Source organism: Vicugna pacos, chromosome 22, assembly GCF_048564905.1.
Source record: "Vicugna pacos chromosome 22, VicPac4, whole genome shotgun sequence".
Taxonomy (NCBI): domain Eukaryota; kingdom Metazoa; phylum Chordata; class Mammalia; order Artiodactyla; family Camelidae; genus Vicugna; species Vicugna pacos.
In genome coordinates, this window is record NC_133008.1 from 21,474,999 (window position 1) to 21,610,046 (window position 135,048).

The window sequence follows — 135,048 nt, forward strand, 5'->3', positions numbered from 1 at the left end:
CTTGGGTCCCCGACGCGCCGTCTCGGATCTCCGGCGCATCCCCCGCGTGCGTAATCGCGGCTTCCCGCCCGCGCCGCCAGCCGCGCCTGCCGGCCCTGACCTTTCCAGCTGGGCAGTCCCGGCTTGGCCCCTGGCCCAGTCCCCTGCTTGCCCGCTGGTGACGTGAGCCACCTCCCCAGCTCTGGCCTCTTAGCTGCCCATGGGCATCCGGAAGGCGCCGTCCGCCTGAGCTGGGTGTCGGGACATCCCCGTTTTCCAGTCTTCTTCCTTAATTTCAAGAAACTGGCCTCAGCCCCTCAACAAGAAGAGAAACCAAAAGCACTGGCCTAGTTCCTACCCCACGGCCTCGAGCTTTCTGCCCTTCTGGGGGTCTGTCCTCAGGAACTGGCACCCCCATCAGCTGACTAGTGCTGGCTTCCTTAAGTTTAGGTGGTTCTCTAGGCCTGGGCCTCCTCTCCTTGGAGTTTGCTCCTGTACCTGGCTGGTCAAGGCGGCTCATATGCCCAGGTGTGACTCAGCCTGGGGCCAGCTCCACTGGGCCAGCCTGGGTGGCCCTGCTGTCTCAACCTGGGACCAAGAGTCCATTTCAGAGACTTTGCTGCAGCCAGCAGCCTCAAGCAGCAGCCCCACAACGTGGTAGTGGGTGGGAGGGAGTCTATTGCTTTCCTGTGTCATCTCTGCCTGCACACACCTCCGCACTGATTCCTCCTCCACTGGGCCTCTAAGAGCAGCTCCATGGAGCAGCTCTACCCTGAGCCTGCCGCCTTTCACCTCCTCCAGGTGGGCTTGATGGCAGTTGCCCTCCCCACCCATCCAGCTGGACCCTGGGATCTACAACATGTGTGTCCCTAGTGGCTCAGCACGTGACATGGTGTCCTCTGATGTCCCTCTGTGGACAAAGAGCTACTTGACCTCTGAGGGGTACTGAAGATGGTCCAATATCCACTCAGATGACCTCACTGGGAGAAGCTACCCATCACAACGGGAGCAGAAGGCCGGTGGGAGGCATGGAGGAACTGGGGCCACAACCCCATCCCAGGCACTGGAGACTCAGTTGTGAATGAGGCAGAGAACCCCCACTATGGTGGCCCTTAGCTTCTGCAGTGGTGATCTGGCAAAAAACAAGCTGAATGCATAAATTCAGAGAAGAAACCAAGGATGGGGAAGAGAGCCGGCCTGGGCAAGCTAGGGGGTAACATTTGAGAAAAGGGCTTGAGGGAGGCAAGGGAGCCAGTCATCTGGGGGAAGAGAGTTTGTGACAGGGGAATGTCTTGTGCAAAGGCCCTGTGCAGAGTGGAGACAGGAACAAAGCGAGGAGTCAGGAAATGGGGTGGGGGCAGGCCCTGAGTGAGATGGTAAGCCACAGAAGATTCTGGAACAGACTAAGGCAAGGGTGGAAGCCAAGAGACAGGAGGCAGTGCTGGGGGCTCAGCCCAAGCTAGAGGCTGCGGAGGTGAGAGAAGGGGCAGGGGTGCCGTGAGCGCCCAGGCAGACAGGCTTGTTGTTCTGCAGGAAGTTCAGGAGGCTGGGATGGGGCCTTTCCACAGAGCAGAAGGAGAACATGGTCAAACCAATTCCCTGAAGGACGAGAAGCCACTGGCCTCGGGAACAGAGCAGGGAACGACAGCAAATGCAAAGCCTTTGAGCTTCTGTGGCTGGCTAGGGGAGGGCAGAGAGGGCCATCAGACCCAGGGGCATGTGTGATCCTAACAATAGCCTGGCACGTGCCAGGCAGCTCCCACCTGCAGACACAGAGAGGGTGAGTAACCCACCCCAGGACACACAGCTCCAGAGCCTTCTCAGAGCTCCTCCTTCCGTCATCTCCTTGAACATGGAGGATCCATTTACCTTCTCTCAGTTCCATTGTGTCAGGTGTAGAATCAGGAGCTAGGGCCGGAAGGGGAAGCGGGAGGCAGATGAAGTTGGCACCTGCTCTAAAATTTACTCCCCAGCCTCAGCTGAGGGACAGGGTTCGAAGCACAGAGAGTGCTAGCAAATTTAACCCCACTGTGCCTCAGTTTCCTCACTGGTCAGCCGGAATAACAGGGGACTCCGCCTTACAGGGGTTGTTGGGAGGACGACATGAAGGCCCGAGGGTCAGTATGCATACAGCCAATGCACCACATATGTTTGAAAACACCTAGGAAAGGTGCTTTACCCAGCACCTATGGAGTGTCTGAAACCTCACCTGGGGCCCTCTTTATCTCCATAAGCCATGGGGTCCAAGTGATTGGTTCACTGTTTGTGGGGACCCGGGTGGCAGTGCCACATAGCAGGCAGCGGCCAGGCCACTGTTCTCTGTGCCCTGGAGGCTGGCATCCAATACCTGGCCCAGATCAGTGAATGGTCACCTTACAGGCCCCAGGTCCTGCCCTGAGAGCCCCCTCCTGGTTTGGGCCCAGCCACCTTGTGGTGACTCACCCCGACCCCGCCTCCACTGGAATCAGGCACCGAAATAGTCACCCAGCTCACTCCCGGGAGTGGCCGTGGAAATATTTCAGGGCTGCATTCAGCGCCTAAAAATACTTGGCACAACCTCATGCATCTTCCCCTCCCTCATTCCCTTCTCTGTTCCTTTGAAAACAGTCCCTGGAATCACCCCAGGGGCCTGTCCCTCCACACTGCACCCCTCCAGCATGTTAGGCATCCCTGGCAAGCAGGGCGGTGGGATGTCCCCAAATGCCCAAGTCCATGTGGAGGGTGGCGAGGTGGCCTCCCTCCCTTCCTCTCTGTTGCCATGGAGAGACTCAGATGAGTTTCCCCAGAACTCTCTGGAAGGGCAAAGCCTTTCCACAATCCCCAGAAGTCTTGGTTCCTGGAGGGGGAGGCCAGGGCGCAGCAACGTTGTCCAGGGAGATCTTCATTATTCAGCAGTTTTCCTTAAAAATTAGAAAATGGTTCTTACCATTAGTGCTCATGAGGCTGCCAGAAGCAGGCCCCTAGGACAGGGGCCCTAGCTGGACTGAATTCCGTTGGCTCCACTGCCCACTTGCTTTTGGACCCCACATAGGTTGCAGGTCCTTCTCCTCCCCAAGGGGAGCAGACTTTCCCCTCCAAGGTACCCAAATATCCTTGATGTCATCCCAAACACTCAGCCTCCCAGGCACACTCCGTCCTAATCACCAAGCCCCTTGACCTTTCTGGTGGCTGCAGGAAGGTGGAAGGAGCAATTGGAGTCAGGCTGTTGCTTGGCCCACTGGGGTCTGATCCAGCTTCTCAGTCCCCTGAAGCCTCCAGCTAGAGGGAACAGCTGGTGCAAAGGCCCTGGGGAAGATGAGTGCTGGGTGTCTTGGAGATGCAGCAAGTTGACCCTTATTGACTAAAGTCTACTCTTTATTCAGATTTCCTTAGTTTTTACCTAATGTCCTTTAAAAAAAATTAAGGTAACATTCTCTAATGTAAAATCTACCATTTTAAAGTGAGCAAGTCAGTGACATTTAGTACATTCATGATCATCTCAAAAAGAAACCCCATACCCATTCCCCCTTCCTCAGTCACTGGCAACTACTAATCTGCTTTCTGTCTCTGTGGACTTGCCTATTCTGGGCATTTTATATAAATGGGATCATACACTATGTGGTCTTTTGGGTCTGGCTTCTTTCACTCAACATAGTATTTTTAAGGTTCATACAAGTTGTAGTGTGTATCAGTACCTCATTCCTTTCCTTGGCTAAATAATAGTCTATTGGAGGATGAATCACATTTTGTTTATCCTTCATGGACATCTGAACTGTTTGTTGAGCATTTACTCTGTGTCAGGTACAGTTCTAAGCACTTAATACCCATCGCCCGACTACAAGGTCAACTATGAACAACACACCCATTTGCCCATTTCACAGTTGGGGAAATGAAGGCACCGACAGGCAGGCCACTGAAGCAACCACAAGTTATCTTTCAGGTCTATATTCTCTGGAAGATGGGGACAGAGAGATAATAAGGCAACCAAGAATTAAACAAGGTACTCAGTGAAGACCCTAAGGATCTTCCAGGCAGGGAGAGCAGCATGTGCAAAGGCCCTGAGGTGGGAATGAGCTAGTGTGTTAGAGGGAAAATGCAGAGGCTGGTGTGGTTGGAGTGGAATAAGTGAGGAGGGAGGTAGGTGGTGGGCGCAGCTTCAGGAGCCTGAGGGATGTGCAGAAGGGTTTGGGCGGTACTGTGAGTTGGGGGGGGGGTAGAGAGAGAGAGAGAGGGAGGGAGAGAGAGAGAGAGAGGGACTGAAACAGATGCAGGAAGAGAGAGGAGGAGAGACCGGGAGCAGGAAGGAGAGAAGGAGCTTTGGCATCTGGAGGGCTGGGCCCAAGTGGCTAGGGGTCTTTCACCTGCATCCTCCCAGCCCAGACCCCTCTGTGATACCCTGACTTCATGGGCAGGAGGTAACGGCTCTGTGCTGAAAACAATGTGGACACACAGAGGGTGGTCCATAAGTGTTGGGTGGATGAACAGAGGGATGGACAGACGGTGGATGGATGGATGGACAGACAGACAGACAAATGGACAGGACAGAGGGAGGGAGGAAGACATGATACCCAGGTCAGTGCAGTGTGAACATCGTCTCCCACCTTCCAGCAGGTGATTGGATGGGAGTCAGTGGAGGAACTTAAACAGCTGCCCTGGGACCTCATCCACTTCTCTCAAGTCTCAGAAGATGAATAGCGTGAAGTGGAGGCTACAGGATGGGGGTTGGGCAGGGTGCCGTGAGTGCAGAGGCGGCCCGGCCCCGGCGGGTACCAGATGCTGCTACCTGCCTCTGCCTCTGAGTCAGCGTTGCCTTGGCAACTCAGGCCCTGCCGGATGCTCCTCCCGGCACATCCCCCATTACTGCAGCCACCTTCACTGCCGCCTCCTCACAGGGGGCAGGGGCAGAGGGGGCAGCTATTTTTATCCAGACTGTGGGCAGAGCTCAAGGACCCTGATGCCCACCTTCTCCCATTTCCGTCAGCTTGTCTCCTGAGCCACCCTATCCCTGCAGAGCTTGCAGCCAAACCTGGGGTGAGGAGGTTGAGTGAGGGGCCCAGTGGGGTTGGAGAGCCAGTTGTCCGAGGGTCTCTGGGCTCTGTTTGGGAGGGGGGTTGGAGAGTGTCTCGTGAGGTTGGCCCTGGTGAGGGACATCATGGGCAAAGGTTGGGTGGCAGGATGGCAGCAGTGGTCAGAGAGCTGAGGGGTAACTGGGAGATGAGCTGAATCAGTGCGCCACAGAGGGTGTGAGGAGGCCAGGGTGGCACTCACAGAAGGAAGAAGATGGGTCCCTATGACCCTGGGCAGCTCCTATGCCCCCTGAACCTCCCCTGCATCCCCTGGAACATGGCACTGGTGGGGAAATGGAGGCAGGGAAGGTAGTCATGGGATCTACTTGGGCTGGCAAGGACTCCAACTACCCCCAACTGCAACTGCTGACAAAATAGATAATCTTGTGATCTCCCACACCCTGACCTTCTCCCATCTCCCCTTTCCTCGCCCCCACTCCAGGCCTCTTCCGTGATTCTCTTCCAATACATTTTGCATTCCTACCTCAGGGCCTTTGCATATGCTAATCCAGCTTTCAGGAACATCCTTCCTTGGTGCTCCCTCAGGGTATTCCCTTTGTCTGCAGGTGTCAAGGTCTCTCTGTACTCTCTACTCCCTTTCTGAGATGTCTTCACAGCTCTTGTCACTGCCAGATATTATATGACTTTTCTTTTTTCAGTTATTGCCACCTTTAAAATGTGGGTCCTGCTCAGCCTCAGTTTAACACAGCTCAATAATGGCAGTAGCCAGTGTGCCAAGAGATGGGGGAGCCAGTGTGCCAAGAGATGGGGGAGCCAGGCAGGGAAATATGGGTGTCTGGGTCCTCTCCACATGACTCAGAGCTGCATGGGCAGGGTGGAGACTTGGGAGTGACCTACAGCTACCTGGGCAGGGTTGACCTTCAGTTCAGGCCACAAAGTCCTGTCAGAGGTCAGTGAGCAGTGGGTGAGCCAGGCCAGGGCCAGGAGCCACCACCAGAGATCCCTCCCCGTTGTCCTCCTGGACTGCTGGGGCCTCCAGCTCCCAAGATAGCCTGTGAGTTCCCTAATAACTCACATACTGAACATCCCCAGGGCCACTGTGTCCCCGCTGGCCCCAACTGTGCTGCCCTAGGGGATAGTCACTCTACTTTCCTTGTGCAGATTTATAGGGTCATCTCTTCATGCCAGAGACAGAAGATTGGTTCCAGTCCCCAGCCAAGACCTGTGGATCTTAGTGAAAAATGGGGCTTGATTTAAAAACAATCATGTGTCTCTTCCTGTTTCCCTGTTGTCTCCTGTCTTCTCCAGCTGGTTTCTCTTCCCACCTCCTTTCTCTCCGTTCTCTAGCCGTCCCAGTCTTGCTCCACAAGACTTTCCCTCCCTCCCTCAGGCTATCTCTCCCTCCATCTCAGCCTTTCTCCCTTTGTTTATCTCGCAGGCACTCTAATTCCCTTTCTCCTCCCATTATTTCTCCCCTCCAGCCCCCCTATTAGGAGGCCCTGATGAATCCGGCCTTGCCCAGAACCTGGGGACAGGCCCCTTAGCCTCGATCTACCCATTCATCAAATGGGCTGATCCTAGGCCATGAAGTCCTGGGAGGAGGGGAGTTCGGAAGTGTCAATTTCCTCTCCCCTGCTCCAGTCTGCACTCCGGGGCCAGGCCGGGAAGGGGTTAACCGCGTGCCGTCCCCTTCCCCCCAGCCCTGCATTTAATTAGCGGCCCCGCGGGCAGACTAGCCTGGCTGGGAGGAGGGGAGGAGTTGGGAGGGGGGTAGGAGGTGGTGGTGGGGAGGCGGGGGAGAAGTGGAGGGGAGGAGCAGAAATGAAGGGAGAGGGACGATTAGGGGCTGGAGGTAAAGAGAGGGGCGGGGAGCCAGCCGGGGGATTCGAATCCCGCCTGGCTAGTGTCCCCAACTCGTACCTCCGGGCTCTCGGTTCCCTTCCCCGACCCTGGGGATGGGAATCCCCTCCCAACCCTCTCCCGAAGGCCGAGCCCAGCGCCCGCAGTAAAGGTCAGCTCTCTCCCCAGAGTCCGGTAGAAGAAACTGAGGCCCATGTAGAGGTGGCGACTAACTAGGACATTTATTTAGGAGTTTTGTCTGCGTGCTGGAGAGAAAAACGAGAACACCAGTTAGTCCCAGCCAGGCCACCCCAGGGGCGGTCTCTGCCCGTAGGAGGGGGTGACGGTGTGGGTCGGGGAAGCCGGGGAGGCTGGGTCCGAGGGGCCATGACCTGGAGCCCAGAGGCCTTGGGGTGTTCTAGGTAGGCCACGCCCCTTCCTATGCCTCAGTTTCCCCATCTTTGCGTAGCGTCAAGGAAACTGGAAGGCGGACCCTCCCCACCACCACACCCACGGTCTCCGGCGCGACGTGGGGCGCGGGCCGGGAGGCCGAAGCATCAGCCTCCACGCCGCTCCGCCTCGCCTTGACGTCGGTGTTGACGCCACCGGCCCCCCTAGCCACAGAGTCAGGCCGCTGCGCAGGGTTAACTCTTGCGCTGCCGCCGGCCCACTGAGACCCCCAATAACATTTCTCCTCTCCACCCCCGTCACAGAAGAGGCCAGGCTGCGGGGACCGACGTAGGACATGTCCTGGGCAGACCCAGCCGCCAGGAAAGGCGGGAGGCCCCGACCAGTCTCCAAGCTTTTACCAGAGCCTGGAATGCGCCTCCCTCCCCAATCCAAGTCCCTGTTTACTGCGACACCCCTCCCTCCGGCCCGGCCCTGACCCCTCCAGGGCTGGGCGTGTCCTTGTCCGGATCGGTCTCCCCGCCCCGGGCCGGAGACCCGGGGCGAGGTCCTCTCAACCAGCAATTTACTGCTTCAAGGTCGACTTTCTTACCCCTATTTTTAAGATGAGAACCGTCGAAGCCCAGAGAATTTAGGGGTCACCCAGGGCGGGGCTGTGCAGCCCTGGCCGAGCCCCAACTCTTGCGGCTCCCCGGCCCCCACCCCTGTTGGGGGGGGCGATTCTTACGGCGGAGGCGGGGAGCCTGCAGGCCCTCCCCTGCCCCAGGGGAAGTGAGAATGGGGGGGCCCTCCCCCGCATCCTCACCACTTCCTCCCGAGGAGAGGCGGAGGCGGGGGCAGGGGTAAGGGTGGGAGGCGACAGGCAGGAGAGTACCTAGGAGAGGCCTCAGGTTCAGAGTGGGTCTCCCTGCCCCCACGCCCGAGAGGGGCAGGACTGGCATTTATATGTGTCGCGTACCGGGGCCCCTCAGATTTGCTCCTTCCTTGGGGCCTCTTCCAAACCGGCTCGGACTCCCCTTGTTTCTCCCCACCCGGTCTGCCTCCTCCTTGCTCCCTCCGCAGCCTGCCTCACCCCTATTCCTTCTGCTCCCCTACACGGGCCTAGACCCCGTAGGGCTGCCGACCAGGTGCTGGCCCACAAAGCTCCCCGAAGGCCAGAAGTCCAGTCCCATCTCCTGTCTGCACCAGCCCACCTCCCTGAGCCCAGCCCTCCCTTCCCTTTACCCCGCCCCACCCGAGTCTGCCTGTAGAGATTCACCTGGATTCCAGCCTGCCCTCCAGAGATTGGAGCCATGCGTTGTTCAGAGCCTTAGTTTGTCCACGCGAAAAATGAGGACGAGTATTCCTTCCTCCCATGCTGCTGCGAGGCTTTTAAGGAACAGTGTTGAGAGTGGGGTTCCCATCTTGACATTGTAGAAGCATCTGCTCATTACTTCACTAACTCATCCATTCCAGCATCCATTTATTCGTTTAGTTATTTAATGTATCCATTGATTTACACATCCCCCGTTCCCCAATCCCAGGCAGCCTGGGAAGGACGTCAGGGGCCCAGAGGACCGTGGGTGGGGACAACCCCAAGGTCTTGAGGCAGAAGTAAGAGCTTTCACGTAGCCAACGTGAAGCCTCCCCAGAGAGGCCCCTGGGGTCCCATCCCCAAGAGGAAGCTGTCTCTCACCCCTGCCTCCATCTGTTCCCCAAAATGGGTCAGTATCTCCCCGGGCCTTGGGGATCTGGGCTGATACAGGCAAACCCCACACATAGTAGGTACTACATAGTAGGTACTCATCACCAAGGCTGTGCACATTATTGAGCTCCTACTGTGTGCTGGGGCCCTCGGAGACAGGAAAGTGGTATGGGTTCCCGTGGCCCCTCCTGCCACCTGTGTGCACATGCCCCATTCTTCTTGGCTTGGCTGGGGGCCTTTAATGCTTTGTGGATACTGGAACATTCACTGTCCAGGACTGGCCCAGAGTGTCCCTGAGGAGGGAATGCCTGGGTTTTGCTCTTATTTCATCGTTTTTTGGTTTCCTTCTATTAATGGCAAGAGAAACTGGTTTTCCATTCCTGGTGGTGACTGGAAGCTTCCCTTTTGAAATATATTTACTGAAGTAAAAACAGAAAAGGGGTCGACTGAAAGGAAAAATTATGACATTGACCTAAAGTGGGTTTCTATATTCTGGTGGTTACTTCCCATACACCATAAGTCATGTCAGTTCAGAGGTGATGAGAGATGGCCCAAAACCCTCACCCAGCTCACAGGCCTGGGCACATAGCAGGTGCTCAATAGAGGGTGGTGGAATGGATGAACGATGGGCCAAAAGTAAAGGAAAAACAAATCAACTTCTGAAGTTGGTCTAGTGAAATCGAATGACCCACCGTCTGACCCTCAAATCTTCTGTATCCAACATCGGCCTATAAAAAGGGCCTAACCTGGGCCTGGGTATACAGCAAGTGTACATAAAATGTACCCTGGATGAATGCAGGGGCCCTGCTTGTCCTGGGGGGTGGGAGGCAGGGTGGTAGGCAAAGTTGTTTTCTCCTTACGCTATCGCCCTCCACGGCTCACTCGGGACGATCGGTCCCAGCGTCTCTCTTGGACCTGTGGGACATCATAACTTCGGGGAGCATTAACAGGGCCACGGATCATAAAGCAGACTCTGCCAGGTGTCAGTCTGGTGCTAAAGGTATCTGTTTCCTGGTCTGTAAAGCGGTCTCGTGATACTAGACAGACCCGATGCCAGCCCAGAGGGCAGAGGCTGGGTTCCCTCCCAGCGCTGGACAAACACCTGCACCGGACAGGGGAGGTGACTGGGGTTCCTGCTCCAGGCAAGGGCGGAAGCGGGGCAGAAGGGAAGGGGAGGGGCCGCCGCCTGCGCCAGTAACCTGATCCTCAGGAATGCGCTGGGGCCAGACGCGCCCCCAACCCGCGGCCGGCACCCTTCCCCCGGCCGCCCCAGGGGGTCCTGCCGGCGGGCGGGCCGCCCCAGCAAGCCCCACCTCCACCAGCCCATGCGTCCTAAGCGCCCGGGGACTGTCCCCACAAGCCCAACCCAGCCCCTCCAGTGTTCTGAGCGCCAGCGAACCATTCTTGGCCAGGCCCTCTGCCCCAGGACCGCGCTGCTTTCACTCCTGCTTCTTGCTTAGCTTTTTTTCTTTGGGCCTTTCCATTTTATCAAGTAGATTTTAGTCTCTAGGTCTTAAATAAAGGCTAAACATTAAACCAAATTGCAGGCTGCTTTACACAAGAAAGCAAATCTTTTCATGCTGGGGAGAAGCCAGAACCGCGGAGATTTGAACACTGGCGCCGGGCATCAGGCTCAGCCTCCATTTGGAAGGCAGGGGTGGGAATGGGACTGAGTTCTCTTCAGGCCTAGGCTGTGTGACCCAGGGCAGGTGGCACACCCTCTCTGGATGCCACTCTGGGAAGTGGGATGTCCCAAGAGTTGGGGAACTGCAGGGAGAATAAAGGCAAAAATGACTGCTGACCTAGCCCTAATTACCATCTCCCTCAATCCCATCTGCCACTTCCACTGCCATTAAGACAAACACCACCTAGGTTTCCACGGAGATACCTCCACTGCTACCCTTGCCTTCCTTCTCTCCGCCTGGCTCAGTGAATCCAGTCCCACTTGCCTCTCTACCCTCCATCAATGTAGCCAGCTGGTTTTTGACCCTGGGCCTTTGCATTTGCTGTTTTCACTGGGACCCTGTGCCCTTCTATTATCTCATGATTTACTCCAGCTCCTCCTTTATTCAGCATCACCTCCTCGGGTGCCCCTCCCAGATTACCCAACTCTAAAACACATCCCCCCTTAATTCTCCATGAAGGAGGTATCTTTCATTCTCTTTGAAGCTGTGCTTGTCAGGTTCTTCCTTTACCCTGTATACTTAGAGGGTGTGGGTGTTTGTGTCATTCATGTGTGTCCCTATCACTAGGCTCACAGTAGGTGCTCAATCAACATATGTGGAATGAATGAATGCATGGGAATTATTCCTAGTTCATTGCATGGGGCTGGTTGATGAATTTTGGGCCCCCCTTGACCTGCTTGAGGAGTCCCCAGTCTGGGAGGACTGCACTGGACACAGCTGCCTCTCAGTTCTGCAGGGTCAGGGCTGGTCCAAATGGAGGAGCAGGACTGGGGTGTCCCAGAGGGAGGAAGGAGAGGATGAGGAAGGGCATTCATTGGGTCACAGGGAACAGCAAGTACACAGCAGAGTAGTCTGAGAGGGGTAGGCTTTGGAGAGTAAGGATGGCAGAGGCTGCCAGGATAGCCCTCCACACTTAGAGGCCAAGATAGGTCCTCCTCACCCAGCCCCAAGGACTCTCCTTCCCCTGCCTGGGGCAGATAGAATCAGACCGATAGTGGACAGAGCTCAGCCAGAGGGGGACTGGGGGAGTCCCTGGAGGCATGGTTAAGGAGGGCTTCCTGGAGGAGGGGACACTGGAGGTGGGTTTGGAAGGACGAACAGGAGTTTGTCAGGAGGCTAAGGAAGGGCACTCCAGGCTAAGGGAGCTCCAAAACAAAGAACTGCAGTTAAGTCTGGCCAAAAATTAATAAAGCAACACAATTATAGAAAACATTACTGAGCCCTTACTATTTATTCAAATTGTCCATAAACAGACTCAGAGAGGTAACAAGCCTTGGCCTTCCTGTGCTTCCATTTCCCAAAGTCTGTCTGCTGGTCAACCTCTCAGCTTAGGCTGGCCCTGCCCACAGTTTACCAGACCATTCACCTACCTATTAATGATAAGCTTCAAGGTTAGGGTGGAGTCTCCCTAGTCCACCCACTCACCTTCCTGCCTTGGAGAGAACCATGGCCCCATCTGTTCCAATTGAGCCTCAATGCCCAGGCCCAGAAGGGGTCCCAGGGCAGGGCTGGCTACAGGTTGGGGGTTACATCCCCTCCCATCAGGCAGGGACCCAAGAAGACAGGTCTGGATGGCACAGAGACCCACATGTTTATAAACACGCAGATACATACATATGCACATGTATATAGATACTCACACATACACAGGTACACAAATCCACACCAGCACAGACACCCACCCTATGTGTGAACACACTTGGGTACACTGACCCACACATGAACAGACACACTTGGGCACAGACATTTATGTACATAGACACACGTGCGTACCCTTCACCCTCTGCCTGCCAGGCCAGGCCTCTTGTTCATGGTGACACCCTCCCTCATGGCCTTCTTGCTCCACAGCCCAGTTAGGGGGCAACACCAGGTGAGGCCCAAGACGGGTAAGAGCCCAGCTCTCCAGGGACTTATAGTCCATCCTATCATTCTGGATGGTTCTAAGGCTATAATGGAAACAAGGTGAGTGGGCGGGGCCGCAGGAGACAAGTTAGCACTGGGGGAAGGGAGCACCAGGCTGAAAGCAGAGCATCTGTCAGGGCCCTGAGGCAGCAATGAGTTGGGAAGACAAAACTAAAAAGAGGATGAGGGTAAAAGGTTAGAGGGGGAGCACCAGAAGAAGGCGGTCACCAACTGGCTGAGGACTGAGCTCCATCTTGAATGTGGTGGGAGCCACGGAGGGATTGTGTGCAAGGGCGGTAGGTCAGGTTTAGATGTTCCAAGGATCTCTTGGAGTGTAGGGAAGGACTCCTCCCACTTCCCTCATAGCTCATCCCCAGCCAGCCTTTATGGAGGACAATTAAGCCTGACCTAATAGTAATAAACAGGTAATAATTACCAGCTGGGATTCCTGCCTTAATAGCCCGGTCCAGAAGTCACCGGGGGATCCACGGCAGGGCCTGGGAGATACAGAGTTAAAACGTAGGCGGCCGCCCAGCCCAGTGGAATGGACAGGTCCATGCTCCTGGCCCCGGGCACAGGTCACTCCACCTCGCAGAGCCTCAATTTCCCGTCAGTAAAGTCAGGAAGTTGGACTCTGCGCTTTAGACCCCACCCAGTGAAAAGTATCAGGCCAAAGCGCTTCTAGCAACTTCTGGCAGCCCTACTGTTCCCTCCCCTGGCCTTTCTGGGGCAAACACACCACCGGGGATTGGGATGCGCGTGGGGGTGAGGTGGAGAAAAACCTAGCCCACATCCCCGGCGAGCAACCGGGCACAGCTCCCTCAAGCCTCTCAGTCGACCCTAGCCTGCACAAAGCCTAGTGAGAGGCGCGCTAAGGGAGACACAAGCTTAGTGGAGTGGGAGGCGCCAGGGAGTTATTTATCCATCCGGGGCCCCATCCCCCTCTGGTCCCCGGAGGACGGCACCGCCCCCGCCCCCGCCCGGCCGGGGCCCCACGCGCGGACGCTGGGCGGAGCCTCGGGGCAGGCGGGCGCCTGGTGGCCGGGCCCATCACGCCACCCGGGACGTGCCTTGGCGGCGGGAGGCGGCTCTGGGGGCATTGGTCGTACACAGCGCTCTTGGGGCGGAGTGACCGGCCCCGGCGCGCGGCCCGCCCCCATGACGTCAACCCACAAGGCAGCGCGCTGTTGTGCCGTTTACTGCGCGTCACCGGGACAACGGCAGTCGGTGGGGGTTGAAGGGGGAGTCAGTGACTTGGCCCCGCCCCACCATGCAAATGACCGACGTCATCCGTGCCCAATGGTGAGCGGGGGCAGTGAGCTCATCGCGCCCGGCCGAGGCTATAAGGGGGCGCGAGGGTTACGCGGCGCAGGAGCCGCCGCCAGCGGAGGGCCGGGCGCAGCGGCCGCGGCCGGGGCGGGCGCAGGGCCGAGCGGACGGGGGGGCGCGGGCCCCCCGGGTGGCCGCGGCCACTCCCCCCCCGAGCCGGCGCGGCGGGGGAGGCGGAGGATGGAAACACCCTTCTACGGCGATGAGGCGCTGAGCGGCCTGGGCGGCGGCGGCGGCAGTAGCAGTGGCGGCGGTGGCAGCTTCGCGTCCCCGGGTCGCCTGTTTCCCGGGGCGCCCCCGACGGCGGCGGCCGGCAGCATGATGAAGAAGGACACGCTGACGCTGAGCCTGAGTGAGCAGGTGGCAGCGGCACTCAAGCCGACGGCTGCGCCGCCCCCGGCCCCCTTGCGCACCGACGGCGCCCCGGGCGCGGCGCCCCCCGACGGCCTGCTTGCCTCGCCGGACCTGGGGCTGCTCAAGCTCGCCTCGCCTGAGCTCGAGCGCCTCATCATCCAGTCCAACGGGCTGGTCACTACCACGCCGACGAGCACGCAGTTCCTTTACCCCAAGGTGGCGGCCAGTGAGGAGCAGGAGTTCGCCGAGGGCTTCGTCAAGGCCCTGGAGGACTTGCACAAGCAAAACCAGCTGGGCGCGGGCGCGGCCTCCGGTGCCGCCGCCGCCGGGGGACCCTCGGGCACTGCTGCGGGCGCTGCGCCTCCCAGCGAGCTGGCCCCAGCGGCGGCCACGCCCGAGGCTCCCGTCTACGCGAACCTGAGCAGCTACGCGGGCGGTACCGGAGGTGCGGGGGGCGCTGCGACTGTCGCTTTCGCCGCGGAACCTGTGCCCTTCCCGCCGCCCCCAGGCGCGCTGGGGCCGCCACGCCTGGCCGCGCTCAAGGATGAGCCGCAGACGGTGCCCGACGTGCCAACCTTCGGCGAGAGCCCGCCGCTGTCGCCTATCGACATGGACACGCAGGAGCGCATTAAGGCGGAGCGCAAGCGGCTGCGCAACCGCATCGCTGCCTCCAAGTGCCGCAAGCGCAAGCTGGAGCGCATCTCGCGCCTCGAGGAAAAAGTGAAGACGCTTAAGAGCCAGAACACGGAGCTGGCGTCCACGGCGAGCCTGCTGCGCGAGCAGGTGGCGCAGCTCAAGCAGAAGGTCCTCAGCCACGTCAACAGCGGCTGCCAGCTGCTGCCCCAGCACCAGGTGCCCGCGTACTGAGCCCGCGCACGGGGCGCATGCGCGGCCCCCTCCCTGAGAGGCGGGCTCGCGGTGGGGGGGCCTGGGCGCCTCAGACTCAGAGAGGGCGCGGCCCCGGGGCACCCCCCGGAGGGTGCCAGGACTCGGAGAGGGCGCCTCAGACTCGACAAGCTGGACCCCCTTCTCCCGGGGGTGAGCGCATGACCCCCCTTCCCCCGCCCTCGCGCTGCCTCTGTCTCCGGCGCGCGGCCACCCCGTGTTGCACAAATCCGCGCGTCCTGGCCGCCCCTTTGTACACACCACCGTGGAAGGGGGCTCCGAGGGGGCGCAGCCTCAAGCCCTGCGTTTCCTTTTCTTTTACTTTTTTTTTTTTTTTTTGGACTTTGGAAGAGAGAACAGAGTGTTCGATTCTGCCCTATTTATGTTTCTACTTGGGAACAAACGTTGGTTGTGTGTGTGTGTGTGTTTTCTTGTGTTGGTTTTTTAAAGAAATGGGAAGAAGAAAAAAAAAAACTCCCTCCTCCCCTTTCCTCGCTCTTGCTACCCCCTCCTCCCGCCCTTTTTCTTCTGTTTTGTTTTTTGTTTTGTTTTGCTACGAGTCCACATTCCTGTTTGTAATCCTTGGTTCGCCCGGTGTTCTGTTTTCAGTAAAGTCTCGTTACGCCAGCTCGGCTCTCCGCCTCCTTCTTCCCCGGCCAGGGCCTGACGGGCTGGGCGGGGCCTGGTCGGGTTTCCTTCCCCGTTTGCCTCCGCCCCTGGTCAGAGGAGGGAACCGGCGTCCTGGAAAGGTCTGCACATCTGGCGCGCAGCGAGCGCCATCTAGGCGCGCCTGGGCGCGGGGCCGACTCTTTTCCGTGTTGGGCGGGGGGGACATTGGAGTTTCCAGCCAGCATTTGGAACCAGACAGTCTGCGTGTGTCGCCTTTGCGGAGGGGGGACTGCAGGAGGGAAAGGGGACAGCTCCAGCCTGAGGCACGACGGAAAAGGCAGAAATTTAAACTTTCTGGGCTTCTGTTTGCCTGTCTGTAAAAGGGGCAGAACAATCAGAAATTTATCCCAAAAAGTTGTGAGGATGAAGAGAGTTTGTTTACTGAGCAGTGCTTGGCTTACAGGTCGTCCTCAAGGTAAGCTTTTATTATTGTTCTTGTGATGGGGAGCCTGAGTCTCAGGACCAGAAGGAAGACTGACACAGGTAGGATCTTACCCAGCCAGTCAGGATTCCAGGACTAGAGGTGTAGTTAGGTTCCATGGGACCTCCCTCTTGGGGCACTGACTTGAAATCCAGGATTTTTTAAGTCCTCCCTGCAACCCTGCTCCGCAACATCCTATTCTCCCATTTTGAAGAAACTAAAGTTCAGAGAGGTTGAGTGACTGGCTTGAGGTCAGACAGCTTTTCTAGGAGACTCTACAGGGATACTGAGACCTTGGGTTTCTCACCTCAAGAGCCTTGACTGCCAGGCTACCCTTTTCCCCTGCCTGCTCTCGCCTTTGCTGTTGTGGAGGCAAAAAACCCTGGATCTTAGGCTTCTACCTCTCTTGGGGCCCAGAGGAACATAAACATTGGTGGCCAAGGATGCAGGGCAAGTGAATTTCGAACACTGATCTTGTACCCAACCCTGCTAGGGAAGGTGGGCAAATTGTGCCTGTTTTACAGATGAGGAAACAGGTGCAGAGAAGGAACGCCTTGTGCCCACAGTCCCGCCGCCATCAAGAGAGTAGGGCCCCACCAACCCACGTGTTCCCTCTTCCTCCGGGTCACCCTGACTGCCAACTTTTCTTCAAGGCTTCAAGAGCTGCTTTAGGGTTTGGTTTTTAACCCTGTGACCTCTTGTACCACCTTCAGGCAGATGTGTCAGGAAAGGGGCCTGGAGTGAGAAGGGGGCTGATGGGGGTGTCTTGACATGGAGGAGACCATGTTTTCTCGGGGGCAGAGCTCTTCAGGAGACTGAATCCCAGCTTGGGTGCCAGTTGGCTACCATAACCTCAGCCAAGTCCCCTCCCCACTGTGGTTTTTACCTCCTGTGCTGTGAAAAGGATGTGTTTCATGTGTCCAGATAACATGTCCCAGGTCAGAAGTTGGAAGGACTCGGTGTGAACAATGAAACAGTACTCAGGGGTGCCCTCTACAGCCCCCAATCTATAGAGACGGGGAGGCCCAAGGAGGTTTCGAGATCTACTGGGATACCCCCAAAATGTTTTCACCCACAGCACTTCTGACACCAAGTGTGTGGGTGTTTTTTTTCCCTACATCAACCAGTTCTTCCAACTCCAGACACCAACTGGATATCCTACAATTCAATTCTGACACGATCTGCCTGGAGTTAGCACAGACAACACAGGTGAAGGGTTCAGTCCCTCAAGTCCGCCCCCACTGCAGACGCAGGTCACGTGTCCCAGATTGCCACCTGTACTTCTGTAAACTTGACGGTTTCCACAACTCCCTCCTCAGGTTCAGTAATTTGCCAGAACATCTCCCAGAGCCCAGGAAAGCACTGTACTACTATTTCCAGTTTCTTATAAAGGATATAACTCAGGAACAGCCAGGTGGAAGAGATGCATAGACAGTGTATCAGGGAGGTGCGGGGAGCTTCCATGCCCTCTGCACGCATCACCCTCCCAGCATCCCTATGTGTTCACCAATGCTTAGGCAGGATCGATTAAATTACTGGCCTTTGGTGATTAACTCAGTATCCATCCTGTACCCTCACAGGAGGTGGGGCTGAAAGTTCGAATCCTCCCATCATGCCTTGATCTTTTTTTGGCGACCAGTCCTGGTCCTGAAGCTATCTAAGGGCCCCAGCCCTCTATTAGCATACAAAAGACACTTATCACTCCAGAGATTACTTAAGTTTTAGGAGCTCTGTGGCAAGAACCAGGGACAAAGACTAAATGTATCTTATATATTAAGATGAGAACCGTCCTAGTCACCGCTGAAACAAAGGACAGAAGTTCTGTCCAACAGCCATGTCCCTGGTTTTGCCCAAAGCCACAAGCACAGGGTGGAGAAGACTTAGGGAATCTTTGCAGAGGGAGGCTGGACGTTCCTGTTGGCCTCTTGCTTCAGTGGCTCCCCAGGGAGGCCAGGCAGAGGCCTCTGGGCCAGGCTGTGTGGCTTTGGCAGGACCCTGCTGAGCTGAGGCCAAAGTGTGTGTCAGCCCCGGCCCGGCCAGCAGTGATTCACCCCGGGCCTTGGCCCAGGCCCAGGATGTGACTGGGGACCGTGGCCTCACTTCCCCTTCCAGGACTGTGACTCAAGGTCAGTGCCCACTTTTGCGAGGCTGTTGGGGGATCGCAGGGGGCCTTGGGTCGGGTGCTACCCTAAGGAGCCCCTATCCTCAGAGCTGGACACAAACACCTGCCTGGCCTTTTAGTACATAAGTCAGAGCACAAGATCCTGGGCCTCCTTTGCTTTAAACCCTCTCGTAGCTTCCTGGCTCCCTCTCAACAAAGTCTAAACTGCTGTATTCCTCTCTGAAGCTCCTATACAGTCCTCCTTCTCTGCCCTCTTCTCCCTTGCCTCCAATGGCATTAGCCTCCTCCATGTTCCCTAAACATGCCCAGCTTGTTTTCACTCAAGGCCTTTGCATATGCTCTGCCCACCACTTGGGACTCCCTTCCCACATCTCTCCCAACTCTTTCTCTCCCTGTGGGGCTCAGCCTATCCCACCCCCTCTTTGGTTCCTTCCTAGAAGTTTCACATCCCTTAATTATTTGAGTTGTTTGTGTCCTCAGGACCAGATCAGGTCCCAGCAAATGCCCAAGGAATGGGAAACTGAGGCCACCTCCAGGCACATGGAAGATTTTGGGGTCCCCTATGTGCTCAGAGCCCTAACTTTCTGCTCAGGATGGGCAGGCCATATGTAGTAACCACCATACTCCTTAGCCCTGAGCTGGCTCCTGCTTCTCCCCCTCCCCACTGAGTCTACCTTCTAGAACCTCCCCTCCCCCCAGGAGCTGGTGGGGATTGGCTGGAACCTGACTGTGAGTCACAAAGCCACTGTGGCACTAGGGCCCCAAGGCTGGCTATTCGGGCTGGTGGGTTCAGCTTCAAGGGCAGGTGAGTGAGGCTGGTGGTGAGTTTGGTGGGGGTGGGTACATGGCAATCTGGTCATTCTCCCCTGGAGCCGAGTGCCCTTGGAGTCCTCCCAGGCCCTGCAGGTGGCTCTGAGAGGTGGGTCAGCTCCACAGCCCCTCAGAGCAGAGGTGCTAGGGGCTCCAAAAGGCCTGATGGTGGGTTTGTCTGCCTTGGGGGCCCAGCCTGGAGAGCCTATCACATCTTCTTGAGAGCGTGGGAAAGTGGGCTTAGTTCAAGTTAAGACGTCGGGGAAACTGAGGCTCAGAGGGATTTACTCAAAATCGCCTTGCTGGCTACTTGGCTTATGTGTCAGGGGCTCCTATTCCTTCATCCCATCTCTTGCAGTCTGGTTTCTCTTTTCCTGGCCTTCATATAACCCTTTTGGCTTTTATGTAATATTTGTTCCTATGAATTGTACGGTTTTGGACATTACAGTGAATGGTATTTTCTTCTCGTTTTCATTTCCAGATGGGTTTGTCTCAATACAGAAGAGCTGTTGGTTTTTGTATGTAGCCATGTGCCTTAGCAAAGATAGGAGACATGATAGATAGATAGATACATACATAGATAGATAGATAGATAGACAGACAGACATATTTTTAAACTAGAATCTCTTGGGTCTTCTAGGGTGGCAATTCTTGCTAAGCGCTCCTCCTTTTCAAACATTTACACTGGTCACTCAAGTCTTTGTCACCTTGATTTTGCTGTGACCACCAAAAATGATGAAGGAGCAAGATGTTACCCGCCTGCAGCAAGGGTGGGTAACATCTTGCTCCTTCCTTTAATAGAAATGCTTCAGTATTTCATCATTTAAAATGACATTTGCTGTGGTTTTGTGATTAGGCTTACCATTTTTAGGCACTATCCTATCTATGTATTAAAAATGTTTATTAGAAATAGCTATTGGATTTGATAAAATGCTTTGGGTGTCCTTTTTGAAAAATCATGTGACTATCTTTTTTTCCCCCTTAATGGAGGTTCTGGGGATTGAACCCAGGACCTTGTGCATGCCAAGCATGCACTCTACCACTTGAGCTATACCCTCCCCACTTCTTCTGTTTCCTTTTCAATGGCCTATAATTGGAATAACCAGTTTATCCTCTTTTATGTCCAGCTTCTTTCGCTCAAAACAATGTGAGATGTATTCATACTGTTGACCTCATGGGTCATTGATTTATAAATAAGTCAATATTTCTATTTATTTATATTAATACATTGATGAATATACAGCTGATTTATTCACTATTCTGTTGATGGGCACTTGGGTCGTTTCTGGTTTGGGATGAATATAAACACTTGGACCTCTTGAGTCTATTCGTCAGGGTGGGATTGATGAGTAATCTTCAAGATTATCATTAGTTTCCCCAAGTGGTTGTAACATGTTCATTTCTTAAATTTTAGCCATTCTTGTGTATCTGGATACCATTTCTAATGGCTGGATAGCACACCACTGTATGAATGTTCTACTGATTATTCTACTGATTAATTTCAGGTATCTGTTAATAAGCATTTGGGTTGTTTCAGTTTTGACTCTTCTAAAACAATGCAGCAATGAACATCCTTAAACACTGTTCTTTATGCACTTGTAACTGACCCCTTAGCAATCACCTTTTTGGTTATTTCCAGTTGTTTTGTTTTTAGGTACAAAATAACACTGGAATAAACGTCCTTGCACCTTCATCTTTGTGAACTGAAAGTCTTTTTTTTTTTTAACCCAAAGACATGCATGTAGAGTAGATGCACTGACAGTTGTAGCAGAAGTGCTCATTTTTGACGATGGCTTTACTCCACCCTATGGCTTGACTGGTATTTCTCTAGTTTTACCTCTGAATGCATAAGCTTTGCAAAAAAAAAAAAGATTCTTGTTTTGTTAGAGAATTTAGGTTTTTTTGCTTTTAACGTCTCTTCTCACATTGTTCTTGGGGACAGAGCCAGCCCAGGGCAGTGTTGCTGCACATTGCGTGGGATGAAGGGCTGAAAGCTGCTTCCTCTTGCAAGCTGGCTTCTGAGATTGCACCTTCTCCTCCTGCTCCTCTTCCAACTCTATGACCCTCAAGGTATGAAGTCTAGTTGGTCCAGCAGGAAGGGGGAAAACTTCTGCAAAATAAATGTGTTATGCTCTAGATTATATATCAGGGCTGCTTGACAATGTCTGAACTTTCTCTGCACCAAGGTCCTTCTGAAAGCCAGTCATCCCCTCATCCATCTTTCTACCCATCCTTCCATCTGCCATTGATCTATCCATCATCTATCAGTTATCCACTATCCATTCACTGATTCACCCAGCTGTTCATCAATCCACCTCCTATTCATTGATCTCTTTACCAATTCCTTCATCTTTCTTCATTCACACAGTCATTTATCTACTCAGATTTCATCCACCTGTCCACCCACTCACCTATCCTCCCTCCATCTATCCATTTATGCCTCCACGCACCCATCCATCCATTTATCTATCTACTCATCTATCCATCCATCCATTCCTCCATCCATCTATCCATTTATTCATCCATGCACCCAACTACACATCCATCCCATTTATCTGTTTACCCACTCATCCATCCATTTATCCATCCATCTATGGGTCCATTTCCTTATTTACGGATCTGTTCATCAATTCAGCCATCAACTTCCTTTACTCATCCGTTTTCGATCCAATCCTTCATCCATCCTTCCAACGCATCCAACATTCATTCATCCACTGATTTATCCACTCAGTATCTAGTCCTGCCCATCTATCCATCCAACTTTCACTCTCTCACCCACTCATATATTAGTCAAGGTAGCCACCCAGCCACTATCCACCTGTTCACAGCCTGGAGCCAAGTCTTGTGACCGAGATGGGGACAGAGAAATGACTCAGATTTGGTTCCTACCTTCTAGGAATTCACAGTCAATGGGAAAAGGCAAATAATAACACCATGCACACACACACACAATGTGCACATATACACACAAACAAGATATTTCCAAAACAGTGTGATCAGTGCTGTACTCACAGTATGCTCCAGATACAGAGGAAGATTGAAAAGCTAGTAGGTGGTTGGCCATTCAGGTGAGAATGTGCACTGCATGCTAGTGTCAAAGTAGCTACAGGATGATGGGGAGACATAGGGACCAAAGGCCACCTGGGCATGTGGCCAGGAGAGAGAGGGCCTGCAAAAGAGAGGAGGAAGACTGCAAGGTGCCAGGAACAAGAAGATATAGGTCCAAGAGTGAGCACATACCCCAGCCAGGAGACCTCGTGTCTGCTGGCCCTACTCCCTGACTGCCTCCCTGCCACCTTCCACAGGCAGAGCTGACCCGCCTAGGAACCAAGACAATGCAGCAAGCAACACAGCTACAGGTGCCACCCAGTGGGCAGAGCTCCCACCAGCCCATCCCTAATCTTCAGGACAAAGCGGGGATGCTGTGTCCACAGCTACAGATGTCACCCAGTGGGCAGAGCTCCTACCAGCCCATCCCCAAACTCCAAGACAAAGTGGGGACACCACGTCCACAGCCCCAGCACCAGCCACCTGCATCCAAGGAGACCCTCCTGCAACAGCCTGACAAAGACAAGACGGTGGCTCGCCATATCCCACGCCTCCGGGCTGTGGTCGAGAGCCAGGCCTTCAAGAATGTCCTGGTGGACGAGATGGACATGATGCTTTCCCGCGCAGCCACCCTCATCCAGGCCAACTGGAGGGGCTACCGGCTCCGACAGAAGCTGATCTCTCAGATGATGGCGGCCAAGGCCATCCAGGAGGCCTGGCGACGCTTCAACACCAGGCGCCTCCTCCGGTCTGGCAAGACGGTGGAGAAAAGAGTGAAAATGGAGGAGAGGGACATTCCGTACCACCCACCCCAGCAGGTGCGGTTCCAGCATCCGGAAGAGGGCAAATCCCTTCTGGCCCCGCCCATCATGCTGAGCAAGGAGACTCAGTTCCCATCCTCTGACAGCTTGGCCACTTACAGCAAACAGCTGGCCCTGCTACAGTCCCAGGGCATGTCACAGCCTGGCGTGCAGGCTACATGTGCTGTTGGAGGCCCCAGTGTCACCTTCCTGCCTCACCAAGCTGTCGCCATCAAACTTCCATGTCCAGTGAGTCTAGAGGCAAAGTGCCACCCATGCCTGCTGACAGGAACTGTCAGAAGTTCCTGCGTTGTCCGTGTAGAAGGTGACACAACGAAGACCAAGCCAGTAACTGCCAGAGCCAACAAGGCAGAAGCCACAGGGCCACCACCGTCCGGAAGATATGCCCAGGCAGTACATGGACAGCTCAAGACCCAGACTCAGGCCCACATGGAAGCAGAGGTCTTCAAAGCCCCACCCCAGACAGGCCCAACATCTGTGATAACCAAGACCCCACCCCAGCCAGTGCCCACCATGACAGTCACCAAGACCCCGCTTCAGATGTACCCAGCAGCCAGGATAACCAAGACCCCACTCCAGCCTTGCCCAGTGCCCATGGTAACAATAACCAAGACCCCACTCCAGGTACACCTGGCAGCTCCAGTGACCAAGACCCCAGCCCAGACATACCCGGCAGCCACAGTGACCAAGACCCCACTCCAGTCGTGCCTGGCGGCCATGATGAACAAGATCCCACCCCAGCCATGCCCGGCACCAATGGTAACAATAACCAAGACCCCACCCCAAGTGTACCCGGCAGCCCCAGTGGCCAAGACGCCACCCCAGACGTACCCACCAGCCATGATGACCAAGACCCCACTCCAGTCGTGCCTGGCGGCCATGATGAACAAGATCCAGTCCCAGCCGTGCCCAGCACCTGCAATAACAATAACCAAGACCCCACCGCAGCCGTGCCCAGTAACCCCAATGACCAAGACCCCAGTCCAGATGCGGCCAACAGCCTCAGTGACTAACACTTCACCTCAGACACGCCCGGCAGCCGTGATGACCAAGATCCCACCCCAGTTATGCCTGTTGGCCTCAATGATCAAGTCCCCACCCCAGACACGCCCCACAGCCACCATGACCAAGACCCCGCCCCAGACATGCACGGTGCCGATGATGGCCAAGACCCCACCCCAGATGCGCCCGGCAGCTACGATGACCAAGACCCCATTGCAGACATGTCAGGCAGCCACGATGGCCAAGACCCCATCTCATCAGATGCTCCAAGGAGGCTCGGTGACCAAGGCTCCTCCCCAGACACGCCTGGCAGCCATGATAACTAAGACCCCGGCACAGTTACGCTCAGTAGCCACCATCCTCAGGACCCTGTGCCTGCCCCCTCCAGCAGCAGCTGAAAATCCGAAACCTTCACTTTCAGCAGCGGCAGCAGCCGGAATTCCTGACACCTCATCCCACACCTGTCTAAGTGGGCCAAAGACCAAGGCTGTGGGGAACACCAGGCAGGCAGCAGGGGTGGTCAAAGTCTCGTCCCGCTCATATTTGACTGAGGGAAAGGTGAAATATTTCTCCCCGTCACATCTGGGGGCTGGGGCTCCCAAGGTTCCAGCCAAGCCTCCTTTGGAAGGTGAGAAAATCAAGGCCTTCTCCCAGAAACAAGTGAAAATGGAAACCGTGTCTGATACCAGCGTCGCCATGGAAATACCTGGGGCTTTGTCCTGGGCAAAAGTGGCTGAGGACAGGAACAAGCAGGCCCACCTGAGGGCAGATATCATGAAGATTCAATCCCGGGTGTATGCGCCTGTAGAAACAGCTGTGGTGCCCCAGGCACAGCTGGACACATGTCCTGCCAGAGTTTCGCCTCCGGCACAGCCAGGCCCATGTTCAACCACCATCTCATCCCAGAGACATCTGCTCGCTGAGCTGACCAGGGCTCTGCCCCAGGCCCACTTGGGCACGTGTCTGTCCAAGCCCCTGTCCCAGGCATATCTGTCTACCAAGCTGACCAAAGCCCCGTCCCAGGGGTATCCACCATCACCTGCTGAGCTGGCTGCAGCCCCAGCCCAGCCACATCTAGTCACGTGTCTGTCCAAGGTGCAGTCCCAGGCCCATCTGCCCGCCAAGCTGACCAAAGCTCAGTCCCAGGCACATCTGGTCACAGGAGCGATAAAGATCCAGTCCCAAGCCCATCTGCCCGCAGGGCTGACTAAGGCGCAGTCCCAGGCCCAGCTGGTCACAGAAACAGCCAAGTGCCTCCATGCAGCCCACCAGGCTGCCGAGCTCAGCAGCAAGACCCAGTCCCAGCCACTCCTGATTGGGTTCAAAGCTTCCACCCAGCCCTGCCAGCACATCAGTGCCCTGGGCACTCTGCCCCGAGCCAAGCCAGAGGACAGACTGACCCAGCTCCCGTCCCATAGCCATGTGCAGGCCAAGGCCACCCAGGGCCCATGCCAGGGGGTCTCTGAGACCCAGAACGTGCTGGTGCCTCTGCTGGCATCTGCTGGGCACACCACGTGCAATGTCGAATCCTGGGGGGACAGCGGAGCCACCCGGGCCCAGCCGTCAATGACCAGCTCGGCCCCGCCCTGCCAGGAGGAGCTGGCAGCCTCCCAGCTGGCCTCCCTATGTGCTGAGCTAGCCGCCGTGCTGGGCTCCCAGGAGGACCTCCGTGCCCTGCTGGCGAAAGCCCTCTCCCAAGGGGAAGTGAGGGCGGCCCTGAACCAGGCCCTGTCCAAAGAAGTCTTGGGAGCCACAATGGCCAAGGCCCTGCCCCAGGGCATCCTGGGCACGGCACTGGTGAAGGCGCTGTCCTGGGGCGAGCTGGGCACCACCCTGTCCCGCGCCTTGTCCCAGGGTGAGCTGCGGGCGGAACTCACTAAGGCCATTCAGGGCCGACTGGCGGATGTGCTCAGCAAGGCCCTGACGGAGGAGGAGAGGGCCACCTTCAACCAGGCCCTGTGTCAGGGGGAGCTGGGCGCCGTTCTGAGCCAGTCTTTGTCTCAGGCGGCCTTGAGGTCTGGGGTTGTCCTTCCCAAGGCTGCCTCGAAAACAGCGGGAAGCAGGATGACGGTGATGCCAACCCCAGTGGAGGTGGACTACAGGGGGAGCCCATCGGCCGCATGGGGGCCCACCCTGGGCTCCATGAGACTACAGCCTGGCAAGGTCAGGGTTCCTTGGGGTGGGGTGTGGGAGGGCTTTGTCACCAACTGGCCCTCTGGGCTCTTGGGAGAGATGGGGGATGGGGCCATGCTCTTGGGGTCACCCTGCTCATCAGTGGTCTCTGTGGGAGCCTTATTGACTGGTAAGGTGGTCACCACCATTCATCAGTATTCCCTACTTGCTGCCCTGGACCCCACTCTGTCATGGGAGATGGGGCCCAGCAGCGACTCCTTAAACCTAAGCTCTGGGGTCAACGAGGAGAATGTGTGCCTGCACCCAGGGGCCAGTAAATTGGCATCAGATCTTAACCCGGTGTTGAGTGACATGGACCCCAATTTGCCCAAGTCACCCCACCAGCATCCTCCCTGCAGTCTCTGGCAGCCACTCACTGCCAATGGTGTGGGCCCTAGCACCAGCCGGCCATCATTGGCTGGTGGTGGCATGACTCCGAGTTCCCACAATCCACCTGAGGTCAGCACGGTGGCCCCACGTCCATGGGTGTCGTCGAGGGAGGGCAGGGTGGCACCAGCCAAGCTTCCCAGAACTACAGGTGGTAGGAGGGCCACCCACTCCCACCAGTGTGCCGCTGCTTCTGGGGGGTCTGCTTGCTGGTGTCAGCCCTCAGGGGTTGGCAGGGTGCCCCCTGGTATGTGTCAACCTTTAGTGGCCAAAGGTCCCCAGCAGCCATCCATGGTCCCCAAGGAGATCCTGCAGAGGACTCAGTCCCCCAGTCATAGACGGGCCTCCATGGGCACTAGGGAGATGACCAACAAGGTAACCCCAAGTCCACCGCGTGCCACCACGGTGACCAAGGTGCCCCTAATCCAACCACAGGCGCCCAAGGCCTGTGTCATAACCCCAGGTCTTCGGCCTGATTCCATGGCCCCTGGTCATCACTGGGCACTCAAGACTCAGGTTGACCCCTGTGTGTTCCAAGCCTCCCCAGGCAAGAGGTTGGCACTGACCCTTCCCTGTGTAGCCATCTCCAGGCAAGAGAAGAATCAAACACGGGGGACCATTTCCAGTGGGCGCTGCCCACCGGAGCTGGTGACTAACCATATACTCAAGGAACTGGTGGCCAGTTTACCACAGGGTTCAGACAGTGACCTGGCCAGGAGCTTCTCCCAGGGCTCCACAGGCTACGGCCCCAATGTGAGCAATTCCCAGAGCTCACTGCGTAGTTGCAGTTCACTCAGCCTTTCCACCATGTCTGTGGCCAGCTTGACCACTGTTAACCTGGTGGAAGGGGAGTCCTGGGAAGCCAGTTTGGACAAGGACTTTCATCAAGATGCTGTCCTCTCTGGAGAGGCCGGGGAGAAATCCCAGGTACCCGGGAATATGGAAGAGATTGAGAGAGCAGGTGTTGGGCATGTGACCCTAAACCTCCACGACCAGTCCTCTGGAGCCTCAGAGCTGATCCCCATTCTGCATCACAGCTCAGTGTCCAGTCGCATGACCTTGAGTGTCCACTGGGGCTCAGATGACTGGGATGAGGGAAATATGTCCTCAGGCCAAAGCTCCATGGATCTGAGGGAGAGCTTGTCCCAGAAATCCTATAGGGCTGGGTTGACAAGAAGTCTGTCTTTGAATAATGTAGTCCCGACTGCATATCAGTGGTCATCTGTGGCCAGTAGGTTAACACCATGCCTATCACAACCCACAATAGCCAGTAAGGTGGCCCCAAACCCAAGCCAGCCTTCTATGGCCAGTAGGGTCACCCCCAGCCTATCTGAGCTCTCTATGGCCAGTAAGATGACTCCCAGCCTAGGTGTGCCATCTAAGACCAATAGGGTGGACCTCTGCCTAGCCCAGCCATGTAGGGTCAGTGGGGTGGCCATCAGCCTAGGCCAGCCACCTGTTATCTGTGAGGTAGCCCCCAGCCTAGCCCAGTCATTGATGACTTGTGAGGTGGCCCCCAGCTTTGCCCAGCCATTGATGGCTGGTGGGGTGGCCCTCAGCCTAGGCCAGCCACCTGTGATATGTGAAGTGGCCCCCAGCCTACCTCAGTTATCAATGACTGATGAGGTGGCACCCAGCTTTGCCCAGCCATTGATGGCTGGTGGGGTCGCCCCCAGCCTAGCCCAGCCATCTATGACTGGTGGGGTCACTCCCAGCCTAGCCCAGACATCTGTGACCAGTGGGGTGACCCCCAGCCTAGCCCAGCCACCTGCGACTGGTGGGGTGACCCCCAGCCTAGCCCAGACATCTATGACCGGTGGGGTCACTCCCAGCCAAGCCCAGCCATCTGCGACCAGTGGGGTGACCCCCAGCCTACCCCAGCTATCTGCGACCAGTGGGGTGACCCCTAGCCTACCCCAGCTATCTGTGACCGGTGGGGTGACCCCCAGCCTAGCCCAGCCATCTACGACCAGTGGGGTCACTCCCAGCCTAGCCCAGCCACCTGTGACTGGTGGGGTGACCCCCAGCCTAGCCCAGCCATCTACGACCAGTGTGGTCACTCCCAGCCTAGCCCAGCCACCTATGACCAGTGAGGTGACCCCTAGCCTAACCCAGCTATCTGTGACCAATGGGGTGACCCCCAGCCTAGTCCAGCCATCTATGACCAGTGGGGTGACCCCCAGCCTAGCCCAGCCACCTGTAACTGGTGGGATTGCCTCCAGCCTAGGCCAGACATCTATGATCAGTAGAGTGGCCCCCAGCCTTGCCCACCCAGCTATGACCAGCGAGATAACTCCCAGCCTAGCCCAGCCACATAAGACCAGTAGAGTGGACCTTAGCCTAGGTCAACCATCAATGGCTGCTGGTGTAACTCCAAGCACATTCCAGCCATCCATGAGAGATGGGATGACCCCAAGCCTAGCCCAGCCATCTGTGCCTGGTGGGGTGGCCCCCAGCTTAGCACAGACATTTATGACTGGGGGCGTTGTCCCCAACCTAGGCCAGACATCTAGGGTTGGTGGGGTGGCCCCCACTCTGGCCCAGTCATCTATGACCATTGGGGTCACCCCTAGCCTAGGCCAGCCATCTTTGACCATTGGGATGACCCCCTGCCTAGCCCAGCCATCCTTTGCTGGTGGGGTGGCTCCTAGCTTAGGCCAGCCTTCTATGGCTTGTGTGGTGGTCCCCAGCCTAAGCCAGCCATCTTTGACCAGCGGTGCGGGTTGTGCACTCAGTCAGCCAAGTTGGGCCCCTAGGGTGGGTTCAAATCTACCATCATCAAGGGTGAACGCAGTGGCTCCCACTCTGCGTCATTCATCATTTGCCATTGAAGTCACCTCATGTACACCGTATCCATCACTGACTAATGGCTTGGGCCAGGGTCTGAGCCAGCCAACCATGTCTACTAGGGTGGACCCACGTCAAGATCCTCTGATGGTTAGTGGGGTAGCCTCAAATCCCCAGGCCCCTGAGTTCAGCGAGATATCCCTTGGGTTTTATCAGCCACACAGTATTGGTGGAAGGCGCCCAAGCATAACTGAACAGTCTGCTGTCACAGTTTCAGCTCCAAATCTCTACCAGGCATCTATTGCCAGTGGAGGGGACTCTTGTCTGGGCCAGGGAACCAGCATATCTCAGGGGATTCTGTTCCAGGGTATGGCTACAAGCATGTCCCAGGGCACCATGGCTGCTGGCACGCTCCCGGGTGTGTCTCAGGGGACTCTGGCGGCTGGCATGTTTCTTAGTATGTCTCGAGTACCTATGTCTCCTGGCATGAGCAGGAGTATGTGCCGGAGAAGCGTGGCAACTGGTAATGGCCCAAGACAATCTCAAGGGGCCAGGGGCGTGGCTCCCCTCACATCCCGGGCCTCACTGGCTAGTGCCCCTTTGATTCATCAACCAGTCTCAGGGGTGTGCCCTGGCTTTTCTCAGGCTTCAGTGCCCAGTGGACTGGATATGAGTTTGTCCAAGTTTTCCCTGAGTAGTGTGAGTCCCAGTATGTCTCAGGTCAATGTTAGTCTCCCAATACCTTTGGACCACCAGTGTACTTCTGTGTCCACAATCTCCACATCCAGTTATCAACAAGCACACGCTGGCAGTCAGCAGCCTGGGATGGGCATAGCCAGAGGTTTGGTGCCAGGTTCTGTAGCTGGTAGGATTTCCACGGCTGTGGCCCCAGGTTCTATGGCTAAGGGCGTGGCCCCCAGCCTTCCACCAGGTTATATGATCAATGGTGTGGTTCAGACCCTCCTTCCAGGGTCTGTGATCTGTGGCATAGGCCAGGGCCCCCCTCCAGGGTCTGTGATCAGTGGCATGGGCCAGGGCCCCCCTCCAGGGCCTGTGATCAGTGGCATAGGCCAGGGCCCCCCTCCAGGGCCTGTGATCAGTGGCATAGGCCAGGGCCTCCCTCCAGGGTCTGTGATCAGTGGCATGGGCCAGGGCCTCCCTCCAGGGTCTGTGATCAGTGGCATAGGCCAGGGCCCCCCTCCAGGGCCTGTGATCAGTGGCATAGGCCAGGGCTTCCCTCCAGGGTCTGTGATCAGTGGCATGGGCCAGGGCCCCCCTCCAGGGTCTGTGATCAGTGGCATAGGCCAGGGCCTCCCTCCAGGGTCTGTGATCTGTGGCATGGGCCAGGGCCCCCCTCCAGGGTCTGTGATCAGTGGCATAGGCCAGGGCCCCCCTCCAGGGTCTGTGATCTGTGGCATGGGCCAGGGCCTCCCTCCAGGGCCTGTGATCAATGGCATGGGCCAGGGCCCCCCTCCACGGCCTGTGATCGGTGGCATGGGCCAGGGCTTCCCTCCAGGGTCTGTGGCCAATGGCATGGCCAGAACGCTGTCTCCAAGTTCCGTGGTGACTGGGGTGTCCCCTAGTCCGATTGCAGCCTCTGGTGCTGGTGGGAAGAGGCAAGGTCTCTCAGCCAGTCTAACTGCTCCAAACCTGCTCCTAGGTTCAGCAGCAAGTGGGGTGGGCCCAGGTAGCCCACCTGGTCTTGTGGCCTCTAGTGTGGCCCCATCATCTATGAATCAGAGCCTGGTTCTGGGGCCCATGGCTAGTGCAGCTGGTCCACCCTCCACAGCCGGAAGCATGGCCCAGGGCCTTCCACACGGGTCCCTGCTGATTGGGATCACCCCCCGTCCATATCATGGGATCCTGTCAGGGGAAGGTTCTACAGCCTCCTTCCAAGCATCCCATGCCACTGGCCTGGCTCAAGTTCATCCCCAGACCTTGGAAGCTAATGGCACAGCCAAGGGAGTGCACCAAGTGCCCACGGTTCTGCAAAAAGCCTCAGAGTTGAGCCAGGCTCTTGGGATGATGCCATTTGAGACCATAGGCAGACAGACAGTGATGAAGCCAGAGGACCTGGACAAGGTTCCGCCCCAGGAGTCCATATCCAGGAGGGGGTCTGAGGTACTTGAGGCAACCCCGTGGATGTACCATAGTCCCCTGGCAACTGACATTGACTATGGCCATGACTTCCCTCCAGAGGACGAGACTCTTCCCAAAGGCCAGAGGCCGCTGTTGAAGGAGGTGGCTCCAAGCCAAGCTAAGTCTATGACCAGTGGCATGGCCTCTGTCCCTCCCCAGTCTCTGAGTTTTGCCAAGAACTCCATCGCCAGTGGTGGCACCCCAACCCTGCAGCAGAAGTCAGCAACCAGTTGGGGGGCCCCCAGTTCTCACTCTGTGGCTGCCAGCAGGGTCCCTGGTGTTCATCAGCAGGCATCAGTGCCTCACGTTGTGCCCCGGAGCCCCTCAGTGGCTCGTGTGGTGCCCCGGAGTCCCTCGGCTTATCAAAAGGCTTTGGTGGCTCACATTGTGCCCCGGAGCCCCTCAGTGGCTCACGTGCCCCAGAGCCACTCCCGTGTGATGATGGCTTCTGCTGTAGTCTCAAGGTCACCCAGGCTGGCCAGTTTGCACCCAGGGTCTGTGGCTGGGATGGGGACCCCAAGCACTTCTTGGAGGTCAGGGGCCACCAGTGTGGCCTCACATGTGCCACTTCATCCACCCCTGGCTAGAGAGGTAGCGCCCCGTGGGTTCCAGAAGGAAGCCATCCCCAGCGCACTCCGGAAGCCAGTGTCTGGGGACCTGATTCAGAATGGCCACAGGTATCTTAGCCCTAGAAAATCCTACAGGTCCATGCATGGTATCCCTGTCCCACAGAGGCCAGAAAATTCTGTGGCAAGGATTGTGCCCTCCAATCAGGTGCAGGAGGATGCCTCCAAGTCCTCACAGGAAGTTCTTAAAAATTCCATAGGCGCACCAGTGGCCATAATGCCAATCATCCGCACCGGTGAGGTGTCACACCGCACAGCCATCCCTAGGCTGAACCTGGGGGCTCGGAGGGTGTCTCTGGGCTATGAGTCTTCACCGAGTGGTTCTCTGCGACCCCTTTTTAACCAGAAGTTGCTGCTGGGATCTCAGGACTCCCATAGCTCTGTGGCTCCTGTAGACAGTCACAGGGCCTCCCTGACTCCCACTGTACTCCAGGGCCCTAAGGACGCTGGCGTATCTGGTGGCCAAGCGTGGAACTCCGTCGTCCCCAGTGTAGCGGTTGGGCGCAGGAACAGCACCGTGGCCCCTTGTGGTGTGTGGGAGCCACCCAGGGACGCTGTGCCATGGGATGCCATGGGCAGCAAAGTGGCAGTGGATCCCAGACAGCCAGGGGAGCTGGTGGCGTCAGTGCAGGCTGTGGAGAAGATAATCATCAATGCCGTGGTCATCATCCAGGCATGTACACGAGGCTACCTGGTGCGCCGTACCATCAAGATTTGGCACCAGTGGGCCATCATCATCCAGGCTGCCTGGCGTGGCTACTGTGTGCGGCGGGACCTGGCCCGGCTCTGCAGGGCTGTCACAATAATCCAGGCTGCATGGCGAGGCTTCTGTACCCGCCGGAGTCATGCTCAGCAAATGCTGCTCCCAAGCGTGTGGGCAGAGGTGGGCGCCAGGGCCAGGTCTACATCTGACCACCGCTGCTTCCAGTCCTGCCAGCCACATGACTGTACCCTCTGCCGGTCACTGAGCTCCGGGCTGGGGAGCCCACCCAGTGTGGTGATGCTTGTGGGATCCAGCCCCCGCACGTGCCACATGTGTGGCCATACTCTGCCCACGAGAGTGGTGCACGGCGTGGGCCGGGGTGCTGCGGTCCAGGCTGTCATGCCTCGGAGCTGCATTACCCAGTCAACACCTCGGAGTCCCCGCCAACCCCATCCCCCGAACAAGGCAGCCACGGCCATCCAGTCTGCCTGGAGGGGCTTCACTGTACGCCGCCGGCTGAAGCAGCAGCAGCTAGCAGCCAAGACCCTTCAAGCCACCTGGCGCGGCCACTCCACCCGGGCCTCCCTCACCACGGATGCGCTTTTGGGATCGGCGATGTGGGCCAACTCGCGGCACACGCAGTGGCCTGGCGTCTAGGACCTTGGCTTCCTAGTCGGGGGACACCAGGGGAGGGGCCGTGTGGCTCTCTGTGTCTAATGAATAAAGCCCTCCACAGCCTGGGTCTTGGTCCAGTTGTGCTTATGGGGGCATCTTGGGCATGGTGTGGGGGGAAATTAGGGGAATCTGGAACATCCTGTACAGGAGGGGCCTCCCAACTTCCAACCATGCAGTTGGCACCTGGGGTCTATTGCTAGGGTGGGAACCCTAAGCCTTTCCCAGAGGTCATGGCTGCCAGCGTGGCCTCACATGTCCCATCGTGTCCATCCATGGCTCATGGGATAGCGTCCAGTCAGTTCCAGATGGAAGCCACCCCCAGGGCACTCCAGAAGCCAGTATCTGGGGACCTGGCCTACAAGGACCACCATGAGTCTCTTGGCCATAGAAAACCCAACAGGTGCATGCATGGGTGCCTCATTTGGGAAATGCTAGAGGTCTCCTGACTCGGGATGCTGGGCCCACCCCCAAGGAGCCGCCGTCTGGGTGAGAGAGACGGACACAGACGTCCCCAGCCGGTGGGGTCAGGGACAGGGCAGAGATGTAAGGAGGAGGTTTGGGGGCACCCGGAGGGGACAGCCTGGCCAAGAGGAGGAGCAGAGGGGGTGACAGCATGGGTTTGGGGCAGCTATGGAGGAGGCCATGGAGTGGTGGGGGCTCCAGGGGAGAACGGGAAATAGAAGGGGCAGGGGACAAGCAGAGTGTAAAGCCTCAGGGTCTTAAACCAGACGGGTTTGTTAGAAGTGGGGGGTGGGGTCCAGGTGGAGGAGGGGGTCAGAAATGTCACCCCTGGTGAACAGTAGCGCTCCCCAGAGGCCCTGCGTCCTGAGGCCCCGCCTCCGCCTCTCCCCGAGTAGCCCCGCACGCCGCCAGCAGGGGGCGCGCACGTGTAAAGAGCAGTCACCCGGCCACACACCTGTACAGAGCGCGCCGTCCCCACTCCCTACGCCGGAATGGCTGGCTCCCAGCTGCCGCCACCGCTTCTGCTGCTGGCTTTGCTATTGCTGCTGCTGCCGAAAACTTCTAGTACGACTCTCAGTCCTCACACTGTCACCTCTACAGGTAAGAACAGGAAAGAAACAGCCACGGCTTTCAGGAAGCTGAGCATATGGCCTAGCCACACACCTGTCGTCTGGATTCCTCCCTCAGGCCACGCTGATGGGCCAGCCTCCCCCCCCTCCCCAAAAAGGGTTGCTCCTTCTCCCAGAAGCAAGGTGGGGAGGTCATGAGAACAGCTGGAGCACCCCCCCCCTCCACCCCCTACCCCAGCCCTGCTGAGGCTGCCTGTTCAACGAACCCCGGCATGACCTGAGCCAGTGAGAGGCTAGTGAGTGACAGCCTCATACCCAGTTTGAGATTCTGTTTCAAACCTCAGTTTCTCTTAGCCAGCCCCCAAAGGGAGAAGGGTGAGGACTCCAGCACCATGAAGTGGGGAGGTGGGGAGAAGAGCTCACTTCCTGGTCACTGAGCATCTATGACTCCCAGGAGAAGTTCAGATGCCTGACTGAATTTCTTTCTGCTCCCCCATAAGACGGTTCCCAGTGTGGAGAAGAGTTGAACTTGCTGCATCCACTCCCTAGCCCTTCCATCCCACCAAGTCATCATTCTCTTTGATCCATGTCCTAGCCCCAAACCTGGAATATTAGAGTGGAGGCCACCATGCCTGAGACTCTTACAGTGGACAAGGATTTCGCTCAGAAGGCACCATGTTTATCCCCATTTCATAGCTTAGGCACTGAGCTGAGATCTCGCAGCCTGTTGCTGGATCCAGATTAGAACCAGTTGACTTGGCTCATGCCAGCTTCCTGGTTTGGGAGTCTCTGGGCAAAGCAAACTCCTGGCCAAGTGCATAGAAACAGCCCCATTTTACCTTCTGGTCAGCTCTCCAGAAGGCACTCAGCAGAGCTTGTGTCCACCACCACCTCCTCTTTCTAGGCCCACTAGTTTTTCTTCAGTTCCTTTAAAAGTTCAGCTCCCCAGAGTTCTGGTTTGGCTTGGGATCCACTGTGGCCCCTGAGTCCTCTTCATTTCAGCAGAAAACTCTTGTCATCTGGATTCCTCCTCAAATGATGGTAAGAGGAAGTTTGGGGAGGCTGGACTCTTAGTCCTTGACTCTTCGGAGGTCTCTGAGAGGCCCTCTTCCCACCTCCCAGTCACCTGGGACCAGACCCTCTACTATTCTGAGCTTCAGCTCCCCATCTATAAAATGGGGGTGAGGTAAGGCCAGCGCACCATGCCTCCTTTTTTTTCGGGGGAGGATCAGGTTTATTTTTAAGTTTTTTAATAGCGGTAGTGGGGATTGAACCCAGGACCTCTACCAGTGAGCTACACACTCCCCCCACCCCCACCATGCCTCTTTTGATTCATCTGTTATTCCCAAAGGGCCTGGGAAACTGGACAGAGAAATAGGGGTCTACATGTGGACCCAGCCCTGTCCTGGGGCCAGAACTGGGTATTATTTCCGCATTTCTGCTGCTTGGGGTGAGGTGAGGAGGAAGCACAAAGATTGACCCAGGGCGGAGTGGGTAGGGTGGGGCAAGGAGTGGTTGATGAATGAATTTGCAAGTAGCTGAGGTGTCCAGCAGCAGGGAAGGAAGTAATTGCGGGAGATGGCCCATGAAATCTTTACTCACCCTCAACCTGGCCCCTGGGCCTGGTGTCTAGGATGGAGTAGGGACTAAGGAGCAGCTGGAGCAAGGGAGTGGGGGTTCCAGAGCCTTGATCTGCTGGCTGTTCCTAGAGCCCTAGAGCTCTGTGCTCCCATGAAAACTCTGAGTTTAGCCATGGGGGACCTTCCAGGTACCTGGGGAAGAAGATAAGGGTGGATTCTCCCTGGATGCTCAGATGTGGATCTGTGCCACCCAACATTATTATGTGCCAGACCTGTGTGAACTCTCAGGGACTCTGACTTCCTGTGATGTCCATTTTACAGACAAGGAAACTGAGTCCCAGAAGGTTTAAAAGAGCTGTCCAGCATGCTGCCTGGGTTGAACTGTTCCCTATATCCAGAGGGCTTCTAGAGCCCTAAAGCAAGAGGAGGGGGCAGGGAGGGTCCAACCTGGATTGGAACCCTGACTGTGGGACTTCGGATAAGGAACTTGACAGGGCACCTCATTTTCTGAGCACCGACATGGTGCACTAAGTCCTCCAAGTCTCCTTAAACAGTGGGTGTTGATTATCTGGCATAATGGGGGAAGAGCATCCAGAGGGGGGTTGGGGCCAGGGTTGCACACCCTCATTCCTAATCATCTGCTCCCTGCACCCTGATGGTATCTTCTTTCCAGGTGTTACAGCCCCAGAGGCCACGAACTCAACTCATGAACCTCTGATTTCCTCCTCCAGCCACAGCTCCTCCAGTTTAGTGACAACCCGCCCCTTGACAGGCCCAGAGACAGGCTCCACCACTCACCCTAGCACCCTTAGTTCAGAGGCAGATTCCACAACCTCCCACAGCCCCTCAAGTTCATGGGCAACCTCCACCATCCCACCCACCCTACTACAGTCAGAGACAATTACCCACCCCAGCTCTGGCTCCCCCAGTTCAGAGCTCCCCCCCACCCCCAACTCCAGCCCCCTGAGTTTCACCTCCTTCACCCCGCATTCGAGTCCTACTTACCCCAGCTCCAGCACGGGGCCTTTCTCCATGTCCTCAGCCACCACTGATGGGACATCCGTGGCCTCTGGCCTTGGTGAGTGAGTATTGGAGCATTTGCGCAGGTGAGAGGGGATGGTTGTTGGTACCAGGCTGCAGCTCTGAGATTGGCCACCAGGGGGAGACATAGTCCAAAGAATTTACTGGGAAGGGCCTCTTCCCACCCTCTGACGCCCCAACCCAGCATCACCTAAACCTCTTCAAGCCTTTTTCTTTCCATGCACATTTATGAAGCACCTAGAATGTGTCAGATCCTGTGGGACCCAGTTATGTTGGGAGACGGTATAAGTAAATTATATACTTGTTTATAAAAGAACAAAATAGAGCAAGATTAGGGATCAGAATGTGAGTGCAAAGGATTTGAAATTTTAAAAGACTATTCAGCAGAGGTCTTGGTTTGAAGGAGGTAAAGGAGGGAGCCATGCAGGTACCTAGGGGGAGAACAGCCCAGGCAGCAAGCACAGCAAGTGCAAAGGCACTGAGGGAGAACTGTGCTGGGTGCATTTGAGGAAGAGTGAGGTAGCTGGAATGGGGCTAGTGGGTTACTAGTGAGGGGCAGTGATGGTGGGGAAGTTGCAGGGTGTGATCACATGGGGCCCCAGGGGTCTAATAGAGGCCAAGCATTTTCAGGGGGTCTAGAAAAATTGGCTTTCAAAATAGTATGTTTTCTCTAAAACATTACAAACAGAGTGCAAACAGGAAGCATAATGACATTTTGCTTAAAGACACAGGATATAAGTCATCTTCACAAAGTGTCCAATTTTGGATGTATCCCAGAAGGTCATTGGGAACAGAGTTCCAGGTTAGATTTTTTTTTTCTCCCAATTTGCAAGCGCTCCTAAGAGTGGCCAATAATGGCAACAGAAACACACTGAAGAAAATGAATTTCTTGTAGACAATATATTCAAAAGAGAAAGGAAAAGAAAGAAAGAAAGAAAAAAACAAAAGCAAAAGCAAAAGGATAAAAATGTGCTTGCAAGTGGTTACAGCAGTGACTGGAGAGGGAAGTAAGCACAGCTTCCTGAGAAGGGACTTAAAAGGCCCTGGGCCCTGTGGGTGGCTCAGCTTTAGGAGGGGTGGGGTCCAGGGCTGACTCAGGGCTCCTCCCCTCAGCTCCAGGTGACAGTGAGGCCCCCAAGTTACACAGGAACCCAGGTGTGGTGGTGGCTGTGTGTCTGCTGGTGTCTATTTTGCTCATCGGGTCTGTGGTAATGGCTGTGAAGTGCTGCCACAAAGACGTGTCTGAGTTCCAGAGGATGGATGAGGTATCCATGGTGGAGGGAATGCTGGGCTGGTGGGGGGTTGCCCTCCCAAGCAAGGCAAGCCCCTGCTGCAAAGCCCACTGGTGCCTGAACACCCTCTTGTCTGCATTCCTCCTTCAGGAGACTGTCCACTGAAGGTCATCCTTTGCCCATCACCCACTGAAGTGATCCTCAGGAGGCTGAGAGAGAGGGGGCTTGGATGGAGCTGGGGCATCTGGAGAAGGGCAAGGCTTGTGGGAATAAAGCCCCTACTTTTCCTCTGTGGCATCCTGAGTCATTGATTCATTTGACAAACGTTTTTGAGTGCCTACTATGTGCTGGGGTCACAATGGGGACCATTTCTCCTGCCTTGTGGGGCCAACAGTCTCAAGGAGGAGACAGACAACAGCCAGGGGATCAAATGACATAATTTCAGATGTCGCTGGGGGCCGCAAAGTCACAGATTGGGGTTGTGGCTGGATCCCAGGGGCCCATGTGTCCAGGTTTGCTGAGAAGGTAGGGAGGTCTCTCCGTAAGGTGATATTTGTGCCTAGACTTGAAAGGGGAGAAGGAGCCACCCTGGGGAAAACCAGGGAAGATGTCCCAGGCAGCAGGCGCAGCAAATGCAAAGGCCCTGTGGTAGGAAAAACTTGGAGTGTTTGGAAAAACAACAAAGAGGTGAGCAGGACCAGAGCCAAGTGAGGGAGGGGTCCGTGGGGCACCAGGTGGGCTATGGGAAAGAGTGTAAGTTTTAGCCAGAACTCTGGGGGAGATGGCAATGTGTTCTTGGGCAGTTCAGTGGCCATCTTCGACCATGGCAATGGGAAAAGCAGGCCCAGTTGGGGCTGCTGTGCGTTCCTGTCGGTGGGGCCAGACAGCAAAATGGTGGGCTCACGCAGGCGCAGTTCCTCAGTTGACTTCCTGGTTAAGCGCTTGCGTACCAGGTGATAGCTGAGGTCCCACTGCTCAGTAAAAATCCACCATTTCCATAGAAAATAGGATAAAACCATGAGGGAGTTTCTAGCCAGCATGTGCCAGAATTTGGCTGATCTTCCTTCAGATCTTTAGGAGGGCAGATCAACACGGGGAGTGGCTCTACAGGAGTCACGAATAGCCTGCGCAAAGGCTTGGAGGCTGGAAAGGGCTGGCAGCATGCAGAGAGCAGGGAGTCAAAATGCTCCCCCTCCCCAATCCCCATTGTCTCGGTCCCATTTCCCAGGATCTGAGCCTGGGAGCCCACTTTCTCCTCTCCCATTGTTCAAGAGAGAAAGCTGAGTTAGAGGAAGGGGCAGGCCTGGGGCTAGGGACTCTGGGGAGTTGGGGTCTGTGGGATCTTCCTTCTAACGCCCCCCTCCACTGGACCTTCTAGGCTTCTCTAGCAGATTGGGAGACCGAGGCTTCAGGCTGGGTCTCAGCCATGCGCCTTGGCCATGACTCAGGCCTGGAGCTGTCCCCTCAGGGCTGGGTTTACCCCGTAGTGAAATGGGTGGTCAGAGAGTCTGGGGGTCAAGGTCATCCAGCACTTCTAGGTAAAGCCTGCCCAGGGAACGGTCATGCTCTAATGATTCTTGGGGGCAGAGGGGACAGCATGGCCTCCCCAGCAGGCAGCGGGTCTGGTGAAACATTAACTTTTGGCAGCTTGGGAGGCAGCAGTAATACAGAAATCTCTTTGCCCTGCCCACAGGCCCCTTCACCCCACAGCCTCTCCTGATGGGGTCCCCCTGGTTCCTGCTGCAGCTCCAGTCCCCCACTGTTTGTGGAGGGAGTATTGACCAGAAGACCAAAGAGGGTCATAGATCTGCCTGGGGCAGCAGAGCATGGTGGGCAACTTTCTGGGAGCCTCTAGGGACCCCCAAAGGCCATCCTCAAACTCCCGAGGCCACAACTCCCAGGCTCTGCTGTGAAGCCCAGGTCCCAGACCCCAAGCTAGTAAAATCCTCCCGTGTTTACCTCAAAGCTGCCCCTCCCTCTGTTTCTCTCTCTCTCTCTAACTCTTTCCTCTTCTCTCTCTGGCCTTCCATGTTTCCATCTCCCTCCCTCTCTCATAAGCAAACATGGGAACAATTAAACTTAACACCCCCTTTACTGGATTCCCCTCCCAAACCCACCGCAAGCACACTTGGTCATGCTCCTGGCCACTCTCTCTCTCGCACCGTCTTAGTGACAGCCTCACACTCTCCCAGTCACTCTGCCTGCCACCTCCTGGCTTGGCCCCAAAGGTAGTATGTGGGTGTGTCCTGCTCAGGCCTGGCACTCATCTAGTTAAGGGGCTCACTGGGGCGGGGACCCTGGGCCACCTCTTAGGCAGGCTTAGTCCGCCCCTCCCCTGCTCCTGCGAGGTCACAGGACTCAGGCAGCACTCAATGGTGGCAGTGAGCTTCGGGTCTACCCAGGCCTCACAGAGCTTTTGTGAGTTTTGAGGGTTCTCAGGGGTTGGTCTGGGGTCCCTGAACCCTCCAGAGCTGGGCTGGAAGCTGAATGGATCCTCCACGGGACTCCTGGGGCCAGGGGACTGCTTCCTGAGGGTCCTAATGCTCCAAGGCTGCTGACTCCGGCAGGGGGAAGGGAGGGGACTTGGGGAATGTGTGGGGGGACCAGGCCTGCTGCCCCTGGATGGAAGTCCCACACTGGTGCCTGTGGTCTGGCCCAGGCTACCTTGATTGAGGGCCTGCGGGCCCCAGAAGAGGGTGCGGGATGTGGGAGTGGGCTGTCTGTCTAGGAGGGTCTCACAGGGGCATAGAGGGGATCCCGGAGCCTGGAGGTCTCACGTCCATCTCCCCAGGTTCAGAGCCACCTCATGCTGCCATGAGGCGCAACAAAACAGAACTCTCCTTCCCGCTAAGTCAGGTGAGCAGTAGGGGGTGGGGGGTGGCTGAAGTGGGGTTGTTTTGTCCAGGCCATGGGTGAGGGGATCCAGTACTTGGAAACACCCAGAGCTGCCTGGGGACCCACTTCCGGGTGGGGAAACTGAAGCCCAGAGAAGCCACAAGAGGCTGAGGCTCCATTTGAGTATCTAGCCCAGGGCTGCAGCCATTGCTCTGGGGAGCAAGGGGACCAGCGGTGGGGGCGGGGGCAGCAGGGACTGCTTGGGTCTGGATGCAAGGTTTTTGGTTGCCCAAGAAAAGGGGCCTGGGTGCTCTCAGCCCAGGGCAGGGAGGGTGTAAGGCCAGACATTTGAGGCTGGGCCAGTGGCCCCGTTCTGGGAAACTGAGGTAGGAGAAAAAGAAGGTAGTGAGCGGAGAACCAAGCAGGAGCTGAATCCCAGGCTGATCACCGATGCCTGAGTGGCTGGTAACCTCTCTGGAACTCTAGATGCTCATATGAAAAAATGGGCTAAAATTATGTGGCCAAGAGAAGTGAGGATGAGCTGGTCCCTTGCAGCAGGCAATGTCCCACATGCATTAACTCCAAGCGCTAGCTGTCTGCTGGAGGAGGAGAAAGATAAGGGTAGCCCCAGTTTATGGATGAGGAAACTGAGGCACAGAGAAGCTCACCCTCCCTCAAGGTAAGTGGCTGAGCGAGGTTTGAACCTGAACCTTCAGGACGCTTGTCTGTGCCTTGAACCCCTGTGCTTGAGCTGAGCCCCTAACTGCTCCCCACTCCCAGACACTCCCTGGCCCACCTCTTTAACGTGGTAGGTGATCAGATAGCCCCAGTGAACCCCAGCATCTTGCTCCCTCCCCAAGCTGCACCTTCCTCTTCTGCAAAGTGGGGACCCCCCTGACACTCCCCCAAAACACTCAATTTACAGCATCAATCTTTCCATTTGTACATGGAGCACCTACTCTGTGCTGGGTCCAGCACTGGGCCTGGAGGATGTGGAGGCTCATAGGCTGGCAGACAGATGTTAAACCAAGAGAAAGGATAATATGTGGGGGTGGGTGGGTGAGTGAGTGAGGCTGTCCAGGCTGGGCAGGAAGGGCTTCTCTAAGGTGGTGCCATTTGAGTTGAAGAATGGATGAATATAAGCAGCTAGTCATGGGGAGAACTGGGGGAAGGGCATTCCCTGCTGAGGGCACAGCTTGTGCTAAGGTCCTGAGGCAGGTTTAAGGAGCAGCTAGACGAAGACAAAGCTGGTGAGCCTGGGGCAGGTTGAATGAGGGGAGATGGAGGAAGGTGAGAGGCAGTGGAAGGCAGAGACTGGGGCACGTGGAGCCTAGGCTGCAATGAGGGGTGTGGATTGTGATCTAGGGGTACTGGAAGCCACGGGAGGATTAGGAGCAGACAAGGGACAGATTTAGGGTTTGTCTTAGAGGCAGGACTTGGTGTCACAGCCAGAGCTAACACATAGTAGGATTTCAGGGAAAGGAGAGATGGGCAAATCAAAGGACAGCTTCTTGGGGGAGGGTATATATAGCTCAGTGGTAGAGTGTATGCTTGGCATGCATGTGGTCATGGGTTCAATCCCCAGTACCTCCATTTAAATAAATAAATAAATAAACCTAATTACCCCTTCCCCAAATAAAAGTAAATAAAATAAAAAGTAAAAGAAAAAAGGCTGGACCAAAAAAATTTTTTTAAAAGTAAGTAAGACAGCTTCTCAGTCTCCCTGAAATCCCTTTCTCACCCAGGGCCTCTCCCCCCCTCCCCCCTCCCCAGCTTCCCGACAGGCCTTCCACCTCATCCCCACTCCAGCCTCACTGCAATTAGTCTGGAGTGGCAGGTTGATTAACACTGCAGCTGAGAGGCACAGAGGACACTCCTTTCCCCTGCCTGCATCTCTGAGAGCCCCTTGTCTTTACCCTACCCTCACTCCAGATGGGAATGGAGCAGCTGGACTGGATCCTGGGAATCTGGGCTTGCTGAAGAACCCATTACCTAACCCATGGCAGGTGCTGTCAACCGCTCCCCAAAGGGCCTGTCTTGTCTGTTCCACCCCAGCCAGACCCCCCACAAGCCCAGACCAAGCTGCTTCCTCTGGCTCCCCTAGGGGATCATGTGTTGCTCACCCAGATCTTAGTGCTTCCTCTCTTTTTTGGGAGGTTAGGGGAGGTAATTAGGTTTACTTATTTTTTTAATGGAGGTTCTGGAGATTGAACCCAGGACCTCTTGCATGCTAAGCACATACTCTACCACTGAGCTATACCCTACTCTTTTGGTGCTTTGTTTCAAATCTTCCTTATCCAAGGTAATGGTGGTCCCACCCACCCAGAGAACTATGTGACTAGTGGCCCATCATGATGACGAGTTTCCCTTTAATCCCTGTGAACACCCCTTGGCCATGGCTTGTCTCTCAGCCTCTGAAACATGTCCCAAATCCACTCATGGGCCCCACCCTGGCCCATAGCCCACCCAAATGCCCCAGCCTCTATGCTGCCCTCAATGTTCCTCACTCTCTGGTGCAGACACAGAAAGTTTCTTAAAATCATAAAGGAAATTGCATCCCTTGAAAGCCCTCACTGCACTCCCAGAACAAACCCCTAACTCATCACCCCAACTCTGAGACCCAACATCAAGTCCTCACCAACTCATATCACCACACTCCACTCTAACTTCCCCTCCATGTTCATCTAACCTACCAGCTTGTTCCCACCCCAGGGCCTTTGCACATGCTGTCCTCTCTGCTGGTAAGCTATTTCCCTAGCTCTTTCCTGCTCAAAGTCATCTCCTCAGCAAGGCCCATAACCACGCCTGTGCAACATGATTGGTCCCTCCTCCAATCACTTTCCATGCCCTTACACAGTTTAATTTTCTTTCTAGCACTATGTGGACTATCTTTTCATATTTGTTGAATGAGTAAATGAATTCATATAAATGTGGGCATATGGCTTTCCCATTTGGAACTCAGTTTTCTCCAGAAGAAAACAGGCAGGTGACATCTCAATGGGCCTCCTGTTCTGGGAGAAACCCACTGCCTCCACACATCCCACCCTCAGTTATCCCTGCACATCCTCCCAGCTGCCAGAAATCCTCCCTGGGGAGGCCTAGTGTGGAACACTTGCATTTCTGCCTTAGAATTCAGGTGCCCCTGGTAGAGGGTGGTGACAGTATTGCTCAAAAGGTATATGTATGTGGGAGCAGCTAGGTGTCCTGGGTCCTAAAAGGATCAGATCTGTGCAAAGAGTTGAGGGGAGGGGAGAGGGGGATTGAGTGGCCCCCAGCAGTGTGACCCTGAGCAAGTTGTATCCTCCCCGAGATTTGATATCCTCCTCTGTGAAGCAGGAATAAAAGAACCCACCTCAAAGAGAGGAAACGAACATAGAAGAGGTTCAACTGATGTCCCCTTCTCTCACCTTCTTCCATACTCTCCTTGCCCTGGCTTTAGCCCTGATTACCCTTGTGGTCTTGGACCTCAGTTTCTCCATCTGCATATTGAGTCTGATGGTGGAGACAGACCCATTTGTGAGGTGCAGGGGCAGAGCGGGAGAAGGCTGGCTCTGAGCTCCACCTCTCCCACATCCCCATTTGTTCCTTTGGCCTACACTCCTACTCCGGTGGCGGTGGGTTCTGGTTTCGTTGCCACTTCCTTAGAGTCAGCACTGGGGACAGCTCCCAGCCTGCGACTGGCACATATTCCTTGATCTTTCTATCATCAACCCCACGGGATCTGTATCAATTTAATCACCAGTTCACAGATAGGGAAACTGAGGCATGCTTGCCCTAGATCGCATGGCATGGATTGAACCCCTATCTGTTGGGCTGGAGAGCTCACACCCCTAACTCATCAGTTCATCTTGGTTCTGTTTGATTTTTAAATGTCTCAAGTGTTTACCCAGAGCATGCTTGCAATCACCAGCTCACTGAATTTTCCCTATTCGGTCCTTCCTTCCAGAAGTGAGGTACTAAATCTCAGAATCCAGAATTCCATCTCCACCATTTACTTACTAGCTACAACCTTGGGCAAATTACTTAACCTCTGAGCCTCAGTTTTCTTGTTTGTACAATGAGAATAATTGTATCAAATGGCGTCATCATGCCCTTGTGAGCTAATCCATGAAGGATCCTCAGAACAGCACCTATGTGGAGTGAGTATGCAAGAAATTAGCTGTTGGTACCCTCATTATTTGCTCGTTTACTTACTTCATGCCTCATCTTTGTATTTTAATAAATAGTATAGTATGATAGAATAAAATTACAGTTCATATTATTATAAAAAACAGTGGTATATCTGATATAATGTAATAAATAATGAACATACTGTGAAATAATTGATTGATAAATATTTTTGCAATGTTTACTGTGAGCCAGGAACTATTTATATCCTGCAAGATTGAGATCCACATCCCTATTTCATAGATGAAGAAACTGAGGTTCAGAGAAGGAAATTCACTCTGAGAGAAAGTAGGACTGAGCTCTCTGGGTCAGTTCAGGAATCTGGGTAAGGGTATCTCAGAGCCACATGGTCTCCAGGGTCCCAGAGAGACCCCATGCCTGGGAACTTGCTCATGTTTTGCTGTTGTCTGCCCAGGCAGTCCTGAAGTCAGTGGATTCTGGCTTGTCTCCCATGAGCCCCCTTGGAAGTTGCGTCATTCAGAGATGCTTCTCAGGGACCCCATTGCTGCCACCACTGTCAAGCCGCCTTGGGACCACTGGAGAGGTGGAGCCCAGTGCCTGTGTGGTGTTCACCATCGAGGCTCGAGGGACAGAGCAAAGCCACGACCTGGCCCCAGGCAGGTGAGAAAACAGATGGGCATGAAGGGGGCCAGTCCCAGGAGAGGGAGAGTACCTCTTCTACCTTTCTTTAACTTATTCAGAAAACATTTATTAAGAACCTACTGTGTGCCAGGCCCTGTACTGGGGACACAGCCATGGGCAAGCAGGTGTTCACAGGCTGATGGCAGAAGTAGACTCATAACATCTGGAGAGATCTCTAGAGGACTCTTCTGACCCACCCTTGGGGGCTAGGGGGTGAGGAAGTACTGCTTGGAAGAACTGGCATCTAAATCTAGCCTAAAGGATGAAGAGAACTCAGCCAGGAGGAGCACAAGGAAATGTATGCCAATTAGAAAAAAACAGAACATGAAAAGTCCTGGTCTCAGGATCAGGTGCATGAGAAGTTGAACATAGATCAGTGTGGCTGGAAGGTGGGAGGGGAGCCTGGGGAGATGGTCAATGGCTTGACCACACAAGACCACATGGAGTGTAATGGGAAGCCATGGGTGGGTTTTCAATGGAGGAAGTTGATCAGATTGGCATTTAAAAAAATTTCGTGTGGCTGCTGTAGGGAGGACTGTCAGGAGCAGGGGTAGAAATAGCAGGAGCCCAATGAAAAGGCTGGGACAGTCCTGGTTAGGAGATTGTGGTGCCTGGGCCAGGGTGGGAGCCATGGGCTGGAGAGAAGTAGGCAGATTCAGAAGTTATTTATGAAGTAGACAAACCAGGCACTGGTGGATACCAGCAGAGGGTAACAGAGGGTAGGGACTGGTGGACAGCTCCTGGTCTTTGATCCTTCACTTGTGACATCCCTTTTCATCCTTGCGGCAGTGCCAAGAGGTGGGAACACTATCATTACCCCAATTTTCCAGAGTAGAAAACAGGTTTGGGGAGGCGAAGTGACAGCTAGCCACTGGCAGTACTCATATCCCCCATCACTTGACCAACATGTCTCCCACTGTCAGCTTTGGAGGGCAGGGACTGAGCCATGAGTGTAATGGGCAGAGAGGAATCACTTGTTTTGCATCACTCAGCAAGACGTGATAGTATTGGGGCTTGAGTTCAATTTGTCTGACTTGCTGGCCCAAGTATTTTCCATTTCCAACCTGGGGACACAACTCATGTAGAGGATAGACAATCTGCATGGGAATTATCCTTGAGATATACTTCTGAGCCCTCTGAAAATATTATGGCTCTTTCTGCCCCAAATCTGCTGCAGCAAGTGGCCCCAAATACCTCCCTGCCCCAGCCCACACCCACGCACCCAGCCCTGCTCTTGTCCATGTCTACTTCTGTTAACTGTGGTGGAAAATGTTCTCTCCCTCCATTTGCCAGGAAATTACCCCTGAGATTAGAATGCCTGGTGGGCAGGGCCTTGAGCTTCTAGAACTAGGGAAGGGAGGGGCAGGCCTGGGAGTTGAGAGCAGGAATTGTGGCTGTGAGGTGGGGCCCAGGGCGTCACAAGGCAAATGATATCCTGCTATTTCTTCTGAGGGTCTGGGCGTCTGTGTGGCTATAAAACAGTGTCCCTCTCTACCCACCCCCACTGTCGGCAACCCTGACAGGCTTCTGTGCGCCTACCCCAGGCATGGGAGGGCCCTACCACAGCCCTCCCCTTTTCTCGAACTTTCTCGAATCCCTGCCCTGCGTGGATGGGAGTTTTAAGATTCCAAAGAGACCCCATCTGGAGCTGAACCGCTGAGCCTATCTTCCTGAGCAGAGAGACTGCTATCTGTGCCTACTTCTGAAGACCAAAGCCCTGGATTCTGCTTCCAGACTCCTCTTTGCTACAGTCACGGGGGAAGGTTAAGGACTCATCCCTACTCAGCTTTCAGCACCTCCTGGGTGGACGGCGCACTGGTCTGGGGTCACTCCTGAACCCTTGTCTGTCTCTGGGCCGGCCTTCAGCACCGACAAGTCACGGACAGCTCCTTTCTGTCTCATCCACCCGGAGCCCCTGAATTTACTACGCCCTTCCCTTTCGTCATCAGGAGTAGAGTCAGTGCCTTGGTTCTGGGGGTCTCCCGAGCCCCTTTCCCTGCTCTCCATTCGGCAGCAACCAGGAGGACAGTTTCTGTCTTCACTCCATGTCCATGTCTTGACCCTATTTCGTTCAGCACTGGAAGGGACGGCAGACCATTCTTGGCGCTGGGGGTCGCCCCAGCCCCTGTCTCCAACGCCCGCGCCAAAGTTCTTTCCCTGCTATCTATCCTTCAGCTCCATCTCAGCACGGACAGCTCCTCAGGGTCAGCCCCACCTTGAGCACCTATTTCTACCTTCTCCCGCCTCAGCACCTCCGGCGCGGACAGCTCCTCGCTGTCGCCTCCAACCCCGGCTCTGGCCCCATCCTGGCTCAGACACTCCTTGCTACCGAGGACCGCTCCCACTCCCTGCTCTCTGCCTGCTCCACGGCTCTGGCGCATGGAGACTCCGGGAGTCCAAGAAGGGGTAGAGGCATCCCGCGAGCTGAACCGCGCTCGCAGCCGCCAAGGCATAGTCAAGCCCCCAAAGCACCTGTGGCGGCAGCCCCAGCGCCCCATCTGTATCCAGCAGCGCTTCCACTCAGACCCGGACAAATCTGTGGGTTGCAGGGAGCGGGACCAGAGCCCACGGCCCGGGCTGGAGAAGTCGCAGCGCTCCTGGCCCACCTCCTTCCACAGGCGGTAGGTGGGCGTGGGCAGGGTCCTCCCGCGGTGTGTGGGAGGGGCGCGCAGGGCCTGGTGGGAGTTGGGGAGGGTCCCTGCTTCTCCAGGGGCGGAGGTCTCTACTGCTTGGCTGAAGCCGGAGCTTTGGAGGAAAAGCTGTTTTTATGCAGGGTGGAGCTGGGGGTGGGTAGTTTGCTTGCTTGTGGGGCTGTGTGACCGGGTGTGCCCAGGTGCGGTTGCATCCGAATGTGTGTGTGAGTCTGAGCAATTGCGACCCCGTGTGTGCTCTAATCTATTGTATGAGTCCACAGCTGTGTCTCTGTGGGTGATGGGATGTGTGTATACCAGTTATGTACCTGCTTGCATATTTCATCTTGTGGTGCCCATGTGGGTGGCTGGAAGTGACTGTCCTTGCTCTGTCCCAGCTGGTTGCCCAAGGGTCCTCCAGACCCTGGAGTGTCCTTGGATGTTTGTGGAATTTGTGACCACTGAGAGCATTTGAGGGGAGCTTGGGTTGGGTAAATGAGAAGGCCAGGGCCGGCTGTCTGCTCTGCTGTGGGGAGGAGCCTCCTCTGTAGCCTCTCCTGCCACACACACACACACACGTGTCCCCTGCTGCCAGAAGGAAAGCCTCTTGGGGACCCTGAGCACAGAATGTTTCTTCCACATAAGAAAGAATGGGATGGAAAAGAGGGGAGTAGTGATGGGAGATGGGCTGCTCCTCTTTCATATAAACTGGGGGAGTGGGGCAGAATAAGACAAAGACAGAAGAAAAACACAGAGAAACAGGGGCATTTGAGGGACCAGAGGGGCCTCAGTGTGGCAGAGGAGCAAGGTCCAGGAGTCCCAGGCCCTCCTTGGATGGGAGGGGGAGCTAAATCAAACCAGACTTAGAACCCAGGGTTTGAGGGCAGGCTGGGTGAACTTGGGTGAATCACCTTCCTCTCCGTATTTTTTTTCCTGCCTCGGTCCATGGACCTACCAGGGCCTCTGGCTTCTTACTTAATCAACAAGCCTAGCTTAATGCCCCCAGCCTGGCCCTCCAGCAGCCCTGTTGGTGCCCAGGACAGATGGGCCCCACAGCCCAGAAGGGTTGGAGTTTTCCCAGGTGACCCAGCAGGCCCCTTGCCCCCACCCTTCAGTTCCTCCTGCCATCTCTCCTGGTGACTCATGATTTTCCATCTTCAAGAAAGAACAAACAGAGACTGGGTTTGGGCCCATCTTGGGGGGAGAGCCAAGTGGCTCTGGAAGGCAGGAGTGGTGGATTGTGCCCCTGTGAGCATGTCTGTGTGTATGTGTCCTGTCTGTGCATATATATGCAGATGTGGTGGGAGAGGCTCAGCTCTTGGGGAAACTAGGCTCGAGGCCAATGTACTAAACACTCCCAAGCAACTGGTGGTGCTTCCCTGAGCCTCAGTGTCATCAGTGAGATGCAAACACAAACTCATACTTTCTGCATTTTGTTGTGAACTTTCTGTGCCAGAGCATAATCACCAGCTATGGCTGTCTTCCCCACCACCCTGGGCAGATCACGTGGGTCTGGGAGGGTCTGAGCATCTTGTTCAGCAAGCACTTATTTAACACCTATTGTGTGCCAGGCCCTGTGCTGGGGACACAGCCCAAGGGCAAGTAGGTGCTCATAGAGTAATGGTGGAGACAGAATCATACCAGCTGGAGACAACACAGAATGATCTGTGCTGTGATGGCAAGAGATCAGTGTGCCATGGAGCCCAGAGGAGGTTCTGAGCCAGCATCTGGGGATAGAGGGTGAGGAAGGACTGCTTGGAAGAGATGATATTTAAGCTTAGCCTGAAGGATGAAGTCAGCCGGGAGGAGTGCAGGGAAGGGTATGCCAAGCAGAAGGAACAAAATGTTCAAAGCCTCAGACTCAAGAGGATCAGGGTGTATGAGGAGCTGAACACAGATCAATGTAGTTGAATGGTGGAGGGGGAGGCTCTATATTTATTGCAAAAGCATTTATTGAGCATCTACTGAGTGCTGGGCACTGAGGGCACAGCTGGAAGCAAGGCAGACCTGGTCATGCCCTTAAGGGGCTGTAGGGTGAGGCAGACATAGATCAAATAATCATGACAGTAAATGTGAAATTGTACCAGTGAGAGGAGGGTGCTCTAAGGATATTTACTCAGCTGGTCAGGGAGGGCTTCCTGGAGGGGATTATACTCCAGCTGTGAACCAAAAGACAAAGAGTCAGCAGGGGAAGAGCATTCAGGCAAGGGCATGGGGTGGGATGACCCTGGCTACTTCAAAAAAACAAGGAGTTGGGTAGGGGTGATGAGGCTGGAGCAGAGTGAGCCAAGAAGAGGGGGATGGGGAGGCAAGCAGGGGTCAGGTCACTCAGGTCCTCCAGAGAGGTGTGGATTCAGAAGTGAGGGCAATGGGGAGCCAAAGGAGGACCTGGAGCAGAGAAGGGTGAGATTTGACACATATGAGAATCTTCATCTGGGACTCATCCTCCAGCCTCCTCTCTCTATCAAGATTCTTCACAAGGACTTAGGCAATACATCTCTCCTCTCCAGATCCCAGTATACTTGTCTGTAAAATGGGCATAATAGCACCCAACTCCTGTCTCACTGGAGCCACCTGGTAGTGGAGGAGACAGGTGCTTGCCCGGGGAAGAGAGGCTGAGAAGGGGGGAATTGAGAGATACTGATGTGCTAAGGGCCCTAGAGACTGTTGGGCACCTCCTCAGATCACACAGCATGCAGGGACAAAGTCAGGATGAGACAAAGTCATGTCAACCCCTCCTTTATCCTCTGCTCCTTTCTGGGTGAAGCTTGAGGCCTCCCAGGGTCAGGCAGGCCAGGCTTTGAATGCTGAGTCTTGACTGTGGCTCAGTTTCTCCATCCAAAAAGCTATTATTAACAATGCATTACTGTTAAAACTGGTTATAAAATATTTAAAGTTGAATCTTTTAATGAAACATTAATATTAAAACTATTGATAAAACATTAATGTCAGTGTAGTGTCTGGGACTGCAGAGGGGATGGAGCCAGTTAAGCATTAAGTGGGAGAGGGCACAGGCTGGGGAACCTGGCAGCCTAGGCTTGAATGACCCCAGCCCTCCCACTCGTGCCTGTGTGATCTCAGGCAATGAATACACCTCTCTGTGCCTCAGTTTCCCCATACAAAAATGGGAATGACAGTCCCCACTTTATAGAGTTGTTCCAAAAATCAAAAGGTTTTTACATGCACAGATTTTGGCTCAGCACTAGGAGAGCAGGAAGGGCTCAGTTTGTATCCATGTGTTTGTATATACATACCGTGTGTGTGTGTGTGTGTGTGTGTGTATATATATATATATATATATATATATATATATATATATATATGTACATATATATAGTAGCTAGTATCTGCAAATTCTGAACTCCCAGTTTGTCTCTTCTCACTCCCTTTCCCCACTGGTAACCACAGGTTTGTCTCCTGTGTCTGTGAGTCTGTTTCTCTTTTGTAAATAAGTTCATTTCATTCTTTTTTTTTTTTTAGATTCCACATATGAGTGATATCACATGGTATTTTTCTTTCTTTCTGGCTTACTTCACTTAGAATGATGATCTCCAGGTCCATCAATGTTGCTGCAAATGGCATTATTTTATTTCTTTTTTATGGCTGAGTAGTATTCCATTGTATAAATATGCCACAACTTCTTCATCCAATCATCTGTCAATGGACATTTAGGTTGTTTCCATGTCTTGGCTATTGTAAATAGTGCTGCTATGAACATTGGGGAGCATGTATCTTTTCAAGTTAGAGTTTCCTCTGGATATATGCCCAGGAGCAGGATTGTTGGATCATATGGCAAGTCTATTTTTAGTTTTTTGAGGCATCTCCGTACTGTTTTCCATAATGGCTGCACCAAATTACACTCCTGCCAGCAGGGTAAGAGAGTCCCCTTTTCTCCACATTCTCTCCAGCATTTATCATTTGTGGACTTTTTAATGATGACCATTCTGACTGGTGTGAAGTAACACCTCATTGTAATTTTCATTTGTATTTTCCTCATAATTAGTGCTATTGAACATTTTTTTATGTGCCTTCTGGACATTTGTATGTCTTCATTGGAGAATTGCTTGTTTAGGTCCTCTGTCCATTTTTGATTAGATTGCTTTTTTTGTTATTAAGCTGTATGAGCTGTTTATATATCCTGGAAATTAAGCCCTTGTCAGTTGCATCATTTGCAAATATTTCCTCCCATTCTGTAGGATGTCTTTTTGTTTTGCTAGTCTTTTTTTTCTAATTCTAATTTTTATTGAAATGTAGCCAATTTACAATGTTATTTTCAGGTGTACAGCAAAGCGATTCAGTTATACATATATCATGTATTTAGTCTTAACCTTCTGTTTTATGTTTGTGAATTCAGGAGAGAGATTGAATCTCTCTGTGCCTCAGTTTCTCCTTAGGGACATGAGAGCATTGTGAGCCTCTCCCATGGGGCTGGGGTGGTGTCAAGGTTCCTTGGACCCAGCCCCAGTCTCTCCACCAGGCCCGTCCTGGCGGCCTCTATCCCTTGGGGACCAGCTATAATTAGGTCCAGCCACAGCAGCTACAGATGGTATTTTTGTCTTGGGGACAGTCTGATTCCCACCAGGTGTCCGGTTGCAGGGCTGTGGGGACAGAAGAGGGTTTCCAGCCAGACCCTTGAGACTCTCTGTCTTCCTGGGCCCCAGTGTGACCCTTCTCTGAGCCTCTGTTTTCTCATCTATACAACGAGGACCATAGTGTACTTGAGATGTCACAGAGGGTCAGAGTCTCCTCCCTGCGGTGCCTTAGGGTCTCCCATTGAAGCCCCTATCTCCTGAAATGGTATTTCATGTCATCTTAGGATTGCCAGAAATGTGGGTGGCATTTGTCTGAGGACCCCAAAACTGGTGCAGTCCCCTGGGGTAAGGCCCAAGTAGGGGGTTGTCATTCCACAGCAGGACACTCAGGCCCACAGCTTCTGTGTGGTCTCAGATGGGAGGCCCGCCCACCCTGGGCTTTGGTTGCTTCTGCCTGAGATGTGAGTGTCCCGGATCCTACCTCCAAATGTGATGTTCTTCAAGACTTGGCTTCCCTTTTTGAAAAATGAGGCAGGACCACCTGACACCAGCATTCCAATTGTAGGCCATCTGGTACAGATCCCTGAACCCCTAGACACCAGAAACAAGACTTCCCTTTCCAGGGGTCCTTCCTGGGGTGGGGGTGGGGTGGCAGGTGAAGCCTCACAGGACGGAAGGCCTGGCGGGAGTGGACTGCGGATGTTTGTCCGGTGGAGACAGCAGGACAGGAGAAGGGATCCAGAGACAGGACCTGGGGAATGTCAGAGCAGGTCGGGGGCCACGTGGGGACTTGTGGAGGGAGACTGAGAGAGGCGGAGCTGCTCTGCCGTGAAGACTTGCATCTGCCACCACCTTTCTCCAAGCCTCAGTTTCCCCATCTGGTAAAGGATGAAGGTTTTGTAGTTTCTGGGCAGCCCCTTGGTGGCTCAGGCCTCAGTTTCTCCATCTGGAAAATGGATAGAGGGGGATTGCAAGCAACTGTGTAGGATCTGGGCAGCCCCTCCGCAAGCTCTGGGCCACGGTGACTCCTTTGTAGCGGAGGGCACTTCCTTTTCTAACTTCCGTATATCACTTTTCAGCCCAGTTATCAGATGAGCAAGCCGTAGTAATAGGGGATATGCTGGCAGAGGGAAGTGGTGTAAGATGCGGTTTCTGGGCCCCCTAAAGAGTGGGAGCAGAAAATCGCGGCTAGCCCATTGCCTCAGTTTCCCCATTTGTCCTAGCGGGGGCGTCCCTGAGCGGTCCAATGGCGGCAAGGCGGGGCTGGTGCGCCTTCTGCCCTCTCCCCGCCGGGCCCCGCCCCCGTGGCTGTCCAGAAAAGGTCCCGCGCAGTCCGCCCTGGGTCCAGCCTCCAGCCTCCACGCGGTCTTGGCGATGCAGAGGCCCCCTGCGCCCGCCCCTGCCCCTGGGCCCAGCTCCCCCCGGTGCTCCCCGCGCGGCTCCCCCGGGCTCTTCAGGAAGCTCCTGGTGAACCAGAGCATCCGCCTGCAGCGGCGCTTCACGGTGGCCCATCCGCTGTGGTGAGGCGAGACAGTGGGCCAAGCAGGGGTCATCGGAACCGTCGGGCTGGAGGTGGGAAAGGCAGAGTCAGGGACAGCTGGAGCCAGGTTGGGGGTCAGGGTATAAACCCTCTGCTCCTCCGCGCTTTCTCGGTATCTCTCTCCCCCTGCCCTATCTCTGACTCTTAGAGTTGGTGACTGTCTCTCTTCATCTGTTTCCCTCCACCCTCCGCCTGGATATATGCCCAGGGGACCAGCCGCTGTTCTTTTCCAGCTGTGTGGCCTGGAGCAGCACGGGCTGAGGCTCACGTCTCCTCCTGACCCTCGTCGACCCAGGGCAGGCAGGTTGAGCCTCTTGGCAGTGGAGGGGGGAAGGTCACTCCTTCCCTTGGTCTGCCCCCACCATCCGTCCTGGCGCCAGCAACGAGATGGCCTGGTGGCCTCATACTAAGCACTCAGTGTCCGTTGAGGAAGACGTGGTTTGATGGGGGCCTTCCAGACAGGGTATTTGCGGTGTAAGAGGGCTCCTTGCATATCCCCGGCTGAGAGCTGACTTCTTGGTTGCGTCCTCCAAGAACTCGTTCCACTTCTCTGGGTTCGAATTCCGGCCCTCAGGAAGCGATTGTAACTTCGTGGGTCTCGAGGGTGAGGCTGGGGTTTGGAGGTGGGGGCTGGTGGGCGCCGACTGGGTCTGGTTCCTTGCTCTTGATTCGTACCGCTTTCGTACACACTTGATAATTTGGCACCTGGCGGCTCAGAGACTAAAGGTCCCTTCTCCAAGGTCACACAGACAGTGACAGCTGGTGGAGGGAGGGAGGCAGCCGTGACTGTGGTCCCTGATGGCACTATTTCAGGCTGGGAGTGGGTTCCAGTGTCCAGGAGAGGGCCCTCTGGGTACCAGACGCCTGTGAAGAGGGGTCGCTGCCGAGGGCTTGGGAGTGAGCACAGGTACGTGGAGGACGTCGAGGGAGTGGGGCTGGAGGAGGGCGGGTCTCTCCGAGGCTCCCGTGCCTCAGTTTACCTGTCTAACAGACGGACATAAGCGCCGTTCCCACAGTCCGAGCGACCTCCTCCTGGCCACCCGCGTCATGGAACCACCGCCTGACCCGGCCGATCTAGGCTAAGTTTAGAGCAGAAAGAAAAACAGCTTCCCCCGGGGCGAGAAAACCTTGGCCCAGACCTTAACTCTCCGCTCTCGCTACTTGGATTCGAACCCAGCACCCTGTGGCCTCTCCCAGCCTCAGTTTCCCTATTTATCCATAGGTGAGCCTTCCCAGAACCTTTGAGGAGGCAAGGGAGGGATAGGAAGTAGTCACCCGCAAGCCTCCCACTCCGATCACTGGTTTAGAGTATTCACCTCGGTTAGCCTGCCCCCAAGAGCGTCTCTCCACCAGTCACGCGCCCACTCCAAGGCTTGAGAAGCACTAAGAAGCCCCGCCCCTCACGGTGACGTCACTAAGCGGGAGCTGGGACTCGTTGGCTGTAGGGGCTTCTCTAGGAGCCACCGGGCCTGAACAGACCGAGAGCCGCCGGACATACCCGAATATTCCGGAACTCACCCGAGTGAGGCCGGACTAAGTCGAATGTGCCCGATCCGGCCCGAGGACCATCCCCCCAACTCCGCGACTTGCTCGAAAACCTAGCGCGGCCAGACATAGCCGAACACACCCGAACGCATCCGAACCTACCCGAGCGCAGTTGGATGTAGCCGAATCTTGCTGAACTCACCGATCGAACTCAGCCGGACGAGGTCCAACCCTGTGTGATCAGACCCAACTTAGTCAAACCCAGGCGTACTTGATCGAGCCGGAAAGAATCCTGCCGAATTCCCCACCTCCACCCCGGGTCTGAGCCGAGTCCCTTGTTCGGAGTCTTCCGGCAGGCGCCGATCCCCGCCAGTGGACCCGGGTAGGGTGACCTGACTGGGAACCAAGTGGACATTGGCCCTTGACCAGGAGTCTCGCGACTTGGGGCGGCCCCTGGGGTCTTCCTGTCCCTGCCTCTCCTGCCTGCTCCCTTCTCAAAAGCCTGTGACCCATCTGCAGCCTCTCTCCCTGGTCATTAACTCCCTCCTCCCACGCTCCCTGCCACTGTTTCTCTGACCTCTGACTAGAAGGTCCCCCTAGAGAACTAGGGTGGGTCTTCTTTCCCCATCAGGGTGTGGCTGGAGGGAGATTCGGGGCTGAGAGATGGGAGGAGGGATTGGGGATTGTCTGGAACAGAGGGCGTTGTAGGGATGACGATGCTCTGGGCAGAGGGCACACCCTGTGCAAAGGCTCGGAGGTGGAAGAGAACAGGCAGAGCTTTTGGGCCGAAAATAAAGCAGACGATTTGGGGAGCCAAGGCTAGGGCTAAGCGAGACGGGGATGTGGTTGACGATTTTGGGGCGGGGCCATACCGGCCAAGGGTTGGGGCTTGGAGCTGAGGGAGTGGACAGGTGGTCCAGGGCGGAGCCAAAGCTGCCTGGGGGCGTGGCCTCTTCTGGCTGTGGGGAGCCTTGGAGTGTGACGGATCTAGGCAGGACCCAAGTCCCCTCCAGAGAGGAAAGCCCAGGAAGTCATTTCCAGTCCCAATGAACTTACTGTGCAACCTAGACCTCAGTTTATTCCTACACTTGATCGTAGCCAAAAGGCCGAGAAGCGATCAGTTTATTCCTTAGTAAATGGGCACCCAGTTGTCCTCCTCAGGTGCCTGGTTGTAACCCCCTAAAAGCCCCCTCAGGGGTGAAGTCTACCACGCCCACACTAGAAACAGGGTGGTTAATGTCCACAGAAATGCTGAGACCTACCCATGGTCACACAGCCACTTGGGGACAGATCTGAATCGCACGTCCTTGAGTCTAGCTTAGCCCCAGCGGAAGAGGCTCTGAGATACAGAGGCGAGATGGAGGCATGAGGGGCGTGGCATCCCAGACAGGGGGTGCCACTGTGGGACAGGTAGACAAGCTCGAGGCTACTCCTGCCCAGCCCACTGCATGGCCCCAGGGAGGATATGACAGAACGGGTATGGGCCATGGCTCACCACGCGCATGCCAGGACCCTCGTCTCTGACTATGCCTTCTTTGCCTTCAGTTTTGACCTGGAAAATGGACTCTCGTGTGGGAGAAGCGCCCTGGACCCTCAGGCGGGGTCTGGCCTTGGCCGAGTCATCCAAGCCCCTGCCCAGCACAGCCAGAGGAGGGAATCCTTTCTCTACCGTTCAGACAGTGACTACGAACTCTCATCCAAGACCATGTCCCGGAACTCCTCCGTGGCTAGCGACCTGTGAGTCTGAGGCTGGTGGGATAACACCTCCTCGTATGACCTTTTTTACCCTTCGTTTCTCCATTCAGCACACCTCCTTCAAGTGATCATTTGAGCTGGGCTTTGAGGTTTATGTAGGAGTTTGTCAGGCAGCTCACTTACTCAGTCCAGCATGCCGAGAATGATATGGGGTGATCCTTTGTGCCTGACTTCAGGCTGGGGTTGGGTGGCAATCCAAAAATATTAAGGCCAATTAACAACAACTGAACAAACACCTTGATTTGAGCTTCCTGGTGGCCGTAATTTCCTGCCTCTAAGACTCCTGTTGCCCCTGGGACTCAAATTCCCCATCTGTGATTGGTCAGAGGGGCTGTGGCGGCTTTCAGAGAAGAGTCAGGTGAGGGGAGCCCAGGAACTACTAGGAGGACATCCAAAGGAGGAGTCATGACGATAGGACGCACTCAGCTGAGGGCATATTGTAGGTAAAAGCTGTAAGATAGGAATGTGTGGAGGGCTCCTCCTGACCGCCATTCCATGTCCTGTCTCCCCACAGACACGGAGAAGACATGATTGTGACACCCTTTGCCCAGGTGGGTACCCACATCTTGCTTCTCTCGTGAGCCAAGCAGTCAGAGCCAACCCCTCCTTTCCAAAGCTGACCACCCCGCTCCCTATAGGTCCTGGCCAGTCTGCGGACGGTTCGGAGCAACGTTGCGGTCCTTGCGCACCTGCAAAGCCGCGGAGCAGCCAAGTACGCAGGAGGTGGGGGGGCGGGGCCTGGCCGAGAGAGGCGGGGCCGACAGGGGGAAGGGCAGGGCCTGTGGAAGAGAAGGAAAGGGCCTGGTGGAGAGGGACGGGATGAAAGACAAAGTGGTCAGGGGCGGAGCATGGCTGGAAAGGGCGAGGCTGGCAAGTCACGGGGAAGGCTGGGCAGGGCGGGGCCTGGAGAAGTTGGAGGCGAGGCCATATGGGTGAGCAGGCCACCCCTGAGCCGACTGTGTTTACTGCAGGCAGGGATGCGTCGGGAATACCCCATCTGGCAGTCAGCCCCCTCCACCAACAGGTACTGCGCTTGCTCCTATCTTCTCCCGCTGTGGGACAGCTGTGAACTTCCTCATTATGGTGACCTCCCAGCCCATGAATCCTTAGGCTATGCTAATTGTAACCACCCGCTTCAACACCCCTGGGGATGGGGAGATCCTGGGGTCCTGAGTAGCCTCACTGGGAAGGGCTCTGGGCTCCAGATGCAGATATGAAGGCAGAAGGGGCGCTGGGTTCCCGAGTGGGGATGGGGCAGGCCCCTGACCAGCTTGACCCCCAGAGGACACTGGGCAGAAGCTGGCTTTGGAGACATTGGATGAGCTGGATTGGTGTCTGGATCAGCTGGAGACACTGCAGACACGGCACTCCGTGGGGGAGTTGGCCTCCAACAAGGTAAAGAGGGCCAGATACCTGGGATCCTTTGCCTCTGTTCACAGTCCCATCCTCACTGTCCTCACTTTCTCCTGCAGTTCAAGCGGATGCTGAACCGGGAGCTGACTCACCTGTCTGAAACCAGCCGCTCCGGGAACCAGGTGTCCGAGTACATATCCCGAACCTTCCTGGGTGAGCTATGGTGGGTCACTACCTAGACCACATTATAGAAGTAGGAAGAGGGAAGAGAAAGAAAGATTTCTACTACAGACCTCAACTGAGGAAGACAGACCCAGACACGGACACCTCCAGCCCCATGAATCAGGGCTGGACCAGAGGGAGGAACAAGGGGAAATTCCAGGAGGAGGGGAACATTAAAGCTAGGGTTTTGAAGCATGAGTAGAATTTTGCCAAGGAGAAAATGGAGGGAACCACATATCTGGGTCTCCAGCTTGGGAGATGGAAAGGATATTCAGCTGTTTGGGGAAAAATACTGAGCTCCAGGTGCCCAGGGGCCATGTCCAGTAAAAGGGCTCACTAAGGTCAGCAATGAACAGAGAAGGGTAGCTACAGGGCAGACAGGAGTTCACTCTGAGATTACTTTGATACAGCTAACAAGAAAATAGGTTGATCTCAAGGCTTGGCAAAATGTGGTACCTAAGGCCAAGCAGGCCAACCCTAGCAGGTGAATTGGCTTCTCTGAACCCTACCCTGCCCTGCCTACAGACCAGGAGACTGAGGTGGAGTTGTCCAGGGCGACCTCCACGGAGCCCCGGAGACCTATGTCCCAGATCAGTGGACTGCATGGGCTCCCGCACAGTACCAGCCTTCCTGCAGCCACAGTCCCACGCTTTGGGGTCCAGACTGACCGGGAGGGGCAACTGGCCAAGGTGGGTTTCCAATGGGAATGCTGAGTCCCAGGTTTGAGTCCTGGCTCTGAGTGGATGCCCTATCTTGGGACTCAGTTTGCCCACCTGTATACTGGCCAGGTGGGGCTCAATGTAGGACCTGGGGCTGGGGGTCAAGGCTCCAGAGTTTGGGGAAGTTGGGCTGGAGTTAAGCTCCAGTCTTTCACATTTTAGGAGCTGGAAGACACCAACAAGTGGGGCCTTGATGTGTTCAAGGTGGCAGAGCTAAGTGGGAACCGGCCCCTCACAGCCATCATCTTCAGCATCTTTCAGGTACCTCCCCTGCCCTTGGCTTCTAATACCCTTGTGTTTCATTCATTCCTTCCTACCTCAGAACCTCAGGGGACATATATTCTTCAAATCCTCCCTAACATCCCTGAATGGGGTTATTTGAGCAGGACATTGAAGGATGAATAGGAGTTCACTAGGTTTAAAAGTTCATTGCTGATTGTCAACAAGCCTCTGCCTTGGGCCAGGCCTGAAGAGATCCAGTCTGGAGGGAACAGTTGCAGGTCAGGGATGAGCCAGAGGGGAAGGACAGAGCCCAAGGGAGTTAGAGGGAGAGTAGGTAGGGCCTCCTAGAAGAGGGGGCATTTGAAAGATGGATAGGGATTCAGAAGAAGAGAAGACAAAGGAATAGTTTGTGCTGCTGCCCAAAGGCCAAGGCCCTGACTGGGGCCCTGTGATGGACCAGGAACGGGACCTGCTCAAGACATTTCAGATCCCAGCAGACACGCTTGTCACCTACCTACTGATGCTGGAAGGTCACTACCACAGCGATGTGGCCTACCACAACAGCCTACATGCTGCTGATGTGGCCCAGTCCACACATGTGCTGCTGGCCACACCTGCACTTGAGGTAGGGCCCAATGGCTGCAGTCAACCCTGGTGGGTGCAGGGCGCCAAGAGCCTACCTCTCACCTCTTATGCCCCTTGCCCACTCAGGCCGTGTTCACAGATCTGGAAGTCTTGGCTGCCATCTTCGCCAGCGCCATCCATGATGTGGACCATCCTGGTGTCTCCAATCAGTTTCTCATTAACACCAGTGAGTTAGGGGGCAGGGCTTTGTCACCACCTGTCAATCAAGTGATCTTAGGTGGCCCCATCCCTGCTCTGAGCCTCCCTGCTTGTGAATGGCTGCCACAAACTTCCCTCCCTTAAGTGCTTGAAACAGATCCAGATATGCAGTAGACACTCAATAAATGAGAGAATAACAAATGTGGCAGAGCTGATATGGGCCCACTGAAATTTTAAAGTTTAGGGTCCTTTGGGGTGTCTGAAAAACTCAGTCAAAAAGCAATTATTAGACACCTCATACACGTCCCTAGAGAGTTGAGGATGAGAGTGGAGCCCTCTCTCTTGAAGATCCCAGAGTTTAATAAGACAAAGATTCAGTAGTTCATTCAACCAGCACTCAGTGTACACTGTCTCCTGCCATGCCAAGTCCCCAGGGAGTCATCAGTCTTGAGGTAGAGCTGAACACAGATGCCCTCAGCCCTGCAGAATCAGGGCAGGGCCATGGGGAGAGACAGGGTCTTAGAAGGCTTCCTGGAGGAGGGAGCATTAGAATTGGGGTTTCAGTGCATGAATAGGAGTTTACCAAGAATTCACAAAACCTGCCTTTGGGTGGAGTGGGTTGGGCAGGCAGGTCTTGAGGTATTCCACCTCCCCCATAGACTCAGAGCTTGCACTTATGTACAATGATGCCTCTGTGCTGGAGAATCACCACCTGGCTGTGGGCTTCAAGCTGCTACAGGCAGAGAACTGTGACATCTTCCAGAACCTCAGCACCAAGCAGCGGCTGAGTCTGCGCAGGATGGTCATTGACATTGTGAGATCACAGCGATGGATGGGGTGGGACAATCTTGGTTTGGCTGGGGGTTCAGTTGGACTATGGCATGTCTCCATTCTGAGTCTGAGCTTCCTGGTCGGTAAAATGGGGCAGTGACTGTCCAAACCCTGAGTGACTAGGCCCTTGGTTAGGCTAATCAGGTCCTGGACATGATTCACGTACAAACAATGTGGAAACTGTTTCTGGTGCAACTTTTTCACATGCTTAAATCTGTCCATTTGATATTTTTCAACTTGGGAGACATCAATAGGTTTTGGGGTCTTGTGCCTCATTCATTTATTTAGCAAGCATGTATTGAGCACCTATTGTGTGTTTGCCCTGTGCCAATGACCATTAGAGTTCTGGCCTTTATGACACTCACAGTCTGCGGGGGAGACAGACATTTAGGTGGGAACTGTGGTGGGGGACCCACAGGCAGAGCTATGATGGAGGACCTGTAGCTAGAGCTGTAACGGGGGAAGGTGCTCAAGGTTGGGGAGGCCTTCCCCAGGAGGGAGCACTGAAGCTGGGGCCTGCAGGGTGCGGAGGGCCAAGGGGCAGGGAGGAGCATTCCCAGCAGAGGGAAGAGTATGTGGGGAGGGCTCAGACGAAACCCAGGCTCCAGGTGAAGAGGAACTTTGATGAGGTAGAGCTAGGGCTTTGGGAGGTGGGCATCCTGAGAGGGAGCATCATTTGGGCCAGATGAGAAGTTTGGGGAGAAGTTTTCAGACTTCTGTCTGATTCTCAAAGAAGCCTATGGACTGCTATGTGGGTCATTCCTAGGCTGGGTCCGGGTGGGTCCAGATAAGTGATTTTAAAATAGCTGTGCCCAGGGCTGAACTTCCCTCCCAATGACTGAAAACAACTCTCCCACCACAGGGAGGCTTGGAGAGCACCAAATCAGGTTCCTCATTGCTTCAAATCCATCTGTGGATATATCCCCCATGGCCCTCTGGTTATATTCCCTACTCCTCCCTGAGGCCCTCCCCACTTCATCACCCTCTGTCACTCCTGCACTCACCTGTTCCAGCCACAACTGTCTCCTCTATATGCCTCAGCTCATTCAGCCTCAGGGCCTTTGCACTGGCTGTGTCATCTGCTGGGCCTCTCTGCCACCCTCAGGCACATCTGACCTCAGCCCCCAGGTTTAATCTCCCTGTCCCACATGTGGGATGCACCCTACAAAGCCCAACAACCTTGGAGAAGGGACTGTTGACAGCCTCTCTTGTTAGCTAGGTTTGCAGTGAATCTCTTTATATCCCCCCATTTGACAGATGAGGATGCTGAGGCTCAGAGGGCTGAGGGTCCAAGTGGGTGGGGCATACGGGAGGTGGGGCGGCTGAAATGGAGCAGGCGCTATCCTCATACCTGTCATCCTTCCTTGCCGGCCCCCAGGTGCTGGCCACGGACATGTCCAAACACATGAACCTTCTGGCCGACCTCAAGACCATGGTGGAGACCAAGAAGGTGACGAGCCTTGGAGTCCTGCTGCTAGACAACTACTCTGACCGCATTCAGGTGGGTGGCTGGGCCAGCCCTGGGGCTTTGGTTTCCACTGTTCTCATTTAGCCACATTTATGAAGAGCTGACTGTGTGCCCAATTTGAAGAAATGGAAGCACTTACAGTCACATGCCTGTGCCTTAGCTATTCCTTCCCCTCCTGGGCCTCAGTTTCCCCACCTATAAGATGGGTGTGTCCATGGCACCAGCCTCTGGGGGGTGGGTACCAGGCCTGGGGGTGGCCTGGCTTGAGTCCTCCCGAGCCATGGTCTCACCAGGTCTTGCAGAGCCTGGTGCACTGTGCCGACCTCAGTAACCCCACCAAGCCGCTGCCGCTGTACCGCCAGTGGACAGATCGCATCATGGCCGAGTTCTTCCAGCAGGGTGACCGTGAGCGCGAATCAGGCCTGGACATCAGCCCCATGTGTGATAAGCACACAGCCTCGGTGGAGAAGTCCCAGGTCTAAGAGTAACTGACTCAAGCTGGTGGGCACTGGGGAGAGAGGAGGGGAAGGAGTGGCTGAGCTGACCCCAAGAGTCCTGGCTTGACCCCTGGCTGGTAAATGAGGGGATGTGGCCTAAGGGTCTGCACTGGACTGTGCAGTCAGGCTTGGGACGCATTCCCTCTAGGTTGCAGGAAGAGGGATGATCACTTGTGGAGTTTGGAAATGTCTATTCTGGGTGACATCAAAGATCCTAAAAGGGCTCCCAGTCTGGGGGGGCACATACATCCAACACTGAGGAGTCAGGGCTGAGGTGAAAGAAAGACTTAGGGATTGAGGGAGCCCAGAAGGGGCAGGGGGAGGCTTCCTAGAGGAGGAGTTTTTTGAAGAGGATTTTGAAGGATGAGTAGGAGTTGGGAAATAGCATTCCAGGCAGAGGGAACAACCTGGGCAAATGCTTAGAGGCTGGACTAGGTCTAGGTTCCACAGTAACTTACCACACAGCAACCTCTACCCCCCAACTCTGTATCACCCCACAGGTGGGTTTCATTGACTATATCGCCCACCCATTGTGGGAGACATGGGCTGACTTGGTACACCCAGATGCACAGGACCTGCTGGACACTCTGGAAGACAACCGTGAGTGGTACCAGAGCAAGATCCACCGCAGTCCTGTGGACCCCACCAGCCCCAAGCAGAGTGGCCCTGACAGATTCCAGTTTCAGCTGACTCTGGAGGAGGCAGAAGAAGAGGAGGAAGAGGGAGCATTGATTGAGGAGGCCTCGGAGACACCTGACATTGAGTTCCTGTCCTCTGAGGCCAGCCCAGACCCTGGGGCCCTACATCTGGACAACCAGAGGACCATGGGCAAGCCCTGCATGGACCATGAGGGCAATATGATGGCTGAGCCTTTGGGCACCTAATGGCTCCTGGTGGGTGGGTGGACTTTCCCAGGAATAAGTCCCAGGTGGCCCCTGCTTTGCCTTTCCCACCCATTGAGGGAGACAACCAAGCTTTCAGTAATAGGCAGTTTTTAGGGCTGAATTGGAGGCACCTAGTGGGGTCCACTCTGACCCTGGGCTTGGCTGAGAGAGCTCTCCGAAGAGCTGGACTGGAAGCAGCCTCTTCCAGGGCCCTTGAGTTCTCGCACCTGGATTTCCACCCCTGGTATTGAAAAGGGTTGTCTGCCAGGCCCCTTGTCCATCTTCTCCAGTGGTCACTAGAGCCACGTCCATCACTTTATTGTTTCATTCTTTACAGATATTTTCTGGATACCCACTGTGTGCCTGTTATGTGCCTGCACAAGAGGGTGGGGAATCAGCCCCAAGGAGATGCCCCCTCCCCGAGACGCCTCCCCTTCATCTGCCAGGCAGCTCATTGCAAGAGAACAAGAACTTGAATGGGGGAATTTCCACCACCAAATCTTTGTCCAGACCCAATTTGGGCTCTGGAACTCTGGTGGAGGGCGGTAGGGGGCCAAGAAAGAGAGGGCTCTGTGTCAGGGATTGTCTCTGAAGATTGACTCAGCTTGTCACTGCTTGTGCACTGACTGACTGTTGCTTTAAGTCGCCGTAGTTTCCGTCTTCAGGTCTAAGGATCCTGGTTCTCCCTGGCCCCAGGACCCCCTGCTGATTCCTTCACACGTTCTTCCTCTTCTAGAACAGCAACAGAAGCACAGAATTCTCCCCCATGGAAGTTCTCTCCATCTCCTGATTGAGGCTGTCCCAATCTCCCCATAGGGAAAAGGAAGCCCTTTCTTTCCCCTCTACGGCCAGATCCTAATACTTGGGTAAACTTTGGTTGGAGGGTGGTGTCTGTGACCTCCCTGAAATATCTTAGAAATGTGGGGGATTCTCTGAGGTTAAATAAACTCTATTACCCCAAATTAGTACTATGCCATTTCACGGATGGGGAAACAGGAGCAGAGAGGTCCGGTTGCCTGAGGTCTCAAGGCCATGCAGCTGGGCCCCAGACATTAGCCAGCGGCGCCCCCTTGCGGCGGGAGGCGCCGAGGGGACGTGGGACGAATTCGGACGTCCTCCTTGCCTTGCTGGAAGTCCCTCTCCGGCCGGCTTGGTCCAGCTCATCCCAAGAAAATGAGGCGGCTCTGTGCTCAAGTCTCAGGTTTAATTCCCACTTCCGGAGGACTCAGGATCCCCCACCCCCAGCCTCCCTCTCTGCGTGTCTGAGGATTTATACACAAGTCATCACAACCCCTGGCTTCAAGAACAGCAGGCTTCATTCCTAAATAATTCCATTAATAATTCCATTCCATTGATCATTCATCATCATTAAAATTAATGATCAGATTCCACAGAGGGAGAATTAAAGGTCATCTGGATTATAACTTGGTGCATTTCCTTCCAGTCTTTCACAAGGCAGAGATTTATGGAATTTTTATTTATAATTTTTTATCCTTCCCCCTTTACTTGCAGGTACTACATGTTTCCCACAGAGAATTTGGAAATAATGGAAACATAATAATGGAACCAGAAGAAAAAATTCTGCTATACCTCACCCATAGATCATCTTTCAGCTTTTCACCGTTTTTTCTCCACCTATTCATAAAAACATTCTTCTGTTCTCCTTCAATTTGGGCCACAGGCATTCTTGCCTCTTTCCTTTACTGACTGCACTCTACCCTACGCTGGCTTTTAACACTCCAAGCACAGTCCCACCTCAGGCCCTTTGCACATGCTGTACCCACCACCTGGAATACATATGCTTTCACTCATCCTCACCCTTTGGGTCTCACCTCAGCATCCCCTCCTCCAGGAAGTCCTTCCTGACCTTCCACCTTCCAACCCAGGCTGGCACTGGTGGAAGTTCTTTGGGATTCTTTGTTCCATGTCTACCATCCTCTCCAGGCTGTGATCTTCAGAGGTAGACTTAACCTCCCTGAGCTTTTGTCATTTCATGGGTAAAATGTAAAATGGGCTCTTTGTGAGGATCACAGAATTGTAACAATGGGTCACATTTGAGGAAAGTGTGTCCTGATCAGGGCACTGAGCTCTGAGGTATCAACTTTTTCTTCTTTCCATTTCACAGATGTAGAAACTGAGGCCCACAGAAGGGGTGAGTAAGAAGAAATCACTCACATTCTCCAAGTGCCCCATTTTCTTGTTTAGAGTCCTTCCTGAGGGACATAGTCCTTACCTTTGTGGCCCATCCTTGACCCAAAGAGGAAGGTAGGAGAGGGTCTTCAGGGTCCCTGGAAACTTTCAGCCCTTGTGACCTAGGGTGACTCCTAGGGTCTCAGTTTGCCTTCTGTTGAGGGAGAAAATGTTGCCTGGCTCCCTTCCTCACAGAGCTGGAGAGGGGCTGTCCCTAGAGCTTGTTTAGTGAGTTCCAGCCTCAGGGCCTTTGCACTTGCTGTTCCCTCTGTCTGGAGCTCTGTTTCCCCACTTCTCCTGGTGGTCAGCTCCTTCTCCTCCTCCTTCAGGTTCCTGCTCAAATGTCAGTTCCTCAAAGAGGTCTTCCCTAATCTCTTTGGCGAAAGTCACCCTCCCTCCAATCATTTATTCATTCACTCATGTCATACCATCACAGGGCACTTACTGTGTCCACAGATGCAGGTGCTGCTGATGCTGATCCCTGCCTCTCAGAGCCCACAGCTGGCTATTGGATAAGTAAGTCAGCATGATCATTTCTGATGGGGGGATGTGTTAGGAAGGAGAAATATGGTGACATGATAGGAGGTGACAGGGTGAAATCAGAACTTCTGGAGGGAGGTGGTGTTGATTGGAGACCTGAAGGGGATGAAAGAGCCAGGCACAGGGAGAGCTGGGAAACGGCTCAGGTAGAGGAAACAGCAGGTGCAAAGGCCCTGAGGCAAGATTGTATCTGGAATCTTGGAAGAGAAAGATGGGGAGGTAGTGGGGTGGGATCTGGGAGTGTTTGGTTTATTTCCCCTGCCACGCAGGAGACCTCCCCCCAAGTCAACTACCCCTAATTCCAGAGCCTTATGCTGATTCTTAACAATAAAGGTCTTCCACTATTTTTATTTTAAAATACAAACTCTTTGTGCAGAAGCTGGTGCATGTTGTTGTGGTCTTTTACCCTACGGGAAATCCATCCATGTACAAAGCCCAAAGCATGCATTTGGGAGGTCGGGGACCCTGGAGCCTAGCGGCCTCGTACGCCCTCTCTTCCACCCGGGTCGCGCCTGGAGTCCCCCCACCCCAACCCCAAAGCGGGAACTCGACTGCTGGTCTTCCTGTGGCGGGGGGGGGGGAGGAGATTGGAGGTGGACTTATATTTATGTATTATGATTTTCTGAGTTTTCCCAATTCTCCGCAGTGGGTTTGTGATGCTTTTATAGTCCGAGTGAGGGAGTGGAAAAAAAAGGTTACCCTTAGAAAAAAATAGATTTCCCAAATGCAAGGAGAGCGGGAGGGAAGTCTCCGCACTTCCGGGGCGCTGGGGGCGGGGATGGGAGGCGGCCTCCGGGCGCGAAGTTATTCTGGTCTCTCGGCGTCTCTGCAGCTGGCGAGCTTTTTATAAACAGGACAAGTCCCGCCCCTCGTCTCCTGAGGAGCAATCAGGGAGATCAGAATTTTCCTGGGGCCACACGCCACTTGCCGGGTGTGAGGACCGGAGTTGGGGGCTCAGGGACCTAGAATGGAGGACAGGGTCTCGTTATTCCACCGCCCCACACCCCATTCTGATTTTCTCATATCAAGATTTGGGAAAGATGGAGCACCTTAGACCCCCAAATCCCCATCTCTGAGTCTTGTTTCACCAGGATGGAGGAGGGAGGGCTCTCCGTTCCCGTCTTTTAACTCAGTAACCAGAGAGGAGTAATGCATCTCCCATCCTGCATCTTTGTTGTTGAGTCTTTGAACCTCGCTCGTACCCTCTCTGTTTCCTGTTTTTTTTTAATTTAATTTAATTTTTTTTAACTGGAGGCTTTGTGAATTTCGGGGACAGGCCGTTTCTCTGCCCTACTTCCACCATTTCTTCTAATTTTTATCTGGAAAATGGGACTCAGAAAGACGAGGGGTTCCCGGAGCGTCCGTCAGCCCCTCCCTTCTTTTCTGGAAATTGATGGGTAAGGGTATTTATTTTGAACCCAATAAATAGGAGACATGGAGCATCTTCTCGGACCTCTATTCCTATTTTCTGGGAGTAGGGGGTATTTAAAAAGAAGTCACAACACCCTGGACTGGGCCAGGAAACTCTTGTGTCTCTAACCTGGGGTGCGCGGGGGCGGGGAACGGTAACGCCCCCAGAAGACCCAGGCTCTGCCAAGGCCTCAACCTCTCGGCCCTTCAATCTTTCGGGAGCCACCATTGGACAGGGGGAGGGAGTGACAAGCTTTGATTGGCTACTCAGCCCATCGCTCGAGCGTTTAAGCCAGTGAGAAGGCACCGCTCAGCCCCGCCTCCCTAACGCTGGAGAGAGGCGGAGCCGGCAGGCGATTCCACCCCTCCTGCACCGCTTCCGCTTGTTACTGGATGCGCTCGCTGGGCCCCGCCCAATTCTCGCGTCAATCTGCGTGGGAGCCCCGCCCCTCACAGCTCCGCGGACTACCAGGGCCTTAGCTCCGTGCGTGGCCCCGCCCCAGAATGGCGTCACGGTCGTATCTGCATGTGAGGCCCCGCCCCTATCTTTGCAGGACGTCACCGCGGACTGCAGGGGCCTGAGCTGCTGCTGCCGCCGCCTCCGCTGCCGCGCAGCCCCACATCGGCGCACTGGGGGCCAGATCACCGCCGCTGCCAAAAAAGTCGCCGTCGCTAGGGTCGTCACCTAACCAGTGCAGGGCAAGGTGAGCTCCCGGGCGGCCCGGTACGTTTCTGCTCGGAGCACCTACATAACCTTCATTTGACTGATGGTCTGGCTGGGGTCGGGGACGAGGTTAGCGGGCTTTAAATGGGGGAAAGGAAGCGGCGGTCGCGGGCCTGGGGAAGGGTAGGGTCCTATCTCCCACTACCTGCTGGATCCTCACCCCCACCCCAACCCCCAACCCCTCGCTCTGCGGCGTTGGGGGAGGGGAGGCAAATGCCTTGCGGGAAGCTGTGCGCGCGGGAGGCTCCGTGCGTGCGCGTGCGCGTGGTGTGCACACGCGTGTGCGCGCCCGCCTGTGTATTCTTGCTTGTGTACCAGGGTATGTTCGTGTGACCCCTTAGGGGTCCCTACCCAAGTTTGTGCGTGCTACATGCGTGTGGAGGGAGACGCGTGGACTGTGCGTGTGCGTGCACAGCCATGTGCATACATGCACCGAGATGGGAGCTCGTGTAGGTGACGTGTACTCGGCTGCATGGGTGGAGGACGCAGTGCTGATGAGTGGGTTTGCACATTTGTATATGCATGTCGGTGTGCAGACAGCTGTCTGCCTCTCTACCCTGTGCACTGTGTTCGATGTTCATATATGCACAAGTGTGTATGGATGAGTGTGTGCCCTGCTGTGTGCACGTGAGCATGTGCACGCCCTGCTCTTATCACGTGATGAACCTGTTTCAGCCTGATCTCTCCCAGCCTGGGAGTCTGGGAGGAGGACTGCGACACGCGTCCCTGCAGTACCATACACGCGTGTGCACGTGCGCCCGCCCGGCTGAGTTCTGAGGAACATGAATGATGGGGGGTGGGGCCGGCCAGTCACCCCTCCTGGCACAGCTGTAGGGCTTAGGTTACAGCCAGACCTTGGGAGCAGGCCTGCTGGAGGGGGCTGCAGGGGTGTCTCCAAGCCCTTCCCTCTGGAGGTCCTCCCCTGAAACCTCTAGCTTTTCAAGGTCACGGCCCACCCTCTGCCATGGGCCCCATCATTAGTGCTGGGGCTCCTGATGGGTAAGTGTAATCTCTGCACACTAGTCCCTGTCTGGGAACTCTAAAATTCTCCCCATCCTGTGCCTGGGCTTGGGCGTTTGGGGATGGAGGGAGACTTCTCATATTGGCCTATACCCCACACCCCCAGATGGCATCCGCCACAGACTCCCGCTATGGGCAGAAGGAATCCTCTGATCAGAACTTTGACTACATGTTCAAGATCCTCATCATCGGAAATAGCAGCGTGGGCAAGACGTCCTTCCTCTTCCGCTATGCAGACGACTCCTTCACGCCTGCCTTTGTCAGCACTGTAGGCATAGACTTCAAGGTCAAGACCATCTACCGGAACGATAAGAGGATCAAGCTGCAGATCTGGGTGGGTCCAGCTGCGGGGGCTCCTGGCTCCATAGCTCTCCCACTCCAGAATAGCAGCCCCAGCTTTGCCTGTCTCTCTCCTGTCTAGATTCATTCATTACACACTGGGCATTTATCAGGTGCTTACTGTGTACCCTGTGTACCAGGGGCTAGAGACACAGAGGAAAGTGCCCCCATTCTCCCCTCAGTACCTAATTAGTGCTCTCCAGGGGTGGAGAAGGAGCAAAAGCTGGGTCCTCTCCTAGCCCTGACATCATTTGGATGCATCATTTGCTTGGTGCCTCAGTTTTCCCATCTTCAAGTTCTTCTATGTAGTTCTATATGAGGTTTCGGATGGAGCTTGACCCTCAACCTCATTCCCTGGGACAGAAGCAGGCTCCTCCCCCAGGGTCTTCTGACCGCCTCCCTCAACGCCTTCTGACCTTAGGGAGCCTGCTAAATCCCCTTCTCTGCTCACAGTGCTCCCACAGCTCCCACCTCACTCCAGGTAAAACCGACACCCCTCCCCCGGCCAAGCTGATACCCATCTCAGCTTCCTCGTTTTTCCTCAAAGGCACCAGACGCAGTCCTACTTCAGGGCCTCTGCCCGGGCTGTGTCCTGCCTGGATTGTCCTTCCCCTGATCCCCACATGGCTCCCTCCTTCATCCTTCAAGTTTTAAAACGGTACCCCAGCGCACGCTGCCCATCCTTGTTTGGCTTTATTTTTCTCCTCAGTCCTACCCCTCCAACGTAGCATACATTTTCTTCCTTTTCATGTGTTTATTTGTCTGTTTCCTGCCCTGGGCTATGAGTTCCACAAGGGCAGTGATTTTGGTCCATTTTGTTAACAGTTGGGCCCCCAGTGCCCAGGACAGGTCAGTGCCTGGGACACGTGTTGAATGAATGCAGGAATGACCCTATAGTTACCTTAGGATGACTGAGTACCACATTCATGGTGCAGGCAGTCGGTTCATTCTCCCTGACCCACTGTGCCTCTGGGCAAGCCCCTACTCCTTGGGGCCTCAAGGCTGGCTGGACTAGACAATCTGAGTTCATTTCCATTGAGGAGTTTCCATGTGTGTCCCTGTTTCTTCTTCCCCAGGACACAGCGGGGCAAGAGCGGTATCGAACCATCACGACAGCCTACTACCGGGGCGCCATGGGCTTCATCCTCATGTACGACATCACCAATGAGGAATCCTTCAACGCGGTGCAGGACTGGTGAGCGTGCCCCCACCTGCTCTTGGATGGTCTTCTGAGCCAGGCTTGGTGCAAGGCCTGGGGTGCAGGCCAAGATGAGGGAGCCCCAGTCTCTTAGCTGAAACCTAAATAACAATGTTGGGGTCCCAGACTGCTACCAATTTATAAGCATTAAAACACTGTGCTACCAGCTCAAAGTAGTGGGAAAAAAAGTATTTCAGGTGGAAAAATGAAACTCTAAACACGTAAGGAAAAAAAAGTCTGGGAGGGACAGAAAATATAGACAGTTTGCATAGGATAGAGAATACAACATTTAAATTTCTGCCCAGAGTAATGATATATTTTTAAGAAAACGTTTGAATTTGTTGAGGAGGGAGAAATTCTTGAGGGGGGTGGATCTGGGAAGGGTGGGAAAGGCTGCTTGAAAGGACTCCCAGGATCAGTGAACTGCTGGAGCAGATATGTGCAGAGAAGAAAATGTTCCTGGCAGGACAAAGGCAGCGAGGAGGGACAGAGCCTGCCTCCCTAAGGAATAAATGGGAAGGTGGGGTGAGCGAGGGGGAGATGGGGGAGAAGGGGGTGGAGCTCAGATTCTCCAAGCCCTAACCTGCCTATGTCATGGCCTCCTCCAGGTCAACTCAGATCAAGACCTACTCATGGGACAATGCCCAGGTGCTGCTGGTGGGGAACAAGTGTGACATGGAGGATGAGCGGGTGGTGTCGTCGGAACGCGGCAGGCAGCTGGCTGACCACCTCGGTGAGTGCCCGGTGGGACTGGACACCTACGTATAAGCTAGGAAAGGAACACAAGCCCTGAAAGGGGAGGAAACATACCCAAGTTCTCATAGCAAAGCCAGGGTGGAGCCTGGATTCCAAGCCAGGCAATTCACATTCTGCAAACTGGCCTTGATCCAGGAGCTGTTTTAGGTGGGTGTTGATGGATGCTTAGGAGTTCACTCTGCAGGAAAAGTGACTCATTTATTCTGATACCCTTACTGCCCAGCTTCATGGTGGGTGTTGCTAGGCCCCTGAGCTTCCAGCTTTGTGAGGTAAAGGGAGGGACCTGGGCTGGGGAGTTCTTGGAGGAACCAGGCTCTGCATGGTGTAGTAAGGCTTCCTAGAAATGGGACATTGGATCTGGTACTTGAAGAAAGGGTGGTCTTTCAGACAGAAGAAATGGCATGGGCAAAAACCAGATGTGGGGAATATCTTGTGTGTTTTGGAAATAGTTTCATGTGACTGGAACATGAGGATCATTTGGAGGAAATGTGGCTGACTGTGTAGGGCCTGAACCACAAGCTGAGAAGCCTGACTATTCGGAGGGCAGTAGGGAGCCATGGAAGGTGTGTGAGCAGGGGAAGGCATGGCTGGACCTGAGTGTCAGATGCCGCCAGGACCAGTGAATGGGGCTAGGCTGGATGGTGGGAGCAGGGAAGTAAGCCTTGCTAGGGCTCTGGGGATAATGAGGAGTTTTAGGGTGAAGAAAGAGGGGCAGGGTATAAAGGCTGACTCAGTCCAGTGTTGCTTCCCCACGGGACCTGTCAGTGTTTTAACATCATGCAGTTGGTGCTGGGAATCTCCAGGTGTTGCCTGCCCTTAGAGGAGTGTCTCTGGGAGTGGGGAGACCACGGTCCTCACCCTTCCCTTTCACCACCACAGGGTTCGAGTTCTTTGAGGCAAGCGCCAAGGACAACATTAATGTCAAGCAGACCTTTGAGCGCCTGGTGGATGTCATCTGCGAAAAGATGTCCGAGTCTCTAGACACGGCCGATCCCGCAGTCACGGGCGCCAAGCAGGGACCACAGCTCACCGACCAGCAGGCGCCCCCACACCAGGACTGCGCCTGCTGAGAACTGCCCCGCCCCATCCTGGCCCCGCCGCCTATCCACCCCCCCCACCCGGGCCTGAGCCAGGCCCCCTACTCGCCATGGGTGCGAGTTCCCTGCCCCAGTTTAGCCCATCACCCTATTTATTATCGTAGCTATTTATTTATTTATTGGAGATGTCCCCCAGGGGCTCGGACGCCCCACCCACTCTGCGCCCCACCCTGTACATACAGCCCTGTTCCCGCTCTGCAGTGGCGTGTTGTGGCCCTGTGAACTCACTGCTCACTCTTCTCCCCAGACCCCACCTTTTTATAAATTCACCCCCATCAACAGGTATCAGTTTTGGAGAGGGGGCCAGATGACACCCCAGGGCAGGCTGATCGAGTAATGGGAGGTAGCCAGGCCTGCCAGCCCCTTAGTTGTGACACAGTGGGCCAAGGTGGCTGCAGGAGTCTCAGCGTGAACCACGGGGTGGGTGAGAGCCGGGAAATAGCCTGCCTGGCTACTGGCCTCATGGTTGTACCTTTTTTTGGAAAGGGGACTGCTGTGGGTACTCACCACCCTGGGACACCCCCCGCCAGACCTGTTCTGACATCATGAGTGTCAAACATGCCCCTCATTCCCCCGGGAGATATGACAACACTACATACCCCCAATAAAGCGAATGGATGACACAGTGTCCCTCTGAGTGCCAGCATGCCAGTGCGGGCTTTGGCCATCCACAAGATTGTCAATTTCAGAGAGAATTTAATGGAATCTCCACAGCCCATGACCAGAGGATGGGACAGGAGGTTGCCCAGCCCTATCTGAGGCTCCAGATTTTGGGGGCCAACTACTGGCTGTGCACCTAGGGGATGGGCGATGTCTCCACCTTGGTCCCAGAGCCCAGCCCACAGTAGTGTTAAGGGCTTGGGATTGGCTGGCTGGCTGGGGTCCAGGGCTGAGGATGGAACATCTGTTGCCAGTCACTAAGGCTCCCCTAGAAGGGCTGAGGGATGATTGTCCATCTTCATTGTTTGTTCGTTTCCCCAAAGTGAAGCCTGGCAGTGGGCTTGGAGGGGGCAGCCCAACCAGATGCCCAGGTATCAGGGTGGAGCTAGAACTTGGCCCAGGAACATGTTCCCCTTCCAGCCCAAGGCAGCTGGTCAGTTGAGGATCAGTCTTGCCCTGTCCGGCATCCTGCTGGAGCACGAGGCAGCTCAGTCTGCGTGGTACCCAGGGCCATGCAGCCTGGATGTGTCTGGGAGCCTGGGATCTGTCCGCACAAGAGGGTCTGGTTACAAGCCCTGTTCATCCCTCAGGGCTCCTCCTCACAGAACCCTCCACCCGTTGGGGCTGGAGTTAGCCTCACTGGACAGATGCAGCAGGGACCTGGCTGAGGTCACATCAGACAGCGGAGGTGGGCTTGGTTTTCACCATACTGGTCATCTGCTCCCTGCCCACCCACCATAGGGTGCAGGTTGTCACAGGCCCTCATCCTGGAGGGTAGCTGTACAGCTGTTTGGGGCTCACACATGTGGCCCCCCAGGAGTCCCCTGGGTGCTTGGTCTGCCCACTGCGCTCACCCGGTATTTCAGATAGGAGAGGTACGTGTCCCAGCCCAGTGTCAGGCCGTTGATGTAGGTGACTCGGAACTGGGGGGGCACGAAGAGGAAATTCACCAGCTGCGCAGCAGGCCACACGCACCAGTCAGCCTATGGGGAGGGGTGAAATGTAGTAAGAGGCGGGGTCAGGAGGGATCTGGTGGGGTCAGGTGGCTGTGAGGGGTGGGGCCTTGAAAGGGGGTGCCTGTGAAAGGGAGAGGTGGGACAGATGCAAGGGGGTGGAGAATGAAGGAATAGGCGGGGCCTGGACAGGCATGCCCACCTTGTAGAATTCCCAGAACTTATCTCGCAGCTCCTGGCAGCTCTCACCTAGGGTTTGGCCCTCCAGGCAGCCAATGCCTAGGAAGGAAACCAAGAAATGAGAGTGTCAGAGGATGGGGAGTACTAGAGAGGGTAGGGTGGAGCCCCTGAGGGACAGGGTGTCCCAAGCAGAGGGACTAGGACATTTAAAAGCCCTGCAGTGGGAAGGGCACACAGAGAGTGGTTGGTGTGGGTAAACAGCAGAATAACTAGGTCCCAGTTAGGGAGAGAGGTGGGTTATGAATAAACACGTACCCTGAGGTATGGAAACACACCTCTCCCAAGGCAGAGGCTGTTTTATTACCAGTCCTTTACAAATAAGGAAATTGACTCTGGGGGGGCAAGGAATGGTCGAGTCTCCAGAGCCAAAGGCTGGAATGACTGTACCCCTTTAACCCCAGTTTCAGCTCCTTTCCATTCAGCCTCAGGGCCTTTGCACGTGCTGTTCCACCTGCCTGCTGGATCCTTCTTCAAGTCTCAGCAGAGCGTCCTCTCCTTTGGGAAGCCCTCCCAACCACTGTCCAGGGCAGCCCCATCAGTCTTCACTCTTCCTACACTTAGCACCATTGTCTGTGAGTCTGCCATTCACACCTGCCTCCACTGGGTCTGTCCTATTACCACTGTAACCCAGCCTCCTGTCCAGGGCCACCCACACAGGAGGTGCATTTTTGATTCCTTCTTAATACAAAGCTGGCTCTGCCCTTCCTGACCTATAAGGGGCAAAGCACAAGCTCACATGGCTCCTTACCCAAGAAGTACCAGACACCCAGCGTGGGAGAGGCCACCAGTTGGTCGATGAGAACCTTCCTGAGGACGTTTGGGAGGCCACGGAAGCCGGATGCAGGGAGCAGGTGGTCCAGCCAGAGGTACCAGTAGTGCAGGAAGGGGCCCATGCTGCAGCCCACTGCAAACATGCTCACTGTGGGCAATCCAAGAGTTGGGGGCCGGGGGCTCGTCAGGCCAGCAAATCCCCCAATCCGCTCCCTTCCTGGCTAAGACCGGGTTAGCCTCATTCGCTTCCAGAGCCCAACCGTGTAGTATTCCATTATTAGTCCCACCGCCAGACAATGTTCCAAGGGCTGTTTTTGCATCTTCTTGCCTCATTCCTTCACCACCCTGTCAGAGGGTTCTACCATCGCCCCATTTTCCAGAATAGGAAACAAAGGCACAGCGGGTAGGGAAGTATGGGGCCAGGGCGCGACTCCAGGCTGGCTGGGGCCAGATGCTGCGCCCTTAACAGCCCCGGATGCAGCATCCCGTGCTCAACGCTAGGTCTCTCAGTGCAGGAGGGAAGCAGACGAGGTGGTGGGTAAGGACCTGATCCCCAGGATAGGAGCGGACAGAAACCTTACATCTTGGAGGGAATGAAGACCCCACTGGGGAGGGGACGGAGACCCGGAGATGCGCTACCTAGGGTGCACGCGGAGGTCAAGGGTCTTGCCAGGGACTGAGGCCATGGGTCAAGGGTCAGGGCGCGAGGGTCCAGTTCACGGGTCTCCGAAACAGGTCGGGTCCAAAGATCCTGCGGAGTCAATGGCCAGCAGCACCAGCCCCTCACCTGAGCGCCGCGGGTCGAACTTCTGGCCCGTCCGGGCGCGGATCTCCCAGGACTGGCGCACGCCATCTCCGGCTGCCATGAGAGCGCCGCAGCCCAGCGTATTCGTCACGAGCAGCGCACGGCCTTGGAACAGGGGCTGCCCCGCGGCCCATAGGCCGCGCACCCAGCGCCAGCCTCTGGACGCCATCGCGGATGGGACCCAGGAACCGGCGCACCGGGCCGCCCCGCCCATGCCGACCAATCGCGCGTCACCGCAGCAGCGGGGGCGCCCATCCCGCGCCGTGTTAGCCAATCACACGCTGTTTGCGCGATTTGCACGCCCTCTCCAAGCAGCGCCAGTCAATCGCTAACCGCTCTCTGCTTCACTTTACCCGCCCCGAGAGGCATTAGCCAATAAAAGGCCGGTATCCCTTCCCAGGCCAATAGCTGAACGAAGCCTTACACCGCCTCTGCGCCTTACGGACCAATCACAAATAGGCTTCGCGCCACAACGCGCATGCCAATTACTGACTTCGACTCTCGTTGTCCCGCCCCTTTATGCTCTGGCCTATGGGTAACCTTCGCCATATTCAGCCCAGTAGTGCACTGGCCAATCGGAGGCCCTCGCAGACTATCAGGCAAATCACTGACTGTCGCCCTGCCTCTCACGTTGAGATGGCCAATCTTAGTTACCGAGTTCTCCTGTCTAGTTGCCCTCCAATTTTGCAGATTCTCCCGGAATTCCCGAGAAAGGGTTCGGACCTGTGGCTATGATAGCTACCGGGGCGGAGGTCCAATCCCTCAAAGACTGAGGAAAGTGGAGGCGGAGCTACAGTTCTGCTGCGAGCGCAGGCCACCGGGATTCTTGTCTAGACGTTGACCTTGGTCCTGACTATAGCTGGTCGTCTGACCTTAGTTCCAGAGGAATAATAATTCAAACTTTAGGCACTGTTCTGGGCACATTACGTGCATTAAGACATTTTACAGCAAATTTGTGCTGCTGCAGGAACAATTATCTCCCCATTTTATCTCCTGTAGGGGAAAATGTGAGTTGCAACGAAAACCTATGCATTACCTACAGGAACAGGGTGTCATAAACTATGGCCTAGGGGCCAAAATCTGTCATCTCCTGTTTTGATAAGGCTCAAGAGCTAAGCATGTTTCTTACATTTTTCAATTGGTCGAGGAAAAAAAATCAAAATAATACTCTGGGACATGTGAAAGTTATGTGAAATTCAAATTTTCTAGTCTATAAATAAAGCTATACTAGAACATAGCCATGCCCATTTATTTATTTTCTGCTCTCACTACAGTGAGTAGTTGCAACAAAGATTGGTCTGCAAAAACGAAACTATTAACAATATGGCCTTTAAAAAATTTTTTTTTGCCCTGTGTTAGAGGACACCGTTTAGGGTTTTCTGATTTTGACTCTATGGGAGATATTTTATAAACTCAGTGGTAATAATGGATAACAGCGAAAAATAATTCTTGCCTATATACATGCAAATGAATTCTACCAAGTGGAGAGCCGCTCCCCCCAATTTTTATGCCTTCATTTGTACATTCATTTTGCTGTTCCTATTTTGTCTGTTGTTTGGATCTCCTTTGAAGTGGTTTTTAACACCTGACCAGTTCCCTTTATTAATAACAAGTTAACAATAATTTTTAACACATGCTCATTTTTATATCTGTATGAGAGTCATGATTTTACCTTTTTTGGGAGAATTGTCCTTCAACATTTCCTATTGCTGACAAATACCTCACTGGTATTCCAGGCTCTAGATTTTACTGCATTTTGGTTGAAAACTTCCAAAATGGTTAAAAAGGTGGGTGAGTGGGGAGTCAAATTATGATTCACAGAACAGAGTCAGGTAAACTTTGTCAACAGAGAAGTGCACTTCACGGTGGCTGAAGCTCTGGCACCTCCAAAGGGATGAGAGAATTTTGCTAGTTCTCTATTTTTCTCATTTTTGTTTTCTTTTCTATAAATGCATGCCTTGTTTTTGGTGCTTTTATGATGGCTAATGTCACTGGCTTGGTGGCATCAGGGACTGGGTATTTAGCTTCATGGGCTGACCATTTGGCAATATCTATCAATGGATTACCGGTTTGTGGCTGAAAAACAATGGAGAATCCATTAAGAATTTTGTGCCCACCAGGGGGAACAGGTTTTGTTATATAGACCTGTGATTTTGTGTGTTTCCATTGAAGTAGTTCAGAACATACCACCCCAAAATATGCTGCTCTGGCAGATTGATTGCTTTGAGTTAAAGGCTCTTGGATCTTCCTTTTTCTTCCTGAAAGCAGGAGATAAAATTCCCATGGGAAAGGTGCCCTCCCAGTACTAGGAGGAAGAAACACTCTTAACACCAGAGACAGGAAATCAAGGCTGAGAGAAATCTGTACAAACACATCTTGTTGAAATAACTCATCTTCTTTTAGTCTCCCCATGTATTTTAGTTGCTTTCCTGCAATTGACACACTGTACAGCCTCATAAATAACAAGTCTTGCGGGCTTCCTTTTTCTTGCAAAGACACCCATGGATATGTAAATACATTTAGTATGCTTTTTCCCTGTGAATCTGTCTTGTGTGTCAGTCTCAGCTGTGGATCCTAGAAGGTGGAGGAAGATTTTACTTCTACTACCTTTTCTGCATCACATGTGGGCATGTGATATGCACACGACTTACCCCGCTGACTCACATGGCTCACGTGGTTGGGGGAAGTCTGCCATGTGTCTCTACTCCACTGTCAAGTTAGCATTTTTCACTTTCCCTACTCTTTGGAGTTGAGTTCCAAAATCCAGTCCACTCTCAGGATTGGGCTGAGGTGGCGGAATTAACACTTCACCTCCTGAAAGAGAGACCATCTCCTTATACAGATTTCATCAGCCAATTTCAAGAAAGCAAGTTGGGCTTTTAGGAGCCAGTGCTTACAAAACCCTCACAGGAAAACTGGCTTGTCCCTGGCTTGCAGGGTCAGTCTTACAGGTCTAATCTGGCCAACCAAGATCCTTGCGATAATTTGGGAACATCAAAGGAGAGAAAAATTCACCAAAAGGCAGAGATACTGCAAGTGAAACTTGAGTTAGCAAATGATAGAGGTTTTTAGATTTGAAGTTTGAGATTCCTTATGGAAACTTCTAGTAAAGCAAACTGAACGCCTGCTGCACCTGTGTAATCAGAGCAAATCCCATGAGACCAGCCAAGGAAGATCTTTCTTTGAGATTATTTTTAATGAAAGGGACAACTCAAATATTATTCAGCCATAAAAAAAAAGAGAAGGAAATCTGGCTACTTGTGGCAACGTGGATGAAAGTGGAGGGTGTCATGCTAAGTGAAATTAGCCAGACAGAGAAAGACAAATACTGTGTGATTTCTCTTGTATGTGGAACCTAAAATGGTCAAACTCATAGGAACAGAACAACGGTGATTGCCAGGGGCTTGGGTAGGGGATGGGGAGATATTGGTCAAAGGGTACAAACTTTCATTGTAAGATGAGTAAGTCCTGAGGATGACCTGAATACTGCAGAGTGACTTTTGTTAATAGTTCTGTATTGTATACTTGTAAGTTGCTAAGCAAATACATCTTCAGCGTTCTCGCTACACACATCAACCGCTGATCACATAGAACTGTGGTAGGTATTTAGTGAGAAAAAAAAATCCGGGCATAAGTGGACCCACGCAGTTCAAACCTATGCTGTTCAAGGGTCAACTGTATTAAAATTAGGAAAACATTATCAAGCTGGGTGGGAAAAAAAAGAACTCTTTCTTCCCCTGCCCCTGTGAAAAAGGCAGTTTTGCACAATCATTTCAATATTTCTGATCTATAAACCTGTATCTTCTTTGAACATCTGACCGGTTTCTTTCATTAATCATGAATTCAATAAAATCTTTAACAAGTATTCATTTTACATCAGTATGAGAATCACGATTTTTCCTTTCTTTGAAAATTATCCTGTAACATGCCCTGTTGTTCTCAGGTGCCTAAGCCTGGCATTCTAGGTCCAAATTTTGCTGCCATCTGAATCTCTGCACACTTATTCCCTTTCCTGGAACACTATGATATCCCCTTAGTGAACACATTCTTTCTAATTTCTGGCACAAGGTTCCTGTCCCATCCTTTGGTCTTGCCTGGCCCCAATTATCATTCTTTAGCTCAACCCATAACACCCAGAGTAGGGTCAGCAAAAAGGGGTAGCTAGGGATGTTTGTTGAATTAATGAATACATTTTCTGCCTAATGAACTTTTAGTTACTCTTCAAAACCCCAGCCCCAATGTCCCTTTTCCCAGTGCAGGACCTTCACTCCTCCTCTGGACTTCTCTAGCCCTGGTGCCTCTCCATCTGGCCCATTGCTGCCCACCGTGGGACTAGGGATGTCCATCTGGCTCTGCATCCCCTGGACAGGGGTCTTCTCAGGGGTCCCAACATTGTGCAAATCCAGAAGAAGGGGATCTGCTGCCTTAGCAAATGAATCACAACATCCAGAAGTGTTTATTGAACAAGTTTCGATGTAGCACCATTCTCAGTAGGGCAAGATTCTTGATCTAGGGGCAAAATTTTGAGTCCCGGATTAATGGAATGTGTAGAAGTTAACCAGATGATGAGTAGTGGTTGTTGAGAGTTGGAGATCAGAAAACGAGGGCAGATGGGATCCTTCTCTTCCTACATCAGCCCCCTCCCGGGGCACTGGCTGTCACTTGAAACAGACTTCCTTGTGGGAACTGGTCATGATTTGGCAGACATCCGGCTTCTCGCCCTGGAGGAGATGGCCGTGAATTGGGGTCCTGAAAGGAGACCCTACCCGCAATGGCTGAATCCCTCTGGTCCCCATACAGCTTACCTGGTACAACTGACAAACGAGGCGTAAAAGCTGACCCTGCTCTTTCATGGGTTTCTACACAAGCAAGACAGGAGGTCATAAGTCCCACCCGCCTCAACCAATCCGTGCTTGGTCCAGAAGGGGCTGCAAATGGCCCCAAGTCTGGCCCCTGCCTCTTGCCTCCCAGATCAGTGGGCACATCAATCAATCCTCCCACATCAGTGGGCACACCCATCTGCCTGGGGGCTGACCTGAGGGCTGCAAGAGTTCTTACCCCATTGACGACGACCCAGGGCACATATTCGTGGGGTGGTTGCAGAGCGTCTGTCAGCTGGGCGTTGATGTGTAAGAGCTGCATGCCACGGTCCCCCATTGCGCACTCCATGATGGTGTCCGGGGACACCTTTGGAGCATAGATCTGCAGGCACTGAGGGCAGAGGGGGACCTGGTCAGCTGGGGCATTGCCTCAGCTTCCTCCCTGTTATCTCCCCAACGGTCCCCAAACCAGCACTGCTCCCCCAACCTGGCCAAGCCAAGCTTCTGTTTCCTCACTGGCAACGGGGGACAGTTGGGTTCACAGGGATGCAGCAATGCCCACAAGTAGTAGGTGCTTAATACATGCCTAATTGGAAGCCCCCAGGGCAGGAGCTCAGGTTGCTCCTGTCTTCCATAAGACCAGACCCGCAGCCCCTGATCCCTACAGTGTTTCACTTTCCTCAGAGCTTTCATACATGCTGTTCTCTCTGCCAGAAACACCTTTCTTCCTCCTTTGCACTATCCCAGCCCCACTATGAATGTGCAGGGCTAGGGGTGTCTCAGGATGGCCCAGGTCTCTTGGGTGGCCCAGATGTTTGATGAATGAATAAACAATTGGGGCAGATGAGTCATTCGTCTGGGAGTTCCTTTTCATAATCCTCCAGGGAGAGAGGTCCTGTCCTGTCACTCCCATAGAGAAGGATCATCATCTATGTCCCTGCTCATTCCTGTTCATCCAAGCCCAGCTCAGAGACACCTTGTCCAGGAAGCCCTCCCTGATCTACCCACGTCCCCAGAAGATCTTCATCCTCTCAATTCAGAGATTGAGGCTATGAGAGGGGAAGCCAGTTTCTCAGGGCTGCACAGAGAGTGACCATCAAGGTAAAGACTTGAACTTGGGTCTGTCTGGATGCAGGGAGGTCAGGGCCCTGCAACCCAAGCTGAGTGAGGGGGGCACTGCTCACCGGCTTCAGATTTTTCTCCATGTCATCCATTTCCTCGAGGCAGACAATGGTTAGGAAGGCCACGTTCCTCTCTAGCTGGTCCAACAGGCAGGCCTAGGGTTGGGGGCAGGCAGGCAAGGATGTGAGGGGGGCCCAGAGCACCCTGAGACCACTCTGGGAATAATCACGGGTGTCCACTAACAAAGTGGAAAAATGAAGACATGATGACATGAGGGCAAACAGGCAGAGGACAGTGCTGGTTCCAATCCCTTCTGAGCCTCGCTTTCACCTTCCTTATCATGGATAGTTTTCCCAGCCTCGGTGCTCCCCACCCGGGAACTCTGGGGCTGCTCACCTCCACCTTGTTAAGCTTGCATTCCTGCTCCCCGTGTTGGCATGTGAACTCCCACTTGCCACTGATGTTTTGTTCCTGAAAGGCAGTGGGATGAGTGCTGGCAGCCCACCTCCTTCCCCTGCCCTCCTCCCCTGGCCACGTGCCTCAGTTTCCCCCGTGCCCACGTACCTTTGCGTTTCCATAGGGCACCAACGTGACATTGAGGATCTCCTGAACCAACAGCCACGTTGGGAAAAGCTCTCGGACCAGAAAATATCGGCAGCCGGGACATAGTGACTCATAATAGAGGCTCACATTGACAGGTGGTGGGTCTGACTTCCCCAGGGGCGCTCTCAGGCACAGCTCACCAGCCTGGGCGGGAGGAAGGGGTATGAATCAAAGGCAGCCCTGCTTGGTTCTCTTGCAGAAAGGGAGCTGCAAACAGTAGGTGCTCCATCTCCCACTCCTTCCAGAACTTGCCAGGTGGAATTCTGACTCTGAGGCTTTACTACATCTCTAAATCTTCCTACATCTCAGCCTGTCTGCAAAATGGATGTGACAAGATTTGCAAACAGTAGGCAGTTAATGTGTACACGAGTCTTGCTTCCATCTGGGTGAGCTGAAACTTTTCACCCAGGGGGACAGCAGGTGGTAAGAATTCAAGTCATGCACATTTCTGGTCACTGCTGTCAATCCTGCCTTCTGTGGTGCATACCGCCAATGCATGCTCACTTGTTGCCACTTCATCCCTGGAGACTTGGCCCTGAGCTGAGCAAGCTCCTACACCCCCACTGACTCCTTATTTAGTCTTCCCCTCAGCGGGCCCACTGAACTCCTCCCAAGGCTACTGCAGAGGCGGCACCTAATAGGTGCTGACTTCCGGCTACAGCTGAGGGGTGGCGGGCGGCGGTGTCTGTGAGCAAGTCGCTCAGCCTTCGGGGCATCTGCTTACTCCGCACCAGAAACACGCGAGCTCTTCCCGGGCAGAAAGGCACCCAGTAAGCAGCACCTAATGAGAGCGGGTAGCCTTAGGCAGGCTGCTTAGCTTGTCTGGGCTTCCCCTGGCATGAAAGAAGAGACTGATTTCCGCTCCAGATGTACACAGTAGGTGCTCAGTGCACCCTGGGTGGAGGGGCAGCGGGGAAATCCGGGTTACAGCCGAGCGACTCAGACTCCAGATGGGGAAGCGAAAGGGAAAGGAGTGTGGCCACAGTGTCAGGATTGAAGTGGATGGGGTCGGCACCGACCCGGGTTAGCGTCCCCTCTGGACCCTGGTCTTCCCTGGAGAAGCCTGGGGAGAGAGGAGGAGCCGCCGGCCTGTCGCCTGGGCGCCGGTCCCCGTTGGCCCGCCGGCCTTATCGCCGTCCCTACCTTGCAGGGGGCCGCCCCCTCTGGGAGTGTTCCCAGCAGGGACTCCCGCGCCGCCGAGGGGCCCTCCAGCAGCAGCAGCAGACGCAGGAAGGGCAGGAGAGGCAACGAGGCCATCACAGCGGGGACAAACGTGCGACGCCGGGAGCAGCGGCACCGGGGAAGGAGCCGCCTTTAACCCGGCGGTGGCCCAGCCCCCAGGCCGGACCCGCCTCCTGGGGCCCACGCCCCTCGGAGGCCGGGCCGCGTCTCTGGGTATCTCTTCTTCTCCCTCTGAGTTTCTTTCCAACCCGACCCCCACCCGCACCCCTGCCAGGTGCTGGGCCTCTGATCACCTGGACAACGGGCTGCCCTTCGATCCCCCCAACCCTTCCCCACGATCAGTCCCGCCCAGTCACGTGAGGCTGGGGCTCAGGCACCTTGAACAGAGATGAGGTGGGGGCTTAGAGACAGAGTCACAGAGAGACTGGGAGATAGGAGGGTCTCTATGGCCCCACGGATCCCTCTGGGGGTAGCCAGGGTGATCCAGGCCCCTGGCCCAGCCCAGGGACCCCACCTCCCCACCCAGTGCTGGGATGGGGTGGGGTGGAGGAGGGCCATCACTTGCCTAGGAGTGGGCAGGGGCTGTGCAGCCCAGGCCCCCTCCCCCGAGCATGGCCCAGGCCCTCCCTCATCCCCAACCTTCAGCCCCTCCCTCCTCAAGCTCCCCAGCCTCAACACTCTAGATCCACCAGCAAAGTCCAGGTCCCGTGGGGCTGACTCAGACTTGGCTGCAGCTGGACCAGAAAGCAGAAGCCAGCTCAGGGAGCGGCGCCTCGCTTCACTTGGACCCCATCTCTGGCTGTAGGGTGGAGGGAGAAGAAATTAGCTGTTCCTTCTTTCCACCATCCAAGGCTTGAGAAGGGGGCATTGCTGCTCTCACAGTGAGTTCCCTCGCGGGAGAGAATCCAGGTTGGAGCTATCACTCTCTGAAGCCTGTATATGGGGTGGGGGTTGTGGATTGGCCATGTTGGACTCAAACCCACAGGAATCAGCCAGACTCAGGTTTGCCCGGGAATGCTGGGTACCTCAAGTGATGAAGCCTCAACTTCCCCTTCTGTAAAATAGGGGAAGTGAGGCTGAGGGAATAAAGCAAGCCTGGAAGGCTCAGAGGTAGAGGGAGGGTTGCCCCAGATTGGGATCAGGGGTGGGACAGCTGGGTTTGTGAGCCTGGGAAGGTGTTGACACTACGCCCAGAGAGAATAGCCTGGATGAAGGCTTGGAGACTGGAGGTGTTGAGGGAGTAACTGAGCTGATCAGACTTCACAGGGCCTTAAATACCAGGTGTGACTTACGACCAGATCTGGCAGGAAGAAACTCCCATTCCTGGCCCGGAAAACAGCACAGTCCTCAGCTCCACAGCTTGTGTCTCCCACCAGTTCTCGACTGCGTGGCCACGTTCATAGTAACAGGTTGGGAAGCTGGGATTCCCCTGAAGTCCCCATGGCTGGACAATCCCCCATCCCAGCCTTTTGAGCCCTTCGCAAAACTCATTTCCTTTATGAAGCCTCTGCGAGACTAAGCCACACAGCTTTGTTAGTTTAGTGTGTGCTCCATCCTGTGCTGGACTGTACAGAAGAAATGACAATAAATATCATTGCCACAATTTTCCCAGTAGTTATCAAGCATCAGCTCTAATGGACAAATTCAAAAACAACCTTATCCATTTTATCATAGAATCCTGAGACATCCACTCGGGGCAGGAGTAGCAACTCTTGACCTAGCTTGGTAAGAGGAAACTGAGGCTCAGAGAGGGGAGGTGACGTTTCTGAGGAAACACAGTTGGTTGAGTGTGGGGACTGGCTAGAGGCCGCGTGTGCTACTTCCTTCTGCTCCCAGGTTCTACCTTGCTGGGCTTATGGGACTTAGGTGAGTGAGCTTTACCCTGTGTCCACCCATGTTGAGGGTGAGGACCACAGTGAGGGTAGAGTCTGGGCTGGAGTTATTTAGGGGATGCCTCCTGACTGGCCACACAGCAGGTAAGGATGGGATCTCTGAGGCCAAGGAGGCAACTCCTGTCCCTCTGAGAGCCCAGTGGGAGATGGGTCAGGGGCAGCCTGGTTCTCATCAGGGGCTGCTTCAGGGTTGTTGGGTCCTGCCAGGTGCTGTATAAGGAGGGGGAAGGAGAGAAGGTTCCCAGCCCTGGGGGTGTGGGAGAGGAGGGCTGAGGGACAGCCCTTGGGGTGGGGGTGAACTTGAGTCCAGGTCAAAGACACCCTGAAGACCCAGCTCTGTCACCTGGGACATCGCAGAATGAGTGTCAGGAGCAGGCATGGAGAGAGGCTCAGTGGAAGGTCAGCAGGGAGGGGCTGGCACTGAGGGCATCAAGGATATGGGTGACCCATGTGGGTGGCATGGGAAGGGCTGTGACTAGTGACCCTGCCTGACAACAAGGAAGCTGCACATCAGAGGGGAGTGTCTTTTTGGAGTGCAGGGCTGGTGGCTGAGTGCCAAAACTCAAGCCCAGGGACCAGTGATTAGCTGGTCCAGGGTCTGAGGTCCCCTGAGCAAGCCAGGGTAGGGCGCAGCGCTTGGGGTCTCGGCCTCTCTACTGTGACCTCAGGCAGGTCTCTCAACTTCTCTGGTCAAGAGCATCTAAACTATGGTGGGGGTGTGGAGGTGGGGAGGAGGCACGAGTTGTAGGTCCCCACTTGGCAGCCCAGAGCCAAAGAGAAGCCTGTCACCAAAAACAGAAGCCTCCACCATGTTCAATGTTTTATATCCATATCAGTATCAACGTACCATACAAAACCTGCCTACCAGCCTAGCCAGGCAGGCAGGAGGTGGGGGGGGGTGTTCCGTGGTAGCGTAGAAAACCAGGGCTCTCATCCCAAAAGATGAGAGAAAAAAGGGCGTTACATACAATTAAGGAAAAATAAAATCAGAACCCAACATGATCGAGAAGCCTTGAGTCTGTGTCAAGTGGAGGTGCTGTGGGCAGCGCTGTGTGTTGGCCGCCCCAGATGTGCTGGGGCCTCGATTCCTGGGAAGCCTGGGGTCAGCTCATGAGTTTATTTTTAATTATTTTCCTTTTTGGGGGTCACTTCTTGGCAGCAGCCCCACTGTGGGGATAACCCAGTGTCAGGTTTCACTTCAGGGTTTGAAGGGGAAGTTGGGGTCTGTGGGGCAGGTCCCGCCTGGCCCCAAATGTCACGGCTGAGGTTCTTGGAAGTGGCTGAGCGAAGTTCCTTCCTGCCCTGACCCCAGGTCTATGGCTTAAAAATCGGGGAACCCAGGCTGGGGCCGCGCAGCCCGGGGGCCTCTGTAAACATGGCAGGTGCAGCCAGGTGGGGCTTTGGGGACCCCAGGAGCCTGTGGGGGGCAGGGCACAGGGTCATGGGTGGCCAGAGCCATAGGCAGGGCAGTGCCTCTGTAAGAAGGCAGGGGGAGGAGAGTATGGAGTAGGGGAGGCAGGACCCCCCAGCACAGATACACAGAGGGACAGAGACCAAGAGAGAAGGAGCAGACAGACAGATGGCGCTAGAAAGTGACAAAGGGTGACAAGGGGAAATGGAGAGAGGCTCTGAGAAAGGGAGATGGAGAGAAAAACACAGACAGGAAGAGATACAGAGAAAACCCAAGAAAGAAGAGACAGATTCAGAGAGATGGAGACCTGGGATGCCGTCGCTAGCCCAGCCTCCAGCTTGGGGGCAGCTCAGCTCCGGGACAGGTCTCTTGCTCTTGCTCAGCCGTCAGCGGGCCGCAGGTGGGGGCCCGGGGCCTGGGGCGCGCACGGGATGGGCGAGCGTGACGGTGAGCGCGTCGTTGTGCTGCACCAGTGAGGCATGCTGGTAGTGCAGCACCAGCTCCTTCAGCGACCCGTACAAGTTGTAGGGCTCCGCAAAGCCGAAGCCCGTGGCTGTGCGGTAGATGACGCAGTGTTTGGTGTCACCATCCACCCTGTGGGCGTGGGCAAAGGGGTGGGTCAGATAGGCCTCCACCAGGCTCTCCCAGCTCAGTCCTGCTGCTCCTGTCAGGCAGTCCCTGCCTGGGACCCAGATTTCCCTATTTCTTGGGCACTGACTTAGTCTAGACTCTACCATCTCCCCGCTCTGATACTGTCCCAGCTCTCTCCTCTGCTCCCAAGGATCCAGGGCTTCTTCCTGGCTATCTTCCCAAGGCCTAGCATACAGTTGGTGCTTAATGAGAGATCTTGGAAGGAATGCTTGGGTTCCCCACCCCCTCAGCCCATTCTTGGCTCCCCTGCCACTCACACCACGGAGCAGGCGTAGCAGCCGCGCTGGCTGCTCTCACGGATGAGGAAGGTGCCATCCCGCTTGCCACTCAGCATTTCCTCAGCTTGTGTGCGGTTGATCTTGCCTACATACCACGTGCGTTCCTCATGGTGGGGAAGGTCATCCTCATCTTCCATCAGTGAGTACTGGCTGTTGGGGAGGCAGGGAGGTGCCCTGGTCACTTACCTGGCTAGCCTCCAAGGTCCCCCTGCCACCTGGACAATTCTCCCACCCTGGTGAACTCCTACTCATTCTGCAAAACCCACCAAAAATGGCCCCTCCTCTGGGAAACCCCCCTCCAGGTGATCACTCACTCCTCAGTCTCGTTTTTGATTCCCAACCATTCGTTGATTTTCTTCTGCCGGGCACCTTTCTGAGTGAGCCACCTGCAGGGAAGAGGAAAGGTGGGCTTGTGCTGCTCCGCTGGTAGGGGGATTGGAGGCTGCAGCACAGGCGGGGTGAGCCCACCGTGGGCCAGGCCAGTCTGGCTGGAGGCAAGGACTAAGTGCAAATTCTGGGTGTGACACCCCTAGTCGCCACGAGGGATCAGTCTTGGCTTGGTCAAGGACACCTTGAACCCATGAGGGCTCCACAGGCTCTGTCAGGGAACTCCCCCTATTTATTATGTTTCTGTTAACACTTTTCAAGGCTCTGGAATGTGCCATCCCGGCCAGGTCTTATCACTACCAGAGGCTTAGTTCTAGGGTCACATGTTGTCTGTTCAGCACCTCTTTTTCTCTGCCTGTAAAGGGGAAACTTTATAAAAGACTTTGAGAGGCCAAAGTGAGCTAACGCTTGCATGGTGCTCAGCACACAGAGGAGGCACACAAGCTTCGAAGGCCCAGGTGGGAGGGGGAAGCCCTTGATGAAGTCCTCAGCGGGTCAGCAGGCAGAGGCAGGATTTTGGGCTCAAGCTAGGGCTCCTGCAGCCCCAGCACAGGCCAGATTGTGCAGTCAGCATTCATGGAGTGGATCCTGTCTGAGGCTCCCAATGACCCAGCCCCATAGGAGCAGTACTCCCATCCACAACTGAGGCTGAGGCTGCCACACAGGGAGCCCTTCTCAGAGGGCCAGGAGGGACCTGATCAAGAGGGAAAGGACTTGCGAACAGATGAGGAGGCTAGGGGGCTAGGCAGGGCTACTTCAGGTGCCCCGGTGCTAATGGGGGACCCATGGGCAAGCACAGAGCCAGGCACTCACACAAGGTACTGGTCTCGGATCTTGCGCAGCTGCATGAGGTCTGGCTTGAGGCTATTCATGCGCTTGTCTATTTCTCGGTTGTCAGAGGCCTGCACCCGTAGCTCCTGCTCCAGCTTTGTGCGGCTCTCGTGGATCTCAGCAATGCGAGACTTGAGCCGCTCGGAGTTCAGCAGGATCCTGTAGAGGAGGGAGGAGTGGCTCAGAGGCCTCAGACAGTTCCCAGTCCCTTAGCCTTCGCATACACTGTTTCCCTGATGTCTCTGGCAAACTCCTATTCATCCTTCAAAGCCCATTTCCACTGACCCTCTCACCTCCTGGAACCCAGGCTGCCCACTCTCTCCTTTCTTTCCCCACTTGCACTGTGCCAGAGCAGGTTGGGCTAGGGCAGGGCAGAGGAGACAGACTCACCTCTGCATCTCCTTCTCATTGCCCTCACGCCGGAAGCGCTCCAGATACTCCTTGCTGCACTTCTCTTGCGTCTGGCCCTGCTCTTCAAAGATCTTGATGGTCTCATTGAAGGCCTCGATAGCTGTGCGCTTCATCTGCAGTTCCTGCAGGAGGGGGTATATCTTAGCACCCCCTAGGATTCCTCATGAGTTCCTCCTGGGGGTAAAGCCCGATTCCAGTGCTGATATGGAGATTGCTTAAGCACCTCCTCCACCAGGCACATCATTCCATCAACTACTGCTACAGTGAAGGAATTCCTATTCAGCCTTCAAACCCCATGATCCCCACACCTACTCTTCCTTTAGATCCTCCCTTGGGCACCTTACAAACACCTGAGTCTGTTAGCACTGCTGAGAATTAATGTTAAGTCTAGCTGCTACAATGCATGGGGCTTCTTCTCAGGATAGATGCTGCATTGACTGAGCGCTTTCTGTGCATTGTCTCATAGAACCTGCCAAGAGCCTCCTACAAAGTCAGAACTTACTTTTTTTTTTTGAATGGAGGTACTGGGGATGGAACCCAGGAGCTTGTGCAAGCCAAGTACATGCACTACCACTAAGCTAGACCCCCTTCCCAAGTCAGACTATTAATGGGGAAACTGAGGCTCATGAGGCCTAAGCCATTTCCAAGATCATGATGTTTCTAACCAATCCCAGATGGGTGTCTTGTCCACTCAGAAACTCAGGTGACCCATCACTGAGAGGGGCTGAGAAAGAAACTGTTCAAGGACTACAGGGGAGACTGAGAAACTCCCTGCTTAGACAGGATGTTCAATCTGCATATGTTGTATCTCAACTTACAAAAGAAGTCTATTAACACAGTCTGTGAGTGGTAAAACCCCCCCCTTACCTCTTTTAAAAGACACTGTTCTTTCCCATGATCTCCTGACCTTCTGACTTAGACAACTCTTTGTCAAGTTGTTGTCGTCATTTTGAATAATGTCCAAGTTGAAGGGGACAGAGAAATAATTAAGACCTCATGGTGTCAGTTTACAAATGGGGAAACTGAGGCCCAGAGGCTTAACCAAGACATCTCCCAGGCTCAGCTGCTCCTGGGAGGCTCCTCATTTATTTGTTTATTTGTTTTTTAAGAACCATATACGTTTATTTCTATGTTTTTAGGGCAGTCCATAGGGCTAAGAGCCCCTCTGTGCCCGGAGGTGCACAGGCCCATGGTACCTGGGAGGTGCGTGTGTACTCCTCATAGAGCTGGTCGTACTCGCGGCTCTTGTCTTGGTACTGCTGGTGATAGACTTTAAGCTGGGCGCCCACTGCTTCCACGCTGTCCTCCTTGACAATCTGGTCCTGGGGATCCCCAGTTGGATCAGGGCCGACCAGGCACCCCCCGACCCTGGCCCCCAGCTCCCATCCCCACCCCGGACCTGCTGGTACTTGGACACTGGGTAGAGGAGCCGAGTGTCCAGCTTGGCATTGTACTGGGCCAGTGACTCATGGCGGTAGTGGGTGATGAGGTCCACGACAGAGCAGAAGGTGAGCGGCTCTGAGAAGCCGTAGTGACCGTCTCGGTGGAAGACCTTGATCAGCTTGTTGTTCCCGCCTTTCCTAGGGGTGGGTGAGAGGGGACGTCAGTGCCCACTGAAGCCCCCAGATCCTACACACATCCCACTGCCCATGCAATCCCTGGTCATCTGACCTGGGTGTGTCCCCTCCCACTTCTCACCGCTAATCCCCATGAAAGGACAGGTCCCCACCTAAGGGTCAGTGTGTACTCCCCCTGGATCTTGCTGGATGCATCTCGGACCAGAAAGGTACCATCAGGTGTGTCCCGGAGTTTCTCGTTTACCTCCTCCCTGTGGAAACAGCTAGGATTGGGGCTGCCCATTCGGAGACCCCGCCCTTCAGCCCCTGCCCACCACATGGCTCCGCCCCACAACCCTACCTGGAGATGTCGCCCCAGTACCACTCAGCATCCTGCAGGGAGGGCGGGTTCCCCCCATTGGCCAGGCCTGTGGAGGCCGGCTTTGCCTTGGGGGGTTTAGGCGGCAGTGCTAGGGGACAGGAAAACAAATGCACATTGAGCAACAAGTGTATATAATGGCCAGCTCCCACTGCAACTGAGCCTGATGAAACTGGCAGGCCCCGTCAGCAATCCTGGTCCTCAACAATAAGAACTAACACAAGGGCGTGGGAGATCACCTGGGGGCGCAACCTCCTGCTCCTCCAGATGTTCCTGAAGCAACTTCTCCACCAGCAGAGCAGGGAAGTCGGGGATGGGCTCAGTCCTAGGGGGAAGGAGAATGCAGTGAGCGCTGGGTAGGGGCCCCAGTGTGCACATGGCCCTGCACTGGCGCACTTGCATGCCTGGAGAGGGGCGGGTATATGCGAAAGCATGCAGTGGGGGGTGGCGGGCGGCTAATAGTAAATGACACAGGCAGGTGTGGGAGACCACCTGCCGTTTACGTATCTGCAGTAAGCGCTCAATAAATGCTCATATGACAAACAAGAAGAATCTAGCGTGTGGGGTTGAAGAAGTCGAAGTCAGGTACAGACAGCACCCACATACCTGCTCTCAGATCTAGGCCCCATCGCCTTGTCCTAAGCCCTGCTAGAGTCTTCTTGGAGCTCAGATCCCACCCCTTGTTCTTTCCTAGCCCCTCCATCACAATGGATCTGGCTTCTTCCCCCCTGGGCCCTGACCACACTGCTTTCTCATTATCGAGCCCCTCTACCTGGCGGTTTCTCTAGCACTTCCTCGACTTAAAGCCCCACCCCTTTTTGCTCCAGCTCAGCCCTGCCCATTTTAGAATAAAGCCCCGCCCCCGCACTAGCCTCTCACCCGTCGGGCGCGCCCCCTGGTGGCGGCGAGGGCGGTGGCGCACGCAGCAGCAGCGGCCCGAAGGTGGCGCCCAGGGCACGCACCACGGGGCCCGGCGCTGGGGCGCGCCGGGCCACCCGGCCCAGATGCTGGAGCAGGAAGCGCAGCGTGAGCGCGTGGTGCAGTGGCAGCGTCGGGGGCTCCAGCACTGGCCCCACGGGCCCTGCGGCCTCTGTGGACAGATGGCCAGGACAGGGTGAGCAGGGGCTGGCACCCACCGACCCCAGTGCCCTCCTCAACCCGGAGTTACCGCCAGGCTCACCCCGCAGGGCTCGATGTGCTTCGGCCGCGGCCTCAGGTGTCACAAGGGGAGAGGGCAGAGCTAGCAGGAAGCCCTTCACGCCATCTGACAGGGTTGCTGCGTCCCACTGCTCCATGTCACTTAGGGACCAGTCTAGGGGTGCACGGGGAGCACATTGGTCCAGGGCAGGTTTCTCACCCACTCTCACCCACTGAAGCTTCCCCTCACCTGTGCGTGCGGCGGGTGGCTCAGGTCTGTAGCTGTCTAGCCCTGAGGAGAAGGGGATGAAGTAGGTCAGCTCCACCCCAGGTGGCAAGACCAGCTCTCAAATGCTCCCCTGCCCCTCCACCCCGACCCCATGGGGGGTCTGGGGTGCTTACTCAACCTCCCAGATATAAAAGCAGGAGAGGAGGGAGATGGTGGCAGAGGACACAGTACATGCAATTACAGGGGTCTGGTGTCCATATTCCCCTGGGAATTACCCCTCCAATTCAACATGGAGACCCAGAGCATCCAGACTCATCTTCCTATACAGAATGAGCCCAGCTGCCTGGTGAAGGGGATGAGTTGCCCATTACCAGAGATAAGCAAGCAGAATCTGGGCTGCAGCCAGGCAGAGGCTCACCTGTCCGATCAATGGCCTCCACAAGCTTCACCAGGATAGGGGGCGCCACATCAGGTGGGGAGAACTGCTCGGGTAGGTCAGGGAGTGTGAGGCCTGCCAGGAGGGAACAGAATGTTGGCAGGAACCCCAGCGGAACCCCAGCCCCTCTTTGCCTGCTGCATCTCAGTTTGGGTGGTTTCAGGCAGGGCTCAGCTCAGGGAAGTGGCTGGCATCTGGACCACCACCCTGGGGAAGACAAAAGGCCTGGCTGGTGGGGCTGGGAGGGCGGAGTTGGTGAGAAACAATTTTCTGGGTTAAAATATCAGTTCACACAGCGGGGCAGGGGGTGGGTATGTAATAGCTCAGTGGCAGAGCGTGTGCTTAGTGTGCAAGAGATCCTGGGTTCAATTCCATTAAAAAAAAAATCAGTTCACACTTCAGAGACCAGGTATAGTTAGTTGGTTGATTAGTGTCCCACCGAATGCTATGTCCACTTCCTAGTCCTTGGTACCTGTGAGTATGACCTTACTTGGAAATAGGGTCTTTGGAGATAAAACTGAGGGTAGGATTTTGAGATGAGATCATCCTGGATTAGGGCCCTAAAGCCAAGGTACACTTGGAGCCCCGAAAACCTGGAAGAAGCAGGAAAGGATCCTCCCCTAGACTGTCCAGAGGGAGAGCAGCCCTGCCCACACCTTGATGTTGGACTTTGGGCCTCCAGAACCATGAGAGAATAAGCTCTTGTTTGAAGCCGCCGATTTGTGATAGTTTGTTACAGCAGCTACAGGACACTCTGCAGCAGGTTTCAAGCTCTGCCATTGCTTGCTGTGCAACCTCAGGCACAGAACCCACCCTCTCTGTGCCTCAGTTTCCTCAACTGAGAAGCTGGCTAATGGCATCATCTCTCTCAGTGGGAACAACAAAGTGATTGAAAAGAATAAAAGGAAAATAAATACCCTATCTGGGTCAGAACACCTTATTCCAAGGACATTTCTCCATTTTTTAAGTCCTTTTGCTTATTTTATATACATATATATAATCTCCTTCTCTTTTAAAAACGCCAAACCCCCTTCCCGGTCCAGCTCCCTCCCAGTCCATGTTCTGCTCCACCCGGTCTTTTGTGTTCAGGTGTGCTCTGCCTGCACAGCCACCATGTGATGCAGCTTTGGCCCTTGGCAGGGACGCCCTGGCACATAGCAGGGGCAAGCCGGGGCCTGCGGGGCCTCCCTGAGTGATGGGCCAGGTGGCACCTCAAGCTGAATAAAGGCCCAGCTGCATCAAAAATGCCAGGGAAAAAAAAAAAAGAAAAAAAAATGAGCAAACAAGGGGAGAGGAGGTGGGCGACATTCCAGCTGGAGTGGGGGATTTCAGAACTCAACTCTGAAATTTGCCTGTGACCAGTTTGTAAAACAGGGAGGGAGGTCCCATCAGAGTAGGTGTCACCCCCACTTTCTGGGTGAGGAACTGAGGCTCAGGGAGAGAGCAACCTCCCCCTGGGTACACAGCCAGGTCAGGGCCTGGATGACATTAGGGTTTGAGCTGACCCACATGGAGCTGAGGAGGGAAGGTAGGCAGCTGTAGTGTGTTGCCCAGTGGTCCCAGTATCCCAGAGAGGCGGGGCCTGAGTGCACAAAAGAACCAGTCCCCACCATTTCCAGATGAGGAAACTGAGGCCTGGAGGGGGCTGGACCCAGCTAGTGTCACAGTCCTGCAAGATTTGGAGGGTGGGGCTAGGTGGCTGCCGGTAGTGGGGATGTGTGTGGTGGCTGGACCCAGGCCAGGCGGAGGAGGGAGGCGGCTGTTACCAGGGGGAGAGGCAGATTCTGGCTGGAAGCCCGGATGGGGCCGCCTCCTGCTCCTCCAGGCTGAGGCGGGACGCAGGCCCCGGGCCCTGGAGACACCAGATGCTGCAAAGCCCAAGCCAGCACCACAATGCCTCTGTACCCCGCCATTCTGCCCCATGCTGTTGGACTCTAGCCTGATCCTCTTTGGGCCTCGGTGTCCCTCTGGCACAAGACCATACAGGCCATTGGGTGAGGCAAGGTGCCTCCCAGGGCTTTGGCCTTCAACGGGTGACTGCCTCTGAGTAAGTGGTTCAACTAACCCGCATTTTGCCTTGGTTTCCCCATCTGTACACAGGGCCTCCCCAGGATGCTGTGAGGGTTAGAGCAGATTACACTGTGTGCTCAACACTCATCAGCCTCCTCCCCACAACCTGAGCCTCAGTGTCCCTGGTTGGAACCCACACACCCTGCCCAGCATACAATAATTTCAGCATATGCTCAGCACCCTCAGTTCTCCACTCTGGGCACAGTCTTTGGAAGTTGGGATGGCCAAGGGCCTCCTTGGGAGGGATGTAGGGGCCTCACATGCCTCTGTGCTGCATGGCCTCGACTGAATATCCCACCTTCTTTGGGCTTTTTGGTTCCCTTCATCTTGGAAACTGGAAAATCAGGGTAACAAAGGGGGTTCCTCAGGGGAATCTGTCTGCAAATCAGAAAATGAAGCTAAATTGAGCCTCTGAATCCTACGGAACACTCTCCATTATCTTCGAAATGAATCCCACGAAGTCCTTGAGGTCCTGTTGCTTGTTCCCTGAACCTGCCATTACATTCCCACCTTCTGGCCTTTGTGCCTGCTGCTTGGAGCCCTTCACCCCCAGCTCTCCTGAGAGACTCCTGCCTCATAGCCTCTGTCATCACCTAATCACACTGTCACTTCTTGAACCAGCAGCCCCATGAGGGCAGGGCCAGGCCTTGTGTCCACCACCGTGTGCCTAGTTGCACCCAGCCTTTGACAGCAGTGTAATCGACCCTTGTCGACTGACCAAATGTCCTTATTCCTCCTCTCCTGGAAGATGCACCATTGCCTCACTGGAAAGAAGAGGAAACTGAGGATCTGAGAGCACTCCCTACTTCCCCCACCCCTCCCAGGGTCCCTACCTGTTGCTCACCTGGCTCAGGGGGCCCATCTCGGGGCCTGGCAGGCAGTGGGCGGGGGCCACGTGGGCGAGGGCCAGGCCGGGCCAGGGCCACAGGCCCCAGGAACTCAACGTAGGTGCCAGGGAAGTCGCCGCGCTGCCGTGTACGCTCGTTGAGGCCAGGCATCCAGCCCACACTCTGTGGGCAACGCTCGCTGCCCTCAGCCACGCCCAGTGCCTGTAGGGCCGCCCGGCTCACCACAAGGACATCACCTGGCAGCAGCTCCAGGTCCTCTGGCCGTTCCCGGCGGAATGGGTACAGAGCACGGTATTGGAAGCCCTCAGCCCCAGCCATGGCTGGGCAAGGTGGGGTCTTGATGGTCAGGTGGCTGCTTGGGGCCTCAGTGGCCCCATCAGCTGGATCAGGAGCCAGGAGGGTCCGCTGGGTCGGCTTGGGGACTCAGACCTCTATTTCCACCAAGAAGTTACAGGTGACCACAGGGGATGCTTACACCTTGCTTCCCACCATTACTCCGTGACCCTGACAAGGGTCACTCGTTGCTTGGTCCACCATTCGTCAACTGGTGGGAGGGGGTCGGCAGCGTGATCTCGGGTCGCTCAGCCGCTGCGTCCCCCCTCAATCTGTAGGGTTGGCCGCTCACTCCCTCACGTGGGGGCCCATCGGCTCCCGAGGCTGGCGGCTCTTCCAGCTGCGCCAGGCGAGGGGGCCGGGGGCACAGGCTGTCACCATGCTCGGCTTGGGATGCTGACCTAGGGGGAGAGGGGCAGGGCAGCATTAGCTAGTTTGGACTCCTGTCACCTCTACCTGAGAGAACCTGGCCAAATCCCAGGTTCAAATCCCTGGACTCACTAGGTAAACTTGGGCCAGTTCCTGTCCCTCTCTGGGCCCCAGTTTCCCCAGCTGTAAAATGGGTGCAATAACAGCACTCCTTTGAGGTTGTTGGGAGCAGAGCTCCCAAGAACCTACCTCAGGCATACTGCATGCTCAGGAAACAAGCTCTTCATTGCCCCTGCGGGAAACTAAGGCTCTGAGCAGGGAGGTATTTGTTGGACCACTTCCTTGTTAGGAAGTCAGGACTCAAAAACTCAGATCTGACCAACTTTACAAAGCCCAGGGCGGATGAGAGGATGCAGCAGGCACGTGGCCAGATAGTCATACCGAGGGGAGGTAGTGCGTGATGGGGGATGCTCAGGGTGCTGTGGGAGCCCTGGAGAGACATCAGGCCAGGTGAGCGTAGAAGGAGGCAGCAGGGGCCAAACAGTGTGGGAGAGGAGGTCCAGGCAGAGACCCCAGCACAAGCAAAGGCCTAGAGGTGAGTCCAAAGAAATGGATCTCTGATCTCTGCAGGGAAGGAGGGAATGGAGCAATAGTGTCCAGGGCTCAGCTTGGGGTCAAGAGTAGGTACTCAAAAATGAAAGGAGTTGGTAGGAGGCCAAGAAGACCTTAGCCCCAGGGTAGACATGGAGCCAGGAAAGGGTAGATGGGAGGAGGTCATTGCAGCTGCTAAGGCGGAGGCTGCCAGATTCAAAGCAATGATCACCCCCTAAGAGTCCCCAGTCTCAGGGAGACACAGCCCAGCACAGACACATTTCCAATCTCAGCCCTGTAAGTTCAGTTCTTCTGAGAGGTTTTGGGGTGGGGGGATGGTGCTTTTCTAGAGGGCGGGTCCTCACAGAGGACGGGAGTGGGCACTGGCCAGAGGGAAAATAGTACATGCAAAGGCTTGACAGCAAGAAATGCTTGCCAAGAGTTCCAGGTAGCTTTAAGGAAGCCGAAGCCCATGCTGGGCCTCGAGTGCCAGGCAGAGGCTCAGGCTTTATCTCCGACCACGGGAAGCCACTAGAGGTGTCCAAACCAGAGCAGAAGCTCCACATTCCAGGGCGCTGCAACTCACCCGCTCCCTGGCCCCCATACCCTTACTCCACAGGTGGGGAAACTGAGGCCCAGTGAAGGGACGTCCAGGAAACTGCCTGAATCCGCTTGCCTGCCCGCCTCCGCATCCCGGCGTGCACACGTCTGCACACGCCCCGGTGTGCGCGCCGGGGAGCCAGCGCTCCCCGAATCCAAGAGGCTGCGTGGAAGGGCCAGGCCTGGCTGGGGGCTCAGTGGCTGGACGCAGGGCCTGCGCGCTCACGCGTGTGCAGACGCGCACTCGGGCCTGCGTGAATCCCTAGCCCATCCAAGGGGACGGAAGTAGAGTCGACCCTTTACTGTCTTGCACCCCACTATGCCCCACACAATGCCTGGGCGCCCCTCATTACTGCTCGATGCCCCACTCCTGGCAGGGCCTCCCTCAATTCAGGGCCGCGGCTCCAACCCCTTATTTCTGCCTAGGGTCCCCCGTTCCGCCACCATCGTCCGGGACAGATTGCACCGCAGCCAGGTCGAGCCCGAGGCCTCCTGCTCCCTGCGGCCCCCCTTTCCCGCGGGGCCCGATGCAGCCCGGCTCGCATTCTGGCTTCCACCGTGGCCCCACACTTTGCCTGGGAGCCCCGCATTTGAGTGCATCCCCAGCCCCGCCTGCCACGCGGACCAGCCCGGACTTACCTGGTCGAGGCCACCGTCACGCCGAGCGGAGCCCGACCCGTGGCTATACCACGGACGCCGTCGCCGCAGCCGCGGGATCCCCGCCTCCGCCGCCGCTGCCGCGGTCCCGAACGGTCGGGCCCGCCCCCGGCGGAAACTGCCGAGCGTACTCGGGCCGACGGGTGAAGCGAGGCCGAGGCGGAGCCTGGGGACAACCGAGTGTTTCCGGAAAGAACCGAATATACTCCCGCGGGACTGGAGGGTAAAGGGGGACGGTGCCCCGAGATAGTCGATCATTTCCGGAAACAGCCGAGCGCAATGGGGTCAGATGAGTGATCTCGAGGCTGGGCTCGGCTAGACTCGGCTGGGCTCGGCTAGGCTCGGCTAGGCTCGGCTAGGCTCGGCTAGGCTCGGCTGGGCTGAGATGTCCGAGAGGTTCCGGAAATGGCCGAGCGCGTTCCAGCCGGACTAGCAGAACAGAGGCTGGGCCCTGAGACTTTGTGATAGAACCAAGTGTGGTTGGTCCCAAATGAGACCCTGGGAACTTAGATCCAGAGGCGACCACTAACTTCCGGAAACTGCCGAAGCACGGACGGCTCCAGAGGGCGGGTGAGCGGCCCCGAACTCAAGGAATTGAAGGCGGCGGAGTTGTGGGGAATGGGCTCGCCACAGACAGATGAGCTTTTCAGGAAACAAACTGAAGGCCGAGAAGGAGCCGGGGTTGAAAGCCGGGGTTTCTATGGTAGCCCAGATCATCTGGAAACAGCTGAACTCGGGCCGGCAGGGAGTAATAGCGCTGGCCCAGATGCAGACGACTGTTTCCGGAAATGACCGAAGACACTCGGAAACAGGGGGTGTGGCCAAAGGGTTCCGACCCTGTGGAGCGCTCCGGAAGTAACCGAATGCGCTCAGGCTACGCTGGGTTCAGAAGGGGGTGGGGGGAATTTTAGGGCACAGGACAAGAAAAGACCAGTGTAAGACGTACATAAAGTAAAAAAATTAAAATACTTTCTAATGTTTAAAAAAATTTAAGAGGACAGAAAGATGGCTTATTTATTTATTAACACAGCTTCAGGGCCCCAGATTGGTGTCTAGATGAAGCTTTTAGCCTGTGATGGGTATTCCCAGAGAGGGCAGGTGGAGGCCAGGACCGGAGAAGGCACCAGGAAAAATCTCAGTAGTGTACTTCCAGCAGCCTTCAAAACCCATCTCAGGTGACTTTGAGCCAAGGGTCTGTTTTCATCCTGCCCGCACCTCACTGACTGATCCCTTCCCCTTTTCTTGGCCCCTCACAAATCCAGACATTGGAACTTCTCTTTGACATGTGAGCTTTTATTCACTGTCAGCTCCAGGATAGAAGGTGGGAGCAAGTCATGCACAGCCTTGGTCTAGCTCCAACACCAGGCAGTGCTGGACAGGCGTCTTCAGAAGGAATGCAGAGCAGGCTGCAGTGCCTGGAAAGTGCCCTCACCATGTGGGGCATGCTGATCTTGCTTGCCACCTCCAAATGGGAAATGGAGGCTCACAGATGCCCAGTGGGTCACACAGCCTTACAGGGGAGAGAGCTAGAGCTGGAGTCTGCTGTATCGGACGTCAGATTCTCCATTCAAGCTCCCTTGATAACAATGCCCAGGACAGGGCCTGGCTGTGTGACTTTTACCAGGCAATCACAGGACAAGTCTCCACCCTTTGCTAGGCCTTAGTTATTTGTCTGTAAAACGGGGATGACAACACCACCTCTAGCCTTTTCAAAGCTGGCTGAGGGAGAAGCCACAAGTAAAAGTACTTGGCATACAGGTGCTTAATAAATAGTTACTGGTATTAGTTTTGTAAACACAAGGAAACTGAGGCACGGAGTAGGGAAGCCATGTTCCCAGAGCCAAACAGTGAAGCCAAGGTTCAAACTTGGCCCCCTAGTTGGATTTTTCTCACTTGAATTTCATCCTAGCAAGGCTCTGGCACATGGAGGGAATCCCCAGGGGGTGTTTTCAGACACATCATGGGTAAGGGCTCACCCGGGTGTGTATCAAACACACAAAAAATCTTGTCCAGGGTGGCAATTTACCCTGGTGGCACCTTTGAGGCCTCTGCCTCCAGGGCATCAAAGTCTGCCTGTGAAGAGGGCAACCCCTCTGTCTAGATCTGGTGAACTTCTATTCATACATCAAAGCCCCAGTTCCCACACATCCCAAGCCTATAGGACTGGAGGCAGACACTAGCAAGGCTGGCCTACATAGAGGCTATGATGTGGAAAGTAGCCTTCAGAATGCAGTCCATCATCAGGATTACTTCGTTTTGTGGTGGAGGGTATTGTTTATGGACCCTCCAATCCAAACTGGGCCTGGACAGGTAAGCTTGGCTGTGTCCCTTTGAATCTGTGGGTCTGGAGTCAGGGAATGGGATCAAGTAACACAAAGAGACTTTAAAAGTACAGAAAAACCAGAAAACATGAACACACGTGATTTTCCAAAGTGCTTCCTTCTCAGCCCAGGGGGCAGGGTCTGCAAATGGGTCCCAGGTACATGGGGCAGGGTACCTGGTACCTGGGCAGCCGCCTCAACAGTGGCAGCTCACTCTGGCTATCGCTTATAAAAAGTAATAAATTAGTTGCAGGGATTTGCTGCTATTTACAACGCCACCCTAGTCTCCCACTCCTGCCCCTATGGCTCCCTGACTGATCGGCTCCAGAACACGAGGGAGGCACTGTCTACACCTTCTGGTAAGAACCTCCATGGCTTCTCATCTTCCAGGTGTCATAGGCTGTTGGCTCAGTCTCTATCCAGGTGTCAATTTATGGAAAAAACATTCTGCAAAAATGCTTGACTTCCAGGCCAGGGAGAGGCCACATAGGAGGGGTTAGTCTTTCCCAGCGGGTCCAAGGGCTCCTGGCATGGCCTCAGCACCCTCCACAGCGATCTGAGGCACCAAAGGGGGTGACCCAGTGGCCTCCTCAGGTGGCTCATCAAAGCTCACCTCCTGCACGGCCTCCTGCTTCTTGAAGGAGTCTCGGCGCTCAGATAGATGCAGCCGCCGCATGACCACCAGCTCGGAGTCCGGCCCACGGCTACGGCGCCCCAGCTCCCCGTCCAGCCTCTCACTTGTACCCAGCTTGTCAGCCGACTGGCCCCGGCGCAACCTCGGGGACCGGGCAGGTGCAGGTGGGTGCCCTGGCAGAGGCGAGGGTGAGCGGGGTGGGGGTGCAGGCACAGGCGGGCAGGCCAGTGGGGAGGGCGGGATGCTGCTGGTGGACTTGCGGCGACCAGTTTTGGGGCGAGGTGGTCCAAGCTTGGCGGCCAAGCCATGCAGGGAGCTGGGGCGGGTGTGGCCAGCGGCAGCCGGAGATGCAGGGCTGCTGGAGCTTGGGGATGCACTGGGTGGGGACGCCGTGTCTGTGGGGTGACAGGTGAGGGTCAGGGCCACCAGCCTCAATGTCCCAGCCTTGAGAAGGGGCCCTGGGACTGACTGCCAAAGCCCACATTGTTCCCTGTGGCCACCCATCATTCCTGGTTTTCCCTTTGTTTGCACAGGTTGTTCCTTTGGCTTAGATCTGGTGACCTCCTACTCATTCATCAAAGCCCTAGCTCCTATTCACCCATTTTTCACCTAATGACCCACCAAATCATTGGGCCAAAGGTACCCATCCACCAACCGTCCATCCACCAGTGAGCTGTCCACCCACTGGTTCTAGAAGTTATCCAACAAGGGCCCTGCCTCTGCCTGTGCCCACTCCCCACCCCTACGCCTCAGCCCCAGAGGACTCCTGGTCTGAGGAAGGCAAAGATGGCATAGATGTTCCCAGCCCCGTGAGGTCAGGGTAGGCCAGAGGAAGAGACAGCAGTTGGGGTCCCCAGGAGGCAGGGAGGGCTTCCTGGACAAGTAGCTCTGTGGCTGTCCGTCAGGAGGCCTTCCCTGTCTGTCCTCTGGATTGTTCCAGCCTGTTCCTCTCTCTAGCCTATTGCTAACCCAGTGAGGCTAGAGGTGTCTATCTCTGGCTGTCTCTCACAGAAACTAAGGGTCCTCAGGGTTGGGCCAAGTCATCATCCTTTCCTGATCCAGAATAATCTTTCCATGCCCTCTCTGGCTCACACACTCTTGATGGCTCCCTACTGACCCCCAATTTAAGCCCAGCTCTTTGGCTTGCTCCGTCCCCCATCCTCCCTCCCTAGCTTCTCCCTGGCTTTTACATCTCTCCTGTCTAGATCCCCTCTGCTCACGATATTACTTCTGCTGGGAACACCCTTCCCTGCCCTCAACTTGAATCTGACCACCCTAGGCTGCCTCTTAGACTCAAGGCAACTGGAAAGGCCCTTCTGGCCGCCTTGTGTCATACATCACATCACTCCATCCTCCCAACTCTGCTCGCTCCCTCCCTGGGCTGACCACTGCAGGCCTGAGCAGCCCTTCTTCCCAGGGTAGCCCTGGGGATGCACCCACCTGCTGGGGCATCAGGAGCCGGACTGCGGCAGGGCGTGGTGGGGCTGGGAGAGAGGCTGTGGGTGGGTGAGCCCGGGAGGCTCTCGCTAGACGACAGGGAGTGGTGGAGGCCGGAGGAGAAGCTGCGGCTGGTGTGTAGCACAGATGACTGTTTTGAGATCTTTTTGAAGAGGGACTTCCGCCTAGGGGTTAGAAAGCCAGATGCTTCAGCACCCCTGCCCCTAGCAGCCCTGGTCACCTAAGTACACCACGGGTCCTCCCTCAAGCCTCTCTGGCAGCTAGCCCACCACTCACCGGTCCTGCGTCTCCCGCCTTCGGCTCCGCTTGCTCCTGCGCGCCATGCGGCCCTTGGTCACATTCTTCCGTGCAGGGCCCACCTTGATGGAGGTGTTCTCCAGGGCTGTGGTCCGAAGGGCGATCTTGTTGCCACTCTGCAAGTGGGATGGCAAAGGGTTGCCTGTGTGCCTCCCATCCAATAAGCCATCCACCCACCCCTGTTCCCATCTACTAATCCGTCAAAGCCCCAGATCCTATCCACGCACTTTTTACCTCATGACCCCACCAAGCATTGGGCCAAAGATGCATGTCCACCATCTGTCCATACATCCAGGGAGCCATCACCCACCCACTGGTCCTAGGAGCTAGCCAACCTGGGGCCTGCCTCCTCACTGGTGCCCACCTCCCCTCTTCTAGACCTCAGCCTTCGGGGACCCTCGGTGTGAGAAAAGCCAAGATGTCCTGGATACCCCTAGCCCACAGGGTCAGGGTTGGCCAGAGGGAGGGCCAGAAGCAGGCACCCAAGGGGCAGGAAGGGCTTCCTGGAGGAGTGGCTCTGAGAGGTAATGTCAGAGGGCTAAAGAAGGAAGCAGAAGGGAGGGCGCATGCAAAGCCTGGAGCTGGGACCGAAAGTGGAGTGTGTGGTTGGAGGGCAGAACCATGCAGAATCAGGAGCTGAGGTCAATGGGTGGGGATGGCAGGTCACAGGAGCAGCCCAAAGGGTAGGCAGTGAGGGGAGATCTGGGGACCCTGTGGACAGATGGGGTTGGAGGGTCTGGGAGCCCTGGGGGTGGGTGGGGGAGGGGGAGGGGGGCTGTACCTTCAGCAGCAGCTCCACGACATCCATGTGCACCAGCCCCAGGACCGACTCCCCATTGATGTGGGTGATGAGGTCCCCAGCTCGCAGGCCCGCTTCCTGGGCGGGGCTTCCCTCCTCCACGCTCTAGGGGTGGGAGTTGGGGTAGATGGCAGGGATTAGTGGCCTAAACCCCATAGCCAGAGACCCCACCCAGCCTGGCTGAGTCAGCTATGGGACCCCAGCAAGCTGCTGCCTGTCACACTGCCTAGCATCCCAGATCCTGAGGGCTGTTTAGAGAGTGACCCACAGGGATGGGACAGGCCCTGGGCTGAGGGACGAAGGACAGCACACCCACTGTGTAGGAGCTTCCTGCCCCCTTGGGGTCTCCATCCCTCTTGCCTAATCCCCTCCCTGTAACTGAAAGGGACCACAAAGACCCAGGTGGCACCAGTCCCTGCTCTGGGCCCCCAAACCTCATGGGCTTACTTTCCAAGACTGCATTCCAAGATGCAGCTCTGAAAGGGCTCTGCCAAGTCCAGCTGTTCCTGCCCATCCTGAGGCCAACTCACCCACACGACGTGGTGCACAGCGTAGACGTCACTGTCACCCATGTAGACACGGATTGCCCGCAGGCTGAAGCCGTACTTCTTGCCTGAGCTGTGGATGACAATGGGGGGCCGCAGGCTGCCACACACAGGGGAAGGGTCTCTGCTTGGAGAGGAGTCTCGGGACGATGGGTTCGAGGACAGTGAGCGTGGGGACAGGGGGCTCATGAGGGGGCCGCCGCTGCCGTCATCTGTAGGGACGAGGTTCAGGAGGGGTCACTCCCTTATCGGGCCCCTCAGAAGGCAGCTTCTCCTCCCCCCACACTGATCCTTCTGGCTGCTCTGTTACTGCTCTAATGCCCCAAACACAGTCCCACTGCCTCTGGGCCTTTGCACATGCAGTGCCCACTGTGGGAATGCCAGTCCCCCAGCTGCTTCCCTTCTCCTGGGGCTCAGCCCCAAACAACAGCCCCCACATCACCTGGAGGGATGCCCTCCAGCTCCTGCTGGCCAAAACAGACCCCGCCCCATGGTTAAAATGGATGTGGACAGACAAGCAAAGACAGGCTGGCCGTAGGCGTTACCGGCCGTGATGATGAGTGACAGTGCGGACACCGAGGCTGACTTGGGCACGCGGCCCCCACTGGGGGAGGCCCTGGATTTCTCAGGGGCTGAGTCTCTTGGGCCCCCTGGGCGGCGGCCCCGGCCGGCATCCAGGGCCCGCGGCGTGGAGTGTCGTGCACCAGTGCTGTTACTTCGTAGTCGCGCGTGGCTGAGGGCAGCTGTGTCAGCTAGGGGGTCAGCAGGGTCAGGGCGTCAGCCTGGCCCCCCTCATCTCACTGCTTGGCCCCTCTGCCCTCAGGAGGCAAAGCTCCTTCCTCCCCAGTCAGTGCATACACAGTGGCCTTTGTTCGGAGGGTTCCCTCTTCCTACACCCTTCTTGCACTCCCCTTCCTGGGAAGCTCCGCTCCTCAAATTCCATCCTCCAAGAAGCCTTCCCCTCACCCCAGTCAGACGCCTAACTCCCACTCTCTGAGCTCCCCAGTTCAATTCCTCTCTCCCCGCTAGCCAGGGCTTCCTGGGAGCCCAGCTGAAGCCTGAGGCATTTGTTAGACAAGTGAATGGTCTTTCTGGAGAACTACTCTTCCTTCAAGACCCATCTCAAATAGCCCTTTCTGTGGGAAACTTGCCATGACATTACCCTGCCCACCCTGGACTCCACCTACCAGAAAGGCTTGAGGGCTTTGGCACCACTGGGGTGGCTGCTGGGGGTGGGTCAGGCTCCCCTAGAATGAAGACGGGCCTTTTGGGGCCCACAGCAGTTGGGCCAGCTCCCTCGTCCTCTGACGAGAAGGCAAACTTGGGCATTGTGTCCAGGCTGATGGTGCCCAGGAGAGATGGGCTAGGCCCTCGTTCAGGCTGGGAAGAGGATGAGTGGCAGGAGGAACCAGAGGACGTCCACGACCTTAGCCTGCAGTAGGGAAGAACCTGAGTCACACTTGCCAGATGCCCTCACCCCAGGATACCCAATCTTCTCTAGTGGCCACATCTTAACTCTCAGCCTAGAGTCAGAGGTAATTTGTAAACATAAGGTGAGTTCCCTCTCCCTGCTTAGTCCTCTGTGTCTGCCTGGAGACTCCTATTCATCTTTTAAAACCCAGTTTCCAACCCGCATTCTCTAGCAGACATTGATTATTTCTGCTGAGTCTGAACTTTGAAAGGTGAACGAGAGTTTGTTAGCAAAAGGTGTTCAGGGCAGAGGAAACCATGCAAGCAAAAGCCTAGCAGGGGGATGGTATGTGGATGCTTTATGTTTGGTGTGGTTAAGAATGCAAAGCCAAAGGGAGTGATGATAGGGGCCAGGCTGACAGGGGTCTGACAGGCTGGCCAATATGTTTGACCCTTTTCTACCGTGCCACTGGGAAACTCTTTCCAATGTTAGATTTTTTTTTTTTTTCCCTGTGGCTCCACCTCCTAGCAGTTTGGAAACTGGATCTGCTTATACTCCCCAGCCCACCTACCGGACCTCGGTGCTCAGCCGGCGCCCATACTCCCCCTCGCTGCTGCGCTCCCACCCTTCCTCCCGGTCCTCACTGAAGCTCCGTTCAGCGAAGGTTGGAGTGGGCTGGGCGGCCAGGAACTCAGAGCTGCTGTAGACCTGGGAAGCAATGAAAAAGAACAGTAACAACAACCGCACCCACGGGGGACAGCTTAGTTGAGTGCTTCCTGTATATCCAACACTTCCCTGAGTCACTTCCTTAAATCCTTACTCACCACATCTCTAAAGACAGAGAGCCTTTAAGAGGGGAGGGTATAGCTCAGTGGTAAGAGTGTGTGCTTAGCACGCAGGAGGTCCTGGGTTCAATCCCCAGTACCTCCATTAAATAAACAAACAAACAAATAAAAATGAACCTAATTCCCCACAAAAAAATTAATTAAAAAAAGAAATGAAAAAGACATACAGTCTTTAGCCCACTGTACAGGTGAAGACACTGGGGCTCAGAGGTGCCTGGCTACCAAGTGGGTCACAAATGGCATTTCCTGCCTGGGGCCCAGGCCCACAAACAGTACAGGTTTTTTGACCAAATTATACACCAAGGGAAGGAACTTAAGTTACGCTAATGAGGCTAGAAGATAACACGCAGCATAGTAGGTCTATTCATGATTGCCCCCACGTGGAAGCAACCCCCGTGTCCATCAGCTGATGAGTGGATAAACAAAATGTGGTTTACTATACAATGGGCTATTAGTCAGTCATAACGAGGAATGAAGCCTCATACATTCAACCACAGGGATCAAACTTAAGGAGCCAGACACCAAAGCACACATAGTGTATGAGCTTACGTATGTGAAATGTCCACAACAGGTAAATGCAGACAGACAGAAAGCAGGTTGCCAGGGGTGGGGGAGGAAAAAATGAGGAGTGACTCCAGATGCGTACATGGTTTCCCTTTGGGGTGATGGAAGTGTTCCGGAAGTAGATAGAGGTGATGGTTGCCCAACACTGTCAATGTGCTAAATGTCGCTGAATTGTACAGTTTAAAATGGCTAAAATAGTATACTTTATGCTATGCGTATTTTAGTACAATAAAAAAAGTAAAAACAAAACAAAACAAACATCTTGCCGTGCTTCCTGGGCACTGGCTACACCCAGGGCCCCAGGCCCACCTTGCTGAACCGATGGGAACAGGACGAGAACTGGGGGATCTCCGTGGATGACTCCTCATCATTGGTCTCATCATCCTCTGAGCCCAGGTGGTGGTAACGTTCCGAGCGTGCTGCGGGAGGGAAAGGCTTGTGCAGCCCACCTGATGCCCGGAGGTGGCCACAAGGGCTGTGTCGGGTGAGGTTGGGAGAGCATCCCAGGTAGGGAGGTGCCGTCAGGGCAAAGGCATTGAGGTGGGACCATGCCTGGTATGTTTAAGGACCAGAGGAGGCTTGGGTGGCAGAGTTAGTATCTGGGAACAAATCCCAGTTGTGTCCCTAAAAGCTGTGGGGCTGTGGATGGGAATTCTTGGGTCTGAGCCTCAGTTTCCTTACCCTTGAGATGGGTCACCCAGAATCAGGTAAAATTGTGCATCTCAAACATAAAGGATGTTCCCCATTTTACAGAAAAGGAAACAGATGCTCAGAGATGACCTCTGTCATGCCACAGATCACTCATCAAGTTCTGGAGGAGGCCCTGGAAGCTGAGGGCGTTTACTCTGTGTTCAGCCAGAGCCCCAGGGAGATAGAGATCTGTCCGAGCCCACCTGAAGTGCTCACCCCCTTCACCAAAGCTGAGCAAGGGACCCCACCCTCCTATATAACAGGCAAGGCTCCATGCCTGGTTCAGCCTCCTGACCCAAAGCAAGGGTCTGCCATACTCAGTGCCTTGGTTTCCCCTCCTGCAACCCGAGAGGGTGCTGCAGCCTCCTAAGCCCAGATGCACAGGAGATCCTAGCCAGGGGGCAGCCAGCAGACATGCTCCAGCTTCTTGGAAAGCTCAGGAAGTCGGAAGCTCCAGGCCCAGGGAGAGGCGCCAAGCTTGGGTGGAGACCCTGGCAGATGCCCCCTCGCTGCCTGGGGGATTATGGGACAGCAGAGCCCACCTCTTGGACCCCGGCTTACTGTCAAAGTAACTGGTGTCATCCTCAGCCTCAAGCTGTGGCACGAACTCAGCCTTGTGTCGCAGAAGCCCTGCCCAGTCCAGTGTCCGGAAGAAGGGGTGCTGCTTCACTTCGTGGGTGCCACCTGCAGACATGCCGGGCTGAGTCCTACCAGTCCCCACCCCCCGCTCCCTCCTGGGCCAATTAGGAACCCGACCTTGGCCAACGCAGGACTGAAAGATGGGAGGGGAAACCAGCCATCGTTTAAGAGCCCAGGGAGGGACCAAGCTAGGGCTAGAACCCAGGCCCTGCTCTTCCCTCTGCTAGATTCTGGGATCCCACCACCTGGAGAAACCCGAGCCTTAGGAGGGCTTCCTTTCCGGGGCCTTTTCCACACGTTTCTACCCCATGGAGCAGAGGTGACTGCATGAAGGTATCCTGTTGCCCAACCTCAGCCCTCACAGTCCTCTCCAGTGGCCAAGCTTGATCTTGAACATGATCTATAGTGGCCACGTAATTGGGTGGCTGCATGAGTATCAAATAGTCCCTTAATCACTACTGAGGTGGCTGGGAAACTTAGACAGTGGGATCCACTGGGCTGGGCCTTTGGAGACCTCAGAACATGGTGACCTGGCAAGCTCACATGCACAGCCTCAGTGCCCCTTGTCTGTACTACACCCAGCTACCTGCTATTCCTTCCAAGTCTTGTGCTAGTTCCTGGCGAGCTCCTATGCATCCTTCAAAATCTCAGTTCCAAGACCCCTCCTCTATGCAGCCTCTCAAATAAAGCTCTTGTTTACCCCAGCCCCCATCCCACCCACCTGGGCCCACCCACACCTACATACCAGTGCCTAGACGGTCCAGTGGGCTCTGTCGGAGCAGCCTGGTGATAAGGTCCTGGGCGTCAGCTGGAAGGGCTTCGTCCCCCTCAGGCCACATGATTTCATCTAAGTTGAGGGGAGGAGTGAGGGAGTGAGGGAGCAGGAATAGCCCTTCTGAGCACCTCCCCTCACTCACTGTGCTCCAAGCCATCAGCCAACTCTGCTCCTCCAACATATCAGGCTTGGTCCTTCATAGTCTTTGTTCTGGCTGTGCCCTCTGCCCAGAGCACCTTCCATCTCTGTGGCTTCCCTTTGCTCCAATAGGCCTCTGTGACTCTACTGAATATAGCATCATCCCCTCTCCACCTGCCACCCCACCCCCTCCTTCTTCCTGCTGCTTTTCCTCCTTGGCATTCTTTTTGCCTCTGTCTGCTCCATAATTTGCTTGTTTATCTCCCTTACTGTCTGTCTTGCTCTTGGCTGTTATCTCCAGGGCCTAGCTGGGGCTGGGCATGCCATAGGCACCCAATCCACACAAGGGGCTGCTCCTCTCCCCAGTAAGGGTAGGGGAATGGGGAATGGCTGTCCAGAGCCCCAGGGGGACTGAGACTTAAACCTGGCACCATGGGGGGCAGGGGGAACGCACCACTGACCACCTGGCCAAAGAGTTCCTCAGGGGTATCTCCGAAGAATGGCACACAGCCCACCAGGAATTCATAGAGGACGACGCCCATGGCCCACCAGTCCACTGGCTTCCCGTAGCCCTGGCGGAAGATCACCTCAGGGGCGATGTATTCAGGCGTCCCACATACCTAGGCCAGGTGGGACAGGGAAACTGAGGATGGCTCCCAGCCAGGGAAGAAAGGGTGGGTAGAATGATGGGGAGTTCACTTTCTCCTTTTTGCTGCAAAGTTCCCCCCTGTCCCAGGGTCAGGCCCCAGGCAGAGGGAGGCAGCCCTGTACCCTGCCTGTCCACACACCTGCTTGTCCACAAACTCCCGAGTGTCCTTCTCGATGTGGCCCTCGTAGAGGTTGGTGGCCATGCTCATGAGCCCGATCTTGGACAGGCCAAAGTCAGTCAGCTTGATGTGGCCGAGCGAGGTGATGAGCAGGCTGTGGGTAGGCAGGTGGTGGGTTCAGGGCTGGGGGACCCGAGGTGCCTGGCTGCTCCTGCCGCCCCCTGCCCCTACTCCCAGAACTTGGTTCCACTTGAGGTGGCCTGACCCCTCCTTGGATTGAAAAGCACTTCCTGTGCACGATCACATTGCTGAAAGAACCAACGGGTCTTGGGCAGTTATTACAAATTTGGCAAACATCTTAGTGTGACTACTGGGTACGTCTGGTGTGGCTGTTGAGCACCAACTGTGTATGCCACTGTGCAAAAAGAAATTTCCTGGGGGGAGGGCATAGCTTAGCAGTAGAGTTCATGCTCAGCAAGCATGAGGTCCTGGGTTCAACCCCCAGGACCTCCATTAAAACAAACAAACAAACAAACAAATCTAATCAGTCTCCCAAAATTTTTTTAAAATAAAATAAAATAAAATAAATTTCCTGAGAATCACAGCATCTAATGCCCACTGGGCATTAAAACATCTCCTGAACACCTCCTGAGGGGATCTATAGCATACTTTTGTACACGTGTCCATCATTTTATTTTATTTTATTTTTTAATTTTTTTTGGTGGGGGCAGGTAATTAGGTTTATTTGTTTATTTATTCTTAGAGGAGGTACTGGGGATTGAACCCAGGACCTCATGCATGCTAAGCATGCGCTCTACTGCTTGAGCTATACCCTGCCTTCTGTGTCCATTATTTTAACAAACTAAATACTTTGCAAACAACTATTCATCTCCCCCATTGAAAAATGAACATATCTTCAGCACCTGCTGTGTACAGAAATGTCTGCACACCTCACGAGTTTTAAAAACCTGCACACCTACCACATATGCTGTTGTTCAAGTTTTCCTGCAAACTTAAGTATGTAAAAGTTTTCAGTGATAAAATGATATGCCCCATCTTTATAAAGTCACATTTTCAGGCACCTCCTGGGTACATCTGCCATTTAAAAAGTAAATTTCTGGAGAATTCACTGTGTGTATCCAGGCTGTCTGATGAACCATTTTGGGGGGGCACCTACCATGTATCTCAAATAGGGATGTTTCTTGAGCAACTATTGCGTACACCAGTGGAAAAAGCATTTTGGTATAGCTACCAGGTGAGCCAACCGACACCTTCAAACCAAGGCTGTGCAGCAGGCCTGGAGCCACCATCTGCCAAGACAACCAGTGTTTCTTGAACTCTAAGGGGCAAATCCCTGTCAAAAAAAATGTTGATTTCTTGAATGCTGACTATATTTGGTATTTAAAACTGTTTCCTTCTCACAAAGAAAATGACATGATGCCTGGGATTTGCTTCAAATCATCCAGTGTGGAGGACGGAGAGGGTGAGGAGGAAATAGGACTGGCCTGTGGGATCTGAATAAGGATGTGGGGAATGGAGGTGGGGCATGGTACACTTCTTCTGTTATGGTCTGAATTATGTACCCCCAAATTCATAGGTCCTAACCCCCAGGAATTACAAACATGACCTTATTTGGAGATAGGGTCATTGAAGGTGTGAATAGTTAAGATATGGTCATACTGGAGGACAGTGGTCCCTAATCCAATGTGACCAGTGTCCTTGTGAAAAAGGGGAAATTTGGACACAGACATGCACACGGGGGAATGAGATGTAAAGATGACAGCTACCTGAAACTAATGCTGTAAATCAACTACACTTTAGTTAAAAAACTGCAAGAAAAGAAAAAGATGAGAGTTATCCTGGCCACAGCCAAAGAACTACCAGAAGCCAGGAGAGAGGCCTGGACAGATCCTTCCCTGTCACCTCCAGAGCTGTGAGAATAAATTTCTGCTGTTTCAGCCTCCCGGTCCATGGGGCTTTATTAGGGCAGCCTTAGCAAACTAATATGCCTCGTCCTGACTTGGGTTGTATCTGAAATTTTCCGACGTGAAAAGGAAAAAATCTTTTTTCCAAGCACCTACTGTGTGCATTTGTCCCTCCCTGAAGCCCCTGGTGCCAGGCACCTTCCCACCCCGTTTTGCTGATGAGCGTGGGAGGGGCAGGTCCTGCCTTGGGATCAGACCTGAGACACTTGGGAAGACCCTACTCTAGGATGATCGATCCCACAGCGGCCTGATGGGCACAGAGCAGCCTTACAGTGTCGAGCACAGAGGCCCAGATATACAGTAGGTGCCAACTATGCATTTGCTTTGTTTACTCAGCCACTCGCAAACTACAATACTCCCTGAAAACATGCAGGGCTCTTAAGCCTTATGTTCACATCCCCACATAGCAAGTACTTCCTTTGGAAGTACTTCCCCTGTCCCTGGCACACAGTAGGTGCTCAATGCATGCTGACCTCAAAATAAAAAATTCTAAAAAGGCAGTTAAAGTGTTCAGGGCCTGACCCACAGTCATTGCCTAACAACTGCTGTTGTGATCACCTTTATACAGCTGGTGCCCAATAAATACATGCCAGCTAAAAAATGTGCTTTATAAACCCAAAAGGGTCATTGGAGTGTGAGGAGTTAATTATACCACTGTTTGGGTTCCTTAAAATGGCTAGTACAGACTCACGTATATAACAAGTGCCAAATACGTTCACTTTGTTTTCTCAGCCACTCGCAAACTCAAGATGAAACCTGAAGCCTGAAAACATGCAGGCTTCTTAAGGCTACTTCTACATCCCCGCACAGCAGTTACCTGAGAAACTCAAAACTTCTTGCCTGCTACCCAGAGGGTACTTGATATAAGAGCAGCCCTTTCCTCTGTAGACACTAGGTGCTCAATTAATGCAGGGAAGAATGCTTTGAAAATTACAAAGCATGAGGGATTATTCACACTCACACTTGTGTTTCCCAGTCACCCACAGAGGACCTGGCACTCAGTACGTGCTTACCAGATGCTAGAACAAAATAAATACCCCCAAGATGCTCAATAAACATGTTTTTGGGGGTGGGGGTATAGCTCAGTGGCAGAGCGCAAGCTTGGCATGCATGAGGTCCTGGGTTCAATCCCCAGTGCCTCTGTTAAGGGAAAAAAAAGAAAAAAATCAAATAAAACACGTTCTCTTCCTTTCCTCCCTGCACTCATACACAGCAGGTGCTCAAGACATGCACAGTTCCTTTCTTCACACATAAGATCTTACCAAGTGCATGTCACTGCTCTTTGTATACAGCTGGTGCCTCATAAGTGCACGTTCACTCCCCTGGTGCGGCAGTAGCTCTGTGAGTGCATGGTCCCTTCCCTGCTTAGTTTGTGTACCCTCTCTTTGCCTGGCAGAATCTCCCTAAGTGCACTGTCCTTCCCCTGCACACAGCAGGTGCCTATTAATAGTACTTGCTCTCCTCTGTACACACCAGGAGGATACCTGCTCAATGTTGCCAGGATCCCTGGCTTCCTACCACAGGGGTTCCAGGATGCCAGCAGGATCCAGATGGCAGGGCTCATGAGTAGCCCCAGGCCCGCTCAGAGGCCCCACCCCTTGAAGCCCCAGGACCGCTCACTTGTCAGGCTTGAGGTCCCGGTGCACAATGCCATAGTTGTGCAGGTACTCGAGCGCCAGCACTGTCTCAGCGAAGTACATGCGGGCCATATCCACAGGCAGCGGGCCCATGTTCTTGAGGAGTGTGGCACAGTCGCCGCCTGCAGAGGGGCAAACATGCTGGCAGAGGCCCTCGGCTCTACAGCCGTGCCCAGAATTGTGCCTACATGACTTCCCCATCTCTTGCAAAGCGTCCCCAATCTGTCCTCAATCGAGATGGGGAACTGGGACGGGGAGGAGGGCAGGCAGACCCTGCCTTCTGACTTTCCCCTGGCTGGGCAACAGCTCTGTAAGTGCACAGTCCCTTACACAGTAGGTGCCTCCTAAGTGCACACTCCCTCTCTTTGCCTGGCAGCACCTTGGTAAATGCACGACCCTGCCCTTACCTGAAGGCCCTGTTCTTTCCTGAACTGAACTGGAATCCTGATCCCACAATTCCTTACCCTGGCCTCCCACCCATGCCGCCCTCCCTTCTCTGCTCTTACTCTAGCCTCCAGGCCTCTGCCTGCCAGTCTCCCCTGCCTAGGCTGTCCATCCCACCCCTATTCCCTAGGGTCCTGCCCTCACACTCCTCTTTGGCACCCCCCGGACCCAACTCCCCGCCACAGACAGAGGGTCTCCAAGGCAGGCTGGGACCCCATGGAGGACAGAGTAAGACCTTAGCTTGGTCACAGGAGGGACAGTCTCCCGGATAAGGGGTGAGCTCCCCATTGCTGGAGGCATACAAGCCCCAGTAACCGCACCTTCCACATACTCCATGACCATGCACAGGTGGCGCCGGGTCTCGAACGAGCAGAACATGCTGACCACAAAAGGATTCTCGGCAAAGGTGAGGATGTCACGCTCCACGAAGACCTGCTGGATCTGGTTGCGCAGGATCAGGTTCTGCTTGTTGATCTTCTTAATGGCAAAGCGCTGCCTTGTGTCCCGGTGCCGCACCAGGTAGACAGCACTGTAGCGGGGTGGGGAGGACCAGGCTCCCTGAGGCCGGAGATCTAGGCCCTGGTAGGCACTGGACTGACCTGGGCCCAGAATCCCACCTGCTGTGCCTTCCACACAGAACACCCATTCTCCTTACCTGGCCTTTCTCCCAAAGCACCCACCTCATGGGTTTAAGCCACCTTCCGTGGTGTCATATAAAGAGCCACAGATGGCCCGTAGGTTGTTAATTTCTTTACAGCCGACTGAGACCGTAAGCTCAAAAGCCCACTGGCACAAACTCAAATTGCTTTAAATATAGCTCAAATAAGCAGATTTTTAGCCATTTAGAGCCTGCTGGCTTTGCGCTCCCTGACTATAAAGACCCCAAGCTGCTCCTGCCCTGTAGCACTCTCTGACCCAGAGACTCCCCACCGTGCTGCTAAGCTATGCCACCTGGACACACGTAAGCCACCTCTGAGCCCCCTTGGGATGGTCTTAAGCTGTGAGGGACTCCCCCTGCCACAAACCTGTCCAAGTGGCACTTAAATCCTGCTCGCTGCATGTTACTGTCATTACTTGGCCATCTTTTTCCTTGATCAGCCCCCAAATTCCTAGAATCCTCTAGACCTGGGGCAAGGAAGGACCGAGATCAAGGCCAAGCCCTTCCAAGGCCACACCTTGGCTGTGTTGCCTCTCCACTTCCCTCTGTGGGCCTCAGTTTCCCTGTCTGCACACTCAGGGGCCTAGTGGGCTTCAGCCATCCCCATGCGCATCTGAGAAATGGGTCTATAGGGCACCCAAGGACTCACCCATAGGCCCCATTGCTAATGAGCTTGATAGTCTCGAAGTCGCTCTCACATGGCTTCCTCCGTGAAGGGCCGACCAGGGCACGACTCTGCGGGGCAAGAGGGAATTAGGATCTTGCCCCACCACAGAGAAGGCTCGGTTCCTCCCGCCCCAAGTCCCAACCACTGGTCCTGGCACCTGATGTTACTTCCTCCCCTGTGCAAACTTCACAAACTCAGCTTTGGAGTTTCTGAGCTCTTGCTCAAGACATACATGCCCACCATCTAGAACACTCCTACACATCCTTCAAAACTCCCCTTTCCTTAGCCCCCTCCAACTCTGCCCTGTCCAACCTGCATGGCAGGGCAATCTCACTTGCCCCCACCTTCCCCACAAAGTCACAGGCATTTATTAAGCACCTACTACATGCAAAACTTCAGCAAACAGCAAACCCAGCACCTCCGTGGCCAGCTGGTCAAAAGAGTAAGACAAGAGGGGTCGCCAAAGCTCTGTGACTTACCTCTGGGGACTCTGGTGCTGGAGGCTGTCCTCCACTGTCATCGAGGTGACTCAGAGGCACCATCTCTGTAAGATGAGGGAGGATCCTCGAATGGGGTTTCTGAGTCCTGCCTCTCCATCACCCAGAGGGTTTCTTACGGGACTTATCCTGGGCTGGAGAAGTGGTGCCTCCCCTGACCAGCTCCCAAGATACTGTCACTGAGCCCCTATTGCATGTAGATCTCGGTCAAACCCAGGAAGCTGAACTGAGCAATGACTGAGGAAACTTCTAGAAGAGCCAGTGGGAAGCCCAGGCTCCACCTGATCAGCTTTTTTTGAACCCTGGCTCTGAGCCTTGGGCCTGTGATGTGGGCCCTCTGGGTAATGACTCTTAACATCCTCCTAAGCTCAGGACAAGGCTGGGAGGATCCACCTTACTTTCCAGCCCCAGGGCTTAGCACAGGGGCAGCCTTGAGTGGTGGGTGAATGTCAGCGGTGATGGTGGCAATGAAGACAGTGATTAATGATCACAGAGCAACAGAGCAAGGCGGGGGGCAGGGCAGGGCAGTGGAGCCTCAGGGTGAGGGAGGCTGGGTTCAAATGTAGACTCTCCCACTCTCCATGGCAACCCGCTCCGTGCAGTGCTGGGTATATGATCTGCCCCCACAGTCCCAGCTGCCACCTGCCTGCCTAGCCACTTCCTGCTTCCTCTGACCTCCCTGGGCCCATCCACAGTGCCACCTGCGTCATCTTCATCAGACAGACAGGAGGACGGCTGTGGCCATACAGCCAGTCTATGGGCGATCTGGCCTCAGGCACATCTGGGTCTGAACCTCAGCTCAACCTCACCTGCCTGGAGCCTTGGTCTTTCCAGCTTTAAAGGGGACAAAGGCAGAACAGACCCTGGCTTGATGCAGCAACAATGCTCAGCGGACACCAGCCACTGTAGCTTGCCCCTCTTGACCCTGCCACCTTCCCCCAGCTCCCCTCCTTCCTCTCTGCTCTTGCAACATGCCAGGCACAGTCCTACCCGAGGACCTTTGCCTTCACCATTCCCCCTGTCTGATTCACCTTCTCTCTTCCCCAGATCTTCACCTGGTCACTGCTCTGTCCTCCAGGCCCCAACGTGAACATCATCTCTTCCCAAAGCTTCCCTGCCTACTCCCAGACCAGGCCAGGTCCAAGTTCAATGCTCCCCTGGCACCACGTCTCAGATGCTCCCTTGTCCTGGCTGTTTGGGGGACTCCTTGACTGCCCTGGTCATGCTCACAGGTTGCCCTGTCTGACTCTGTCCCACTTCCTGGGCCACAGTCAGGTGAAACTGGCAAAGTGCTTGGTGAATTCACAGGACAATGTGAATCCATTACTAACGGTAGCCCCCTGGCCTCCTGGCCCATCTTGACTTAGCATTTGAGGACACTGAGGCTCCAAGATCCTGGCAGGTTAAGGGGTCCAACTTGTGGCTGCCTTATCCCGAAATCCTGGGTACTGTCCCCACAATGTACCCTGCAGGTGGCCGAGGACAGGGCTGCAGACAGGACGGATGGTGTGGTGGCTCTGGAGTCAGATGGGTGTGGGTCGGACTCCCAGCTCCACCCTAGACTTGCCGTAGTTTCCTCTTTCTGTCCCAGTCCCACCCCAGCTCACCCTGGAGAGGGTCCTTCGTCAGGCCCAGCTGCTCAATGATGTACTGTGGCAGGTCCGTCTTGATGCCCTGGCCCTCACGGGCCTGGCCCTCAGCAGCCTCCAGCAGGTGGTAAAACTCCTCAGGGTCAAACTCCTGGGGGTGCAGAGGGACTGGTCAGCCGAGGCCAGGTCCTACCCACAGGCCTCTGCACAGGCCACGCCCTCTGTCTAGAGCACCCTCACTGGCAGCTCCAACTTGTCCCCAAGATCTTAGCTCCTGGCGCCTTCTCTGAGAAGCCCCCTCTGCCTGCAGGCATCCTGTATTCTTCTTAAAACCCTACATGATGGGGTCTCTTGTATCTCGGCAGGACCGCTGGGAGCCTGGTCTCAGCCCTGCCAGGACCCTACACCCGGCTGTGTGCCAAGAGACTCACCAGGCACTCGAGGAGCCTCGCTGGCCGCGAGATGATGATCAGCAGCTTCCTGACGAGCTGGACAATGAAGCCAACTTCCTCACTGTCTGAGCGCTCGTGGGCCTGGGGGCAGATGGGTGGTTGCGTCACCCACAGGACCTTGGTCCCACCCTGCCCTGCCTGAGGACCCCTAACCCAGCACCCCCACCACACACATCCTGCAGCAGCCTCTCCAGCTTCTCCTGCATCTCCAGGAAGTAGCGGGAGGTGACAAGCGCCTCTCCAGACTTGGCTAGGCAGTCACGGGCCAGCTCGATGATTTGGTGGTGTATGAAGCCCAGGACGCCGTCGGCCAGTGCCAGCCGGGAGCCGGGCGAGAAGGTGGCCAAGAACTCCTGTAGACGGCCCTCCATCTGTGCTGTGGCCTGGGAAGTGGGGAGAGGGGGTGACCTGGTCACTGGGCAGGGCTAGGGAGTGACATACACAGACTGGGGCAAGAGAGACTGTCGGGGAGAGGGAGGAAATGTGATGATGGGGTCCGAGGATTGGAGGGAATGAAATATGTACACAAAGGGGTTGGAGGGGGAGGGTTGAGACAGAGAGAGAGATGAGACAAAAGGAGAAACCAGAAATGGACAGATTGGGGGGCACACAGCCAGGAAGACAGAGCGTGCCATGGAGGGAACAGCAATGCGGAGGGAATTTGGAGCTGGTCCAGCCACCAGGCGCTGCCCACCTTGGGGAATCTCTCCCGGTACACATGATTCATCATGACGATCTCATTGTCGAAGGTCCCTGTTGTGCGTCCAGGGCTGAAGAGGGGGAACAAGTGGCTCATGACAGGGGACCCAAAACACAGCTCAGGACAGGGCAGCTGAGCCAGGACTAAGGGCCACGGGCCAGGGGCCAGGCTCGGGCAGGGTCAGGACCAGGGGTGGAGGAGGAGCCAGCCCAGGGAGGGGCTGGGGCTGGGGTCAGAGGTCGAGGCCCACCTGAGGCTGCGGGAGCGGGGGCGAAGGCGCGGTGAGCGGTGGCCACCCTCCTCATCAGCCACGCTGTCTGAGCTGCGGAAATGCTTGGACAGGAAGCAGAGTTCGTCCGGTGTCGGTTGGAAAGGAAGCTGGTGGAGGCGCTCCCGGGAGGATGAGCTCGACTGGCAGAAGGGGGTATCAGGGCCATGGGTTCATGCTCAGCACCACAGCCAGGACCCTGGCACTATCCCTCAAGGCCCAGCCTGTCTGCTGGTCATCACATGGTAACTCTCCTGCCTGGTACCTATGCATCCCTCAAAACTCCAGCTTTGATGCCCCCTCCTCCAGGAAGCCCTCGCTACCTGATTTCTTGGCAGCCCTACGACCTCCTCTGGCCAGGCCCTCCCTGACCATACAAAGATGAGGATATCTGTGTACCCCAGACTGGGAGCTCCTTGGGCCAAGGCTGGGTCCTTTCAGGGGCCCCTACACTGCCCAGAATGGGGCACAGGGGGGCAGCCAGGATGTTTGCTGACTGAACAACTATTCAACACCTTAAAAAATCCTGAGACATGTTTCCCCCACCCCCAACCTGGCACTCCCCTGTCTGCCCGCCAAGGTAGGACTATGGGTACCGAGACAGTGGAGCTGGGCGTGTTGGTTCCATAGCCAGAAGACGGGAGGGATGCAAGGGACCATCTTCTGCCATCAGCCCTGGAGAGAAGAATAAGTTAGAAGGAAGGCACAGCCCCTGGGGTCTGTGGGGACCAAGGGCAGACACTACGGCTGGCAGATTGTGGCCAGTTGGAGGAAGGACCTTCTGAAAAGGCTGAGAACAGGGATACAGGGTAAGCAACTAAGCGTTTTCTTCTTGTTCTTCAGATGCCTCCTCCAGGAAGTCCTCCCTAATGCCAACTGCCAGGATGTTCCCTAACAAAGCTCTTCTCTGAGTCGCAGCAGCTAGGGTACACACTAGCCACCCCTGCCAGACTGAGGATTCCCTGAGGGCGAAAGTCCATCCTCCAATTCCTTAGCCCCCAGCATAGGGCATGCCACCCAGCAGGCACCAAATAAACATTGTTGAGTGAATAAGTGACATTTAAAGGCCTGGCACACAACAGGTCCTCCATCAGCTCTGGTTAAGTGAATCAATAACTTTTAGTGAATGAATGATTCTTGGACTGGGCCATGCCACCCCCTCCTCCTCCCTGAGGGCTCACAGAAATTACCTGTCTGCACGCGGGATGTGGCTGCAGGAGGCCGTGCGTGTGCCAGGGGTGGGAGTCAGAGGGAGAGACCGACACAGGGCAGAGGCCAGGGGAGGGGAAAAGGCTAATGAGGAGGCAGGTCCAGCCACCAAGCGCATGTCTTCACCTGTCCCCTTGCCCATCATGCCAACACCATCCCCAAAGGCAGGGACCACTCACCTCCGGGCGAAAGGGAAGTTGACAGCAGATACAGCTGAGAAGTTCCGAGGACTATCCAGGGGGCTGCTGCCTGCTGAGAAGGAGGTGGGGGAAACTGAGTCAGTGGGGGTGGAGACAGGACACCTCGACTGCCCGCTTGCCCCCATGCTCACCCGTTGGGACTGACAGTGGCGACAGTGGCCGGGAAAGGGTCGGTGAGGGTGTTCCTACCACCAGGCTCTTGCGGTTCCCACTGCGGCAGCTGTTGGGGAAGGTGGGGACTAGGTCAGGCCCAGGCCTCCTGGCTCAGAGGACCATGTGCCCAACTGGGAGCACATGTGCACCAGCATTGGGGCAGGACAGGAAGCTGGGCATGACGACTCCCTCCCTGCTCCCCAGGGAGACCCCATCCAAAGCCCTGAGCTCAGCCCAGGAACCTCTGGCCCAATTTTTCAGGCTTCTGTATTCGCAATCCCAACCTCACCACCTTGTTCACATCGTGGCCACTGCACTGGCAAATAAGGTGGAGGGTAGAGAGAACCCCGGAGCCCTTGAGGCAGACTCCCCCTCCACTCCATTCTTTGCACCTTTTCCCAGGGCCACTGCTCCAATCTCTTGGCAAAATCCCTCCTTGAGATCCCCTTAAAATGTCAATCTGACCCTTAGAAACCCCGAAGTCAGCATCTTCCACAGCTGGGTCCTGTTCTTGTTCTGCCAAACTTCTGCCCACACATTTCCCCTCCTCCAACCCAGCTCCCTCCTGGCTGCCAGACCCTTGGCCCAGGCTCTTCCCCAGCCAGTTCTCCCCACCCCCCACCTTGCCCAGGCTCTCCCACCTGTGCCCCGGCCCCAGTCCCTGCACTGGCAGAGGGAAGTTGGGAGCGACACAGTCCCCCGCCCCCCGCATCCTCCAGCAGTCGCCCGGCAACAGCTCTGCTTGTTAGACAAGTGCATCAGCCCACACACCCCGAGCCACCAACGCAGCCCAGCCTTGGCGGGAGAGAACTGCGCAGAGGCGGAAAGATGAACCCTCGAGGCCTCACAGGGCCAGGACTGGTGTCCCAGGCAGAAGGCACAACGCAGGCCAAGGGGAGAACGGTTCAGTAACCAACTCAGGAGACAAGACGTGCAGGAGGAGGGGGTTCAGCCTTTCCACGGCTCCATGTGCAGCTGCCCTCTCTGAGCCTCGGTTTTCCCATCTGTACACTACAAGACACTCGGAAGATTTGACAAAATCCATACGCAGTGCTCAGGCTTGGGCCTGGGCAAATTATGGCGGGTATATATGCTGTCATCTTTCTCCCGACCATGCTCACAGGGCCTTGTGCCCTATGGAAGAGCAGGCAATGCCTCTCTGGCAAATTAAATCATCTACATTTGCCAATACCAATGAGCCCGGAAGAGGAGGAGACCAGCTGCACCCATTTCCTAGCCTGGGAAACTGAGGCCACAGATGTCAACAGCCACAGAGATGGCCCTCTAGTCTGAGGTGCAGAAGCAAAAGCGAAACCCACAGATTCCTGCAAAACTTCCTGTCAACACCCCCAACACACACAGACAACACACGCCCAACAGCCCATATCCTCTTCCAGACCCTCACCTGGTTCATCACCCCCATGCTGCACCCTGCTGCATCACTTTCCACTTCCAAAGGCATTTAGGAAAAACACTTGGCCATCTCTCTCTTGTTCTCAGGCAGGGCCTTCTTGAAAACAGCCAAGTTTGAGGTCTCAAAGGGGAACAGGGCATCAACTGTTCACTTCCTGAACATCTACTGAGCAACAACTATTTGCTCAGCTCTCCCTCGAGAAGGCCCAGGACTCTGAGAAGCTGTTTAGTTTTTCAATACAACTGCGTAGTACAACAGAGTGATAATTATGTCAGAAAAGAGGGGCCTGAGGCCAGTTTGCTGCACCTGACCCCCGAGGTGTCCATGAGCCTTCTGTGGCTCCCCAGGATCTGGGAGAAGAGTCTAGGCATTCAAGGTCCTTCGGCAGCTGGTCCCACCACCCAGTCTTTGCCTGTGCTCCTCTCTGGTGTTCCACTCCCCACAACCAAGCACCGATGAGACAACCAAGCACAGAGAAGTTAAGGAACTGTCTGAGATCACACAGCCTGGCAGTGGCTGAGTTGGAATTTGAACTCAGGTCTAGTAGAGCCCACAGTCCTCTTTTAGTGTCTCTGCTTTTCAGAAGGCGAAACTGAGATTCCACTTTGCTCTGGGTGGAACACCATGATTTTTCCCCCTGACACCCGACATACACACCAGCCTCCAGCAGCAAATATTTGTTTCTGAACCAGCGTTTCCGCTGACTGAGCCCCACGGGCTGAACAGCCTCAGTTTTTCCAAGAAGCTCCTCCCCAGGTCTGTCCAGAGGACAGACCCACGTTCGAATCCTGGTTCAGTCCCAACTCCCTGCTGCCTCTGTCACCATCCGAGCTGCGACCCCGGCGGACAGACACCCAGTCCGGGTGTAACGAAGAGTGGAAGGAAGCTGCCTGGGACCCCAGAGGATACCTGGATACCAAAGCATCCTCCCACTTCCTCCTACCGCCGCGCACAGTGGCTCTCGCCACGCTGCCGAGGCGCACTTCTGGCAACTCGTGTCTTGTTTGATCGGCCGCCGCGCCTTTGCCCGCGCGGAGCCCCCTACCTCTTGGAGCGCTGCAGCAGCGCGCCCTTGGCCAGGCGGCTCCGGTGGCCAGGAGCTGCCACCGCCGTCCAGTAGCTGGGGTCGGACATGCTGCTTCTCTTTGTGCCGCCGCCGCCGCCAGAGGCCCGAGAGGCGCGGGGGCGCAACCAGCGGCGGCGGGGCGCGAACCTTCACGGTGGGATCACCACGGTGGGAGGCTCGCGGTGAGGGTCGGAGGAGATGGTGCGCGCCGTGGTGCTAGGGGTAGGGGGTCGAGGAGGAAGCGCGCGCCTGGGATCGAGGCCGGGAACCCGGCTCAGGGCAGAGCGGGGGCGGGGCCTGGCCTGGCGGGGAGGGGCGAGCGACGCGGAAGCAAGGCCGGCGGACCCGCGTGCTGGCGAGTGGGCGAGGCGTTGCCATAGCCGCGGGCGGAGAGGCGGGACGTTGCCAAGGCCGCGGGCGGAGGGGCGGCGCGTTGCCAGGATTGCGGGCGGCGGGGGCGGGGCGTTGGCGGCACTTTGATGTTGGGTCCTGGAACTTGGCTCTCTTTCCTCAAAATGTAAATCCGATCACGCCCCCTGTGCCCCTTCGGTGCGAACCCCTTCTGAGTGCGGCACTCAAGACCCATCCAGCGGTCTGGCCCCGCTCATGCTACCGTGCGCCCACGCCGGCTCCACTCCTTGGAATGCCTTTCCTGCCTGGCAAAATTCAGTGTCCCCTCCTCCAAGAAGACTTCTCTTGGATCTATCCAGCTCTGTCTTCCCCCGGCTTGGATCCTTGGGGTCCCAGCATCTTCCAACACTGGACTGGCACAGAGGGTGTTTTTAACAAACTGAGTCAGGGCACCTGGTAAGCTCTGTGCGATGGGGAAAGGCCATCAGCCTGGCCACTATCAGGAATCAGATGCTTCATTTAACTTCTGAAGCCCCAGTATTCTCAACTGTAAAATGGGAGGAAAACGGGGCTGTTACAGTCCCTCACTAGCCTCCTTCACCTGAACTCCTGCCCAAGAAGTGGATGATGACTACACAATTAAGTTGTAAGGCTATGACTCCAAGAGTGCCTGGTAAACGTTGGATAAACGTTAGCATTAGACAAACTTTCAGGCTTCTGTTCCCCATCTACCCATGTCCCCTTGTGAAAATGGAATAAAATCAGAGGCACAGAAAGTGCCTGGTACAGAGCTGGGGGTACCGTTCATCTTCACTATGGAAGGAGGAATGTCTCATGCAGTAGACAGTGAATTAGTGCTTCCTCCTTTCATGACAGCCCGGGGAAGTCAGGGACAGTGTCACCCTGAGGGTGGACCCTTCACAGGCCACATGGCACTTTGGGAACTGACTGGTCCAGGATTGACCTGGAGCCCAGACTCCACACCTGAGAAGAGATAACCGAGACATGTAGGGGTGCTGCTGCACAAGTAACGCTAACTTCACCCATCCATCTTGCCACTGATTTTGCTTCTCAAGTTTCTCTCAGACTCCCCACCCTGCTCCTTCCAAGCCCAGTGTCCCACTCAGATGCCCCCCACCTGCCGTGGCCTAGATACCTACTGAGTGTCTCCCCAGGCCTGCTCTCCAGGTCCCCCAGACTGGGGCTCAAACACTCATGTCTGGCCATTCATTCACTCAACAAACATTGATTGAGCATTTACTGTGTGCCTGCTCTCGTATGGAACCCTGGGGAGGCAGGCCACAAATAATCCCTGCTCTCAGGGGTCCCCAGTCTGGCAGGGGAGGCAGAGAGTAAATAGGAAACAAACAAACAGGTTAATTTCAAACACTGAAGCTGATGAAGGAAAAGAACCTCCCCTGCTCACCAGCAAAGGACAACTTTAGCCAGGAGGATACTGCAGCCAGCTGAGGAACTGAGAAGGAAGAGGAGCCATGGAGATAGAGAGTCCCGGGCCAGTGAGCATAGCTCATGCAAAGGCCCTTAGGGAGGAATGAGGGGAAAATGCCAGCAAGATGGACCATGTGGGCCTTATGGGCTGGAGGGAGGAGTGCAGTTTTACTGTAGGAGCAATAGGGAACCATGGAGGATGTGTGAGCAGGGGAAGGGTGTGATCTGGACTATGTTTGTAAAACACCCCCTGACGTCTGCCATGGGAAACAAGAGCTGTTGGGGCAGGAATAGAGGTGACAGGAGGCTAGTGAGGGGCTGTCCCAGGGTCTAAGAGGGGGATACTGAGTCCTGGACCAGCGTGCAGCTGCAGAGTAAAGTAGGTGAATTCTGGGCTTATTCTGAGGCCAAAGGACAGACCCTGTTTCAGGATCAGATGTGGTCCTCAGATGTTCAGCGTGGGAGGAATTTGAAGTCCCATAGGTCTGGGGACCCAAATGGGGATGAAGTCATGGTCTCGTGTCACCATATGCTGACATGCTGTGCCCACAAGCTCCCCCCAAATGTGGGCCAGAGACACTTCTGCACACAGTCAAGGAGCTGCCCCTCATCCCCAGCCTGCACCGCCTACAGGCCCCACATTACGCCCACTGCACTGGCATCCCCAGCAGCTGCTTCTCCCATGTCCATCTGGCCTTAGTTTCCTCCTCTGCAGAACAGGGCTACAGCTGGCAATCCAAGAGGCCTGTGGCCATGGCAAAGACCTCCCATGAGAGACTGGCTGAACCACTGACCTTTGGCGCCAGCCCACTGCCCACCAGATCATGCCCCGCCCCTGCTCACACACCCTCCATGGCTCCTCATTTTCCAGCAAGATCCTACTCCTCGGTGAACCTCTTTCCCAGAGCTGAGATCCTAACTCCGTCTGTGCCTTGGACTTTGCCTCTATCTTCTTGAGCTGTGTAAACTGTGTAAATAGCAAAGCCCCAAGTGGACATACAGACCCTCACCCCCGAACCCAGCTTGGTCTGACCACCCCAGCCCTTCCTACCTGTCATGAGCTGTCCCCGTCCCTCCAAGCCCTGTACCTTGTGTAGCTTTCAGTAGCATGAGTAGAAAAATCCAAATTCTTCCTGTCCTTGGCGTCCAAGGCCCCAGAGGGAACACTCCTCTGACAATGCTGTTCCTGCCTAGAATAGCCTCTTTGTTGCCTCCTTGTCCATCTGGGCCCAACTCATAACCTCTTCAACCTCTTCCCTGCTACCACCACAGGGAGAGCCCAGCTGCTTCCCATTTGTCTTTGCCACAAGCATTAACTGAGCACCTGCTGTATACCAGGCCCTGCCTGAGTATCTAGGATGACCAGGACAGATCCAAGTCAGGCCATCAAAGGGCTCCCAAACCTCTGGTGGAAAAAAACCCCCTATAATCACATAAGAAAACATGGACATCACACTCATGAGGTGGTTGGGATGAGGGAAACGGATACGTATAATGGATGGAACTAGGGCTTGGGGGCCCTTAAGGTGGGGCAGGGGCAGGGAAGGTTGGTCAGGAAAAGCTTCCTATCTGGTGGCTTGGAGACTTGACAAATGAATAAAGGAGTAAATGGAGAAAATGGAGCTCTAGGCAGAAGGGCCAGCAAGTGCAAAGGCCCTATGGCTGGACCAGCTTATATTTTAACAGTCCAAGAAGCCACATGGCTAGAGTTGGGTGAGCACTGGAGAGGTAGATGGGGAGGAGGTGGGGGTGGGAGTCACAGGGGCTGGACTCACAGGTCCTTAGAGGCTGAGGGGACAAATGACAGTTTAATTCTAAGGTGCTTTGAGCAGGGAAGGCAGGGACCCATCTCCTTGCCTGGCCCAAGGCAATGTGGTTCTGCTGCCCCCTGGTGGCATGTAAGGGAGCCAGCCGACTGAGCTAGAGCTTCAAACTCACCTCCCATTTCCTCCTGGTAAAACTGGCTTATCTGCTCTCAATAGGCCCCTCCCCTCATCCCATCCTCACCTGGGGTTGAGGCCAGGGACTCAGAGTCAGATCTGGACTGACGCTTCTCCCAGGGTGCCCCTGGACAACATACTCTGAGGTTCTATGCCATAGTTTTCTCCTCTGCTAAATGCGGATGACAGCAGTCTCTGCTTCCCACTGGATGCCCCAGCCTGGTCCAGGGTCCACCATCTCCTACCCAGATGTTTTCCTAACCACCTCCCTGCCTCTGCCACCTCTATTCCTGTCCCCCGTCCCCAGGAGATCTTTCTTCCCCCAAGGCAGCCACAGAGGCTTTAAAAACCTCGGTCCTGCCTCAGGACCTTTGCATGTGCAATTTCTGCTGCTTGGTGCCTCTCTTTCCTAGCTCAGCCCAGGCCTTGGCTCACGCACTACATTAATGAGGTCCCTGTCTGAATGTATCTCATTTGTCTGTTTACTTGTCCATTGCCTACTTCATGAAAGTATACTGAGAGCCTCCTGAGGGAGGGCCTATGTTCTTGTTCACAGCTGTGACCTTAGCACCGGGCACACAATAAATGCCTACTTAATGAAGTTATCTGCCTTTTGCCCAGCAGCCAGTGGGGGCTTCAAATCGTTCTCTCTTCTCCTCATTAAAGGCCTGTGGGAAGAGTCTGAGCAGCTCATTCATACTAAGGTGTAAATGGCTGATGGGCCATCAAATTCTAGACATCACTGACCTGTATATCTGTCTCTTCCCTGAACTTCTGCCTGAGCTGTGTGAGGGGCCCACTATAACCCTGATATTCCCTCCATACAGGGACAAGACCCTGAGATCTGCCAGTCACAGAGGGTGGCTCAAACCCTCAACAGACTCTGATCACAAAGCTGGCCCTGACACTTGGCCCCTAGACATACTGAACCAGAAGAACTAGTGTCTCCTCTCTGAGCCTCAGTTTCCTCCGTGGGGAAAAGGGGGTCAGGAAGGGTGCTTCTCTCCCAGGGATGCAGAGGGGACAGAAGGCACTGGGGACAGAGCTGGCACTCAGTCAGGTTGGTCCTTTTTCTCTACACCACTTTTCCTGGTTAAGTTCAGTGCATGGGGCTCTAATGGTGAATTCTCAGTCTTGGGTGTGTGTGTGTGTGTGTTGTGTGTGTACATTCAGAGCGAGGAGCTTTCCGGCCAGCTGACCTGGTTCAGAGCCCAAGCAGCCAGGCCAATTCAGCAGGGTTCTGAGAAGGCTGGGAATCCAGCACCTGTCTCGAGGAAGTCCTTGGGCAACAGCTCAAGTTCTGGCCTCGCCCTGGCCATCTGTCAGAAGGGAGACCTGCTGGCTATGTCTGAATATGGAATTTTCCCATTGTGGTTCTAGTGTGGATCACAGTGCCATTTTATGGAGGGGTAAACTGAGGCCCAAAGTGGTTATGTCACCAACCCACAGTACCTTGTGGAGGGGGCTGGGTCTGGGTGGCTTCCAAGTCTCTGGGGGTGCCAGGGCAATGTCCGTGCCCCGCCCCCACGCGCTGTCACTTACCTCCAGGGGTGCAGGCCCAGCGAAGGGCTGCAGGGGCTGCAGGGGCTGCTGGGGCTCAGCAAGGACGGGCTCTGGCTGCTTGGAGACAGACTGCAAAGAAAGAGGCCAGGGACGGTGAACCTGGCAGCGGCCCCTGAGTGTGGCCGAAGAATCTGGAGACGGGACCAAGGCTGTGGTTTCCTCGGAGAAGGGGCCCAAGGCTGGGGATTCTGGGTCTCGCGCAGGCCGCGAGGGCGGGGCCAAATCGATGACCCGGGAGGACTCCCCGGAGGCGGCGGTGCGACTCGGGGTGACTTGAACGGAGACAGGGAAGAAGGGTGGTTGTCAGCCTGCCCCTCTTCCCCCTCCCCAACTCTCCCCTTCCCGGGCCAAGCACTCACTCGAGGGTCAGCGCCGGGATGTGCAGCTTGTCCCTGCGGGACTTCATGCCGAGGTCGGGGCCGCGTTTAAGCAACGAGGTACCGATGCCCCCTTCGTGGCCCCCAAACCCTGATTGTGGCGCAAGCAGACGGACAGACAGACGCGGACGCCAGGACCGCACGCCTGGCAGGCGCGGCAGGCTCGGAGAGGGGGTTGGGCCGCCGAGGGCACGGGGGGCGGACTCTCCCCGCCTCGAGGCGGGGCTCGGAGTCCCGCACCTGCGCGCAAGCCCAGCCCGGCAAGAAAGGTCGGGTTACCCGGGACGCAAGTCGTGGGTGTTAACCCCTCCCAGGGAGGGACGCCCTATGTGCCGCGTCTCGAGTCCTCAAGCCTTCCGAGAGGAAGGGCGGTCACTACCTTCTATGCCGGCTTTATTGCTCCATCGACGGGCCCCGCCCCCTCCCGGCCTGGCCGGGCCTCCGCCCTAGCCCCACCCCCGGGGGGGTCTCTCGGACCCCGGAACTGAGCGCACCCCGGCCCTATCTACCCACCCGCAGCCGCTCAGCTTTGCGTTCCCCGCCGCCCGTGATGGGTATCAGCATCTCGGCGCACACCAGGGGTCCCGACCACGCCTCCAGGCCTTTGCTTCCCTGGGTTCCTTTACTAGGAGCCTCGTGCCCCTCATTCATATCTGACTTCAGACCCACCAGCCCTCCTCCGCGAAGCGGTCCCTATACATCGACCTCTGGAGCCCCAACCCCCATCCTCCTTGCTCAGTCCAGGTCCCCAAGGTTTGGGGTTGTCTGTGTCTGTCCACGGCCTCTTTTAAATCCTGGTTGGATCCAGTCAGGCACACCGCCAGTGGCAAAGAGTAGGCAACCCTTAGGAGTCTTTGTCCTGGTCCTACTCTGTGGCCTGGGACTTTGCCCTCCATATTTCTGACTGATTGACCGTCCACCATCCCGCCCCCAACCTGGGCAAAGGCTGGGGACAGTGCCTGCCTTCCCGGCAATGTTCAAACCCGGCCCCTACTGGGGCCCTCAAGCTGCAACTACCCCCAGCCCTACAAGAGGAGATGGTCTGGGCGTGGGGACCATTCTGACCCCATCCCCACCATAAGATTTCAAACTCTCATCCAACCCCCAGGACCTCCTCCTCCTCCTCTCCCTCCACATCCCCTATGTTCACTTTACCCCAGCGACTCCCATCTCCATGCTGTTCTTCCAATGCCAAGCTGGTTTATATCTCAGGACTTTTGCCCATGCTGTTCTCTCTGCCTGGAATGCTGTTCCCCCTAGACTTTCCCCCTGGCCTCTTCTTTCTCTTTCACATCTAGGCTTAAATGTCACCTCTTCTAAGAGGCCCCATATCTTCATGGTAAAGCCACCTCCCAGCCCTCTCTGTCTCTCTCTGTTTAATTTCTCCCCTGTGTAACATCACAACACCATCTCTCTCCCCAGGAGAGTGAGAGCACTGCGGGCAGGGTCCAGCATTGATTTGTCTCCATGTCCCCTGTGCCTGGAACAGGAACCAGCACATAGTAGGCCCTCAAAAAAAGTTTGTTGAGTGAGTGATTTCACTGAGGCTCAAGGGAATTCCCACCCCCAACTCAGGCAAACGCAGCCCCCAAAGAGGGAGTGTCTGCACTCACACTCCCCCAGAACACCAGCACAGGGCAAACTCCTCCTCCTCCTAGGCTTTGGTTTCCCCATCTGTCAAGTGGCGAAGGCACTGAACGAATGTTCTTTGAGCTTTGCGGATCCAAAAATGCCAACCTTCAACAACATTAATGTGACACTGAAGGGTATGATTTTCTACTGGTGTTCCTTGAAAGAGAGTGAGCTTCCTGTCATGGGAGGCATGCAAGCTGGTTCCAGGATGCTTGGTTAGAATTCTATAGTCTGAACTCTGGAAGTTACCCTTCCAGGTTGGATGCCTTTGAGCCAGTGATGCAACTCTTTTGCACTTCAGTTTCCTCATTTGCAAACTGGTATGGTTTATACTTCACCTCCCAGCCAGTGGTGCACATGTAAAGTACTTTGCAAACACTGGGGTCAGAATCAAGGTGAGAAGCTTTGTAGTCATTATTAAATAAATTCAGAATTTGGAGGCTGCTGCTGAAATTTCTATGCCCAGAATCATAAGGCCCCACCCAGCCCACTGGCCCCAGGTGAACTCACCCACGTCCCCGGCGCGGTAGGCTCAGCTCCTTCTGAAATGAGAAGAAAATAGGGGTCATTCCCAAGGAGACAGGCCCTTCACGTTCCTGGCCCTCCTCATCTCCATTTGGCCCCTTGCTCACCCTGGGTTTCAACCAATGCCCGTTTTCTGCTCACCCCACACACTGTACACAGCCCTGCCTCAGGGCCTCTGCACCACCTGTATCCTCTGCCAGAACCACTTTCCCTCCCTTCTGGTGCTTGTTAATTGAAACTCATCCCTCAGGTCTCAACTCAAGCATCCTTCCTCTAGGAAGCCCTCTCAGACTCCCAACCACCTCCCTGCTCAACTCCCCTACTTATATTAAAAATAACTTCATTGTTTAAAAAAAAAGAGTTACATTTACAAAGAAGTATGTCAAAAGTGGCTAAATACTAATAACCTGTTGAAGAAAGGGAGATTCCTGAGTCATCCTTACCCTGTCCCCTCCCAGATCTGAAAGCCATTTCCTGCTCACCTTCTGCACAATCTAGGAAGGTTTGGGTCCTGGGTACCAGCAGGGGATGGGGCCACTGACCGGTGACTCCCTATTGAAGACTCTTTTAGAACTCAGCAAGCTGATCTGCACCAACCCTTTATGTCTTCTCCATATATAGGGCAGAGAGCCCTGTGCTAAGGGTCCACTGTGACCCCAGAGTCCACCCTCAAATATGGCTTGCCCAAGAGGGTTTTTTAATTTTCAAAAGGCTGTGTAGTACAAGTTTAGAATACGAGGACAGTCGGACCTGGGTTCAGATCTATTATCTGTTCCTTTCTGGCTGTGGGATTTTGAGCAAGTGACTGGTACTCCCCATGCTTTGGTTTTCCCATCTGTAATTTGGAGATAATGTAAAGAGGGTTCTGGGCTAAAAGTGATTCGAAATGATTATTGTTGTTGTTGTGTGTTGTTGTTGTTGTGTAATTGTTGAGTTCAGCAAGGGCCTGCGCAGACTATCGCAATACTTGCTAAATTTTACTCACATTTACTGAGCCACTATTACGCACCAGGAGCAGGGGCCTTTTTATAGGCGGGGAAACTGAGGCGCAGAGGACAGCCACTGCCCTCATCTCTTGGCGGAGGTGGGGCCTGGAATCCAGGTCTCTGGACACTTGCTCCTCTACACACATACACATACACAAACACGCCAGGGCGGTCGTGTCGAGGACACACGACTATTTTTACCGCGGTGGGCTCAGGGCTGCCCACATCCAGAGCTGGGCGTTTGTCATGGCAACCAATGACGTCATCAGCCCCCGCAGCCAACTGGAGGGGGCCGGAAGCTGCTGGGCGCAGGATGACAGGGCTGGGAGGGGTTGACAGGGTCTCCAGGCAGGGGAAGAGGAGGATCTACAGGGGGTGGGGCGTCGCCCCGAGACTGGACTCCAGCTACTTTGAGTTCAGAAAACCGAGTCAGAGACGTTCAAGGCGGGAGGAGGCTGACCTGCGACCCTGAGGTCTCCTTGTTTGTTTGAATACCTCCGGGGACGGAGAGCTCAGCATCATTCAGGGCAAGCAGTCATAGACCCAGAAACCACTACCACCACCATTAGGGTCTCCTTTGGTCCTCTCCAATTGTTATGAGATCTTATGCCAGCTTCCTCCTCCCCCTACTAACCCGCGAAACAGCGAGGAGCTGGGGTCTGAACTCAGGGGTACCTTTTGCACCCACACATCATACACATCATCCCAGCCATTTCCTTCCAAAGCCCTGACAGTTCTGAGTTCCCAGTCTGACTCCGCCTATCTGGGTTGCGTGATCCCCCTAACCAAACAACTTCACCCCTCTGTGCCTCAATTTTCTCGTTTGGAAAATGACCCAGTTACACAGGGCCCTGGGAGGAATCAAGTAGCAGGCTCAGGGCCTGGTGCTGGGGGAGGCTTTGATGAATCGGAGCCAAGCCAATGATTTTGTGAGGTTAATAACCACCAATTTAACCACAATTTTTAATTTATTTCACAAAAAGATGTGAAGTGGCAGAGAGGTGA

General features: G+C 55.1%; 9 protein-coding genes and 1 long non-coding RNA gene across 22 annotated transcripts in view; 5 read left to right on the forward strand and 5 right to left on the reverse strand.

Annotated features, from left to right (window-relative positions):
- Window positions 1-13,844: 13,844 nt before the first annotated feature.
- Window positions 13,845-15,698, forward strand: JUND (JunD proto-oncogene, AP-1 transcription factor subunit). Its single transcript, XM_006220056.3, has one exon. The coding sequence runs from the start codon at window positions 14,013-14,015 to the stop codon at window positions 15,051-15,053; it is 1,041 nt and encodes a 346-aa protein (XP_006220118.2). The 5' UTR covers window positions 13,845-14,012; the 3' UTR covers window positions 15,054-15,698.
- Window positions 15,699-22,377: 6,679 nt separating this feature from the next.
- IQCN (IQ motif containing N) lies at window positions 22,378-33,518 on the forward strand. Its single transcript, XM_072947374.1, has 2 exons — window positions 22,378-26,127; window positions 32,509-33,518. The coding sequence occupies exons 1-2, from the start codon at window positions 22,429-22,431 to the stop codon at window positions 33,433-33,435; spliced, it is 4,626 nt and encodes a 1,541-aa protein (XP_072803475.1). The 5' UTR covers window positions 22,378-22,428; the 3' UTR covers window positions 33,436-33,518.
- An 844-nt stretch (window positions 33,519-34,362) lies between these two features.
- CIST1 (colon, intestine and stomach enriched 1) lies at window positions 34,363-38,616 on the forward strand. Its single transcript, XM_015234884.3, has 4 exons — window positions 34,363-34,515; window positions 36,738-37,142; window positions 38,219-38,370; window positions 38,488-38,616. The coding sequence occupies exons 1-4, from the start codon at window positions 34,407-34,409 to the stop codon at window positions 38,500-38,502; spliced, it is 681 nt and encodes a 226-aa protein (XP_015090370.1). The 5' UTR covers window positions 34,363-34,406; the 3' UTR covers window positions 38,503-38,616.
- A 15,369-nt stretch (window positions 38,617-53,985) lies between these two features.
- PDE4C (phosphodiesterase 4C) lies at window positions 53,986-67,831 on the forward strand. The gene is made up of 15 exons (XM_006220433.4): window positions 53,986-54,663; window positions 57,714-57,905; window positions 58,438-58,474; window positions 58,562-58,635; window positions 58,895-58,947; window positions 59,206-59,318; window positions 59,396-59,489; window positions 60,024-60,187; window positions 60,380-60,478; window positions 60,900-61,064; window positions 61,151-61,250; window positions 61,882-62,036; window positions 63,432-63,554; window positions 63,815-63,997; window positions 64,519-67,831. The coding sequence occupies exons 1-15, from the start codon at window positions 54,287-54,289 to the stop codon at window positions 64,900-64,902; spliced, it is 2,313 nt and encodes a 770-aa protein (XP_006220495.2). The 5' UTR covers window positions 53,986-54,286; the 3' UTR covers window positions 64,903-67,831.
- A 129-nt stretch (window positions 67,832-67,960) lies between these two features.
- LOC140688446 (uncharacterized) lies at window positions 67,961-69,256 on the reverse strand. The gene is made up of 2 exons (XR_012063154.1): window positions 69,173-69,256; window positions 67,961-68,594 (listed from the first exon to the last, which is right to left on the reverse strand). It is a non-coding gene; the product is annotated as an uncharacterized lncRNA (long non-coding RNA).
- A 327-nt stretch (window positions 69,257-69,583) lies between these two features.
- RAB3A (RAB3A, member RAS oncogene family) lies at window positions 69,584-74,804 on the forward strand. 2 transcript variants are annotated; one of them, XM_072947376.1, is made up of 5 exons: window positions 69,584-69,766; window positions 70,893-71,120; window positions 72,202-72,320; window positions 72,932-73,056; window positions 73,959-74,804. In XM_072947376.1, exons 2-5 carry the CDS (start codon window positions 70,893-70,895, stop codon window positions 74,147-74,149), a joined length of 663 nt encoding a protein of 220 aa, XP_072803477.1. In that variant the 5' UTR covers window positions 69,584-69,766; the 3' UTR covers window positions 74,150-74,804. The 2 variants fall into 2 exon arrangements, with proteins under 2 accessions (XP_072803477.1, XP_006199121.1); XM_006199059.4 differs by having other exon boundaries at window positions 69,585-69,746.
- Window positions 74,805-74,852: 48 nt separating this feature from the next.
- On the reverse strand, window positions 74,853-77,837 carry MPV17L2 (MPV17 mitochondrial inner membrane protein like 2). The gene is made up of 5 exons (XM_006199168.3): window positions 77,588-77,837; window positions 76,778-76,948; window positions 75,992-76,068; window positions 75,691-75,819; window positions 74,853-75,380 (listed from the first exon to the last, which is right to left on the reverse strand). The coding sequence occupies exons 1-5, from the start codon at window positions 77,817-77,819 to the stop codon at window positions 75,282-75,284; spliced, it is 708 nt and encodes a 235-aa protein (XP_006199230.3). The 5' UTR covers window positions 77,820-77,837; the 3' UTR covers window positions 74,853-75,281.
- Window positions 77,838-82,030: 4,193 nt separating this feature from the next.
- Window positions 82,031-85,506, reverse strand: IFI30 (IFI30 lysosomal thiol reductase). Of its 2 annotated transcripts, XM_072947377.1 has the most exons (7): window positions 85,294-85,504; window positions 84,112-84,294; window positions 83,944-84,018; window positions 83,610-83,702; window positions 82,664-82,816; window positions 82,411-82,464; window positions 82,031-82,326 (listed from the first exon to the last, which is right to left on the reverse strand). In XM_072947377.1, exons 1-7 carry the CDS (start codon window positions 85,405-85,407, stop codon window positions 82,264-82,266), a joined length of 735 nt encoding a protein of 244 aa, XP_072803478.1. In that variant the 5' UTR covers window positions 85,408-85,504; the 3' UTR covers window positions 82,031-82,263. The 2 variants fall into 2 exon arrangements, with proteins under 2 accessions (XP_072803478.1, XP_072803479.1); XM_072947378.1 differs by lacking the exon at window positions 82,411-82,464 and having other exon boundaries at window positions 85,294-85,506.
- Window positions 85,507-88,032: 2,526 nt separating this feature from the next.
- PIK3R2 (phosphoinositide-3-kinase regulatory subunit 2) lies at window positions 88,033-100,530 on the reverse strand. The gene is made up of 16 exons (XM_006199061.4): window positions 100,381-100,530; window positions 97,845-98,582; window positions 94,913-95,005; window positions 94,516-94,557; window positions 94,309-94,440; window positions 94,008-94,218; window positions 93,368-93,453; window positions 93,111-93,219; window positions 92,923-93,021; window positions 92,593-92,773; window positions 92,390-92,515; window positions 91,173-91,315; window positions 90,765-90,941; window positions 89,879-89,950; window positions 89,544-89,714; window positions 88,033-89,229 (listed from the first exon to the last, which is right to left on the reverse strand). The coding sequence occupies exons 2-16, from the start codon at window positions 98,164-98,166 to the stop codon at window positions 89,022-89,024; spliced, it is 2,172 nt and encodes a 723-aa protein (XP_006199123.2). The 5' UTR covers window positions 98,167-98,582; window positions 100,381-100,530; the 3' UTR covers window positions 88,033-89,021.
- A 1,151-nt stretch (window positions 100,531-101,681) lies between these two features.
- The window catches only part of MAST3 (microtubule associated serine/threonine kinase 3), a 37,037-nt gene continuing 3,670 nt past the window's right edge, over window positions 101,682-135,048 (reverse strand). Inside the window, exons 1-28 of one of the 11 annotated variants that reach the window (XM_072947381.1) lie at window positions 130,883-131,067; window positions 130,503-130,592; window positions 122,719-122,807; window positions 122,567-122,636; window positions 122,369-122,389; window positions 121,775-121,853; window positions 121,161-121,321; window positions 120,905-120,980; window positions 120,384-120,593; window positions 120,190-120,291; window positions 119,777-119,909; window positions 118,152-118,216; window positions 117,655-117,740; window positions 116,668-116,876; window positions 115,887-116,025; window positions 112,303-112,435; window positions 111,969-112,134; window positions 111,347-111,448; window positions 110,524-110,646; window positions 109,582-109,691; window positions 108,435-108,571; window positions 107,640-107,884; window positions 106,998-107,204; window positions 106,438-106,664; window positions 105,890-106,012; window positions 105,088-105,224; window positions 104,794-104,975; window positions 101,682-103,748 (exon numbers count right to left, since the gene is read on the reverse strand). In XM_072947381.1, the coding sequence (XP_072803482.1) occupies window positions 103,216-103,748; window positions 104,794-104,975; window positions 105,088-105,224; window positions 105,890-106,012; window positions 106,438-106,664; window positions 106,998-107,204; window positions 107,640-107,884; window positions 108,435-108,571; window positions 109,582-109,691; window positions 110,524-110,646; window positions 111,347-111,448; window positions 111,969-112,134; window positions 112,303-112,435; window positions 115,887-116,025; window positions 116,668-116,876; window positions 117,655-117,740; window positions 118,152-118,216; window positions 119,777-119,909; window positions 120,190-120,291; window positions 120,384-120,593; window positions 120,905-120,980; window positions 121,161-121,321; window positions 121,775-121,853; window positions 122,369-122,389; window positions 122,567-122,636; window positions 122,719-122,807; window positions 130,503-130,592; window positions 130,883-130,929 (4,002 nt within the window). In that variant the 5' untranslated portion in view covers window positions 130,930-131,067 and the 3' untranslated portion in view covers window positions 101,682-103,215. Of the gene's footprint in view, window positions 103,749-104,793; window positions 104,976-105,087; window positions 105,225-105,889; window positions 106,013-106,437; window positions 106,665-106,997; window positions 107,205-107,639; window positions 107,885-108,434; window positions 108,572-109,581; window positions 109,692-110,523; window positions 110,647-111,346; window positions 111,449-111,968; window positions 112,135-112,302; window positions 112,436-115,886; window positions 116,026-116,667; window positions 116,877-117,654; window positions 117,741-118,151; window positions 118,217-119,776; window positions 119,910-120,189; window positions 120,292-120,383; window positions 120,594-120,904; window positions 120,981-121,160; window positions 121,322-121,774; window positions 121,854-122,368; window positions 122,390-122,566; window positions 122,640-122,718; window positions 122,808-125,199; window positions 125,535-130,502; window positions 130,593-130,882; window positions 131,068-133,042; window positions 133,075-134,066; window positions 134,274-135,048 lie in introns of those variants that run through there. The other 10 variants (XM_015235025.3, XM_072947384.1, XM_072947380.1 and 7 more) reach the window with 10 other exon arrangements.

Excerpts from the sequence above, each read along its gene's own strand:
- PDE4C (XM_006220433.4), top strand. The coding sequence starts at position 54,287 with ATGCGGTTTCTGGGCCCCCTAAAGAGTGGGAGCAGAAAATCGCGGCTA. Across the intron at positions 57,906-58,437 it reads TCCTCCGTGGCTAGCGACCT|ACACGGAGAAGACATGATTG; the intron begins GTGAGTCTGAGG and ends GTCTCCCCACAG. Across the intron at positions 58,948-59,205 it reads TCAGCCCCCTCCACCAACAG|AGGACACTGGGCAGAAGCTG; the intron begins GTACTGCGCTTG and ends CTTGACCCCCAG.
- RAB3A (XM_072947376.1), top strand. The coding sequence starts at position 70,893 with ATGGCATCCGCCACAGACTCCCGCTATGGGCAGAAGGAATCCTCTGAT. Across the intron at positions 71,121-72,201 it reads GGATCAAGCTGCAGATCTGG|GACACAGCGGGGCAAGAGCG; the intron begins GTGGGTCCAGCT and ends CTTCTTCCCCAG. Across the intron at positions 72,321-72,931 it reads TTCAACGCGGTGCAGGACTG|GTCAACTCAGATCAAGACCT; the intron begins GTGAGCGTGCCC and ends GGCCTCCTCCAG.
- MPV17L2 (XM_006199168.3), bottom strand. The coding sequence starts at position 77,819 with ATGGGCGGGGCGGCCCGGTGCGCCGGTTCCTGGGTCCCATCCGCGATG. Across the intron at positions 76,949-77,587 it reads GTTCGACCCGCGGCGCTCAG|TGAGCATGTTTGCAGTGGGC; the intron begins GTGAGGGGCTGG and ends GATTGCCCACAG. Across the intron at positions 75,820-75,991 it reads AGTTCTGGGAATTCTACAAG|GCTGACTGGTGCGTGTGGCC; the intron begins GTGGGCATGCCT and ends CCCTCCCCATAG.
- IQCN (XM_072947374.1), top strand. The coding sequence starts at position 22,429 with ATGCAGCAAGCAACACAGCTACAGGTGCCACCCAGTGGGCAGAGCTCC. Across the intron at positions 26,128-32,508 it reads TGAGACTACAGCCTGGCAAG|GGCCCTAAGGACGCTGGCGT; the intron begins GTCAGGGTTCCT and ends ACTGTACTCCAG.
- IFI30 (XM_072947377.1), bottom strand. The coding sequence starts at position 85,407 with ATGGCCTCGTTGCCTCTCCTGCCCTTCCTGCGTCTGCTGCTGCTGCTG. Across the intron at positions 84,295-85,293 it reads AGGGGGCGGCCCCCTGCAAG|GCTGGTGAGCTGTGCCTGAG; the intron begins GTAGGGACGGCG and ends CCTCCCGCCCAG. Across the intron at positions 82,465-82,663 it reads CCTGGGTCGTCGTCAATGGG|AAACCCATGAAAGAGCAGGG; the intron begins GTAAGAACTCTT and ends TTGCTTGTGTAG.
- PIK3R2 (XM_006199061.4), bottom strand. The coding sequence starts at position 98,166 with ATGGCTGGGGCTGAGGGCTTCCAATACCGTGCTCTGTACCCATTCCGC. Across the intron at positions 92,516-92,592 it reads CAGTGTCCAAGTACCAGCAG|GACCAGATTGTCAAGGAGGA; the intron begins GTCCGGGGTGGG and ends GGGGATCCCCAG. Across the intron at positions 89,230-89,543 it reads TGCTACGCCTGCTCCGTGGT|GGTGGATGGTGACACCAAAC; the intron begins GTGAGTGGCAGG and ends CCACGCCCACAG.
- JUND (XM_006220056.3), top strand. The coding sequence starts at position 14,013 with ATGGAAACACCCTTCTACGGCGATGAGGCGCTGAGCGGCCTGGGCGGC.
- CIST1 (XM_015234884.3), top strand. The coding sequence starts at position 34,407 with ATGGCTGGCTCCCAGCTGCCGCCACCGCTTCTGCTGCTGGCTTTGCTA. Across the intron at positions 34,516-36,737 it reads TCACACTGTCACCTCTACAG|GTGTTACAGCCCCAGAGGCC; the intron begins GTAAGAACAGGA and ends TCTTCTTTCCAG. Across the intron at positions 37,143-38,218 it reads ATCCGTGGCCTCTGGCCTTG|CTCCAGGTGACAGTGAGGCC; the intron begins GTGAGTGAGTAT and ends TCCTCCCCTCAG.